This window comes from Anomaloglossus baeobatrachus, chromosome 11 (assembly GCF_048569485.1).
Source record: "Anomaloglossus baeobatrachus isolate aAnoBae1 chromosome 11, aAnoBae1.hap1, whole genome shotgun sequence".
Classification (NCBI taxonomy): domain Eukaryota; kingdom Metazoa; phylum Chordata; class Amphibia; order Anura; family Aromobatidae; genus Anomaloglossus; species Anomaloglossus baeobatrachus.
In genome coordinates this window covers 193,210,917-193,355,095 of record NC_134363.1, presented here as the reverse complement: position 1 = coordinate 193,355,095, position 144,179 = coordinate 193,210,917, and the positions used below count along the sequence as shown (strand labels likewise).

Sequence of the window (144,179 nt, the reverse complement as noted above, 5' to 3'; positions counted from 1 at the left end):
CACATCTATTCTATTATCACATCCATTCTATTATCACATCCATTCTATTATCACATCTATTCTATTATCACATCCATTCTATTATCACATCCATTCTATTATCACATCTATTCTATTATCACATCCATTCTATTATCACATCTATTCTATTATCACATCCATTCTATTATCACATCCATTCTATTATCACATCCATTCTATTATCACATCCATTCTATTATCACATCCATTCTATTATCACATCCATTCTATTATCACATCCATTCTATTATCACATCTATTCTATTATCACATCCATTCTATTATCACATCTATTCTATTATCACATCTATTCTATTATCACATCCATTCTATTATCACATCTATTCTATTATCACATCCATTCTATTATCACATCTATTCTATTATCACATCTATTCTATTATCACATCTATTCTATTATCACATCCATTCTATTATCACATCTATTCTATTATCACATCCATTCTATTATCACATCCATTCTATTATCACATCTATTCTATTATCACATCCATTCTATTATCACATCTATTCTATTATCACATCCATTCTATTATCACATCCATTCTATTATCACATCTATTCTATTATCACATCCATTCTATTATCACATCTATTCTATTATCACATCCATTCTATTATCACATCTATTCTATTATCACATCTATTCTATTATCACATCCATTCTATTATCACATCCATTCTATTATCACATCTATTCTATTATCACATCTATTCTATTATCACATCTATTCTATTATCACATCTATTCTATTATCACATCTATTCTATTATCACATCCATTCTATTATCACATCTATTCTATTATCACATCTATTCTATTATCACATCTATTCTATTATCACATCCATTCTATTATCACATCTATTCTATTATCACATCTATTCTATTATCACATCCATTCTATTATCACATCTATTCTATTATCACATCCATTCTATTATCACATCCATTCTATTATCACATCCATTCTATTATCACATCTATTCTATTATCACATCTATTCTATTATCACATCCATTCTATTATCACATCCATTCTATTATCACATCTATTCTATTATCACATCCATTCTATTATCACATCTATTCTATTATCACATCCATTCTATTATCACATCCATTCTATTATCACATCTATTCTATTATCACATCCATTCTATTATCACATCCATTCTATTATCACATCTATTCTATTATCACATCCATTCTATTATCACATCCATTCTATTATCACATCTATTCTATTATCACATCCATTCTATTATCACATCTATTCTATTATCACATCCATTCTATTATCACATCCATTCTATTATCACATCCATTCTATTATCACATCCATTCTATTATCACATCCATTCTATTATCACATCCATTCTATTATCACATCCATTCTATTATCACATCTATTCTATTATCACATCCATTCTATTATCACATCTATTCTATTATCACATCTATTCTATTATCACATCCATTCTATTATCACATCTATTCTATTATCACATCCATTCTATTATCACATCTATTCTATTATCACATCTATTCTATTATCACATCTATTCTATTATCACATCCATTCTATTATCACATCTATTCTATTATCACATCCATTCTATTATCACATCCATTCTATTATCACATCTATTCTATTATCACATCCATTCTATTATCACATCTATTCTATTATCACATCCATTCTATTATCACATCCATTCTATTATCACATCTATTCTATTATCACATCCATTCTATTATCACATCTATTCTATTATCACATCCATTCTATTATCACATCTATTCTATTATCACATCCATTCTATTATCACATCCATTCTATTATCACATCCATTCTATTATCACATCTATTCTATTATCACATCTATTCTATTATCACATCTATTCTATTATCACATCTATTCTATTATCACATCTATTCTATTATCACATCCATTCTATTATCACATCTATTCTATTATCACATCTATTCTATTATCACATCTATTCTATTATCACATCCATTCTATTATCACATCTATTCTATTATCACATCTATTCTATTATCACATCCATTCTATTATCACATCTATTCTATTATCACATCTATTCTATTATCACATCTATTCTATTATCACATCTATTCTATTATCACATCCATTCTATTATCACATCTATTCTATTATCACATCCATTCTATTATCACATCTATTCTATTATCACATCTATTCTATTATCACATCCATTCTATTATCACATCTATTCTATTATCACATCCATTCTATTATCACATCTATTCTATTATCACATCCATTCTATTATCACATCTATTCTATTATCACATCTATTCTATTATCACATCTATTCTATTATCACATCTATTCTATTATCACATCTATTCTATTATCACATCTATTCTATTATCACATCCATTCTATTATCACATCTATTCTATTATCACATCCATTCTATTATCACATCTATTCTATTATCACATCCATTCTATTATCACATCCATTCTATTATCACATCTATTCTATTATCACATCTATTCTATTATCACATCTATTCTATTATCACATCTATTCTATTATCACATCTATTCTATTATCACATCTATTCTATTATCACATCTATTCTATTATCACATCTATTCTATTATCACATCTATTCTATTATCACATCCATTCTATTATCACATCTATTCTATTATCACATCTATTCTATTATCACATCCATTCTATTATCACATCCATTCTATTATCACATCTATTCTATTATCACATCCATTCTATTATCACATCTATTCTATTATCACATCTATTCTATTATCACATCTATTCTATTATCACATCCATTCTATTATCACATCTATTCTATTATCACATCCATTCTATTATCACATCCATTCTATTATCACATCTATTCTATTATCACATCCATTCTATTATCACATCTATTCTATTATCACATCCATTCTATTATCACATCCATTCTATTATCACATCTATTCTATTATCACATCTATTCTATTATCACATCCATTCTATTATCACATCTATTCTATTATCACATCTATTCTATTATCACATCCATTCTATTATCACATCTATTCTATTATCACATCCATTCTATTATCACATCTATTCTATTATCACATCTATTCTATTATCACATCCATTCTATTATCACATCTATTCTATTATCACATCCATTCTATTATCACATCCATTCTATTATCACATCCATTCTATTATCACATCTATTCTATTATCACATCTATTCTATTATCACATCCATTCTATTATCACATCTATTCTATTATCACATCCATTCTATTATCACATCTATTCTATTGTCACATCTATTCTATTGTCACATCCATTCTATTATCACATCTATTCTATTATCACATCCATTCTATTATCACATCTATTCTATTATCACATCTATTCTATTATCACATCTATTCTATTATCACATCTATTCTATTATCACATCTATTCTATTATCACATCTATTCTATTATCACATCCATTCTATTATCACATCTATTCTATTATCACATCTATTCTATTATCACATCTATTCTATTATCACATCTATTCTATTATCACATCTATTCTATTATCACATCTATTCTATTATCACATCCATTCTATTATCACATCTATTCTATTATCACATCTATTCTATTATCACATCTATTCTATTATCACATCTATTCTATTATCACATCTATTCTATTATCACATCTATTCTATTATCACATCCATTCTATTATCACATCCATTCTATTATCACATCTATTCTATTATCACATCTATTCTATTATCACATCCATTCTATTATCACATCTATTCTATTATCACATCCATTCTATTATCACATCTATTCTATTGTCACATCTATTCTATTGTCACATCCATTCTATTATCACATCTATTCTATTATCACATCCATTCTATTATCACATCTATTCTATTATCACATCCATTCTATTATCACATCCATTCTATTATCACATCTATTCTATTATCACATCTATTCTATTATCACATCTATTCTATTATCACATCCATTCTATTATCACATCTATTCTATTATCACATCTATTCTATTATCACATCCATTCTATTATCACATCTATTCTATTATCACATTATTATTATTATTATTATTATTTATTATTATAGCGCCATTTATTCCATGGCGCTTTACAAGTGAAAGAGGGTATACGTACAACAATCATTAACAGTACAAGACAGACTGGTATAGGAGGAGAGAGGACCCTGCCCGCGAGGGCTCACAGTCTACAGGGAATGGGTGATGGTACAATAGGTGACATCACATCTATTCTATTATCACATCCATTCTATTATCACATCCATTCTATTATCACATCTATTCTATTATCACATCTATTCTATTATCACATCTATTCTATTATCACATCTATTCTATTATCACATCTATTCTATTATCACATCCATTCTATTATCACATCTATTCTATTATCACATCCATTCTATTATCACATCTATTCTATTATCACATCCATTCTATTATCACATCCATTCTATTATCACATCTATTCTATTATCACATCCATTCTATTATCACATCCATTCTATTATCACATCCATTCTATTGTCACATCTATTCTATTATCACATCTATTCTATTATCACATCTATTCTATTATCACATCCATTCTATTATCACATCCATTCTATTATCACATCCATTCTATTATCACATCTATTCTATTATCACATCTATTCTATTATCACATCTATTCTATTATCACATCCATTCTATTATCACATCTATTCTATTATCACATCTATTCTATTATCACATCCATTCTATTATCACATCTAATCTATTATCACATCTATTCTATTATCACATCCATTCTATTATCACATCTATTCTATTATCACATCTATTCTATTGTCACATCCATTCTATTATCACATCCATTCTATTATCACATCTATTCTATTATCACATCCATTCTATTATCACATCCATTCTATTATCACATCTAATCTATTATCACATCTATTCTATTATCACATCCATTCTATTATCACATCTAATCTATTGTCACATCTATTCTATTATCACATCTATTCTATTATCACATCTATTCTATTATCACATCCATTCTATTATCACATCTATTCTATTATCACATCTATTCTATTATCACATCCATTCTATTATCACATCTAATCTATTATCACATCTATTCTATTATCACATCTATTCTATTATCACATCCATTCTATTATCACATCTATTCTATTATCACATCTATTCTATTATCACATCCATTCTATTATCACATCTAATCTATTATCACATCTATTCTATTATCACATCCATTCTATTATCACATCTATTCTATTATCACATCTATTCTATTATCACATCCATTCTATTATCACATCCATTCTATTATCACATCTATTCTATTATCACATCCATTCTATTATCACATCTATTCTATTATCACATCTATTCTATTATCACATCTATTCTATTATCAAATCTATTCTATTATCACATCCATTCTATTATCACATCCATTCTATTATCACATCTATTCTATTATCACATCTATTCTATTATCACATCCATTCTATTATCACATCTATTCTATTATCACATCCATTCTATTATCACATCTCTTCTATTATCACATCCATTCTATTATCACATCTAATCTATTATCACATCTATTCTATTATCACATCCATTCTATTATCACATCTAATCTATTGTCACATCTATTCTATTATCACATCTATTCTATTATCACATCTATTCTATTATCACATCTATTCTATTATCACATCCATTCTATTATCACATCTAATCTATTATCACATCTATTCTATTATCACATCCATTCTATTATCACATCTAATCTATTGTCACATCTATTCTATTATCACATCTATTCTATTATCACATCCATTCTATTATCACATCTATTCTATTATCACATCTATTCTATTATCACATCCATTCTATTATCACATCTATTCTATTATCACATCCATTCTATTATCACATCCAATCTATTATCACATCTATTCTATTATCACATCCATTCTATTATCACATCTAATCTATTGTCACATCTATTCTATTATCACATCTATTCTATTATCACATCTATTCTATTATCACATCCATTCTATTATCACATCTATTCTATTATCACATCTATTCTATTATCACATCCATTCTCTTATCACATCTAATCTATTATCACATCTATTCTATTATCACATCTATTCTATTATCACATCCATTCTATTATCACATCTATTCTATTATCACATCTATTCTATTATCACATCCATTCTATTATCACATCTAATCTATTATCACATCTATTCTATTATCACATCCATTCTATTATCACATCTATTCTATTATCACATCTATTCTATTATCACATCCATTCTATTATCACATCTATTCTATTATCACATCTATTCTATTATCACATCCATTCTATTATCACATCTATTCTATTATCACATCCATTCTATTATCACATCCATTCTATTATCACATCTATTCTATTATCACATCTATTCTATTATCACATCTATTCTATTATCACATCTATTCTATTATCACATCCATTCTATTATCACATCTATTCTATTATCACATCTATTCTATTATCACATCCATTCTATTATCACATCTATTCTATTATCACATCTATTCTATTATCACATCTATTCTATTATCACATCTATTCTATTATCACATCCATTCTATTATCACATCTATTCTATTATCACATCTATTCTATTATCACATCTATTCTATTATCACATCTATTCTATTATCACATCTATTCTATTATCACATCTATTCTATTATCACATCCATTCTATTATCACATCTATTCTATTATCACATCTATTCTATTATCACATCTATTCTATTATCACATCTATTCTATTATCACATCTATTCTATTATCACATCCATTCTATTATCACATCTATTCTATTATCACATCCATTCTATTATCACATCTATTCTATTATCACATCTATTCTATTATCACATCTATTCTATTATCACATCCATTCTATTATCACATCCATTCTATTATCACATCCATTCTATTATCACATCTATTCTATTATCACATCCATTCTATTATCACATCCATTCTATTATCACATCTATTCTATTATCACATCCATTCTATTATCACATCCATTCTATTATCACATCTATTCTATTATCACATCCATTCTATTATCACATCTATTCTATTATCACATCTATTCTATTATCACATCCATTCTATTATCACATCCATTCTATTATCACATCTATTCTATTATCACATCTATTCTATTATCACATCTATTCTATTATCACATCCATTCTATTATCACATCTATTCTATTATCACATCCATTATATTATCACATCTATTCTATTATCACATCTATTCTATTATCACATCTATTCTATTATCACATCCATTCTATTATCACATCTAATCTATTGTCACATCTATTCTATTATCACATCTATTCTATTATCACATCTATTCTATTATCACATCCATTCTATTATCACATCCATTCTATTATCACATCCATTCTATTATCACATCTATTCTATTATCACATGTATTCTATTATCACATCTATTCTATTATCACATCTATTCTATTATCACATCCATTCTATTATCACATCTATTCTATTATCACATCCATTCTATTATCACATCTATTCTATTATCACATCTATTCTATTATCACATCTATTCTATTATCACATCCATTCTATTATCACATCCATTCTATTATCACATCTATTCTATTATCACATCTATTCTATTATCACATCCATTCTATTATCACATCCATTCTATTATCACATCTATTCTATTATCACATCTATTCTATTATCACATCCATTCTATTATCACATCCATTCTATTATCACATCTATTCTATTATCACATCTATTCTATTATCACATCCATTCTATTATCACATCTATTCTATTATCACATCTATTCTATTATCACATCTATTCTATTATCACATCTATTCTATTATCACATCCATTCTATTATCACATCTATTCTATTATCACATCCATTCTATTATCACATCCATTCTATTATCACATCCATTCTATTATCACATCTATTCTATTATCACATCCATTCTATTATCACATCCATTCTATTATCACATCCATTCTATTATCACATCTATTCTATTATCACATCTATTCTATTATCACATCCATTCTATTATCACATCCATTCTATTATCACATCCATTCTATTATCACATCTATTCTATTATCACATCTATTCTATTATCACATCTATTCTATTATCACATCTATTCTATTATCACATCTATTCTATTATCACATCCATTCTATTATCACATCCATTCTATTATCACATCCATTCTATTATCACATCCATTCTATTATCACATCCATTCTATTATCACATCCATTCTATTATCACATCTATTCTATTATCACATCTATTCTATTATCACATCTATTCTATTATCACATCTATTCTATTATCACATCCATTCTATTATCACATCTATTCTATTATCACATCCATTCTATTATCACATCCATTCTATTATCACATCTATTCTATTGTCACATCTATTCTATTATCACATCTATTCTATTATCACATCCATTCTATTATCACATCCATTCTATTATCACATCCATTCTATTATCACATCTATTCTATTATCACATCCATTCTATTATCACATCTATTCTATTATCACATCCATTCTATTATCACATCCATTCTATTATCACATCCATTCTATTATCACATCCATTCTATTATCACATCCATTCTATTATCACATCTATTCTATTATCACATCTATTCTATTATCACATCTATTCTATTATCACATCCATTCTATTATCACATCCATTCTATTATCACATCTATTCTATTGTCACATCTATTCTATTATCACATCTATTCTATTATCACATCTATTCTATTATCACATCCATTCTATTATCACATCCATTCTATTATCACATCCATTCTATTATCACATCTATTCTATTATCACATCCATTCTATTATCACATCCATTCTATTATCACATCTATTCTATTATCACATCTATTCTATTATCACATCCATTCTATTATCACATCCATTCTATTATCACATCCATTCTATTATCACATCCATTCTATTATCACATCCATTCTATTATCACATCCATTCTATTATCACATCTATTCTATTATCACATCTATTCTATTATCACATCCATTCTATTATCACATCCATTCTATTATCACATCCATTCTATTATCACATCCATTCTATTATCACATCCATTCTATTATCACATCTATTCTATTGTTCTTGTCTGTTTTTTATGCTTTTGTGTCAGATTTCATTTCTTCCTTAAAGATCACTTGAATAAAATAATGAATGGAGTCTCCGCATTCTTCACATTTATGATGCAAGCCCCAGTCATTGAGATTGAGGTCCAAGACAAACGCCTCCATCAGCTGCTGGTCACATCTGGAGAAGGGGGCAGTTATCCCTGTACTGACACTTTTTACCATTTCTGTATAAATGAAGCTTCCCCAGAACAATTGGTGAATATTGTCCCCCCCCTCGGCCTGATGATTCTACGGCCGACCCCCAAGATCACCAAGATGACCGGACATAATAATCTTTGAGGACAGGTCTAACGCACCCCAAGATGTAAGACTCCTAGTCCCTACACAAAACATATACTCCGAACTGTCCTCATCATAGTCATTCATCAGACCAGTCCATTATATAGATCAGGCTCCTACATATTTATATAAGAAACCCTCTAATTAAGCCACAAGTCCACACTCAGGACTTTTATCTTGCGTCTCAAAGTCCTGTAGAACGCCGTTTGCCGATATTCCAGGCCCCGGCGTGATGTGAGATCAGTCCCGATCTTGTTATTGCTAATGATTTATCCAATACTCCCCTGGCTGAGATGAAGTTGTACCGATATTTAAGAAAGGTAAGAGAATAGATCCAGGCAACTACCGTCCAGTAATCCTGACATCAGCGGTGTGCAAAGTTTTTGAGGGCATGTTAAGGGATGACATGCAAAAATATATTACAGAAACTAACATAATGACTGGCAGACAGCATGGATTCATGAAAGATAAGTCATGTCTGACCAACCTGTTGGGGTTCTATGAGGGGGTAAGTGCAGACCTGGATATTGGTAATGCAGCTGATGGGATTTATTTGGACTTTGTAAAGGCATTTGCTCCTGTACCACATAATAGCCTTATACTAAAGCTCCAGAAGCCGCGACCAGGGGACACAATATGCAACTGGGTAAGGAATTGGCTAAAAGAGGAAACAAAGAGTAGTCATAAATGCTATATTCTCTAAATGGGCTATAGTCAGCAGTGGGGGCCGCAGGGATCTGTACAGGGAGCAGCGGGGACTGCAGCGATCTGTACTGGGAGCAGTGGGGACTGCAGGGATCTGTACAGGGAGCAGCGGGGACTGCAGCGATCTGTACTGGGAGCAGTGGGGACAGCAGGGATCTGTATGTACTGGGAGCAGTGGGGACAGCAGGGATCTGTATGTACTGGGAGCAGTGGGGACTGCAGGGATCTGTAGTGGGGGCAGCGGGGACTGCAGGGATCTGTACTGGGAGCAGTGTGGATTGCAGGGATCTGTAGTGGGGGCAGCGGGGACTGCAGGGATCTGTACTGGGAGCAGCGGGGACTGCAGAGATCTGTACTGGGAGCAGCGGGGACTGCAGATATCTGTACTGGGAGCAGCGGGGACTGCAGGGATCTGTAGTGGGGGCAGCGGGGACCGCAGGGATCTGTAGTGGGAGCAGTGGGGACTGCTGGGATCTGTAGTGGGGGCAGCGGGGACTGCAGGGATTTGTACTGGGAGCAGTGAGGTCTGCAGGGATCTGTACTGGGAGCAGTGGGGACAGCAGAGATCTGTACTGGGAGCAGCGGGGACTGCAGGGATCTGTAGTGGGGGCAGCGGGGACTGCAGGGATCTGTAGTGGGAGCAGTGGGGACTGCTGGGATCTGTACTGGGAGCAGTGGGGACTGCAGAGATCTGTACTGGGAGCAGCGGGGACTGCAGGGATCTGTACTGGGAGCAGTGAGGACCGCAGGGATCTGTAGTGGGAGCAGCGGGGATTGCAGGGATCTGTAGTGGGAGCAGTGGGGACTGCTGGGATCTGTACTGGGAGCAGCGGGGACTGCAGAGATCTGTACTGGGAGCAGCGGGGACTGCAGGGATCTGTAGTGGGAGCAGTGGGGACTGCAGGGATCTGTACTGGGAGCAGTGGGGACTGCAGGGATCTGTACTGGGAGCAGTGGGGACTGCAGGGATCTGTAGTGGGGGCAGCGGGGACTGCAGGGATTTGTACTGGGAGCAGTGAGGTCTGCAGGGATCTGTACTGGGAGCAGTGGGGACTGCAGGGATCTGTAGTGGGGGCAGCGGGGACTGCAGGGATTTGTACTGGGAGCAGTGAGGTCTGCAGGGATCTGTACTGGGAGCAGTGGGGACTGCAGGGATCTGTACTGGGAGCAGCGGGGACTGCAGAGATCTGTACTGGGAGCAGCGGGGACTGCAGGGATCTGTAGTGGGGGCAGCGGGGACTGCAGGGATCTGTAGTGGGGGCAGCGGGGACTGCAGGGATCTGTACTGGGAGCAGCGGGGACTGCAGAGATCTGTACTGGGAGCAGCGGGGACTGCAGGGATCTGTAGTGGGAGCAGTGGGGACTGCAGGGATCTGTACTGGGAGCAGTGGGGACTGCAGGGATCTGTACTGGGAGCAGTGGGGACTGCAGGGATCTGTAGTGGGGGCAGCGGGGACTGCAGGGATTTGTACTGGGAGCAGTGAGGTCTGCAGGGATCTGTACTGGGAGCAGTGGGGACTGCAGGGATCTGTAGTGGGGGCAGCGGGGACTGCAGGGATTTGTACTGGGAGCAGTGAGGTCTGCAGGGATCTGTACTGGGAGCAGTGGGGACTGCAGGGATCTGTACTGGGAGCAGTGGGGACTGCAGGGATCTGTACTGGGAGCAGCGGGGACTGCAGAGATCTGTACTGGGAGCAGCGGGGACTGCAGGGATCTGTAGTGGGGGCAGCGGGGACTGCAGGGATCTGTAGTGGGGGCAGCGGGGACTGCAGGGATCTGTACTGGGAGCAGTGTGGATTGCAGGGATCTGTAGTGGGAGCAGTGGGGACCACAGGGATCTGTACTGGGAGCAGTGGGGACCGCAGGGATCTGTACTGGGAGCAGTGAGGACTGCAGGGATCTGTACTGGGAGCAGCGGGGACTGCAGAGATCTGTACTGGGAGCAGCGGGGACTGCAGGGATCTGTAGTGGGAGCAGCGGGGACTGCAGGGATCTGTACTGGGAGCAGTGTGGATTGCAGGGATCTGTAGTGGGAGCAGTGGGGACCACAGGGATCTGTACTGGGAGCAGTGGGGACCGCAGGGATCTGTACTGGGAGCAGTGAGGACTGCAGGGATCTGTAGTGGGGGCAGCGGGGACCTCAGGTATCTGTAGTGGGGGCAGCGGGGACTGCAGGGATCTGTACTGGGAGCAGTGAGGACTGCAGGGATCTGTAGTGGGGGCAGCGGGGACCTCAGGTATCTGTAGTGGGGGCAGCGGGGACTGCAGGGATCTGTACTGGGAGCAGTGAGGACTGCAGGGATCTGTAGTGGGGGCAGCGGGGACCTCAGGTATCTGTAGTGGGGGCAGCGGGGACTGCAGGGATCTGTACTGTTCTTTATTATTAGTTCCACATCTCAGTAAAATGTTTAATTTTGCTTCACAGAATGGTGAATTTCCGGAAGAGATGCTTCAGGCAATAATTGTCGTCCTACCTAAGCCGAATACAGTTGCCGACTGGTCACCAACTATAGGCCTATCTCTCTAATTAACACTGACTTCAAAATTTATTCTGATATCCTGGCAGAAAGGGTTAAAAAAAACTCTTATCAAACATTATTAAAAATGACCAATTGGGATTTGTGAAAGACAAACAGCAGACGGTGCGAGAAGCCATAACTATATTATAATTCAACATCTTCAAAGAGCAAAGCTTCCCTCCCGGCTCCGGTCTTCTGACGCCGAAAAAGCCTTCCACAGGGTAAGGTGGGAATTCTTACAAAAAGCTCTGTAAATTCGGCTTCGGTGACTCATTTATTTGTACAATTTTGGCGCTTTATACACATCCATCCATCGGCTACAATTCGCTCGAATCACCAGGTATCAAATACTTTCAGAATAACACATGGAACTTGCCAGGGTCGCCCATGCTCCCCCTACTTCTCGCCCCGGTCCTGGAACCTTTGGCTGGTCATTTCACAGTAAATAATTAGGTGAAGGGTATCTCTATTGGGGAGAATTTTCATTGATGACATAATTCTATGGTTGAGCGACCCATGCGCCTCAATTATGGAAACAAAACTAATATTCAACCATTGTTCTTCGGCTTCTGAATTAACACCAAAAAAAAAATCAAAAATCTTAGCGTTAAATTTGGGTAAAGTGGGGGGCGTGTCCAGGATGCTGAGCTGAGTGGACGTGGGGAAGAGGAGCTCCTGTTGACCCTCAGCTAAATCAGCACTTATCATAAGCACAAACCTACTCACCGGCTCTCAGGATGGGACCACGGAGGATTAAACCATCGCAGCAGGCATCGGTGGCCCCCCCGCTGCACACCACGGCGCTGGATACTTTCTTGGGCCTGGAACAGGGTCCAGGGGAGGCCCGGACGCCATCTTTCCAGGAGCATGGAGGGGAAATGGAGGCACTGGCCCGGCCTGCTAAGCAGCAAGAGAAGGAGGAGTGGGTGAGCGGGGACACAGGGGAAAGTGGAGGAATCTCTGCAGCAGTTCCAACAGGGAATGCCTTGGCTCAGCAGCCCTGCACTGCATCGGATCCTCAGGCACAGCAGCAGCAGGCCCAGGAGCACATAGTGGCTGTGGGAGATAAGGTGGAGGTCGGGGGGCAGCCCTCCCCACTGCCGGGAGAAGGGACTGCAGCCACAGCTGGTAATATCAGGGAACAGAGCAGCCTGCTTCCCCCCTCTGGGCCTCGGTGTGGAGATCAGCTTCCCCAGCACCAGACTAAAACTCCAGTGTCTATTACTGCAGGTGCTCACCTTAAAGGGCCAGACACCTTCTATAAGGACATGCATGATTTCATAAGTAAACTTCCTTCTAAAGAGGACTTTCAATGCCTCATACGTGAGGTTAAAGCAACTTGCAGGTCAGAAATAGCTGAAGTGAGGAGAGATTTGCAGCAATTGTCTAGCAGAATTGAATCCCTGGAGGAAGAGCATGACATCACCAGATCCCATGTATCAGAATTACACAAACTGGCAACATCGCAACAAAAAATAATGGAGGATATGCAGTCTCACATAGAGGATCTCGACAACAGAGGACGCCGTTGCAATGTCCGTGTGAGGGGGGTCCCAGAGTCAGATGGGCCCGAGGACACAAACTCCATACTACAATCCATCTTTAATGAAGTGTTGGACGCTCCCCCTTCTAACATCATCAAGCTGGACAGGGCACACAGGGCTTTACAGCCGAAGAATTTATCCACCCAACCCCGGGACATCATTTGTTGCATTCACGACTTCTCCACCAAAGAACTGATCATGGCTAAGGCTAGAATGAGGCGCACGGCACCTGTGTTCAATGGCAAGGAAATCCAGCTTTTCCCGGATCTTTCTCGCATCACACTCCAGAAAAGGCGGCACCTCAAACCCCTTCTCACGAGCCTGAAGGAGCACCAGGTTCCATACCGCTGGGGTTACCCGTTTGCACTAACAGCGCGCAGAGGGGGTAAATCGGCGACCCTTCGCACTCCAGCAGATACCACTCTGTTCTGTGAAGCACTGGACATTCCAGCGGTCTGTATCCCAGATTGGGACTTGCAAAGGTTGGAAGGGCCGCCCCCTCCCGTGTGGTCCAAGGTGAGGGGTGGAGGGCGTGGGGCTTTGGGGGGGAGAGGAGGTAGGGGCCGCGGGTCGCCCCCCTCCCCGGCTCACCGTTGAGGACACTTCTTAACCTGGTTGGTGCCTATTTCTTATACCCTCTGAGTTCCAGTGGCTGAGCATGCTTTGTGATACTGTGACTCTCTCTACAGCAAGCCTCTGACTGTCCATTGTGTCATCTGCGGCCCTCTGGGTCTGTTGAGCTGCATAAGGGGGGGGGCTGTAGCCACAATGATGCCGTGGGTGGTAGGGGGGTTGGCGGGAGCCCGGTCCCCTTACTTGGAGTTAGTGGTTGAGGATTTTTGTTTTGTTTTTTTTTCCCTTGTTTCCTTTTGGCACGGGCCCGTGCCCACTGGACTGACCCCCGTGGGAGGGCTACTGGGGAGTGAGGTGGGTGGCTCTCTTAGCTCAGACGGGTTGGGGAACCTCCCTCTAGGTCTCTCCCTTCCGGGTTGACCCCCCGGGAATCTATGCCTAAGGTTTATGCATTTTGGTTAATGTTCTTAATTCATGTTCATTTCTATGTTTGTCCTTGTCTTCCCCCCTCCCCGATGTTTTTTCCTTATGTGTCCTTTCAGGTACCACCCCTTCTAGAGTCCCTGGGAGATGCGGCCCTTTGTCGTATGGACCATCTCCTCTGGCCGGCTTCACAGGGGAAGTCATGCCCCCGACGGTATAGGTGTGCCATTAGCTTTTTCTTACTTCTAAGTTTTAGATATGACCCGCATTATCTCTCTTAACGTAAAAGGTCTGAATTCACCCCGTAAGAGGAAATTGCTGCTACAGGAACTGAAAACATCAGGTGCAGACATAGCCTTTATCCAAGAAACACATTTTGTGGAATCAAACACTTTCAAATTTGCGTCCCACCGCTTTCCCATCCATTACTCGGCTTACTCGGGCTCCAAGAGGGGGGGAGTTGCTATTTTAATATCCTCCAGTTGTCCTCTACAAATTACGGGTTCTCACTGCGATCCAGAGGGTAGATATGTGATTCTGGAGGGCCAACTGGGGGGATCCCCGCACATAATGGCCAACATTTATGCACCTAATGAAGGGCAGATACGCTTTCTTAAGAAAATACTCGATCTGATAGGCGGACTGGCACCGGCCTCTACGGTGTTGGGGGGAGACTTTAACATCCCTTTTTCGGAGGTGGCCGACAGACTCTCTGTGGGTGGACACCCTCCATCGGGTGCTTTGAAAAATTTGTCCCGGGACTTTCGTAGGCTCATTAGATCAGGGGCTTTATACGACGCTTGGAGGGTGGACCACCCGGGAGAGAAGGCCTTTTCCTTCTACTCGCATCCGCATCAGACGCACACCAGAATAGACTATTTTTTCATTGACTCACAGCTGCTGGGGCGTCTTGAGAGGGTGGAAATGGGATCCATTACGTGGTCAGACCATTCCCCACTCATAATGGACTTCAAGAAAGATGGTCCTCGACCTAGGCCTCAGCATTGGCGCCTTAATGAATCTCTGATCAAAAATCCCGACACTAGGGCCTTTTTAAATAAGCAACTGGTCGAATTCTTTCAGTTGAACACGGGCACGGTCACGTCGCCGGCAACACTCTGGGAAGCTCACAAGGCAGTGATGAGGGGACTATGCATTAGAGAGGGCGCCAGGGCTAAAAAGAATGCCACAAGCCAGCGGGACTCTATAACGGCCCATCTTAAGCTACAGGAGGGGAGACTGGCGGCTGCCCCATCACTGACTATTCTTAGGAGAGTCATCAGCCTTAGGGAAAAGTTGAGAGACTTGGCAATTGGCAGAGCGGAAAAATTGCTAACCTTTTCCAAACAAAGATACTATGAAAGGAGTAATAAGGCTCATACCTTACTCGCCAGGCAGCTTAAGGAGCGCGCTACATCCTCATGCCCTCAGGCTCTGCGCGACGAAAAGGGCACTATCCACTATCACCCCGCTTCAATAGCTGACATTTTTTTCAATTACTACAACAAGCTTTATAACCTTCCGGTTCCCCCAGGCATGGCTTCGCGCGGGGCTGGGGCACTTGGGGACTATTTTTCGGCCCTTGAGCTCCCTTCACTGCCTTGCGGAGCAGCCGCGGCTTTGAATGAAGAGATTACTACAGAGGAACTGGAGCAAGTTCTGGAAGCCCTGCCTGGCGGGAAGTCACCGGGCCCGGACGGCTTTACTTATTTTTATTACAAGGTGTTTGCGGCGGAGCTCCTCCCACACATGGCCGCCTTGTTTAACTCTTTCCTTCAGGGTGACCCTATCCCTCCATCCATGCTACACTCCCATTTAATCCTCCTGCCCAAGCCACCCAGGGACCCATTGGACTGTGCTAATTATAGACCAATAGCCCTTTTGAACTCCGATTTGAAGATGTTCACCAAGCTCTTGGCGGCCAGGCTTAATCGATGGTTGCCCCAACTCGTGTATAAAGACCAGGTGGGTTTTGTCCCTTGCCGTCAGGGGGGGGACAACACCAGGAAGGTCATAGACCTGGTGGATGTGGCAAATCGGACGAAGCAACAGGCGTTGGTGTTGAGTCTAGATGCAGAGAAGGCTTTTGACCGCCTTGCGTGGCCTTTTCTCTTCAAGACAATGGAGGTCTTTGGGATCTCGGGTGGCTTTATGCGGGCCTTGAAGTCCCTGTATAGCGCTCCTACGGCCTCTATCAAACTCCCCCTCCACATCTCTAAGCCTTTTCTCATCTCCAATGGCACCAGGCAGGGGTGCCCCCTGTCCCCCCTCCTTTTTGCACTATGCATAGAGCCCCTCGCGGCCTCGGTCAGGAGCAACCCAGACATCTCGGGGGTCCTGGTCAGGAATAAACCGTTTAAAATCTCACTTTTTGCCGACGATGTGCTCATTACACTTACTAACATCCATGTGTCCCTTCCAATTTTAATGTGCACCTTGGGTAGGTACGGGAGCCTTTCGGGGTATAAGATCAACTCTAGCAAAACGGAGGCAATGCCCTTGAATCTCGACCCGGTGGCCCTGGATTACCTGCGTTTGAATTTTAAGTTTCGTTGGAAGACAGATGCGGTCAAGTACCTGGGGGTTAACCTCACATCTACTTATGATTCCCTCTATAACCTTAACTTCCCCCCCCTTTTCCGAGAGCTGAGAACTCTTTTGAGCAAGTGGTTGCCCCTCCCTCTTTCGTGGATGGGGCGCATTGCGGCGGTTAAAATGAGCTTGCTCCCAAAATTATTATATTTCTTTGAAACCCTCCCAGTTAAGGTACCAATAAAGGAGCTGAAGTCCCTTCAGGCGGCTATCCTTAGATTTATTTGGTGTAACAAACGTCATAGGGTGGCCAGGGAGGTGTTGATGGCTCGGAGAAACAGGGGGGGGCTTTCTGTCCCGGACATCCTAAAATACTATTGGGCGGCCCATCTTAGGAGGATCCCCTGTTGGGTGTCCCTTTGGGCATACAACAGGTGGACTGAGATTGAAAAACTTTGGCTGGCGCCTATACATCCAAACGCGCTCCTGTGGCCCCCGGCCCAGTGTGATTCGCCCCCCCCTCTTCTTGGACCGATGCAGTTCACTAGGGACCTCTGGGCATTTTGCATTAGAAGATTTCCTTTGGCATCCCCCTGCTCCCCTCTGGTGTCCTTCATATACCAACCCTTGCTCCCAAGCAGTCTGGAGTCGGACATGGTGCACCCCTGGCTCAAGGCAGGTCTATTCAGATTTGCAGACATTATAGATGGAAGTACAATGCAGATCCATTCCTTTGAGTACCTTAGAGATAAATTCTCTCTCTCTAATCGAGAGTTTTTCCAATATCTGCAGATCAGAGACTTGGCTGGCTCCTTGTTTGGCAGGGCAGGGGCCTCGATTCCCACAGATTTTGAGAAAATTTGCAGAAGGGGCACTGATACTAAGGGGCTGATTTCGGAAATTTACATTTTGCTTTCTGATTCACGGGAGGGGCCCGAGGGGTCTTTTCCATACATGCGGAAATGGGAGTCTCTATTGGGAAGGCGGATACTTCCTCAGGAATGGGCAGCAATCTGGGGAAACGCCGCCAAGACGTCAATATGCACACTATATAAGGAAAATATCTATAAAATTTTGCTATTTTGGTACCACACTCCAGATTTCCTTCATGGCATAGACCCCTCCATACCGGCTTGTTGCTGGAGATGCGGGGGAGGCAGGGGCACCATTCTGCACATATTCTGGTCCTGTCCAGGGATAGTCCCCTTCTGGGAGCGGGTTAGAGGGTTGATCCATAAAGTACTATATATAGAGGTTGATCTTGATCCCCTGATCTATGTTCTGGGTCTTGGGAATGGGGGATTGGGAAAAACGGCCTCTAGGCTTTTGTCCCACATCCTTACGGCGGCCAGATGCTTAATTGCAAAGAATTGGAGGCAGCCAGGGACACCCTCACTCCAGAGCCTCAAGTATAGATTACTGGACGTTAGACGCATGGAACATCTCACGGCACTATTGCATGACACAGTTGACCGCTTCCAGGCCGTGTGGGAACCATGGGACTACTTTGCGGGACAGGAGGATCTGTGAGACTGAGGCCTATGGGTCCTATGGAAGGAGCATGGACTCTTGAAACCCTTCCCTCTTCCCTCCTATTTCTCCTCTCCCCTCCTAACCCTCCTCACCTGTCCTGTCATTGTTTGTCTAGGTTCGATAAGAATTGTGAATTTTATGTTTTATTTTATGTATGAAAAACGTAAATTGAAAATCTCAATAAAAATTCAAAGTTTAAAAAAAAATTTGGGTAAAGTATCTTATAATAGGATAATAGCAATTTCTAATTATCGATGGGAAAAAAAAAATCTGTTACTTAAGTATCTCTTTAAAAATTATAAAGAAACTGTAGAATTTAATCTTGGAAATCTCATTTCAATGATTGAAAAAGACGTAAAGGAATATGGTAAATGTGGAACAACTTGTCTGGGGACGATCGTCATTAATAATGTCCAAAAATTATCTATGTTTATAACAATTCCCCTCCTGTGCCTTATTTTGATTAATAAACCACAACTGATACTAAATAAATGTGTCTGGAATAAAGGTAAAGCGAGAGTCTAAAAATACATTATACAGAAATAAAAGACACAAAGGACGCGGCCTCCCTAATTTAAGGGCAAATTAAATTACTGTTCATATATTATTAAACAAACTCAAAACTGGCTACAAAAATAACACAACCCCCACCGGGGGGCATGACACCTGAAAGCGGCTTTATCGGGGACTGTATCAAAGCCAAACTTATTGTTAAAACATATAACAGAATCAGATACAAATATGTCCTCTTATCAAAGCCGCTGTCCTGACGTGGGAAAAATTATTAGAGGTTTCAAAAGACAAATTAGAAATTGATCAGATAAAAACTTTCCATTGGACTTGTTGGATTTATCCCCTAATACAATTTCAGACTTGTGGAGTAAAGGTGGCTTAAAAAAAGAGAAAACATATTTCATGGCTTTATATTAGCTCCCTTCCTCCATCTTAGAATGGAGCATAAAGTCCCTGAGAACGATAGTTATCTAATATATAAAGCTGAATGTGTGTGTGTATGTATGTATGTACGTATGTGTGTATGTCCGGGATTGGCATCTGCACCGTCGCAGCTACAGCCGCAAAAGTTTGCACAGTCACACAGACAGGGTAAGAAACAGACATAGACAGGGTAAGAGACAGACACAAAGAGACAGACAAAGAGACAGACTGACAGGGAAAAAGACAGACACAGACAAAGAGACAGAGACAGACACAGGGAAAGAAAGGGAACGAGACAGACAGGGTAAGAGACAGACAAAGACAGGTAAAGAGACAGACACAGGGAAAGAGAAAGAGGGAAAGAGACAGACAGGGAAAGAGACAGACAGGGAAAGTGACAGAGATAGACAGGGAAAGAGATTGAGACAGACAGAGAAAGAGACAGAGACAGTCAGAGGCAGACAGGGAAAGAGACAGACAGACAAAGAGATAGAGAGAGACAGAGAGATATACAGTTAGGTCCAGAAATATTTGGACAGTGACACAATTTTCGCGAGTTGGGCTCTGCATGCCACCACATTGGATTTGAAATGAAACCTCTACAACAGAATTCAAGGGCAGAATGTAACGTTTAATTTGAAGGTTTGAACAAAAATATCTGATAGAAATTGTAGGAATTGTACACATTTCTTTACAAACTCCACATTTTAGGAGGTCAAAAGTAATTGGACAAATAAACCAAACCCAAACAAAATATTTTTGCACTCATGAACTCCTGGGTAGCTTTGGCTGTATGCTTGGGGTCATTGTCCATCTGTACTATGAAGCGCCGTCCGATCAACTTTGCGGCATTTGGCTGAATCTGGGCTGAAAGTATATCCCGGTACACTTCAGAATTCATCCGGCTACTCTTGTCTGCTGTTATGTCATCAATAAACACAAGTGACCCAGTGCCATTGAAAGCCATGCATGCCCATGCCATCACGTTGCCTCCACCATGTTTTACAGAGGAGGTGGTGTGCCTTGGATCATGTGCCGTTCCCTTTCTTCTCCAAACTTTTTTCTTCCCATCATTCTGGTACAGGTTGATCTTTGTCTCATCTGTCCATAGAATACTTTTCCAGAACTGAGCTGGCTTCATGAGGGGTTTTTCAGCAAATGTAACTCTGGCCTGTCTATTTTTGGAATTGATGAATGGTTTGCATCTAGATGTGAACCCTTTGTATTTACTTTCATGGAGTCTTCTCTTTACTGGTGACTTAGAGACAGATACACCTACTTCACTGAGAGTGTTCTGGACTTCAGTTGATGTTGTGAACGGGTTCTTCTTCACCAAAGAAAGTATGCGGCGATCATCCACCACTGTTGTCATCCGTGGACGCCCAGGCCTTTTCGAGTTCCCAAGCTCACCAGTCAATTCCTTTTTTCTCAGAATGTACCCGACTGTTGATTTTGCTACTCCAAGCATGTCTGCTATCTCTCTGATGGATTTTTTCTTTTTTTTCAGCCTCAGGATGTTCTGCTTCACCTCAATTGAGAGTTCCTTAGACCGCATGTTGTCTGGTCACAGCAACAGCTTCCAAATGCAAAACCACACACCTGTAATCAACCCCAGACCTTTTAACTACTTCATTGATTACAGGTTAACGAGGGAGACGCCTTCAGAGTTAATTGCAGCCCTTAGAGTCCCTTGTCCAATTACTTTTGGTCCCTTGAAAAAGAGGTGGCTATGCATTACAGAGCTATGATTCCTAAACCCTTTCTCCGATTTGGATGTGAAAACTCTCATATTGCAGCTGGGAGTGTGCACTTTCAGCCCATATTATATATAGAATTGTATTTCTGAACATGTTTTTGTAAACAGCTAAAATAACAAAACTTGTGTCACTGTCCAAATATTTCTGGACCTAACTGTATGTCAGGATAATCTTACCTGGGCATGTAGACTTTTTATGTCCACCATACCTAGATAGTTCAATATAGATGATTGGCCCTGACCTCAGGAGCTCCACTGTTGCTTTATGCTCGACACAGGAGAGTGCGGTGCGTGAAGGGGAAGGGGGGCACATTTTTCATTTGCCGCTGTTATTCGAAAGTGAGAATCGGATAGACAACCTTGCTCAATCAGAGCGGCAGGTATTGAGACACTTTACTGTCATAAATCTTCATTTACACCGATGTCGGGTTGTGGTATGTTGCCTGAGTCAGCAGCATAAGGGTTAATAGTAAGGGACGACCTCTCTGCGGACTGCTGCACAGGCAGCATTACTCCGGCATAGAAATGTAATAAAATCTGATTTATCCTGTTCTTCCTTTCAAGTTCACTGAGTTTATAGGATTATAAAATGAATATGTAACATTTTATCTTGTTAAATCGTATTTACCGTGACTCTATCACGGCATTCCCACCTTCCAGGGTAGGACACGCATAATAAGCTTCTCCTCCGCTGTTAGCAAAAAGTCAGAAATAATCGTACTTCACTTTTATATCCCACACTAAATAAATGAATGCATTACCCTGCCCCCTCCCGATCACTGACTCTGCCCCCTCCCGATCACTGACCCTGCTCCCCCAATCATTGACCCTGCCCCCTCCCGATCACTGACCCTGCCCCCTCCCGATCACTGACCCTGCCCCCTCCCAATCACTGAGCCTGCCCCCTCCCGATCACTGAGCCTGCCCCCTCCCAATCACTGAGCCTGCCCCCTCCCGATCACTGACCCTGCTCCCTCCCAATCACTGACCCTGCCTCCTCCCAATCACTGAGCCTGCCCCCTCCCGATCACTAACCCTGCCCCCTCCCGATCACTGACACTGCCCCCTCCCGATCACTGACCCTGCCCCCTCCCGATCACTGAGCCTGTCCCCTCCCGATCACTGAGCCTGCCCCCTCACGATCACTAACCCTGCCCCCTCCCGATCACTGACCCTGCCCCCTCCCGATCACTGACCCTGCACCCTTCCAATCACTGAGCCTGCCCCTCCCGATCACTGACCCTGCCCCCTCCCAATCACTGAGCCCGCCTCCTCCCGATCACTGAGCCTGCCCCCTCCCAATCACTGAGCCTGCCCCCTCCCAATCACTGAGCCTGCCCCCTCCAAATCACTGCCCCCTGATCACTGACCCTGCCCTTTCCCAATCACTGACCTTGCCCTCTCCCAATCACTGACCCTGTGCTCCTCCCAATCACTGACCCTGCCCCCTCCCGATCACTGACTCTGCCCCCTCCCGATCACTGACCCTGTGCTCCTCCCAATCACTGACCCTGCCCCCTCCCGATCACTGACCATGTCCCCTCCTGCTCACTGACCCTGCCCCCTTCCGATCACTGACCCTGCCTCTTCCCGATCACTGACCCTACCCCCTCCCGATTACTGACCCTGCCCCCTCCCGACCACTGATCCTGCCCCCTCCTGATCACTGACCCCACCCCCTCCCAATTACTGACCCTGCCCCCTTCCGATCACTGACCCTGCCCCCTCCCGATCATTGATCCTGCCCCCCTCCCGATCACTGACCCTGCCCCCTCCCGACCACTGATCCTGCCCCCTCCTGATCACTGACCCCGCCCCCTCCCGATTACTGACCCTGCCCCCTTTCGATCACTGACCCTGCCCCCTCCTGATTACTGACTCTGCCCCCTCCCGATCACTGACCCTGCCTCCTCCCGATCACTGCCCCTGCCCCCCTCCTGATCACTGACTTTGCCCCCTCCCAATCACTGACCCTGCCCCCCTCCCGATCATTGATCCTGCCCCCTCCCAATCACTGACCCTACCCCCTCCTGATCACTGACCCTGCCCCCTCCCAATCACTGAGCCTGCCCCCTCCCGATCACTGAGCCTGCCCCCTCCCAATCACTGAGCCTGCCCCCTTCCAATCACTGAGCCTGCCCCCTCCCGATCACTGACCCTGCCCCCTCCCAATCACTGTCCCTGCCCCCTCCCAATCACTGAGCCTGCCCCCTCCCGATCACTAACCCTGCCCCCTCCCGATCACTGACACTGCCCCCTCCCGATCACTGACACTGCCCCCTCCCGATCACTGACCCTGCCCCCTCCCGATCACTGAGCCTGCCCCCTCACGATCACTAACCCTGCCCGCTCCCGATCACTGACCCTGCCCCCTCCCGATCACTGACCCTGCCCCCTCCCGATCACTGACCCTGCCCCCTCCCAATCACTGAGCCTGCCCCCTCCCGATCACTGAGCCTGCCCCCTCCCAATCACTGAGCCTGCCCCCCTCCCGATCACTGCCCCTGCCCCCTGATCACTGACCCTGCCCTTTCCCAATCACTGACCTTGCCCTCTCCCAATCACTGACCCTGCCCCCTCCTGATCACTGATCCTGCCCCCTCCCGATCTCTGACCATGCGCTCCTCCCAATCACTGACCCTGCCCCCTCCCGATCACTGACCATGCCCCCTCCTGCTCACTGACCCTGCCCCCTTCCGATCACTGACCCTGCCTCCTCCCGATCACTGACCCTGCCCCCTCCCGACCACTGATCCTGCCCCCTCCTGATCACTGACCCCGCCCCCTCCCGATTACTGACCCTGCCCCCTTCCGATCACTGACCCTGCTCCCTCCCGATCATTGATCCTGCCCCCCTCCCGATCACTGACCCTGCCCCCTCCTGATTACTGACTCTGCCCCCTCCCGATCACTGACCCTGCCTCCTCCCGATCACTGACTCTGCCCCCCTTCTGATCACTGACTCTGCCCCCTCCCAATCACTGACCCTGCCCCCTCCCAATCACTGACCCTGCCCCCCTCCCGATCATTGATCCTGCCCCCTCCCGATCACAGACCCTCCCCCTCCCGATCACTGACTCTGCCTCTCCTGATCACTGACCCTGCCCCCCTCTCGATCACTGACTCTGCCCCCCCTCCCGGTCACTGACCCTGCCCCCTCCCAATCATTGATCCTGCTCTCTCCCGATCATTGATCCTGCTCTCTCCCGATCACTGACCCTGCCCCCCCTCCTGATCACTGACCCTGCCTCCCTCCCGATCACTGACCCTGCCCCATCTGATCACTGACCCTGCCCCTCTCCTGATCACTGATCCTGCCCCCTTCCGATCACTGACCCTGCCCCTCTCCCGATTACTGATCCTGCCCCCCTCCCGATCACTGATCCTGCCCCCCTCCTGATCACTGATCCTGCCCACTCCTTTCCTCTCCCTCACTATGCTTCTTTTTGTACAGACTGACACCACCCCGCCTGCCCGGTCCCTCTGGAGCAGCGCCTGCTCTGACTCCTGTATTTTATATCCTTCCTCTTGGCAGCTGCTTTGCTGTAATCTGATTTAATGATGATTATTCCGGTGCCAGGTCACATTTCGATATGTTTAATTGAACCACCAAGAATAACAATGATTGCCTCTGATGTTCTGCTCTCCCAGGGCAGCTTTTGTGGATGGGCGTCCTGTGCCCGTGTGATGCCGCTCCTTCTGCAGGAACACAATGGAGTCTGTGTTATCCCCGAGCATCACACACAAGTTATAACAGAGCGGCGAGGTGAGGCCGCATTAGATGTGAGGCTGGTCCTCTCCTTTATCACACCCTGCCCAAGGAGCACCATAAATATCACTGCCATGTTTACTTAACCCTTTTCCCCATAGAACATCCATAAATCATGTAACCATCCAATGAGGAAATATCAGTGATATTGATGCAATAAGCGTTCACCATGAGCAATGACTGACGGAGCGACAAGTGAACTGAGTGTATACGGGCTAGCAGTGGCGTAACTACAGTCTGATGGGCCCCGATGCAGAGTTTGAGCCTGGGCCCCCCATCCTAGGCCACTTCCTGATAAATATGTCCACATCATGGCCCCATCCTGGTGTATGACCCCATCATGGCTATATCCTGGTATATATGGTCCCATCCTGATATAATAGTCTATCCTGGCCCTATCCAGGTATATATATCCCCATCATGACCCCATCATGGTATATCTCCCCATTATGGACCGATCCTGGTGTATGACCCCCATCATGCCTATATCCTGGAATATATGGTCCCATCCTGGTATATGTCCTCATCCTGGTGTATGACCCCGATCATGGATATAGCCTGGTATATATGGCCCCACTCTGGTATATATGTCCCAATTATTAGGGTCCTGGGTTCAAATCCCACCAAGGACACCATCTGCAAGGACTTTGTATGTTCTGCCCGTGTTTGCGTGGGTTTCCTCCGGGTTCTCCGGTTTCCTCCCACACTCCAAAGACATACAGATAGGGACTCTAGATTGTGAGCCCCAATGGGGACAGTGTTGCTGTTAGGGTGAACTCTTAATCAGAGGTCACTTTTTGCCTACTGCCTGGCCTAATTGGTGTGGATTGAGTGCATGCTTGAAAAATGAGATCAGACACAGTCGGATATTCATCTTTCCTCGACAGAAGTCAGCCCATGCTCTGCCTGATTTATTCAAGGGCATGCCTTTATATAACCTAGGAAAGGGGCATGGTCAGCCCCACAGTGAGCATACTTGGATGTGTCCATTGGTCAGTGGGTTGAACAATGTGTTAGTCCATGAGCTGATTGGTGGGTGTCATTGTAGGCGGGTCTATGACATCATCGGATGGATCCATGGTGATGGTGATGGGAGGGACGTCATCTGGTGGATCCATGCTGATGGTTTGGTCTGTGATGTCATCGGGGGCCATCTTTGCTTCCTCTGAAGAGTGACTGGCTTATGTTTAGAGAATTGATTTAATTGAACACACTTCTCACAGTGCTCTATATCCAGAGGTTAATTAAGTATTTCATCTTGTGGATCTCCTCAACAGTCCCCCCTAAATACTTTATTAACCTTCTGACCTTACCTTGGTCCTCTAACAAATCAGCTCTAATGCTTTAACTGCAACTTCTTTTCGTTTTGCTATCCGCTATACAAGCAATGCTAAGCCTTTGCCCCCTCTGATACAAACTGTTGATCAGAGTTGATCACATCCCATGCACACAGTTCACAGAGGCACAGGTAACGAACCAGTCCTTAGAACAGACTATTTAATACCAAAGATTTTGAGATTAATCGATAAGAAAGAGTAAGGCAATTGTAAGAATAAGCTTCTTACCGTTACACTGCAGCTTTTAGCATTACTGTTTCTGAAAGACTGATTCTCAGTCAACATCCGAGTGTTGTCCGCGTCTTCCGAGACTTTTCTACCTGAATACACCTAATTGTATCACAACACTAATGGATCTTTTCTTGTCTCGGGTCCATAATCTACCACCAGGAGGTCTTTAACAAGATTTCCCTTACGCATGGATCCGATTACCTTCAGTAACATAGGGTAGCACTTTTACGGCTTCAAATACCAACAAATAAGACAATACCAGTTACCAACAAGTGTATGTTATCCTTAAAAAGTAACTTAAACCCTTAAAATAATTGGTTGGTTCAGGTCAGATAATATATTTCCCACCATGAGCCCTTATTTGTGTAATGTTCCTGTACCCATTGTTCCCTTATCATGGTTATTTCCCATGTATCAGCCCCAATCTAGAAATTCTCCATAAGGTTCTATGTGAGATAATTCAGCACTATGTGTGTTGTGACTCTCATTCTGCTGGTATGATGACTCTTTACAGCTGCTTTTGTCTCCAGATGGGTTTTCCCTCAAGCTTCATGGAAGTTGCTGTGGTCGGGAAAAGCTGGATCGGTCCACCTGATTCTGACTCATTCTGACTTGTCTTTTTAGGATCACCCAGTCTCCTGGCTTGAGACCACGTGCTCCTGACACTGATTTAGGATCTGGAATTGGAGGATACACATGTATAACACACTATATAGGCAGTTGTATAAGGCTCGTACATCACTGGTCAGGATATCACACTGTATCTGAAGTATCTGTGAGAAATATAATCACATTCTAGGTGCTAAACCAAAAATATCTTATGTAAAGATCTAATTATTAAGGAAAACTAACATTTGTTACATGATTTTCCAGCGTTCACCATTATCTTGTGGATCGTTACATTTTTATGTTATAATCATTAAAATTCCAAACCTACACCCATGTGACTATAGACACAATTAGATATTCCAATAAAGGAGGGGGCAGGGATTGGGGCAATAGCCCTAAACTCTCCCTAACTCGCAGCAGAGGTCGGCACCCTATAAGGCGAATTGGCGCCCCCGCTCACCGACGGCTCACCCTCCCTATCCCTACATATAGACACACATATATATACACACACACACACACACACACACACATACATCCAATCCATTCCCAAAGATTAAATATTCAAACTCTGTACTTTGCATAGCTGTTTGGAAGGTTAAGTCAATATGATATAGCAAATTCAAGGACCAAACCCTAAAACAAATGGAATATCTCACATGTATACCATGTACCCACTGTATCAATATAATAGTAATAAGGCCAGGTAAAGTCATGAGGAGATCTTGTCCAATCACAGACCCTCCACTCAGGCTAATAAAATAAACGCATATTTGTCAGACACTTAGCATGAAAGAAGCCCAACGTGTTTCTCCCCTTTTCACAATGGCATACAGGGGTTCATCAGGGGCATCCACAGGTACTGACCCCTATAGTGACCTCTGCTATAGAATATGTACTTTTACCACTTTTTAGGAATTCCATCTTTACATACCACCAGCACCATGAGTTTTTCAGCAGTAACGTTTTCCATACTGGATATGTTTCACAGCAGAGAAATTCACACAACACGCACAAAACTCATATAAACCTACTCATGGTAGATGTATATGACTAATCTGCAATCACCGGAGCAGTAGAGCGGATGAGAGGGTGTTTCTACGAGGTCTTTACCGTTTTTCTACCTTAATAGGCACACATCTTACAAGACTGGATGTGTCTGGCCACCTGGGTACTGAAGCAGTGGTGCTACCCATATCTTGTCCACCACCACACTCTTTGTCACGTGCTTATTGGTTACCTGGGCCATTATTGAGTAGAGCGCTCATGGCAGAGAAAGCTTACCACCCTTTATCCACAGACCTTCCTCAGTCAGCTGGCTCCCTGCGTCTCACACTCCGTTCCTTGCTGAATCGCTTGTTCCTGTAAGGATTTAAGAACACAAGGAGTGACCGATGTCACGGATGACGTGACAGGAGCCACCAAGGTACTGGTACTGGTCTGCATTGGTAAAGGACTCTCAACTCTGGGCCCGTTCACTGCTTCTTTGTTGTCTGCTCCATCAGTCACCGGCTCCTTTGATAACAGGAGAGCCTCCACCTGGGCTCATACATACGCTCTAGGGTCTTTATAGATTTATCACGTCACACTAGAAAAGATCCGCTGCCTATATCCACATTTTTCTATCTTACCCACCTCCGCTCTACAAACCACAGTGATCACAAATCTTCATCTCATTATCCTTTTCCGATAAGAAATCTGTGGAAAAAAAGCGCATATAGGGTCTTACCCCAGTATATAAGGGGTGGGAGGAGGGTGAAACTACTCACCAGATGTCGTTGTGAAAGTCACAACAACTGTAGTCGCATGTAGAATCTGATCAAAGGCTGCAGCCACCCGAACAGGCAGATAACAGAGAGCAAAAGAGAGGGGTGTTTGATACTGCGCCAAAAGATCACTGGAACAGATGTTTAGCTTAATGTATCTTTATTTCATCCAGGTCTACGCGTTTCAGGAGCCACTGCCCCCTTCCTCAGGACCGTCAGGAAAGACAAACATCAAATCTGTTCTGGTGGACACCAGCATACAGATAAATAGCTATTTATCTGTATGCTGGTGTCCACCAGGACAGATTTGAAGTTTGTCTTTCCTGACGGTCCTGAGGAAGGGGGCAGTGGCTCCTGAAACGCGTAGACCTGGATGAAATAAAGATACATTAATCTAAACATCTGTTCCAGTGATCTTTTGGCGCAGTATCAAACACCCCTCTCTTTTGCTCTCTGTTATCCTTTTCCGATAGGAGAGGAGCGAGTGGTTTGATTTTTATTACCTCATGTTGTGTAACCTCAGAATATCCAGTGTAGAATCAACCAGCATCTTGGTATCTGGATCCATCTACGGAAAAACTCAAAATCTGCATTAGTAATGAGCTCATCTGAGACATGTTCAAAACCTGACGATTCTTGTTACATCAGAGCAATCATGAGATATATATATATCTGCTGTATCCTCCTCACAGATAAAAATATACAGAAAACGTAATAGAAAAACTCAATTTATGAACAAATTAAAACCTTAAATAATACGTGTGACTTTCCACATCACCTTTCCCCCCCTTTTTGAATCTATTATCCAAAACATAATTAGATTCAAAAAGTGTGTGGCCCCAGAGCTCTACATTTAGGCATAAAAGTCACATTGTATAGATTGTACCTAACAGGAAACACCATAAATATTATGCTATGTGTAACCTTATAATGGAAAACCATTTCAATGTCTTTTTTAACCTTCGCTTGAACCACAGAAATCTGAATGGCTCTCCTCAACATTGCCAATGTATGTAAAGCACTGTGGAATTAATAGCGCTATATAAATGAATAAAATTATTATTATTATTATTATCACCATTGCCAATCATGGTATATATGGCTCCATCATGACCCATCTTGGTATATCTGGCCCCATCATGGCCCCATTCTGGTATATAGCCCCCCATCCTGGGATATAGCACTCCATCCTGGTATATAGCCCTTCATCATGATATATAGCCTTCATCCTGGTATATAGCCCTCCATTGTGGTATATAACACCCCTATTCTAGTATATTGCCACCTATCCTGGTATACACCCCATTCATCCTGGTATATAGCCCCCACCGCGCCGCACACAGTAAAAAAAAATAAAAAATAAACAATTGTACTATGTGTTCACTTTCATAATGAGGAATTTGGAATTTTGTATAGATAGATAGGATGGATGGATAGATGTACAGACACAGATAGGATGGATGGATAGATAGGATGTACAGACAGATAGATAGTATAGACAGACAGTATACACAGATCGTATACACAGACAGATAGTATACACAGACAGCTACATATTGCAAACTATACAGGACAAATATCTTATACATAACACATACAGACAGTACATAACACATGAGTCACATTATACTCACCTCCTTGTTGGCCTCCTGGAAATCAGGATGTCTTTAGAAGCAGCTTCTCTGGTTGCAGCACTGCAGGCTCCCCTCCCCCCTCTTTTTCTCCGGCTGCAGCAGTGCAGGCTCCCCTCCCCCTCTATCTCTCTGGCCGCAGCAGTGCAGGAATCCCTCTCCCCTATCTCTCAGGCCACAGCAGTGCAGGCGTCCCTCCCCCCTATTTCTCTGGCCACAGCAGTACAGGCACCCCTCCACCCTCTCTATGTGGTGAAGACGGGAGCAGATAGGACACACAGGAGGGTAGGGCGCCCTGTGCTGGAGCTTGTGCACCGCAGGAGCAGACAGGACACAGAGGAGGGGAGGGTGCCCTGTGCTGGAGCCTGTGCACCACAGGAGCAGACAGGACACAAGAGGAGGGGAGGGTGCACTGTGCTGGATCCTGTGCACTGCAGGAGCAGACAGGACATAGAGGAGGGTGCCCTGTGCTGGAGCCTGTGCACCGCAGGAGCAGACAGGACACATAGGAGGGGAGGGTGCCCTGTGCTGGAGCCTCTGCACCGCAGGAGCAGACAGGACACAGAGGAGGGGAGGGTGCCCCGTGCTGGAGCCTGGGCACCATAGGAGCATACAGGACACAGAGGAGTGGAGGGTGCCCTGTGCTGGAGCCTGTGCACTGCAGGAGCAGACAGGATACAGAGGAGGTGAGGGTGCCCCTTTGCTGGAGCCTGTGCACCGCAAGAGCAGACAGGACACAGAGAAGGGGAGGGTGTCCTGTGCTGGAGCCTGTGCACCGCAGGAGCAGACAGGACACAGAGGAGGGGAGGGTGTCCTGTGCTGGAGCCTGTGCACCGCAGGAGCAGACAGGACACAGAGGAGGGGAGGGTGTCCTGTGCTGGAGTCTGTGCACCGCAGGAGCAGACAGGACATAGAGGAGGAGAGGGCGCACTGTGCTGGAGCTTGTGCACCACAGGAGCAGCAAATGATAATGAACTGCTGCTCCCTGCGGCGCCCCCTCTGCTGTCTGCCGGAAGGGGCCCTGTTTGACTGGTAGCCATAGTGCTCACCTACGCTGCGCTTTCCAGACATCCTCCTGCGACGCTGGGAACTGACCATCGTGTAAGCGGCGCAAAGCATGACGTCAGTGTGATGCACGGCCACTTATGGCAGCGGCAGCTATCAGCATATTCTCTGCTCCCCATGCGCAGGATCATGTGCATGGGGAGCAATATCCATGGCCTTAATCGGCGGTCGGCACATCTCAGTACAGAGACCCGACGGATCTCTGTCCTGCGATGCATTTCAGCTGGATGCACAGCCTCCGACACACATGTATCTGAATCGGGCTGGGGCCAGCGGGCCCCCTGCACACCGGGCCCGGTTACAGTGGTGACCTCTGTGACCGCGGTAGTTTCTCCCCTGCAAACTAGAATAGGACAAGACACGGCCAAGGTCCACAAGCCACATCCCAACCATCAAAGAAAACCTCACCACACTGACCAGACCCTGGTGACACAATTCTGTTAGAAATAGTGGCAAATTTTGGTGAAATTCGGCTTTGTCTAAAATGTGTTGATTTTTTGCTTCTGTTACTCTGAGTTTTTTAGGTTCCAGGAAGGTGATGACCCTTCAGCCCAAACGTGCATATGGCTTAAATGGAGGGGACGGACCTGGTGCCCAACAGATTCACTGCAAATCTGTAGCAGAGATTGTCCTAAATTACACCAAACCATCACTATTGTCCTGGTCCACCAGCAGAGGCAGAGACACGCAGAGGCAGAGACACACAGAGGCAGAGACACACAGAGGCAGGGACACACAGAGGCAGGGACACACAGAGGCAGGGACACACAGAGGCAGAGACACACAGAGGCAGAGACACACAGAGGCAGAAACACACTGAAGGCAGAGACACACAGAGGCAGAGATACACAGAGGCAGAGACACACAGAGGCAGAGACACACAGAGGCAGAGACACACAGAGGCAGAGACACACAGAGGCAGAGACACACAGAGGCAGAGACACACAAAGGCAGAGACACACAGAGGCAGGGACACACTGAAGGCAGAGACACACAGAGGCAGAGATACACAGAGGCAGAGACACACAGAGGCAGGGACACACTGAAGGCAGAGACACACAGAGGCAGAGACACACAAAGGCAGAGACACACAGAGGCAGGGACACACTGAAGGCAGAGACACACAGAGGCAGAGACACACAGAGGCAGGGACACACAGAGGCAGAAACACACTGAAGGCAGAGACACACAGAGGCAGAGATACACAGAGGCAGAGATACACAGAGGCAGAGACACACAGAGGCAGAGATAGACAGAGGCAGAGATACACAGAGGCAGAGATACACAGAGGCAGAGACACACAGAGGCAGAGACACACAGAGGCAGAGACACACAGAGGCAGAGACACACAAAGGCAGAGACACACAGAGGCAGAGACACACAGAGGCAGGGACACACTGAAGGCTAGGATTTATCTATAATTGCAGCCCCACCTGGTTGCTTTTCACACTCTGTCCTTCTCTTACATGCACTGGACTAATTCCCTTGTTTTTCACCCACACGTTTCCTTCCTTCAGACTCAATGTTAATAACTCTTAGCCGGCATATCTTCCTTCATGCTCTGATATAATTTCCATGGTGCATAAGTTCTGCATCACATCACCTACTAGAGTCAGTATCATCTCCACCTGCCTCTGGCACAAGGATTTTTAGGGTAAATCAGGATCAGTAATGTATGTACACAGTGACTGCACCAGCAGAATAGTGAGTGCAGCTCTGGAGTATAATACAGGAGGTAACTCAGGATCAGTAATGTAATGTATGTACACAGTGACTGCACCAGCAGAATAGTGAGTGCTGCTCTGGAGTATAATACAGGAGGTAACTCAGGATCAGTAATGTAATTGTCGCGCTCCCGGTGTCCCGGCAGCCCTCCTTACACACTGATCCAGTCGCACATGCATCGCACCACCACTCCGTACCCACTGATCCAGTCGCACATGCATCGTACCACCGCTCCGTACCCAGTGATCCAGTCGCACCTGCATCGCACCACCGCTCCGTATCCACTGATCCGGCCTCGTCAGTGCACCACCGCTCCTTGCCCACTGATCCTGTCCACGTGTCCACCGGTCAAGGCTACCGCTCCCGCTCGTGCTCTCCTGTGTCCTGTCTCCAGTCTCATGTGTCTGACTCTGAGTCCTAGACTCATGCTTCTGTATAGGACAGGGCCGCGCCCACTCTCCTGGTCTTATGGGCCCAGCACACCTGAAGCAGGATATGACATAGGGCTGTGCTGGGTATATAAGACTGGCCTTTCCATGTGGGCGGGGCCTGATCAACGTGTCTTGAAGCTTAGTCTTATGAGCTAGGTGCTCAGGTCCTCTTGTGCCGTGTCCCGTTACCTGGACTACTGTTTGTCTTTGCTACCCGGCACCTGTACCAGTATACCGTACAGTCTTAGGAACTCCGTGACCCCAGTGACTTTGGTCTTCCCGTCCCCTGTGGAACGCGGCTCCCGTCCCGGCCACGCCAGTGCTCCGGCTGCCGTGTACCCTGCCCCCCGGTGGGGTGCTCGGTCTAGAGGATCCACCTCCTGGGTCTACCAGTCCTCCCAGTCCTGACAGTAATGTATGTACACAGTGACTGCAGCAGCAGAATAGTGAGTGCAGCTCTGGAGTATAATGCAGGAGGTAACTCAGGATCAGTAATGTAATGTATGTACATAGTGACTGCACCAGCAGATTAGTGAGTGCAGCTCTGGAGTATAATACAGGAGGTAACTCAGGATCAGTAATGTGTGTACACAGTGACTGCACCAGCAGAATAGTGAGTGCAGCTCTGGAGTATAATGCAGGAGGTAACTCAGGATCAGTAATGTAATGTATGTACATAGTGACTGCACCAGCAGATTAGTGAGTGCAGCTCTGGAGTATAATACAGGAGGTAACTCAGGATCAGTAGTGTATAGCACTTATGTAGTATTGTAATATATGTCTTGAGATGAATGTGAAGAGTGTAGAAACAGCTGAAAACTAATAGTATTCTAACATATCAGATTTTTTTTATTTTTTAGTGAAAAAATAGATTCTAAAAGTTGTTTTTTTTTTTAAAGCTGTTTCTCGGATGTTTCTCTATAGTAAGCTCAGTTCCATTCCTTGACATATATCTTAAGATTGGGTCTTTTCCCATATCTAAGGAGTAAACTCAGTTCTTGTCCCATATTTATGTAGGAAGCTTGGTTTTGCTCCTGTATCTATGTAATAAGCATGGTTCTGTTTACAAATCTATGTAGTAAGCTTGATGTTGCTCCCATACAGTTAGGTCCAGAAATATTTGGACAGTGACACAAGTTTTGTTATTTTAGCTGTTTACAAAAACATGTTCAGAAATACAATTCTATATATAATATGGGCTGAAAGTGCACACTCCCAGCTGCAATATGAGAGTTTTCACATCCAAATCGGAGAAAGGGTTTAGGAATCATAGCTCTGTAATGCATAGCCTCCTCTTTTTCAAGGGACCAAAAGTAATTGGACAAGGGACTCTAAGGGCTGCAATTAACTCTGAAGGCGTCTCCCTCGTTAACCTGTAATCAATGAAGTAGATAAAAGGTCTGGGGTTGATTACAGGTGTGTGGTTTTGCATTTGGAAGCTGTTGCTGTGACCAGACAACATGCGGTCTAAGGAACTCTCAATTGAGGTGAAGCAGAACATCCTGAGGCTGAAAAAAAGAAAAAATCCATCAGAGAGATAGCAGACATGCTTGGAGTAGCAAAATCAACAGTCAGGTACATTCTGAGAAAAAAGGAATTGACTGGTGAGCTTGGGAACTCAAAAAGGCCTGGGCGTCCACGGATGACAACAGTGGTGGATGATCGCCGCATACTTTCTTTGGTGAAGAAGAACCCGTTCACAACATCAACTGAAGTCCAGAACACTCTCAGTGAAGTAGGTGTATCTGTCTCTAAGTCACCAGTAAAGAGAAGACTCCATGAAAGTAAATACAAAGGGTTCACATCTAGATGCAAACCATTCATCAATTCCAAAAATAGACAGGCCAGAGTTACATTTGCTGAAAAACACCTCATGAACCCAGCTCAGTTCTGGAAAAGTATTCTATGGACAGATGAGACAAAGATCAACCTGTACCAGAATGATGGGAAGAAAAAAGTGTGGAGAAGAAAGGGAACGGCACATGATCCAAGGCACACCACATCCTCTGTAAAACATGGTGGAGGCAACGTGATGGCATGGGCATGCATGGCTTTCAATGGCACTGGGTCACTTGTGTTTATTGATGACATAACAGCAGACAAGAGTAGCCGGATGAATTCTGAAGTGTACCGGGATATACTTTCAGCCCAGATTCAGCCAAATGCCGCAAAGTTGATCGGACGGCGCTTCATAGTACAGATGGACAATGACCCCAAGCATACAGCCAAAGCTGCCCAGGAGTTCATGAGTGCAAAAAAGAGGAACCTTCTGCAATGGCCAAGTCAATCACCAGATCTTAACCCAATTGAGCATGCATTTCACTTGCTCAAATCCAGACTTAAGACGGAAAGACCCACAAACAAGCAAGACCTGAAGGCTGCGGCTGTAAAGGCCTGGCAAAGCATTAAGAAGGAGGAAACCCAGCGTTTGGTGATGTCCATGGGTTCCAGACTTAAGGCAGTGATTGCCTCCAAAGGATTCGCAACAAAATATTGAAAATAAAAATATTTTGTTTGGGTTTGGTTTATTTGTCCAATTACTTTTGACCTCCTAAAATGTGGAGTGTTTGTAAAGAAATGTGACAATTCCTACAATTTCTATCAGATATTTTTGTTCAAACCTTCAAATTAAACGTTACAATCTGCACTTGAATTCTGTTGTAGAGGTTTCATTTCAAATCCAATGTGGTGGCATGCAGAGCCCAACTCGCCAAAATTGTGTCACTGGCCAAAGATTTCTGGACCTAACTGTATCTATGTAGTAAACTCGTCTTTGTTCCTGTATCTATGTAGTAAGCGTTCGTTTGGTTCCCACACGTATATAGTGTCTCGGTTCTTCTCCAGTATTTATGCAGTAAGCTTGGTCGGTTATGTTGAAAAATCTATGTAGTAAGGTTGGTTCTGCTCTGCTATCTGTGTATTAAGCTTGTTTCTTTTCCGCAAGCTCAGTTATACTCCTGTGTCTATACAGTAAGCTTTGATTCTGTTTCCATTTTTATGTAGTAAACTCTGGTCTGTTCCTATATCTATGTAGTAAGCTTGGTTCTGTTCCTTTACTTACAGTGTGTAGTAGGCCTATTTCATCTCTTGTATCTATGTAGTAAGCTCGGTTCTGTTACTGTATCTTTGTAGTAAGCTCAGTTCTGTTCCTGTAGCTATGTAGTAAGCTCAGTTCTGTTCCTGTATCTTTGTAGTAAGCTCAGTTCTGTTCCTGTAGCTATGTAGTAAGCTCAGTTCTGTTCCTGTATCTTTGTAGTAAGCTCAGTTCTGTTCCTGTATCTATTTAGTAAGCTTGGTTCTGTTCCTGTATCTTTGTTTAAGCTTGGTTTTCTTCCTGTATCTCTGTAGTAAGCTTGCTTCTTTTCTTGTATCTTTATAGTAAGCTCAGCTCTGTTCCTATATTTATGTAGTAAGCTTGGTTTTCTTCCTGTATCTTTGTAATAAGCTTGGTTCTGTTCCTGTATCTTTGTTTAAGCTTGGTTTTCTTCCTGTATCTCTGTAGTAAGCTTGCTTCTTTTCTTGTATCTTTATAGTAAGCTCAGTTCTGTTCCTATATTTATGTAGTAAGCTTGGTTTTCTTCCTGTATCTTTGTAATAAGCTTGGTTCTGTTCCTGTATCTTTGAGTAAGCTCAATTCTATTGCCTGTCTCTAAGTAGTAAGCTCAGTTCTGTTCTTGTATATACAGTATGTTGTAAGCTCCATTCTAATCCTTTATCTATGTAGTAAGTGCTGTTCTAATCCTGTATCTATGTACCAGTCACCATTAGTTTTAAAGCTTGATCTCTCTGCTGCTTTATTGCCGTGGCCTGAGAAAAGCAGGCTAAAGATGTGCCTCCTAAACTCATGAGCTAGTGCTTTCTAATTGCCCCAGGGTAAATTTTGACAGCCAGCCCAAGTGTAGAACAGAATGTGGCTGGACGCACGGCCGATGATGCACAAGATGCTAGTGGCCGAGGATGCACTGACATGCGATGTCAGTGGCCGAGGATGCACTGGATGGCAGTGGCCGAGAATGCACCGACATGCGATGCCAGTGGCCGAGGATGCACTGGATGCTAGTGGCCGAGGATGCATTAACATGCAATGCCAGTGGCCGAGGATGCACCGATATGCGATGCTAGTGGGCGAGGATGCACCGACATGTGATGCCAGTGGCCGAGGATGCACCAACATGCAATGCCAGTGCCCGAGGATGCACCAACATGCGATGCCAGTGCCCGAGGATGCACCAACATGCGATGCCAGTGGCCGAGGATGCACTGACATGCGATGCCAGTGGCCGAGGATGCAATGACATGCGATGCTTGTGGCCGAGGATGCACCAACATGCGATGCCAGTGGCTGAGGATGCACCGACATGCGATGCCAGTGCCCGAGGATGCACCAACATGCGATGCCAGTGCCTGAGGATGCACTGACATGCGATGCTTGTGGCCGAGGATGCACCGACATGCGATGCCAGTGGCCGAGGATGCACCGACATGCGATGCCAGTGGCCGAGGATGCACCGACATGCGATGCCAGTGGCCGAGGATGCACCGACATGCGATGCCAGTGGCCGAGGATGCACCGACATGCGATGCCAGTGGCCGAGGATGCACCGACATGCGATGCCAGTGGCCGAGGATGCACCGACATGCGATGCCAGTGGCCGAGGATGCACCGACATGCGATGCCAGTGGCCGAAGATGCACCGACATGCGATTATTGTGGCCGAGGATGCACCGACATGCGATGCCAGTGGCTGCAGGAACTTATCTTGCAGTTTGGGCTGCGGCGACCTCCACATCATGGTAATGTTAATTTAGAATTTTCTCTATTTCTTAGTAACTTAATATTTTCTACATCCAAAGTAAGAACAAAAAAAACACAAAACAAATATTTTCATTTCACTTCTAAATTTTTTTTAAAAATAGATATTTTATTATAAATCTTCTCCCCGCCAGTGTTGCACATATGGCTGCACAATCAGTGAGACACGTCTTGGTTTTTGTAAGGCAATGTAACAGTAAGAGAGTAATGAACATTCCATGTACAGTGTGGAGGAACAGATGACAGTTTTGCAAGTTTGATCTCTGATAACAGCAGAGGAGCTGACACTTATTTTTGCCAGTTTGTTAATTCATTAAAGAGCTGCCATAGACCTGAGATGGTTGCTGCCTGAAATGCTGGATTTTGGCGGCATCGCGGTTGTCAGCCATTAATTGCTGCCGGTGACAGATAATTATCCAGCTGAGGATCTTACACTGGGTACCAGTGCTTCCATGTCATCAGCCATATTTGTATCGTGCATGCGCAGGGGACGTGGCTATCTGTAGCGGAAGCGCAGGACCAACTGAACACTGAGAATAAACACGCCATAGTGTTAATATGTATTCCTGCAGAAACCTGAGAAAAGGCACGAGTGGTGATGGGTCACTCTGCTGCAGCCATGACACTGCCTTACACAGACCCCCAGGACCCTCGGGGTGCCCTTCCCTGATGAGGATCCTTTTCGCCTGGAGGGTTAGTGATGACTATTTTATGATCATGCTCCACTCACCTCCTGCTGAGCCTGTGATTCGATTCTTTTCAACCAATCAGAGCAGACAGAACTGCAGGGGGAGGGGAAAGCAGCATCTGAGAGGATGGGGGTATGTCCCAGACTACCACGACATGGACTATGGTCACAGATGGCAGCTCTGTGTTTGTGGAGCTGAACCCAAAGGAGGCGACTATTAGTAAGGAAACAGAATCCTCCATAGATGCTGCCTTACTTATCATTCTGTGCTCATGACTCCATGGGTAATGAGGTTTTCCAGTTTCTATCAATTATACAGGACCTGTTGTTTTGATGACGATTTCAGTAATTACTTGTATTCTTAAGAAATAACATTTCTGGGGAATCTTTACTTGGAAACTTGTGCTGTTCCTCTGTTATTCCTCCTAAAATTGTAAGTACGGTATACTATGACAACTGGGTTTGTCCTTCCACATTGACGGTATCCAATCAGTGCAGACCCTTTGAGACTGCAGAGACACACCCACTTGGTAAAATCATGGTAACGCCCAATAATATTTAGGAGGAAAACTGAGGAACATAGCAATGAAAAGTTCTAAGGATTGATGCTCGGGGCATCTCACCTACATCTCAGTGCTCACCACCACAGTCGTGTCAGGGAAGGTGACGGTCAACCACGGTGAAAGGTTCTGAGAATTGATGTCTGGGGCATCTCACCTACATCTCAGTGCTCACCACCACAGTCGTGTCAGGGAAGGTGGCGGTCAACCACGGTGAAAGGTTCTGAGGATTGATGTCTGGGGTATCTCATCTACATCTTAGTGCTCACCACCACAGTCGTGTCAGGGAAGGTGACGGTCAACCACGGTGAAAGGTTCTGAGGATTGATGTCTGGGGTATCTCACCTACATCTTAGTGCTCACCACCACAGTCGTGTCAGGGAAGGTGACGGTCAACCACGGTGAAAGGTTCTGAGGATTGATGTCTGGGGTATCTCACCTACATCTTAGTGCTCACCACCACAGTCGTGTCAGGGAAGGTGGCGGTCAACCACGGTGAAAGGTTCTGAGGATTGATGTCTGGGGTATCTCACCTACATCTTAGTGCTCACCACCACAGTCGTGTCAGGGAAGGTGGCGGTCAACCACGGTGAAAGGTTCTGAGGATTGATGTCTGGGGTATCTCACCTACATCTTAGTGCTCACCACCACAGTCGTGTCAGGGAAGGTGGCGGTCAACCACGGTGAAAGGTTCTGAGGATTGATGTCTGGGGTATCTCACCTACATCTTAGTGCTCACCACCACAGTCGTGTCAGGGAAGGTGACGGTCAACCACGGTGAAAGGTTCTGAGGATTGATGTCTGGTGTATCTGACCTATATATCAGTGCTCACCACCACAGTCGTGTCAGGGAAGGTGGCGGTCAACCACGGTGAAAGGTTCTGAGGATTGATGTCTGGGGTATCTCACCTACATCTTAGTGCTCACCACCACAGTCGTGTCAGGGAAGGTGACGGTCAACCACGGTGAAAGGTTCTGAGGATTGATGTCTGGGGTATCTCACCTACATCTTAGTGCTCACCACCACAGTCGTGTCAGGGAAGGTGACGGTCAACCACGGTGAAAGGTTCTGAGGATTGATGTCTGGTGTATCTGACCTATATATCAGTGCTCACCACCACAGACGTGTCAGGGAAAGTGACAGTCAACCACGGTGACAGGTTCTGAGGATTGATGCCCAGGGTATCTCACCTACATCCCAGGGCTCGCCACCATGGACGTGTCAGGGGAGGTGACGGTCAACCATCGTGAAAAGTTCTGAGTATTGATGCCCAATGTATCTGAACTAAATATCAGTGCACGTCACCACAGACATGTCAGGGGAGGTGACAGAAACTTTGTGCAACTTTCTGCCATTGTATCGAAGCCACTGGATATAAGACATCATTGTATCTCAATGTACAATTGTAAATCTAGAAAACCCGAGTGACAGATTCCAGAATTCTCGCCTTCTGTCAGGATGCGATTGTATCCTCAGTGTGGGGGGGGGCAGATAAATCTGTAACACCCGCCCTCCTGGTGGACTCTCGCACCATTTAGGCCTCATTCAGACATCCGGGCTTCATATAGTTACAGAACCATGGATCTCACGGATAAAGCCCATTATAGTCTATGGGGCTGTTCCCAGGTGTGAGGTTTTTAATCATGAAGTTGTCTGTTTTCTTTCCAGCATCATGGATGACAATCATCAGTGGTGATCTATGGGTCTGTGAAATACCCAGCACAGATGGCGTCAGCGTCGTCTGCTGTCCGCCATGAACACTGTCAGGAATAGAAGCTGTCAATCATTTAGCAGAGCAGCCAATCACTGGTCACAATCCAAACACGTGAAGAAACACAATGTCTGAATGAGGCCGAACAGATTCTAATAAGTAAGCAACTTCCAGACATTTACATCCTTTCTTAGGAAACCCCAAGATGCCTCATATTCTTACAAGGCGATATGGCTCTAGCCGGTCTATGAAATGCCGTCATAAGAAACCTCCTTGTGACATACCTTTCCTTGCTGTCAGTGAATGTCGATCGTGATAGTTTATAGTTAGGGATTTGCACCTCTTGTGACCTAATGCTTCTCATAACTGATGGTTTGTGCAGATCAGAGGCTTCCGTGTAAAGTCCTGACTAGACACAATGCAACAAACCCTCAGCTGTGAGAATGATGAGGTCCGGACAGAGTTTCAGCTTTTCCCGGAAGGATACCCCATTCACTGACAGCAAGCCTCTTGAACTGTATGATGTGCATGAAGAAGAGTGGGTGCCGCTGTTTGTGGCATCTGCAGCTCGGCTGATATAATTAGATCACACGATCACACGATTCCTCCAGGATCCTACAGACGACAGTGTGCACTGGTTGCAGAATAACCTGCCGCGATGGCTTCCATTGATCTTTGGTGAGTGCTTGTATCATGGTTGGAGCGTCCAGTACATTGTATATACAGCATATCCTCTGTGCTGGGGAGAAGGGACAATGTCACCTGCCGCTTCATTATGGCGCCTGATATCGGGCGCCTCTTGCTGCCGCTTCATTATGGCGCCTGATATCGGGCGCCTCTTGCTGCCGCTTCATTATGGCGCCTGATATCGGGCGACTCTTGCTGCCGCTTCATTATGGCACCTGATATCGGGCGCCTCTTGCTGCCGGTTCATTATGGCGCCTGATATCGGGCGCCTCTTACTGCCGCTTCATTATGGCGCCTGATATCGGGCGCCTCTTGCTGCCGCTTCATTATGGCGCCTGATATCGGGCGACTCTTGCTGCCGCTTCATTATGGCACCTGATATCGGGCGCCTCTTGCTGCCGGTTCATTATGGCGCCTGATATCGGGCGCCTCTTACTGCCGCTTCATTATGGCGCCTGATATCGGGCGCCTCTTACTGCCGCTTCATTATGGCGCCTGATATCGGGCGCCTCTTGCTGCCGCTTCATTATGGCGTCTGATATCGGGCGCCTCTTGCTGCCGGTTCATTATGGCGCCTGATATCGGGCGCCTCTTGCTGCCGGTTCATTATGGCGCCTGATATCGGGCACCTCTTGCTGCCGGTTCATTATGGCGCCTGATATCGGGCGCCTCTTGCTGCCGGTTCATTATGGCGCCTGATATCGGGCACCTCTTGCTGCCGCTTCATTATGGCGTCTGATATCGGGCGCCTCTTGCTGCCGGTTCATTATGGCGCCTGATATCGGGCGCCTCTTGCTGCCGGTTCATTATGGCGCCTGATATCGGGCACCTCTTGCTGCCGGTTCATTATGGCGCCTGATATCGGGCGCCTCTTGCTGCCGCTTCATTATGGCGCCTGATATCGGGCGCCTCTTACTGCCGCTTCATTATGGCGCCTGATATCGGGCGCCTCTTGCTGCCGCTTCATTATGGCGTCTGATATCGGGCGCCTCTTGCTGCCGGTTCATTATGGCGCCTGATATCGGGCGCCTCTTGCTGCCGGTTCATTATGGCGCCTGATATCGGGCACCTCTTGCTGCCGCTTCATTATGGCGCCTGATATCGGGCGCCTCTTGCTGCCGGTTCATTATGGCGCCTGATATCGGGCTCCTCTTGCTGCCGGTTCATTATGGCGCCTGATATCGGGCGCTTCTTGCTGCCGGTTCATTATGGCGCCTGATATCGGGCGCCTCTTGCTGCCGCTTCATTATGGCGCCTGATATCGGGCGCCTCTTGCTGCCGGTTCATTATGGCGCCTGATATCGGGCTCCTCTTGCTGCCGGTTCATTATGGCGCCTGATATCGGGCACCTCTTGCTGCCGCTTCATTATGGCGCCTGATATCGGGCGCTTCTTGCTGCCGCTTCATTATGGCGCCTGATATCGGGCGCCTCTTGCTGCCGGTTCATTATGGCGCCTGATATCGGGCGCCTCTTACTGCCGCTTCATTATGGCGCCTGATATCGGGCGCCTCTTGCTGCCGGTTCATTATGGCGCCTGATATCGGGCGCCTCTTACTGCCGCTTCATTATGGCGCCTGATATCGGGCGCCTCTTGCTGCCGGTTCATTATGGCGCCTGATATCGGGCGCCTCTTACTGCCGCTTCATTATGGCGCCTGATATCGGGCGCCTCTTGCTGCCGCTTCATTATGGCGCCTGATATCGGGCGCCTCTTACTGCCGCTTCATTATGGCGCCTGATATCGGGCGCCTCTTGCTGCCGGTTCATTATGGCGCCTGATATCGGGCGCCTCTTACTGCCGCTTCATTATGGCGCCTGATATCGGGCGCCTCTTACTGCCGCTTCATTATGGCACCTGATATCGGGCGCCTCTTGCTGCCGCTTCATTATGGCGCCTGATATCGGGCGCCTCTTACTGCCGCTTCATTATGGCGCCTGATATCGGGCGCCTCTTGCTGCCGCTTCATTATGGCGCCTGATATCGGGCGCCTCTTGCTGCCGCTTCATTATGGCACCTGATATCGGGCGCCTCTTGCTGCCGCTTCATTATGGCACCTGATATCGGGCGCCTCTTGCTGCCGCTTCATTATGGCACCTGATATCGGGCGCCTCTTGCTGCCGCTTCATTATGGCACCTGATATCGGGCGCCTCTTGCTGCCGCTTCATTATGGCGCCTGATATCGGGCGCCTCTTGCTGCCGCTTCATTATGGCGCCTGATATCGGGCGCCTCTTGCTGCCGCTTCATTATGGCGCCTGATATCGGGCGCCTCTTGCTGCCGCTTCATTATGGCGCCTGATATCGGGCGCCTCTTACAGCCCGATCACTGGAGACCCAAGGCCTGAATAAAGAGATTAAATGACTGCGGTCAGGGATTAACACAACACAAGATTTCACAAGCAATAAGGCACTTAATGTGATGCATTCTCAAGTAAGTTACACTGGGAACAGCCTCGTTCCCTTTTTTTGGCTTTCTTCATCCGTTCCACTGCAGTTTTTGGCACAGTAATAAAGAACACTATATATACACTGTCCAATTGTTTTCCAAACACAGCAAAAATTCCCAGTCTTGTCTGCACAGACCCCATTAGTCACAGAGATCGTCCATTCTCTTCCCTCCTCCATGTGGCTTTAACCTTTTCCTTCAAGATAAAAGGACTTGGAGGTAACATTCCCTTATGGGTCGGGGTCTGCACACACCGAGTAACCCCGAGACCACGGGAGCAGCTTGGCCACGTTCCTGACAAACTCCTTGTGTCCACTTATTTATAACTGCAGGACCCTGTGTCAGAGACGTTCGGCTGTGATGTAGACGTGGTGGGAGGTGACCCTGACTCCAGTCCCTTCTCATCATCTTCTTCATGTCCTTCCAGTCTTTCCTCGTCCTGACCTTCTTCTACCGCCACATTTTCTTCCTCCTCTTCTGGTTTAGCCTCTTGCGCCAGTTTTTGCAGCTTCTCCTCAGCCTCGATTTCCTCTGAAGTTGGGATAGAATTTTTCTTTGGGCGTCCTTTTGGCTTGGTGGGTGCCTCTTGTCCACCTTTCAGGACCTATGGAGAAGTGTATGAGAATTGTTCACTTATTAAAAATTGAATTGGGTTTTTGCTCACAACCCAATAGAACGTTGGTTCATTTCTCCGATGTTTTCGGAATGTTTACTAAGTTGATTTTAATACATAGATCTTGGAATAATACTAATTTCCACAATCAGATGTTATGTAAAATGTTCCTGTGCTAAGATAATCTTATCTGTCCTGTATGGTCAGACACTGCCATTACACAGCACATAGCAGGGGCACCCTGTACGGTCAGACACGGCCATTACACAGCACATAGCAGGGGCATCCTGTACGGTTAGACACGGCCATTACACAGCACATAGCAGGGCACCATGTATGGTCAGACATAGCCATTACACAACACACAGCAGGGGCACCCTGTACAGTCAGACACAGCCGTTACACAGCATATAGTAGGAACACCCTGTACGGTCAGACACGGCCATTACACAGCATATAGTAGGAACACCCTGTACTATCTGACACGGACATTACAGAGCAAATAGCAGGGGCACCATGTACGGTAAGACACGGCCATTATACAGGACATAGCAGGGGCACCCTGTATGTTTAGACACGGTCATTACACAGCACATAGCAGGGACACCCTGTACAGTCAGACACTGTCATTGTACAGTACATAGCAGGGTCATCCTGTACGGTCAGACATGGCCATTACACAACACACAGCAGGGGCACCCTGTACAGTCAGACACAGCCATTACATAGCATATAGCAGGGACACCCTGTACAGTCAGATACGGCCATTACACAGCACATAGCAGGGCACCCTGTACGGTCAGATATGGTCATTACACAGCACATATCAGGGCACCCTGTACGGTCAGACATGGCCATTACACAGCACAAAGCAGGGCACCACATACGGTCAGACACGGCCATTACACAGCACATAGTAGGGCACCCCATACGGTCAGACTTGGCCATTACACAGAATATAGCAGGGGCATTCTGTACTGTCAGACACGGCCATTACACAGCACATAGAAGGACTCCCTGTACGGTCAGACACAGCCATTACACAGCACATAGTAGGGCACCCAATACGGTCAGACATGGTCATTACACAGCTCATAGAATGACACCCTGTACGGTCAGACACAGCCATTACACAGCATATAGTGGGGCACCCCATACGGTCAGACACGTCCATTACACAGCTCATAGAGGGGCACCCTGTATGGTCAAACACAGCCATTACACAGCATATAGCAGGGGCAATATGTACAGTCAGACACAGTCATTACACAGCACATAGCAGGGACACCCTGTACGGTCAGACACTGCCATCACACAGCACTCAGCAATGCAACCCTGTACAGTCAGACACGGCCATTACCCAGGACATAGCAGGGGCACCCCATACAGTCAGAGACGGCCATTACACAGTGCACAGCAGGGGCACATTATAAGATTATCTGAGTACATTTTATATAACATCCGATTGTGGAAATTATTGGGAATCCGGCACTCGAGAGCTTCCAGTTACAGCGTTAGGTTATAACCATTTTGCAATAGTTTTCACAATTCCCTTCTCTGAATAAAACTGTAGAATTGATTGTTTGGACCTGTGCCCACCACCTGTGTATACAACGTGGCCTCTCGATAGTACGTGGCACCTTTAGCCATACAATATCCAAATTTCGGTATTTTATAGGATTCATTCTCAGTGAGTCACAGCTTTTGCATTATTCGTGTCTGATCTGTGGAGGTGGCAATTATTGGTGCATTATGTGAAAGCTCATCATTTATGGATTAATCCACATAAACTTACAATTTTCTTCCACTTCATTCTTCGATTCTGATACCACGTCTTCACCTGGAGCTGGGTCAACCCCAACGACTGAGCCAGGTCCAGCCTGAAAATGAAGGCATCGGTCAGTGCCGGACAGGTTGTGAATAATCCCACAGTCCGTACGTATCAGACGAGATCTGCCACAAGATGTGATCTGACATTTCCCTGTACAGGAGCTGGAATCTGACCACAATACGGGTCTCACATCACAGCCATTCCTTCTATTTGTACAAATGCGTTTGATCTCAGGCATGTGGTTGACAGGCAGACACGATGATCTTCCATCCCGAGCACTTGTGCCAACTCTGATGCCAGAGCTGTGTATGGGATTTGGCCGTGCCGTGGGCTGACATCACCCTGCAGCTGGGGAACCGTATTAGCCACAAACAGCTGGAGGGCGGCAGACCAAAGACATTGTGCTTCTCAAAAGTGTCTGAAATGCAGCTGAATAGAACCATTTATTGTCATGGAGCCTGCTGTTCGGGGGTGGGGGAGACTGCTGTTTGGGGGGAGACTGCTGTTCGGGGCAGCCTGCTTGGTGGGGAGACTGCTGATCGGGGGGAAACTGCTGCTCGGGGGGAGACTGCTGCTTTAGGGGTGACTGCCGCTCTGGGGAAGCCTACTGCTCTGGGGAGCCTGTTGCTTGGGGGGAGACTGCTGCTCAAGGAAGACTGGTGCTTGGGAGAAGCCTGTTTGGGATGGAGACTGCTGCTTGGGGGAGCCTGCTCTTTGGAGGGGAGACTGCTGGTCAGGGGGAGCCCGCCGCTCGGGGTGAGCCCATTGCTCGAGGGAATCTGGTGCTCGGGGAAGCCTGCTTGGGGGGAAACTGCTGCTTGCAGGGAGCCTGCTGCTTAGGAGAAGACTGCTGCTCAGGGAAAGACTGCTGCTTGGGGGTAGACTGCTGCTTGAGGGGAAATTGCTGCGTGGGGGGAGCCTGCTGCATGGGGAGAACCTGCTCAGGGTAAGCCTGCTCTGGGGGAGTCTGATGCTCGGGGGGAGCCTGCTGCTCGAGGAAGACTGGTGCTTGGGAGAAGCCTGCTCGGGGGGAGACTGCTGGTCAGGGGGAGCCTGCTGCTCAGGGGAAGTCTGCTGCTCGAGGAAGACTGGTGCTAGGGGAAAGCCTGCTCTTGGGAGGGAGACTGCTGCTCGGGGGAGACTGTTGCTTGAGGGAGCCTGCTGCAATTCGGGGGGAGCCTGCTGCTTGTGGGAACCTGCTGTTGCTCGGGGGGGGAGACTGCTGCTCAGGGGAAAACTGATGTTCAGGGGGAGACTGATGCTCAGGGGGAGACTGCTGCTCAGGGGAAGACTGATGCTCAGGGGGAGACTGATGCTCAGGGGGAGACTGATGCTCAGGGGAAGACTGATGCTCAGGGGAAGACTGATGCTCAGGGGGAGACTGCTGCGTGGGGGGAGACTGCTGCTCGGGGGGAGCCGGCTCAGGGTGAGCCTGCTCTGGGGGAGTTTGCTGCTTGGGGTGAGATTGCTGCTCAGGGGGAGACTGCTGCTCGGGTGGAAACTGCTGCTCAGGGGAAGCCTGCTGCTTGGGGGAAGACTGCTGCTCAGGGGAGCCTGTTCCGGCTCATATTCAAGCTGAAGACCCTGCATGCCGCTTATCTGGTAAGGGAGAGCCAGAAACCTCAGCACTGTGGAAAGATAGTTATTGGCTCCCTGGATAATGATATATTTTATCACCTTACTGTTCTATGATCACTGGGTTTGGACCAGAGGCCAGCAAGGTGCGAGTATAGTGGGTTCTCCATGAGATACCAGTAAGATAACACCGGGCAGAGGTGGGATCACTGACCTCCTACTGCACAGATAAGCCCCTGCTGCATTATGAGCATATATTGCATATTATAGGGTGAGGGGCCCTGAGGCTCACGTACTCACCGGTCCGGAGTGGACAGATATTTCTGCTTCTGGAATTTCTTTTCCAGTCCCATGAGCTGAATCTCTGTGAATATGGTTCTGCTGCGCCGCGGCTTCTTCAGACGAGGAGCGGTCTGTTCCAGCTCTGATTCGCTGCTTAGTGGAGCTTCGCTGGCCGGCGTCTCTGAGCGCACACATGGCGGAGAGAGATGTGTGGGAGACAGAACCTGAATGGGTGGTGAGGACGTGGAGGGGACAATGTGGCTGAGGACCCCAGGCTGGCGGCTGATGACTGAGAGAAGAGGGTATGACCGGAGCGGTGATGAGCCTGTAATGTGAACACAATGGGAAAGTTAATACTGTCCATCGAAAATATCGTCACCACCACCGGCAAAGGACGCTAGGCATTACTGTAGGCCTCGTTCCCAAATGTCCAGCCCCCATTGTTTTCTCCAGCGTGGTAGTGAAACACCAGAGACAAAATAATAACGGCTACACCGACCCGACCCCATAGATTTCTATAGGATTGTTCTCAGACATCCAGCACCTCCGCCTCCTTGGAGCAAACTCTAATCTTAAGATTGGTAAAGACTTTAGACACTGGATGTTCAGAAAGCTGAGGCTTCACCAGCAGATCCACCGAGGATTTCTACAACAGCAGTGCGGAAGTCGAGCTCTGCCGGAGATCCACTCACTGAGGATTGCTACAACAGCAGTGTGGAAGCCGAGCTCTGTCGGAAATCCACTCACTGAGGATTGCTACAATAGTGGTGCGGAAGCCGAGCTCTGCCGGAGATCCACTCACTGAGGATTGCTACAACAGCAGTGCGGAAGCCGAGCTTTGTCGGAGATCCACTCACTGAGGATTGCTACAACAGCAGTGCGGAAGCCAAGCTCTGCCAGAGATCCACTCACTGAGGATTGCTACAACAGCAGTGCGGAAGCCAAGCTCTGCCGGAGATCCACTCACTGAGGATTGCTACAACAGTGGTGCGGAAGCCGAGTTCTGCCGGAGATCCACTCACTGAAGATTGCTACAACAGCAGTGCGGAAGCCGAGCTCTGCCGGAGATCCACTCACTGAAGATTGCTACAACAGCAGTGCGGAAGCCGAGCTTTGCCGGAGATCCACTCACTGAGGATTGCTACAACAGTGCAGAAGCCAAGCTCTGCCGGAGATCCATCACTGAGGATTGCTACAACAGTGGCGCGGAAGCCGAGATCTGCCGGAAATCCACTCACTGAGGATTCCTACAACAGTGGTGCGGAAGCCGAGTTCTGCCGGAGATCCACTCACTGAAGATTGCTACAACAGCAGTGCGGAAGCCGAGCTCTGCCGGAGATCCACTCACTGAAGATTGCTACAACAGCAGTGCGGAAGCCGAGCTCTGCCGGAGATGCACTCACTGAGGATTGCTACAACAGTGCAGAAGCCAAGCTCTGCCGGAGATCCATCACTGAGGATTGCTACAACAGTGGCGCGGAAGCCGAGATCTGCCGGAAATCCACTCACTGAGGATTCCTACAACAGTGGTGCGGAAGCCGAGATCTGCCGGAAATCCACTCACTGAGGATTCCTACAACAGCAGTGCGGAAGCCGAGCTCTGCCGGAGATCCACTCACTGAAGATTGCTACAACAGCAGTGCGGAAGCCGAGCTCTGCCGGAGATCCACTCACTGAAGATTGCTACAACAGCAGTGCGGAAGCCGAGCTCTGCCGGAGATCCACTCACTGAGGATTGCTACAACAGTGCAGAAGCCAAGCTCTGCCGGAGATCCATCACTGAGGATTGCTACAACAGTGGTGCGGAAGCCGAGCTCTGCTGGAGATCCATCACTGAGGATTGCTACAACAGCAGTGCAGAAGCCAAGCTCTGCCGGAGATCCATCACTGAGGATTGCCACAACAGTGGCGCGGAAGCCGAGCTCTGCTGGAGATCCACTCACTGAGGATTGCTACAACAGTGGCGCGGAAGCCGAGCTCTGCTGGAGATCCATCACTGAGGATTGCTACAACAGTGGCGCGGAAGCCGAGCTCTGCTGGAGATCCACTCACTGAGGATTGCTACAACAGCAGTGCGGAAGCCAAGCTCTGCCGGAGATCCATCACTGAGGATTGCTACAACAGTGGCGCGGAAGCCGAGCTCTGCTGGAGATCCACTCACTGAGGATTGCTACAACAGCAGTGCGGAAGCCTAGCTCTGCCGGAGCTCCACTCACTGAGGATTGCTACAACAGCAGTGTGGAAGCCAAGCTCTGCCGGAGATCCATCACTGAGGATTGCTACAACAGTGGCGCGGAAGCCGAGCTCTGCCGGAGATCCATCACTGAGGATTGCTACAACAACGACGTGGAAGCCGAGCTCTGCCGGAGATCCACTCACTGAGGATTGCTACAACAGCAGTGCGGAAGCCGAGCTCTGCCGGAGCTCCACTCACTGAGGATTGCTACAACAGCAGTGCGGAAGCCGAGCTCTGCCGGAGCTCCACTCACTGAGGATTGCTACAACAGCAACGTGGAAGCCGAGCTCTGCCGGAGCTCCACTCACTGAGGATTGCTACAACAACGACGTGGAAGCCGAGCTCTGTAATATGGCGGTACATTCTGATTGTTACCATTACACGTCCTCACCGCAGATCATTAACAAATGCTCTCTCAGGATCATTTACCTTCCAGGCTGTATTTACTGAGTAAACATTATATACACTGTGTTCCAAATTATTATGCAAAAAGAGTTTATGAGTGATAAGGTCAGAAATGTTTTGTTTGTCATGTAAACTCATTGATGGTGATGTGTGTCAGGGCTCTTTATAGCACTTTATATCATTGCTGGTGATGGTGTCAGGGCTCTTTATATCACTTTATATCATTGCTGGTGATGGTGTCCGGGCTCTTTATATCACTTTATATCATTGCTGGTGATGGTGTCAGGGCTCTTTATAGCACTTTATATCATTGCTGGTGATGGTGTCAGGGCTCTTTATATCACTTTATATCATTGCTGGTGATGGTGTCCGGGCTCTTTATATCACTTTATATCATTACTGATGATGGTGTCCGGGCTCTTTATATCACTTTATATCATTGCTGGTGATGGTGTCAGGGCTCTTTATAGCACTTTATATCATTGCTGATGATGGTGTCAGGGCTCTTTATATCACTTTATATCATTGCTGGTGATGGTGTCAGGGCTCTTTATATCACTTTATATCATTACTGATGATGGTGTCCGGGCTCTTTATATCACTTTATATCATTGCTGGTGATGGTGTCAGGGCTCTTTATATCACTTTATATCATTGCTGGTGATGGTGTCAGGGCTCTTTATATCACTTTATATCATTGCTGGTGATGGTGTCCGGGCTCTTTATATCACTGACAGTAATTGCAGAGACCTGTGCAAATTAGTTTGGCGTTAGGTGCGTCCAAATAAAGGCAAGATACTGAAGAAGGCTGTTCCACATTATTACGCAGCCTACATTTTTTGCCAAAATGGGAAAGATAAAGGATGTGTCGCTGCTGAGAAGCAACAAATTGTGGAGTATTTAAATCAAGGCATGACTACAATCAACATTGCCAAGACACTTCATCGTGATCATCGCACAATCAAGAAGTATGTAGCGGATTCACTGCACACGCGTGTGCGTGCTGATAAGGAGAAATTGAGGACTCTTTCCAACAAGCAATTGCGTCAGGTTAAAAGAGCAGCTGCTAAAATGCCTGGTCATAGCCGCAGAGAAGTGAACCTGCTGATGCCTCCAACGTCCCCCGAACAACAAGATGCAGGGTCCTTCAGAGGTTTGCAGCTATGCGTAAGCCATCCTGTCGCCACCTCTATCCACTGCACACAAGCAGAAACGGCTCCAGTGGCCAAACCATACATGAAGACTGACTGCCAAACTGTTTTGTTCACCGATGAGAGCCGTGCAACGCTCGATGGTCCAGATGGATGGAGTGGAGGATGGCTGGTTGATGGACACCCCATGAAAACACGGTTAAGGCGCCAACAAGGAGGAGGTGGAGTAATGTTTTGGGATGGAATCATGGGGAGAGAGATTGTCGGCCTCTTTAGGATCCCTGAAGGGGTAAAGATGAACTCCATAATCTATGTGGAGTTTCTAAAACAGCACTTCCTGCCATGGTTCAGGAAGAAGAACCGTGCATTTCGCAGCAAGATCATTTTCATGCATGATAATGCACCATCTCATGCTGCAAATAACACATCTGCATCTCTGGCTGCTATGGGCATAAAATAGGACAAACTTATGGTGTGGCCACCATCTTCCCCTGACCTCAACCCCATTGAGAACCTCTGGAGCATCATCAAAAGAAGTGTCTATGATGGCGGGAGGCAGTTCACATCTAAACAACAGCTCTGAGAGGGTATTCTGTCCACAAAACAATTGAAGCACAAACCATCCAAAAACTGACAAATTGAATGGACGAGAGCGTTCAGAAGCTTCTTTCAAACAAGGGGTCCTATGTGCAAATGTAACATCACCTAGAATTAAGTTTTGACTTGAAAACGGTTTGATTTCATTTTGTAATAAGCTGATAATGCTGAGAATGTCACAATTCACCATTTTGTTTTTCAAAATAAAAAGGTTGAAAACTGCTGTGCATAATAATGTGGAACATGCATTTTAAGTGTTTATTATTATATTTAAAAATATACTGTTTTCATAGGCATCAAACACATATCAATTATACTCCAATAGTAGATGACTGGAAAATAACAGACTGCAATTCAGAAAGATAATTTAGGAAAATATGAAAAAATATTTTTTGCATAATAATTTGGAACGCAGTGTATACGTGTATCTGGCAGTTCCCATCGTGAGGCAGTGGCTCCGGCGTCTGATCTCTTCTAGGTCGCACGTAGCAATAATCGTAACAATTAGATCAGCAGCAATGGTCAATGGTTATATCGCCACAGTGTACATACCGCCACAGTGTACATACCGCCACAGTGTACATACTGCCACAGTGTACATACCGCCACAGTGTACATACCGCCACAGTGTACTTACAACCATAGTGCATGTGTAACCAGAGCATGAGCAGAACACTCAGAAATCATGGCCGCCCTGTGGATCAAGCCACGGAAAATGGCCCATAAGTCTGTAGATGAAGGCCAAGTCTAACGGCCCTACTGTTAAATCTCATAAAGGAAGGAGGACAGAGGAGTTTGAAAAAAGAAAGGAGTTTGAAGAGGGAGAAAGATAGAGAAGTCTGTTGGGGAGAGAGGAGTCTGGAGAAAGGAAGACAGAGGAGTCTGGAGGAGAAGGAGCGTGGACCGAAGAGTCTGGAAGAGGAGGAAGGAGGACAGAAAAGTCTGCCGGAGGAGGACAGAAGAGTCTAGAGAAAGAAAGACAGAGGAGTCTGAAGAGGAACAGAAGAGCCTTGAGGAAGGAGGACAGAGGAGTCAAGGAAAATGAGGGAGGACAAAGGAGTCTGGAGGAGATTGAAGGAGGACAGAGGAGTTTGGAGGAAAGAGAACATAGGAGTTTGCAAAAATGAAGACAAGTCTGGAAAAAGGAGGAAAGAGGAATCTGGAGAAAGAAAGAGAAAGGAGCCTGAAGAGGGATAGAGGAGTCTGGAGAAAGGAGGACACAGGAGTCTGGAGGAGGAGGACAGAGGAGTCTGGAGGAGGAGGACAGAGGAGTCTGGAGGAGGATGGGATACAGAAGGGTATGGAAAGTGACACCGGAGTCCAGTCAGTGACTGATGCATGTGTATGGGGAGCTGGGAGAGATGGAGGACGGAGGTGCACAGGCGTCTTCAGGGTTCACAATACATTTGTTGGAAGTTTCATACTGAAGTGATGCATAACAATCAGCCGCTATTACAGAAACTCCTGGACAGTCAGGAAACATTGGTCACTTTTTACTTCTGTCTATAAAATAAATTAAGGCATCAGAGATTTCTTTGAAGCTGAAGAGATTTCCACAGCTGATTCTACTGATGTTCCAGGTGACAATGACTGTAGCTGGTGCGGTCACGTCAGCAGCTCGTGCGGTCACATCAGCAGCTCGTGCGGTCACATCAGCAGCTTGTGAGGTCACATCAGCAGCTTGTGAGGTCACATCAGCAGCTCGTGCAGTCACATCAGCAGCTTGTGAGGTCACATCAGCAGCTTGTGAGGTCACATCAGCAGCTCGTGCAGTCACATCAGCAGCTCGTGCGGTCACATCAGCAGCTTGTGAGGTCACATCAGCAGCTCGTGCAGTCACATCAGCAGCTCGTGCGGTCACATCAGCAGCTCGTGCGATCACATCAGCAGCTCGTGCAGTCACAGCAGCTCGTGCGGTCACATCAGCAGCTCGTGCGGTCACATCAGCAGCTCGTGCGATCACATCAGCAGCTCGTGCAGTCACAGCAGCTCGTGCGGTCACATCAGCAGCTCGTGCGGTCACGTCAGCAGCTCGTGCGGTCACATCAGCAGCTCGTGCGGTCACGTCAGCAGCTCGTGCGGTCACGTCAGCAGCTCGTGCAGTCACATCAGCAGCTCGCGCGGTCACATCAGCAGCTCGCGCAGTCACATCAGCAGCTCGTGCATTCAGATTAGCAGCTTGTGCGGTCACATCAGCAGCTCGTGCGGTCACATCAGCAGCTCGTGCAGTCACATCAGCAGCTCGTGCGGTCACATCAGCAGCTCGCGCGGTCACATCAGCAGCTCGCGCGGTCACATCAGCAGCTCGTGCAGTCACATCAGCAGCTCGCGCGGTCACATCAGCAGCTCGCGCAGTCACATCAGCAGCTCGTGCGGTCACATCAGCAGCTCGTGCGGTCACATCAGCAGCTCGTGCAGTCACATCAGCAGCTCGTGCGGTCACATCAGCAGCTCGCGCGGTCACATCAGCAGCTCGTGCAGTCACATCAGCAGCTCGTGCGGTCACATCAGCAGCTCGTGCAGTCACATCAGCAGCTCGTGCAGTCACATCAGCAGCTCGTGCGGTCACATCAGCAGCTCGTGCAGTCACATCAGCAGCTCGCGCGGTCACATCAGCAGCTCGTGCAGTCACATCAGCAGCTCGTGCGGTCACATCAGCAGCTCGTGCGGTCACGTCAGCAGCTCGTGCGGTCACGTCAGCAGCTCGTGCGGTCACATCAGCAGCTCGCGCGGTCACATCAGCAGCTCGTGCAGTCACATCAGCAGCTCGTGCGATCACATCAGCAGCTCGTGCGGTCACATCAGCAGCTCGTGCGGTCACATCAGCAGCTCGCGCGGTCACATCAGCAGCTCGCGCGGTCACGTCAGCAGGTCGCGCGGTCACATCAGCAGCTCGCGCGGTCACATCAGCAGCTCGCGCGGTCACATCAGCAGCTCGTGCGGTCACATCAGCAGCTCGTGCGGTCACATCAGCAGCTCGCGCGGTCACATCAGCAGCTCGCGCGATCACATCAGCAGCTCGCGCGGTCACATCAGCAGCTCGTGCGGTCACATCAGCAGCTCGCGCGGTCACATCAGCAGCTCGTGCGGTCACATCAGCAGGTCGCGCGGTCACATCAGCAGCTCGCGCGGTCACATCAGCAGCTCGTGCGGTCACATCAGCAGCTCGTGCGGTCACATCAGCAGCTCGTGCGGTCACATCAGCAGGTCGCGCGGTCACATCAGCAGCTCGCGCGATCACATCAGCAGCTCGTGCGGTCACATCAGCAGCTCGCGCGGTCACATCAGCAGCTCGCGCGGTCACATCAGCAGCTCGTGCGGTCACGTCAGCAGCTCGCGCGGTCACGTCAGCAGCTCGCGCGGTCACGTCAGCAGCTCGCGCGGTCACGTCAGCAGCTCGCGCGGTCACGTCAGCAGCTCGCGCGGTCACATCAGCAGCTCATCGTGCGGTCACATCAGCAGCTCGTGCGGTCACATCAGCAGCTCGTGCGGTCACATCAGCAGCTCGTGCGGTCACATCAGCAGCTCGTGCGGTCACATCAGCAGCTCGTGCGGTCACATCAGCAGCTCGCGCGGTCACATCAGCAGCTCGTGCGGTCACATCAGCAGCTCGTGCATTTAGATTAGCAGCTTGTGCGGTCAGATCAGCAGCTCGCGCGGTCACATCAGCAGCTCGTGCGGTCACATCAGCAGCTCGTGCGGTCACATCAGCAGCTCGCGCGGTCACATCAGCAGCTCGTGCGGTCACATCAGCAGCTCGTGCGGTCACAGCCGCTCGTGCGGTCACATCAGCAGCTCGTGCGGTCACATCAGCAGCTCGTGCGGTCACATCAGCAGCTCGTGCGGTCACAGCCGCTCGTGCGGTCACATCAGCAGCTCGCGCGGTCACATCAGCAGCTCGTGCGGTCACATCAGCAGCTCGCGCGGTCACATCAGCAGCTCGTGCGGTCACATCAGCAGCTCGCGCGGTCACATCAGCAGCTCGTGCGGTCACATCAGCAGCTCGCGCGGTCACATCAGCAGCTCGCGCGGTCACATCAGCAGCTCGTGCGGTCACATCAGCAGCTCGTGCGGTCACATCAGCAGCTCGTGCGGTCACATCAGCAGCTCGTGCATTCAGATTAGCAGCTTGTGCGGTCACATCAGCAGCTCGTGCGGTCACATCAGCAGCTCGTGCGGTCACATCAGCAGCTCGTGCGGTCACATCAGCAGCTCGTGCGGTCACATCAGCAGCTCGTGCGATCACATCAGCAGCTCGTGCATTCAGATTAGCAGCTTGTGCGGTCACATCAGCAGCTCGTGCATTCAGATTAGCAGCTCGTGCGGTCACATCAGCAGCTCGTGCATTCAGATTAGCAGCTTGTGCGGTCACGTCAGCAGCTTGTGCGGTCACATCAGCAGCTCGTGCGGTCACATCAGCAGCTCGTGCGGTCACATCAGCAGCTCGTGCGGTCACATCAGCAGCTCGTGCGGTCACGTCAGCAGCTCGTGCGGTCACGTCAGCAGCTCGTGCGGTCACATCAGCAGCTCGTGCGGTCACATCAGCAGCTCGTGCGGTCACATCAGCAGCTCGTGCATTCAGATTAGCAGCTTGTGCGGTCACATCAGCAGCTCGCGCGGTCACATCAGCAGCTCGTGCGGTCACATCAGCAGCTCGTGCGGTCACATCAGCAGCTCGTGCATTCAGATTAGCAGCTTGTGCGGTCACATCAGCAGCTTGTGAGGTCACATCAGCAGCTCGTGCAGTCACATCAGCAGCTCGTGCAGTCACATCAGCAGCTTGTGCGGTCACATCAGCAGCTCGCGCGGTCACATCAGCAGCTCGTGCGGTCACATCAGCAGCTCGTGCGGTCACATCAGCAGCTCGTGAGGTCACATCAGCAGCTCGTGCGGTCACATCAGCAGCTCGCGCGGTCACATCAGCAGCTCGTGCAGTCACATCAGCAGCTCGTGCAGTCACATCAGCAGCTCGTGCAGTCACATCAGCAGCTCGTGCAGTCACATCAGCAGCTCGTGCGGTCACATCAGCAGCTCGTGCGGTCACATCAGCAGCTCGCGCGGTCACATCAGCAGCTCGTGCGGTCACATCAGCAGCTCGTGCAGTCACATCAGCAGCTCGTGCAGTCACATCAGCAGCTCGTGCAGTCACATCAGCAGCTCGTGCAGTCACATCAGCAGCTCGTGCGGTCACATCAGCAGCTCGTGCGGTCACATCAGCAGCTCGCGCGGTCACATCAGCAGCTCGCGCGGTCACATCAGCAGCTCGCGCGGTCACATCAGCAGCTCGTGCAGTCACATCAGCAGCTCGTGCAGTCACATCAGCAGCTCGTGCAGTCACATCAGCAGCTCGTGCGGTCACATCAGCAGCTCGTGCGGTCACATCAGCAGCTCGTGCGGTCACATCAGCAGCTCGTGCAGTCACATCAGCAGCTCGTGCAGTCACATCAGCAGCTCGTGCGGTCACATCAGCAGCTCGTGCGGTCACATCAGCCGCTCGTGCGGTCACAGCAGCTCGTGCGGTCACATCAGCAGCTCGTGCGGTCACGTCAGCAGCTCGTGCGGTCACGTCAGCAGCTCGTGCGGTCACATCAGCAGCTCGTGCGGTCACATCAGCAGCTCGTGCATTCAGATTAGCAGCTCGTGCGGTCACATCAGCAGCTTGTGCGGTCAGATTAGCAGCTCGTGCGGTCACATCAGCAGCTCGTGCATTCAGATTAGCAGCTTGTGCGGTCAGATCAGCAGCTCGCGCGGTCACATCAGCAGCTCGCGCGGTCACATCAGCAGCTCGCGCGGTCACATCAGCAGCTCGTGCGGTCACATCAGCAGGTCGGACCACCCATCATCACACTGATAATCGGTGATCAGATCGGCTGCAGCCCCTTCATCTCCTGCTTGTTCTGTGCCTGCGCTGTGTCAGAGGATCTCGGGCCGATCTGGCGGCATGTCTGCACCTGCAGCCGATGCTTCAGTGACTCCTCTCCGTGCTCAGCACATGCACAGCTGGATTGTCAGAATTACAGAAGAGAAACATATAATTACATTATCATCACTGAATATAATAAACTTCTCACAGGTAAAAAAAAACTGTTAGTGATGAGTCACAAAGGCGGCAGAGGTGAACGCAGGGCCGCCGCGGCCTCACTGCAGAGCATGGTTCACACCAAGCGGCAGAACACCAACGCGCCCACCGGTATACAAATCATGTGCAGAAACACCGGCATCCTACAGTCTGTCCTCACTGTATCACTCCCATCATCCCTGCCCTGGGATATCACTCATATCATCCCTGCCCCGGGATATCACTCTCATCATCCCTGCCCCGGGATATCACTCTCATCATCCCTGCCCCGGGATATCACTCTCATCATCCCTGCCCCGGGATATCGCTCTCATCATCCCTGCCCCGGGATATCGCTCTCATCATCCCTGCCCCGGGATATCGCTCTCATCATCCCTGCCCCGGGATATCACTCTCATCATCCCTGCCCCGGGATATCGCTCTCATCATCCCTGCCCCAGGATATCACTCCCATCAACTCTGACCCCGGGATATCACTCATATCATCCCTGCCCCGGGATATCACTCTCATCATCCCTGCCCCGGGATATCACTCTCATCATCCCTGCCCCGGGATATCACTCTCATCATCCCTGCCCCGGGATATCACTCTCATCATCCCTGCCCCGGGATATCGCTCTCATCATCCCTGCCCCGGAATATCACTCATATCATCCCTGCCCCGGGATATCACTCTCATCATCCCTGCCCCAGGATATCACTCTCATCATCCCTGCCCCGGGATATCACTCCCATCATCCCTGCCCCGGGATATCACTCCCATCATCCCTGCCCCGGGATATCACTCTCATCATCCCTGCCCCGGGATATCACTCTCATCATCCCTGCCCCGGGATATCACTCTCATCATCCCTGCCCCGGGATATCGCTCTCATCATCCCTGCCCCGGAATATCACTCATATCATCCCTGCCCCGGGATATCACTCTCATCATCCCTGCCCCAGGATATCACTCTCATCATCCCTGCCCCGGGATATCACTCCCATCATCCCTGCCCCAGGATATCACTCTCATCATCCCTGCCCCGGGATATCACTCTCATCATCCCTGCCCCGGGATATCACTCCCATCATCCCTGCCCCAGGATATCACTCCCATCAACTCTGACCCCGGGATATCACTCATATCATCCCTGCCCCGGGATATCACTCTCATCATCCCTGCCCCGGGATATCACTCATATCATCCCTGCCCCGGGATATCACTCTCATCATCCCTGCCCCGGGATATCACTCTCATCATCCCTGCCCCGGGATATCACTCCCATCATCCCTGCCCCAGGATATCACTCCCATCAACTCTGACCCCGGGATATCACTCATATCATCCCTGCCCCGGGATATCACTCTCATCATCCCTGCCCCGGGATATCACTCATATCATCCCTGCCCCGGGATATCACTCTCATCATCCCTGCCCCGGGATATCACTCTCATGATCCCTGCCCCGGGATATCACTCCCATCATCCCTGCCCTGGGATATCACTCATATCATCCCTGCCCCGGGATATCACTCTCATCATCCCTGCCCCGGGATATCACTCATATCATCCCTGCCCCGGAATATCACTCATATCATCCCTGCCCCGGGATATCACTCTCATCATCCCTGCCCCAGGATATCACTCTCATCATCCCTGCCCCGGGATATCACTCTCATCATCCCTGCCCCGGGATATCACTCTCATCAACCCTGACCCCGGGATATCACTCATATCATCCCTGCCCCGGGATATCACTCTCATCATCCCTGCCCCGGGATATCACTCTCATCATCCCTGCCCCGGGATATCACTCTCATCATCTCTGCCCCGGGATATCACTCCCATCATCCCTGCCCCGGGATATCACTCTCATCAACCCTCACCCCGGGATATCACTCTCATCATCCCTGCCCCGGGATATCACTTATATCATCCCTGCCCTGGGATATCACTCTCATCATCCCTGCCTGGAACATCACTCATATCATCCCTGCTCCAGGATATCACTCCCATCATCCCTGCCCCAGGATATCACTCCCATCATCCCTGCTCAGGATATCACTCCCATCATCCCTGCCCCGGGATATCACTCTCATCATCCCTTACCCCGGGATATCACTCCCATCATCCATGCCCTGGGATATCACTCCCATCATCCCTGCCCCGGGATATCACTCTCATCATCCCTTACCCCGGGATATCACTCCCATCATCCATGCCCTGGGATATCACTCCCATCATCCCTGCCCCGGGATATCACTCTCATCATCCCTGCCTGGGATATCACTCCCATCATCCCTGCCCCAGGATATCACTCCCATCATCCCTGCCTCGGGATATCACTCCCATCATCCCTGCCCCAGGATATCACTCCCATCATCTCTGCCCCGGGATATCACTCTCATCAACCCTGACCCCGGGATATCATTCCCATCATCCATGCCCTGGGATATCACTCCCATCATCCCTGCCCCAGGATATCACTCCCATCATCCCTGCCTCGTGATATCACTCCCATCATCCCTGCCCCGGGATATCACTCCAATCATCCCTGACCCAGGATATCACTCCCATCATCCCTGCCCCGGGATATCACTCTCATCAACCCTTACCCCGGGATATCACTCCCATCATCCATGCCCTGAGATATCACTCCCATCATCCCTGCCCCGGGATATCACTCTCATCATCCCTGACCCCGGGATATCACTCCCATCATCCCTGCCTGGGATATCACTCCCATCATCCCTGCCCCAGGATATCACTCCCATCATCCCTGCCTCGGGATATCACTCCCATCATCCCTGCCCCAGGATATCACTCCCATCATCTCTGCCCCAGGATATCACTCTCATCAACCCTGACCTCGTGATATCACTCCCATCATCCCTGCTCGGGATATCACTCCCATCATCCCTGCCCCGGGATATCACTCCCATCATCCCTGACCCCGGGATATCATTCTCATCATCCCTGCCCCGGGATATCACTCCCATCATCCCTGCCCCGGGATATCACTCCCATCATCCCTGCCCCGGGATATCACTCTCATCATCCCTGACCCCGGGATATCACTCCCATCATCCCTGCCCTGGGATATCACTCCCATCATCCCTGCCCCGGGATATCACTCCCATCATCCCTGCCTCGTGATATCACTCCCATCATCCCTGCCCCGGGATATCACTCCCATCATCCCTGCCCCGGGATATCACTCCCATCATCCCTGCCCCGAGATATCACTCCCATCATCCCTGACCCCGGGATATCATTCTCATCATCCCTGCCCCGGGATATCACTCCCATCATCCCTGCCCCGGGATATCACTCCCATCATCCCTGCCCCGGGATATCACTCCCATCATCCCTGACCCCGGGATATCATTCTCATCATCCCTGCCCCGGGATATCACTCCCATCATCCCTGCCCCGGGATATCACTCCCATCATCCCTGACCCCGGGATATCATTCTCATCATCCCTGCCCCGGGATATCACTCCCATCATCCCTGCCCCGGGATATCACTCCCATCATCCCTGCCCCGGGATATCACTCCCATCATCCCTGACCCCGGGATATCATTCTCATCATAACTGACCCCGGGATATCATTCTCATCATCCCTGCCCCGGGATATCACTCCCATCATCCCTGCCCCGGGATATCACTCCCATCATCCCTGCCCCGGGATATCACTCCCATCATCCCTGCCCCGGGATATCACTCCCATCATCCCTGACCCCGGGATATCATTCTCATCATCCCTGACCCCGGGATATCATTCTCATCATCCCTGCCCCGGGATATCACTCCCATCATCCCTGCCCCGGGAGCATACAATATTCTCTCCCTATGTCTTACATATAATATATCATTTCCATCCTTCCTGACCCAGGAGCTTACAATCTAACCTCTCCATTTGTCACATCAGTGACCTTTTTCTCCCATGTTTGCTGTGTAATGTCCGTACACGTGACTTGAATTATTGGGAGAGGAGACACGGGTGGGTTCTGGTGGCCGTCGATGTCCCACATTTCTCGGAGACCCCCCATTTTTATCTTATGTAGGATATTCCGGGGATCGGATCCCTATAAAATGAAAGTTCTGCCCCGTTGTAATAGACAGTGGCTTATTGGTAGTGAATGGAATCATCATTGGGATCAGTCCTAGTTCTGCTCACACAGCAGCGATTTGTTACATTGTATCAGCATCAACAGCAGCGTGATTGTCACTGAGTGATCTGTGAAGGAAGCTGTGACGGTGACGCGGTGACGGTGGTGCGGTAACGGCGGCGCGGTGACGGTGGTGCGGTGACAGCGGCGCGGTGACGGTGATGCGGTGACGGCGGCGCGGTGACGGTGGTGCGGTGACGGTGATGCGGTGACGGCGGCGCGGTGACGGTGGTGCAGTGACAGCGGCGCGGTGACTTCTCACGGTCGTCTGTCGGTGCTCGCCGGGGCTCATGCTCGGTGTATACAGGTCTCAGGCTGCATCTGTTCCTGGCTCGGTATCTGCCTCGCATTAATTTGTCCTGGCACTAAAGTGTGCCAGGGAACTCCCAGAAATCCCATTAGCATCTGTGCTGCCTCGGAGGCGATCATGACAGCCACTATTTGCTGTGGTGATATCCGTAATCTCGTGTTGCCATCCGCTCTTTTCTGTGGGAGTTTCTGCCTGATGTTCTGCAGTAAATGTTCATTAACCAAAAAAAGGAGAAGAAAACAACACAATATCGGGGCGCACCTGTATATAATATCGGGACGCACCTGTATACAATATAAAGTATATTTTATGGAAAACCAAAAATCAATACTCCAATTAAAATCCCCCAAAAAGAGCCACAACACTGACATTACAGTACAAAGAAATTGTATAGATCCCATCCACAGATATGGGTGACAATATATATTCAGGAATGAAGCCCTACGCATATAAGAAATATAGAATATTAAGCTTATAAAATGTGAAAACCTATATATAAAAATATGAAAGTGCATAAAAACAATGCATAAAGGCACATAAATCACAATATATAGCCCTTAAATACAGAAATATGGTGTAATGGTGAAAGATAAACCTGAACAGCTATATACAGTGCCTACAAGTAGTATTCAACCCCCTGCAGATTTAGCAGGTTTACACATTCGGAATAACTTGGCATTGTGACATTTGGACTGTAGATCAGCCTGGAAGTGTGAAATGCAGCAAAAAAGAATGTTATTTCTTTTTTTTTTTAAATTGTGAAAAGTTTATTCAGAGGGTCATTTATTATTCAACCCCTCAATCCACCAGAATTCTGTTTGGTTCCCCTAAAGTATTAAGAAGTATTTCAGGCACAAAGAACAATGAGCTTCACATGTTTGGATTAATTATCTCTTTTTCCAGCCTTTTCTGACTAATTAAGACCCTCCCCAAACTTGTGAACAGCACTCATACATGGTCAACATGGGAAAGACAAAGGAGCATTCCAAGGCCATCAGAGACAAGATCGTGGAGGGTCACAAGGCTGGCAAGGGGTACAAAACCCTTTCCAAGGAGTTGGGCCTACCTGTCTCCACTGTTGGGAGCATCATCCGGAAGTGGAAGGCTTATGGAACTACTGTTAGCCTTCCACGGCCTGGACAGCCTTTGAAAGTTTCCTCCCGTGCCGAGGCCAGGCTTGTCCAAAGAGTCAAGGCTAACCCAAGGACAACAAGGAAGGAGCTCCGGGAAGATCTCATGGCAGTGGGGACATTGGTTTCAGTCAATACCATAAGTAACGTACTCCACCGCAATGGTCTCCGTTCCAGACGAGCCCGTAAGGTACCTTTACTTTCAAAGCGTCATGTCAAGGCTCGTCTACAGTTTGCTCATGATCACTTGGAGGACTCTGAGACAGACTGGTTCAAGGTTCTCTGGTCTGATGAGACCAAGATCGAGATCTTTGGTGCCAACCACACACGTGACGTTTGGAGACTGGATGGCACTGCATACGACCCCAAGAATACCATCCCTACAGTCAAGCATGGTGGTGGCAACATCATGCTGTGGGGCTGTTTCTCAGCCAAGGGGCCTGGCCATCTGGTCCGCATCCATGGGAAGATGGATAGCACGGCCTACCTGGAGATTTTGGCCAAGAACCTCCGCTCCTCCATCAAGGATCTTAAGATGGGTCGTCATTTCATCTTCCAACAAGACAACGACCCAAAGCACACAGCCAAGAAAACCAAGGCCTGGTTCAAGAGGGAAAAAATCAAGGTGTTGCAGTGGCCTAGTCAGTCTCCTGACCTTAACCCAATTGAAAACTTGTGGAAGGAGCTCAAGATTAAAGTCCACATGAGACACCCAAAGAACCTAGATAACTTGGAGAAGATCTGCATGGAGGAGTGGGCCAAGATAACTCCAGAGACCTGTGCCGGCCTGATCAGGTCTTATAAAAGACGATTATTAGCTGTAATTGCAAACAAGGGTTATTCCACAAAATATTAAACCTAGGGGTTGAATAATAATTGACCCACACTTTTATGTTGAAAATGTATTAAAATTTAACTGAGCAACATAACTTGTTGGTTTGTAAGATTTATGCATCTGTTAATAAATCCTGCTCTTGTTTGAAGTTTGCAGGCTCTAACTTATTTGCATCTTATCAAACCTGCTAAATCTGCAGGGGGCTGAATACTACTTGTAGGCACTGTACAGTGGCATGTAAAAGTCTGTGCACCCCTGGTCAAAATTACTGTTATTGTGAACAGTTAAGTAAGTTGAAGATGAAACACACATCGTACATCAGGCAGCCCGCCCCCATGGAAGATTTAAGAAATTTGCATACGAAAAGGTACAAGTTTGTAAAGTATTTATTTTGGAATAAAAGGGGCCACAAAAACTATAGGAAGCTTCCTAGAATGCAGCCCAGGAGCTGCAGAGGGGGGAACTTTTAGCTTTATAGCTAAATTTCTGATGACAGGTTCCCTTTAATAAAAACACAGCTTCCTCTAACTTTGTGGTAAAAAAAAACTGCAGCGATGGGTTCTTCCAAGCAGCTGACTAGCACTCTGAAATGAAAATAGTGGAGGCCCACAAAGCAGGAGAAGGCTATAAGCGCTCAGTTTGACATGTACTTAAGAATTGGCCATTACCAAGAACAATGGAGGTCAAGATAAGGTCTGGAAGACCAAGCAAAATGTCTGTCAGAACTGCTGGTAGGATTGCTAGAGGCAAATCAGAGCCCCTGCATGACTGCAAACGACTATCAGGAAGATTTATAAGACTCTGGAGTTGTGGTATATTGTTCTACTGTTCAGAGACACCTGCATAAATTTTCCTTAATGGAAGAGTCATCAGAAGAACCTCTCCTGTGTCCTCACCATAAAATCAGTGTCAGAAGTCTGCAAAAGAACATCAAATCAAGCCTGATGCATTCTGGGAACAAGGCGACAATGATCAAAGGTATGTGTGGAGAAAAAAGGGCGCAGAATTTCAGAAAAAGAACATCTCGCCAACCATTAAGCATAGGGGGTGTATCAATCATGCTTTGGGGTTGTGTTGCATCCAATGGCACGAGGAACATTTCAGGGGTAGAGGGAAGAATGTATTCAATGAAATTTCAACAAATTCTTGATGCAAAAATAACACCATCTGTAAAAAAGCTACATTTGAAAAGAGGAGAAAATGGAAATTGATCCTAAACACACATCAAAGTCCACAATAGACGACCTCAAAAGGCGCAAGCTGAAGGTTTTACAATGGCCTCACAGTCTCCTGATCTGTACATCATTGAAAATCTGTGGCTAGACATCAATAGAGGAGAGCATGCAAGACGAGCCAGGAATCTCACAGAACTAGAAGACATCTCCAAGAAAGAGCAGTGCATGCAAGACGAGCCAGGAATTTCACAGAACTGGAAGACGCCTCCAAGAAAGAGCAGTGCATGCAAGACGAGCCAGGAATTTCACAGAACTGGAAGACGCCTCCAAGAAAGAGCAGTGCATGCAAGACGAGCCAGGAATTTCACAGAACTGGAAGACGCCTCCAAGGAAGAGCAGTGCATGCAAGATGAGCCCGGAATCTCACAGAACTAGAAGACGTCTCCAAGAAAGAGCAGTGCATGCAAGACGAGCCAGGAATTTCACAGAACTAGAAGACGCCTCCAAGAAAGAGCAGTGCATGCAAGACGAGCCAGGAACCTCACAGAACTGGAAGACGCCTCCAAGAAAGAGCAGTGCATGCAAGACGAGCCCGGAATCTCACAGAACTAGAAGACGTCTCCACGAAAGAGCGGTGCATGAAGGGTGAGTCACGAATCTCACAGAACTGGAAGACGCCTCCAAGGAAGAGCAGAGCATGCAAGATGAGCCCGGAATCTCACAGAACTGGAAGACACCTCCAAGGAAGAGCAGAGCATGCAAGATGAGCCCGGAATCTCACAGAACTAGAAGACGTCTCCAAGAAAGAGCAGTGCATGCAAGGCGAGTCACCAATCTCACAGAATTGGAAGACGCCTCCAAGGAAGAGGAGAGCATGCAAGATGAGCCCGGAATTTCACAGAACTGGAAGACGCTTCCAAGGAAGAGCAGTGCATGCAAGACAAGCCAGGAACCTCACAGAACTGGAAGACGTCTCCAAGGAAGAGCAGAGCATGCAAGACGAGCCAGGAACCTCACAGAACTGGAAGACGTCTCCAAGGAAGAATTGAAGAAAATTCCTCAAACAAGAATTGAGACTCTTGGCTGCTACAAAAAGCATTTACAAGATGTGATACTTGTTAAAGGGGGCATACTATACATGCAGGGTGCCCAAACTTTTGCATCGGCACATTTTCCTTTTTTGTTATTTTTAAGATGTAAATTATAAAAAAAATTTTTTGCCTAAAATACAAAGGAAATGTGTCATCTGTAACTGTCTGTCATTTCATCCTTAATTTTCTGAACTCTTCACAATAACAGTAATTTTGAATAGGGGTACTTGAACTTTTACATACCACTATATATATAAGGAGTTAATGCTTTAATATTCAATCTATCAAACCCATAATATGGAATCCAAAAAAGTGTAGAGGATAGTTAATTGCAGATTTCAGACGTATTGCTGGCAGGGCCATCTTCATCGGGGGGGAAAGCCATATATATATACACAGTGCCTTGCGAAAGTATTCAGCCCCCTTGAATTTTTCAACCTTCTCCCACATTTCAGGCTTCAAACATAAAGATATAAATATTTAAATGAATCAACAACAAGTGACACAATTGTGAAGATGAAGGAAATTTATTGCTTATTTTACACTTTTGTAAAAAATAATAAACTGAAAATTGGGGCGTGCAATATTATTCATCCCCTTTACTTTCAGTGCAGCAAACTCACTCCAGAAGCTGATTGAGGATCTGTGAATGATGCAATGTTGTCCTAAATGACTGATGATGATAAATATAAGCCCCTGTGTGTAATCAAGTCTCCGTATAATGCCCCTGCTCTGTGATAGGCTCAGTGTTCTGTGTAAAGCGCAGAGAGCATCATGAAGACCAAGGAACACAACAGGCAGGTCCAGGATACTGTTGTGGAGACGTTTAAAGCCGTATTTAGTTACAAAAAGATTTCCACAACTTTAAACATCCCAAGAAGCATTGTGCAAGCGATCATATTGAAATGGAAGGAGCATCGTACCACTGCAAATCTACCAAGACCCGGCCTCCATCCAAACTGTCATCTCACACAAGGAGAAGACTGATCAGAGATGCAGCCAAGAGGCCCATGATCCCTCTGGATGATCTGCAGAGATCTACAGCTGAGGTGGGAGAGTCTGTCCATAGCACAACAATCAGTCTACACTGCACAAATCTGGCCTTTATGGAAGAGTGGCAAGAAGAAGCCATTTCTCAAAGATATCCATAAAAAGTGGCGTTTAAACTTTGCCACAAGTCACCTGGAGAAACCAAACATGTGGAAGAAGGTGCTCTGCTCAGAGGAAACCAAAATCACACTATTTGGGCACAATGCCAAACAATATGAGCAACACAGCTCATCACCCTGAACACACCATCCCCACTGTCAAACATGGTGGAGGCAGCATCATGGTTTGGGTCTGCTTTTCTTCAGCAGAGACAGGGAAGATGGTTAAAATTAATGGGAAGATAGAAGGAGCCAAATACAGGACCATTCTTGAAGAAAACCTGTTGGAGTCTGCAAAGGACCTGAGACTGGGACGGAGATTTGTCTTCCAACAAGACAATGATCCCAAACATGAAGGAAAATCTACAATGGAATGGTTCACAAATAAACGTATCCAGGTGTTAGAATGGCCAAGTCACAGTCCAGACCTGAACCCAATCGAGAATATGTGAAAAGAGCTGAAAACTGCTGATCAGAAACACCTCCATCCAACCTCACTCAGCTCCAGCTGTTTACAAAGGAAGAATGGGCGAGAATTTCAGCCTCTCCATGTGCAAAACTGATAGACACATACCCCAAGAGACTGCAGCTCCAGACTGATACATTGTAACAGACCAGCAGAGAGTAGCAGCAGCTGATCCCGGGACATAGAGGATGGCTGCTTCTGAATGGAAACAGAAGACCCCGTCCACACGTCCCCTCCAGAATGTGGCCCTTTCCCTTTACATTTCCTCGTTGGTCCCTTTTTTGGTTTTGGATGTTTTCTTCTTATTGACGTTTTACTTGTTATAAATTCTTTCTGTTTTGTCACAATATAATGGCACAAGACTCCAGGAAGAAAGGATGAGCCTCGTCCATAAGAAGGGGTGAGCGCGGCTATAAGAAGGGGTGGACGCGGCCATAAGAAGGGGTGGACGCGGCCATAAGAAGGGGTGGGCGCAGCCATACGAAGGGGTGAGCGCGGCCATAAGAAGGGGTGGATGCGGCCATAAGAAGGGGTGGGCGCAGCCATACGAAGGGGTGAGCGCGGCTATAAGAAGGGGTGGACGCGGCCATAAGAAGGGGTGGGCGCAGCCATACGAAGGGGTGAGCGCGGCCATAAGAAGGGGTGGATGCGGCCATAAGAAGGGGTGGATGCGGCCATAAGAAGGGGTGGGCGCGGCCATAAGAAGGGGTGGGCGCGGCCATAAGAAGGGGTGGGCGCGGCCATAAGAAGGGGTGGGAGTGGCCATAAGAAGGGGTGGGAGCGGCCATAAGAAGGGGTGAGTGCGGCCTTGCAGTGTATGGACGGGGTGAAGATGCCAGAAAGCTGCCAGATCTTCCCGTTTCTTCCTCCATGGCAGTTGCACTGACTTTCCTGGTGCGGCCTTTGCACCATCCAGTGATCCCCCCAGGATATCCCCTCCTGGTAATGGAGTCCCCTGCTCTCCCTAAGACGTCTTCCGCAGTTTTTGGGGTTCACAGTGTCCAGACGATGTCTCCTTCCCGCGGAGATTACAGCAGCTGCTTGTTCGCACTTAATACACAGAATATACTGACCGTATATTTCTATATTCTTCTATTGCTCGGATGTTCTCCATATTCTAATGTTTCTCCATCTCACATGCAGCGCGGATTTCTCTGTTATATTTCTTATCTCACACAGATGGGCTCTTTATATGTTTACATTGGATTTCTTAGATCTGATTTTCCACATTAGAGATCCGGATTTGTATTTTCAGATTTCATATTGTAAAATCCTTTTCTGTTTAATCTATAGATGATCTCCATGGGGTTAATACATTGGAGGGATGTGAGGAACACTAACAGTTAATATTTCTTTCTGGGCTGCGTTCACACACAGGATAAGAAATCTGTCATCCAGAGAAGCGGCTGATCTGTTTCTCAGTTGATCCGTTCTTACCGTCGTTATTAATCAGTCACAGTTTCCTCGGTTACAGAATGTAATGTATCGGTAATAATCGCATCCTATAAGGAGACATCCCTTTTTTTTCTCGCACCCCTAGCCTTGAAAATATGGGTCCATGTATGCACGAGCCCATACTATGAGAAAGAAACTCCCCAATTACATGTGTACAGTATGAGTGCGGGCAGCAAAGCGCTGACACAAAACATCCTGGGCAAAAAAGAAGAGCGCAGCAGCCGAGGCGCTTTAGGCTGCTTTCACACTTCCGTCTTTGTCCCTCAGTCACAATCTGTCGCTTTGAGAAAAAACTGAATCATGCAAAATAAATTGCAGGATTCAGTTTTTCCCCATAGACTTGTATTAACGACAGATCGCGACTGATGGCCCTGCGTTGCATCCATTTTGCGATGGATCAGTCGTGGAATGACTGACCATCGGGCGGAAGCAACGCAGAATGTAACGTTTTTTTGTGGGCGTCGAAAAAACTGACAGCGACAGATCCGTCAGCGTCCGTCGTATGTTATAATGGAAGCCTATGGGCGTCGGAATCCGTCAGAGTCCCTCAATTGGCGGATTCCAGTGACAGATCCGTCTTTTAGCAACCGAGCATGCTCAGATGTGTAAACTCCTTTCTGATTATAAAAAATTATAAAAAATTCTCTCTCTCTCTCTCTGTATTCATAGAGTTTTTACATAGAAAATAATTGTACAACAGATCCGTTTTTTCACAGGATCCGTCGCATCAGTTTTCACACTATCTGCAACAGATTTTTCGCATTAGTCACTAAACAGATAGTGACTAAAGGAAAAAGACGGACATGCTGGACAAAGACTGACGGTGGAAACACTGCACGGCTGGTCCTTTCATTCTGTCACCTTCTCCCATACACCCACTGGTCCTTTCATTCTGTCACCTTCTCCCATACACCCACTGGTCCTTTCATTCAGTCACCTTCTCCCATACACCCACTGGTCCTATCATTCTGTCACCTTCTCCCGTACACCCACTGGTCCTATCATTCTGTCACCTTCTCCCGTACACCCACTGGTCCTTTCATTCAGTCACCTTCTCCCATACACCCACTGGTCCTATCATTCTGTCACCTTCTCCCGTACACCCACTGGTCCTTGCATTCTGTCACCTTCTCCCATACACCCACTGGTCCTTTCATTCAGTCACCTTCTCCCATACACCCACTGGTCCTATCATTCTGTCACCTTCTCCCGTACACCCACTGGTCCTTTCATTCTGTCACCTTCTCCCATACACCCACTGGTCCTTTCATTCAGTCACCTTCTCCCATACACCCACTGGTCCTATAATTCTGTCACCTTCTCCCGTACACTCACTGGTCCTTTCATTCAGTCACCTTCTCCCATACACCCACTGGTCCTATCATTCTGTCACCTTCTCCCGTACACCCACTGGTCCTTGCATTCTGTCACCTTCTCCCATACACCCACTGGTCCTATAATTCTGTCACCTTCTCCCGTACACCCACTGGTCCTATCATTCAGTCACCTTCTCCCATACACCCACTGGTCCTATAATTCTGTCACCTTCTCCCATACACCCACTGGTCCTATAATTCTGTCACCTTCTCCCGTACACCCACTGGTCCTATAATTCTGTCACCTTCTCCCGTACACCCACTGGTCCTATAATTCTGTCACCTTCTCCCGTACACCCACTGGTCCTATCATTCTGTCACCTTCTCCCGTACACCCACTGGTCCTATCATTCTGTCACCTTCTCCCGTACACCCACTGGTCCTTTCATTCAGTCACCTTCTCCCATACACCCACTGGTCCTATCATTCTGTCACCTTCTCCCGTACACCCACTGGTCCTTGCATTCTGTCACCTTCTCCCATACACCCACTGGTCCTTTCATTCAGTCACCTTCTCCCATACACCCACTGGTCCTATCATTCTGTCACCTTCTCCCGTACACCCACTGGTCCTTTCATTCTGTCACCTTCTCCCATACACCCACTGGTCCTTTCATTCAGTCACCTTCTCCCATACACCCACTGGTCCTATAATTCTGTCACCTTCTCCCGTACACTCACTGGTCCTTTCATTCAGTCACCTTCTCCCATACACCCACTGGTCCTATCATTCTGTCACCTTCTCCCGTACACCCACTGGTCCTTGCATTCTGTCACCTTCTCCCATACACCCACTGGTCCTATAATTCTGTCACCTTCTCCCGTACACCCACTGGTCCTATCATTCAGTCACCTTCTCCCATACACCCACTGGTCCTATAATTCTGTCACCTTCTCCCATACACCCACTGGTCCTATAATTCTGTCACCTTCTCCCGTACACCCACTGGTCCTATAATTCTGTCACCTTCTCCCGTACACCCACTGGTCCTATAATTCTGTCACCTTCTCCCGTACACTCACTGGTCCTATCATTCAGTCACCTTCTCCCGTACACCCACTGGTCCTATCATTCTGTCACCTTCTCCCATACACCCACTGGTCCTATCATTCTGTCACCTTCTCCCGTACACCCACTGGTCCTTGCATTCTGTCACCTTCTCCCATACACCCACTGGTCCTATAATTCTGTCACCTTCTCCCGTACACCCACTGGTCCTATCATTCAGTCACCTTCTCCCGTACACACACTGGTCCTATGATTCTGTCACCTTCTCCCGTACACCCACTGGTCCTATCATTCAGTCACCTTCTCCCGTACACCCACTGGTCCTATCATTCTGTCACCTTCTCCCATATGCCCACTGGTCCTATCATTCTGTCACCTTCTCCCATACACCCACTGGTCCTTGCATTCTGCCACCTTCTCCCGTACACCCACTGATCCTTTCATTCAGTCACCTTCTCCCGTACACCCACTGGTCCTATCATTCTGTCACCTTCTCCCATACACCCACTGGTCCTTGCATTCTGTCACCTTCTCCCGTACACCCACTGGTCCTTGCATTCTGTCACCTTCTCCCGTACACCCACTGGTCCTATCATTCTGCCACCTTCTCCCGTACACTCACTGGTCCTTTCATTCTGTCACCTTCTCCCGTACACCCACTGGTCTTATCATTCTGCCACCTTCTCCCGTACACCCACTGGTCCTTTCATTCAGTCACCTTCTCCCGTACACCCACTGGTCCTATCATTCTGCCACCTTCTCCCGTACACCCACTGGTCCTTTCATTCTGTCACCTTCTCCCGTACACCCACTGGTCCAATCATTCTGTCACCTTCTCCCGTACACCCATTGGTCCTTTCATTCAGTCACCTTTTCCAGTACACCCACTGGTCCTATCATTCTGTCACCTTCTCCTGTACACCCACTTGTCCTTTCATTGAGTCACCTTCTCCCATACACCCACTGGTCCTTTCATTCAGTCACCTTCTCCCTTACACTCACTGGTCCTTTCATTCAGTCACCTTCTACCATACACCCACTGGTCCTTTCATTCAGTCACCTTCTCCCATACACCCACTGGTCCTATCATTCTGTCACATTCTCCCATACACCCACTGGTCCTATCATTCTGTCACATTCTCCCATACACCCACTGGTCCTTTAATTCGGTCACCTTCTTCCATACACCCACTGGTCCTTTCATTCAGTCACCTTCTTCCATACACCCACTGGTCCTTTCATTCAGTCACCTTCTCCCTTACACCCACTGGTCCTTTCATTCGGTCACCTTCTACCATACACCCACTGGTCCTGTCATTCTGTCACCTTCTTCCATACACCCACTGGTCCTTTCATTCAGTCACCTTCTCCCTTACACCCACTGGTCCTTTCATTCGGTCACCTTCTCCCTTACACCCACTGGTCCTTTCATTCAGTCACCTTCTCCCATACACCCACTGGTCCTATCATTCTGTCACATTCTCCCATACACCCACTGGTCCTTTCATTTGGTCACCTTCTCCCTTACGCCCACTGGTCCTGTCATTCAGTCACCTTCTCCCTTATACCCACTGGTCCTGTCATTCTGTCACCTTCTCCCATACACCCACTGGTCCTTTCATTCTGTCACCTTCTCCCATACACCCACTGGTCCTTTCATTCTGTCACCTTCTCCCATACACCCACTGATCCTTTCATTCAGTCACCTTCTCCCTTATACCCACTGGTCCTGTCATTCAGTCACATTCTCCCGTACACCCACTGGTCCTTTCAATCGGTCACCTTCTCCCTTATACCCACTGGTCCTGTCATTCAGTCACATTCTCCCGTACACCCACTGGTCCTTTCAATCGGTCACCTTCTCCCTTACACCCACTGGTCCTTTCAATCGGTCACCTTCTCCCATACACCCACTGGTCCTGTCATTCAGTCACATTCTCCCATACACCCATTGGTCCTTTCATTCGGTCACCTTCTCCCTTACGCCCACTGGTCCTGTCATTCAGTCACCTTCTCCCTTACACCCACTGGTCCTGTCATTCAGTCACATTCTCCCTTATACCCACTGGTCCTGTCATTCAGTCACATTCTCCCATACACCCACTGGTCCTGTCATTCAGTCACATTCTCCCGTACACCCACTGGTCCTGTCATTCAGTCACATTCTCCCGTACACCCACTGGTCCTTTCATTCGGTCACATTCTCCCATACACCCATTGGTCCTTTCATTCGGTCACCTTCTCCCTTACGCCCACTGGTCCTGTCATTCAGTCACCTTCTCCCTTATACCCACTGGTCCTGTCATTCTGTCACCTTCTCCCATACACCCACTGGTCCTTTCATTCTGTCACCTTCTCCCATACACCCACTGGTCCTTTCATTCTGTCACCTTCTCCCTTACGCCCACTGGTCCTGTCATTCAGTCACCTTCTCCCTTATACCCACTGGTCCTGTCATTCTGTCACCTTCTCCCATACACCCACTGGTCCTTTCATTCTGTCACCTTCTCCCATACACCCACTGGTCCTTTCATTTGGTCACCTTCTCCCTTACGCCCACTGGTCCTGTCATTCAGTCACCTTCTCCCTTATACCCACTGGTCCTGTCATTCTGTCACCTTCTCCCATACACCCACTGGTCCTTTCATTCTGTCACCTTCTCCCATACACCCACTGGTCCTGTCATTCAGTCACATTCTCCCATACACCCATTGGTCCTTTCATTCGGTCACCTTCTCCCTTACGCCCACTGGTCCTGTCATTCAGTCACCTTCTCCCTTACACCCACTGGTCCTTTCAATCGGTCACCTTCTCCCTTACGCCCACTGGTCCTGTCATTCAGTCACATTCTCCCATACACCCACTGGTCCTTTCAATCGGTCACCTTCTCCCTTACGCCCACTGGTCCTGTCATTCAGTCACATTCTCCCATACACCCACTGGTCCTGTCATTCAGTCACATTCTCCCATACACCCACTGGTCCTTTCAATCGGTCACCTTCTCCCTTATACCCACTGGTCCTGTCATTCAGTCACATTTTCACATACACCCACTGGTCCTGTCATTCTGTCACCTTCTCCCATACACCCACTGGTCCTTTCAATCGGTCACCTTCTCCCATACACCCACTGGTCCTGTCATTCAGTCACATTCTCCCGTACACCCACTGGTCCTGTCATTCTGTCACCTTCTCCCATACACCCACTGGTCCTTTCAATTGGTCACCTTCTCCCATACACCCACTGGTCCTGTCATTCAGTCACATTCTCCCGTACACCCACTGGTCCTTTCAATTGGTCACCTTCTCCCTTACACCCACTGATCCCCGTCACGTGGCTGCTTCGAGCATGCCCTGACAGTGGCCCAGAGACATTGCATGTTGGGAGTTGTAGTTTCCGGTTGGAGGCCACTTTTATAGAAGCCTCTACAATCTCAGCCCCTCTGTCCTCAGCAGTACGAAACGTGGTGACATTATGTGGAGCTGCCCACGTTGTGGGGCCTGAGCCCTGTGAACGTGACATTGAGAGAAGCTGCAGGATTCACATTGATGTTCTGTTCCCATCGATACGCTTTGTTCTGATGACGTTTCATTATCTGTATATAGATGTGCTGACACTGACAGCTGCTCCTCCTCTGCAGCGCTGTCAGGCCGGATCCTCAATTAGCATTTCTCTGCGTGTGGCCACCCATGATAATTGTACCTGCCTGCAGGGAGAGGGACGGTGCAGCCTTAACCTGATTACTGCTGGTGACACGTGACCACACAATAGGGTCCGAGTGCCCCCAAGACTCTATGACTCCTCATACACTATGGGGCCGGCTCATTGCTGCGTGTGTTTAATGCCTATTGTTAGTGGCACCAGATCCATCTTTTCAGCCTTGTCACGTGATTTTTTGGGGTGTTTTTATTTTCTTAATTCATTGTTGTGGGTGAGTTTAGGGTTTCCAGATATTTTCACCTGATTCATTTTGCTTTTGCCGCTTTCGTGCTGCGATCTCTTCCCAAACTGATTTTACGCTTGCCTGGAATTTTGGAGCGAATTTTACAACATTTTACTAAAAAGTTGTAAAACAGACTAAAGACACAAAACACATGAACCGCAGGCGCCATTCTGAAGAATTAGGCACAAAAAACACCAGCAAATCCCACGAGACAAAAAAAGTGACTCAAAAATCCCGCAAATAATGAATCATCAGGCCTCATCCTGCTGAATCCCACCAGGGCTTCTCTATAGCAGAGGGTCCGGACAGTCACATCAGCAGCAGAGACCTCTGCCCTGAGTGTTACAATGTGTAAATAGCGCCATCTCATGCCGTATCGCAGACAGCCGTGGTCACCAGACCTCCACCCATTCACCTCATCCGGTGCAATGTGTTAAGGCCCTGTCACACATAGAGATAAATCTGCGGCAGATCTGTGGTTGCAGTGACATTGTGGACAATCAGTGGCAGGTTCGTGGCTGTGTACAAATGGAACAATATGTCCATGATTTCACAGCAACCACAGATCTGCCAAAGATTTATCTCTGTGTGTGACGGGGCCTTTAGAGTCTGGTAAGAATGATCCTTTAGTCAAAAACACAGAGCGGCCATGAATGACCCTTTCACGTGTACACTCATCGGTGAATGGACTGTCACATATTGTTAATTAGCGGACCAGTAATCATGGCGCCGATCAGCCAACGAATGAGCTGTGATTGTCTCAGGTATGTGGGTCAGCAGACCAATGTGGCCGTCAGCAAATCAGAGGACGCGCTGCATACGACATTGCGCTAACAATCAGTTTGCCCCTACAATTCATCGGCCGTATGAAGGGGCCGTAAACTAGAGACGATCCATTTATGACATATTTGCTAAGCACTTGTGATTAGCAGAAACCTGCCCTCGTAGCTGGTGGCAGCTCCGGCCCTCGTAGCCGGTGGCAGCTCTCGCTCTTGTAGCCTGTGGCAGCTCCCGCCCTCGTAGCCGGTGGCAGCTCCCGCCTTCGTAGCCGGTGGCAGCTCCCGCCCTCGTAGCTGGTGGCAGCTCCGGCCCTCGTAGCCGGTGGCAGCTCTCGCTCTTGTAGCCTGTGGCAGCTCCCGCCCTCGTAGCCGGTGGCAGCTCCCGCCCTCGTAGCCGGTGGCAGCTCCCGCCCTCGTAGCCGATGGCAGCTCCCGCCCTCTTAGCCTGTGGCAGCTCCCGCCCTCGTAGTTCGTGGCAGCCCCCGCCCTCGTAGCTTGTGGCAGGTCCTGCGCTCGTAGCCGGTGGAAGCTCTCGCCCTCGTAGCCGGTGGCAGCTCCCGCCCTCGTAGCCTGTGGCAGCTCCTGCCCTCGTAGCCGGTGGCAGATCCCGCCCTCGTAGCCGGTGGCAGCTCCCGCCCTCGTAGCCGTGGCAGATCCCGCCCTCGTAGCCGGTGGCAGATCCCGCCCTCGTAGCCGGTGGCAGATCCCGCCCTCGTAGCCGGTGGCAGCTCCCGCCCTCGTAGCCGTGGCAGATCCCGCCCTCTTAGCCTGTGGCATCTCCCGTCCTCGTAGTTCGTGTCAGCTACCGCCCTCGTAGCCGGTGGCAGCTCCTGCCCTCGTAGACGGTGGCAGTTCCTGCCCTAGTAGCCAACGAGCACATGGATCCTTGGGGACATGACTGGCCCCAGTGTGCACGCGCCGCTCTGAACCTGGCCTTGGAGTAAAGTCGTGTCTGTGAAAAGCAAAAAGCTAAAAATTGTAATTTACCATTTGTGACACCGGTGTGTGCACATGGAAGCAGACACTTCTCTCAGAGCACGACCAGAGGGAGCATCACCCTGAAAATGAGCCCAGGTGTAATGTGAGCCCCAGGACTGAGCCTGATGCCAACTCCGATGCCAGCGTGCTACTTCTTACTCGGGCATGTGAGCCGCTCACACTCGCTAATCATTATTGTGCAGGATCTGGTCCATATACTGCGCTGGTTGTGGGCAGTTCACACTGACAAAGGCACAGAATGGTATACCCATTACACCTACTACTGCACCCATCGATACTCACTGACTTAGTCATGCTGTTTGCTGCCTGCAGGTAATGTACGGTGTGAGGTGGCAGCTTATAAAGTGTCCTAGAACCACACAGAAATAGTCATAAGTAGTGGACAAATCTGTAGAAATGAGATAACGCACCTAATACCGTATGTACACAACACAGAATGATACCACTGCAGGCGACCAGTCTTCTGTAAAGACCCAACACTGCTCTGTGCTATGTGATAGACCTGCCTGATGTCTTCACATCCAGAGGCTGAAAACCTGTATCTAGCAGAGACCTGCTCTGTGCACTAAGCTCATCAGCAGCACAAAGCTGTGTTTTGCTGTTTTGTCCTCACAGTTTGTTACAATGTTTGATCATCTGGGGTTCTGCAGTGTAACAGGAGTGCCAGGACTGGAAACAACAGTAACCAAGCTCAGCAGTCAGAAATACCAGGCTCCTCCACCTCCATAGCAGGAGGAACTGTGCAATATGATGAGCCATTACTGGGCAAAAGGCTCACACTGTCCAAACTACTACCGTAGCCGTGACCTACAAAGCCATCCATGATCTGTCCCTCCGTATAGCTCCGAACTAATCTCCTGAGATCTTCTAACACGTAATCTCCAGTCCTTCCAAGACCTCCTTCTCTCCTCCACACTTATATGTTTCTTACCCATTCATCTCCAAGACTTCTCCCAATATCCCCTATTATCTGGAATTCTGTGCCCCAAGACTTCCAGTTCTACCACATTTCGAACCTTCAGATAGAACCTGAAAACCTATTTCTTCAAGAAAGATTACAGCTTGTAATGACCTAGCTGACACCTCACCACCAGCGGATATGCCGCCTCACCACCACCGGACGTGCCGCCTCACCACCACCACACGTGCTGCCTCACCACCACTGGAGCTTCCGCTTCATCACACAGGGAGCTGCTGCCTCATTACCACAGGAGCTTTCTCCTCATCACCATGGGAGCTGCCACCTCATCACGATGGGAGCTGCCGCCTCACTACCACCGGACATGCCGCCTCACTCCCATGGAAGCTTCCGCCTCATCACCACCGGACGTGCCACCTCACCACCACTGGAGCTGCTGCCTCACCACCACCGGACGTGCCGCCTCACCACCACCACACGTGCTGCCTCACCACCACTGGAGCTTCCGCTTCATCACACAGGGAGCTGCTGCCTCATTACCACAGGAGCTTTCTCCTCATCACCATGGGAGCTGCCACCTCATCACGATGGGAGCTGCCGCCTCACTACCACCGGACATGCCGCCTCACTCCCATGGAAGCTTCCGCCTCATCACCACCGGACGTGCCACCTCACCACCACTGGAGCTGCTGCCTCACCACCACCGGAACTGCCGCCTCACCACCACCGAAGCAGCTAACCCCCCAGCTTACTGTCTCCTCCCCATTATCCTGTAGACTGTGAGCCCCCGAGCGCAGGGTCCGCTCCCCTCTGTACCAGTCTGTCAGTGTTGGTCTGTTCGCTGTTCTTTATATCTGTATGTTGTGTGTAGCCCCGTCTCATGTACAGCACCAGGAATCAATGGTGCGCTAGAAATAATAATAGTACTGTTTTGTGTCCGCTGCAGAAGTAAGGGAGATATGTACCACGTGATCTCCAGGGACAATACATAGTGGCATAATACCCAATGCCAGAGCAGCACCAGCCGTGTGTAAAGCCCCTGACAGCCGGGGGTCACAGAAATCAACTTCATGAAAGCCGGTAGGCAGCAGTTTTATTGCAGAGATACCTATATTCATTATCTGAATGGGACTTTCTAGTGCGGGTGCATGTGATATTACCTATGTGTGAGGCACAGATCCATAGAGGCCAACGGGAAATATGTCATGTGATACACAGAGGCGAATAACATTACACCCCAAGGGACTGTCCCGGAGAGGGGAACAGGTGACAACTATGCAGATATGAAGCCGATCTAAAATTATCGTGCCATACGCAGAATGCTCAGATGTTGTGCTCCTCTTCTGCTGAGCCGGTGTCATGGCGGCCTCAATGTGTCTGAGCTTATTCACAGCTATATGAAGCGAGTGGAGCAAGTCCAGACCCTCTGCTCAATGTGAACGATCACTAGAGTCAACTGTAGCCAAAACCATTCCTCCCCGAGCTCCAAAAAATAAAGGAGACCGGGTCTATATTCCCCCAATCTGCTCTTTATGCTCAGATCAAATTCACATTGATCACCTCCAGACTTAGCGGGAACGTTTCTAACATCGAGGTTTGGCCGAGTCCTGACGCGGAGATTTATAGATTCAGATGACGCTCCTGTCCCTGCTATGTGACACTCGTGTTCCCACTCGAGGTGTCGAAGCAAAGATTGCTCAACAGACAAAGACAAAAATGGAGGAAACATCGAGGGAAGGAAGAATCACTAAGAACAGATCAATCAGCCCAAACATTCTGAGGCTGCGACTGCAGGTGCTCAACGTGAAGCGGGACAAGCGGAACGTCACACATTACGTATACAGTTATATATATATATACATACATACATATATATATATATATAATAAAGCAACTTCCAATCCAAACAACGAGTACAAAGAAACAGCAACACACGTCCAGGCCACGGGGTCATGTGATGTCACTTTATATTCAGGGGTACGGATTATAGCGATGTTTATATACACTACTAGTTCATATTTTACTTTATATACAAATATGTGTATTGTAGTGATATTTATATACAGATTTATGTATTGTAGTGATATTTATATACACATTTATATATTGTAGTGATATTTATATGCAAATTTATATATTGTAGTAATATTTATATACAGATTTATGTATTGTAGTGATATTTATATACAGATTTATATATTGTAGTGATATTTATATACAGATTTATGTATTGTAGTGATATTTATATACAGATTTATATATTGTAGTGATATTTATATACAGATTTATATATTGTAGTGATATTTATATACAGATTTATATATTGTAGTGATATTTATATACAGATTTATGTATTGTAGTGATATTTATATGCAGATTTATATATTGTAGTAATATTTATATACAGATTTATGTATTGTAGTAATATTTATATACAGATTTATATATTGTAGTGATATTTATCTATAGATTTATATATTGTAGTGATATTTATATACAGATTTATATATTGTAGTGATATTTATATACAGATTTATGTATTGTAGTAATATTTATATACAGATTTATATATTGTAGTGATATTTATATACAGATTTATGTATTGTAGTAATATTTATATACAGATTTATGTATTGTAGTGATATTTATATACAGATTTATGTATTGTAGTAATATTTATATACAGATTTATATATTGTAGTGATATTTATATACAGATTTATATATTGTAGTGATATTTATATACAGATTTATATATTGTAGTGATATTTATATACAGATTTATATATTGTAGTGATATTTATATACAGATGTATATATTGTAGTGATATTTATATACAGATTTATATATTGTAGTGATATTTATATACAGATTTATATATTGTAGTGATATTTATATACAGATTTATATATTGTAGTGATATTTATATACAGATTTATATATTGTAGTGATATTTATATACAGATGTATATATTGTAGTGATATTTATATACAGATTTATATATTGTAGTGATATTTATATACAGATTTATATATTGTAGTGATATTTATATACAGATGTATATATTGTAGTGATGTCTATATACAGATTTATGTATTGTAGTGATGTTTATATATAGATTTATATATTGTAGTTATATTTATCTATAGATTTATGTATTGTAGTGATATTTATATACAGATTTATATATTGTAGTTATATTTATCTATAGATTTATATATTGTAGTTATATTTATCTATAGATTTATATATTGTAGTGATATTTATATACAGATTTATGTATTGTAGTGATATTTATATACAGATTTATATATTGTAGTGATATTTATATACAGATTTATATATTGTAGTGATATTTATATACAGATTTATGTATTGTAGTGATATTTATATACAGATTTATATATTGTAGTGATATTTATATACAGATTTATATATTGTAGTGATATTTATATACAGATTTATGTATTGTAGTGATATTTATATACAGATTTATATATTGTAGTGATATTTATATACAGATTTATATATTGTAGTGATATTTATATACAGATTTATATATTGTAGTGATATTTATATACAGATTTATATATTGTAGTGATGTTTATATATAGATTTATATATTGTAGTTATATTTATCTATAGATTTATATATTGTAGTGATGTTTATATACAGATTTATATATTGTAGTGATATTTATATACAGATTTATGTATTGTAGTGATATTTATATACAGATTTATATATTGTAGTGATACTTATCTATAGATTTATATATTGTAGTGATATTTATATACAGATTTATATATTGTAGTGATATTTATATACAGATTTATATATTGTAGTGATATTTATCTATAGATTTATATATTGTAGTGATATTTATATACAGATTTATATATTGTAGTGATATTTATCTATAGATTTATATATTGTAGTGATATTTATCTATAGATTTATATATTGTAGTGATGTTTATATACAGATTTATATATTGTACTTATATTTATCTATAGATTTATATATTGTAGTGATGTTTATATATAGATTTATATATTGTACTTATATTTATATACAGATTTATATATTGTAGTTATATTTATCTATAGATTTATATATTGTAGTGATATTTATATACAGATTTATATATTGTACTTATATTTATATACAGATTTATATATTGTAGTTATATTTATCTATAGATTTATATATTGTAGTGATGTTTATATACAGATTTATATATTGTACTTATATTTATCTATAGATTTATATATTGTAGTGATGTTTATATATAGATTTATATATTGTAGTTATATTTATCTATAGATTTATATATTGTAGTGATATTTATATACAGATTTATATATTGTAGTGATATTTATTTACAGATTTATATATTGTAGTGATCTTTATATACAGATTTATGTATTGTAGTTGTCACAAACCACCGGGGGGGTCACTCAGAAATCCCCCGCGCTGGCTACCAGTACGTCACAATCGGGGGGTAACAAGTGGGGGTCACCCCTCCTTTATACCTCCCGACCGACAGACAGAGCACGTGACGCGCTCTCTAGCGCCCCTCTTATAGTCAGGCCAATTATGGAATTGCCCGACAATAAGCAAGGAGGCCGCTATACTACTTATGCCGATTATTGAAGGGTCCCCGGTGAGAGTAAGGTATATATTCCCCCGACCTCCGCGGGCGGAATATATAAAATCTCCCCGAATCTCACTGGCCTCCCCACAATAATCCTTGGCACAATTCGCTGCCACCAACCGATTTACGGTAACTATTAGCCGAACACACAGACGTGGGATTCAAGATCGAGATAACAGAACAGCCCAAGATTAATTATATAATTTAATCAGCCTAAAGCACACTAGAACTACAATATATACAATAGGGAATCTACAGAATATACAGTTATGTCAGAGTACAGTTACAGATAAAGCATGGTTTACAAACAGGTATGCAAATTCAATCAGTTACCTTGTGCGTCTGGCCACAGGGGGGCGCTGTAGACCAGGTTTCCAGGAACTCCCACAGATGTTTCTCACACGTGACCCCCAGCGAAAGAACACTGGAAAATGGCCGAAGTAGGGTTATCAACCTGGGCAAGTCCAGGTCCCCTCCTACCTTCGTGACCTCACAGGGAGCACTGCTCCACCCCTGGCTTGAGTTATGGACAATATCCCAACATGGAATATGGGCCATAACTTTGCCTGGGAGCGTCGTAGGCGGACGCCAACGCTCTCATTGTGACAGTTATGAATTTAGCTACAGAACGAGGGGACTCATGACCTGTCTGCCAGTTCCCCATTGGCTGATATCACGCCTGGGGCATTTCCCAATGTCCTGCTCCCATAAAAAGGGTGTGCCGGCATCGTCCGCATGCAGAGACACCATTTTTATGGTTGCCATATTTATCGGAAATATGGCTTGCGAGATATGAACCATTTTTTACTGGAGTCGTTCTGTCTGGCTATTTCCATAGCCTTGCTAACTAGCTAGCAGCTCCTACTACAGGGTGACGGCAGGGAGTCATCCTGTGTCCATTGTTCCCACACCACCTAATTTCCATATCACAGGACATGGCCATGGAGGTGTAAGTGGAACACTGAGAACAAGAAGGGAGGGGGCACTGCCAGGGAGTGATGAGGGATTATGACTGGAGTCATAATTCATCTTCATATCCCGGGATTTGCCTCACACCTCCCCCCTTTTGAGGGCGCTAGGGGGCAGCACACTCCGGTGTTCCCCCGTGCGCCCGTCCGCGACCTCTCCTTGTCGGGACAGCCCGTCTGCGTTACCGTGGTCACGGCCCCTTTTGTGGCGAATGGTGAAGTTGTATTGCTGGAGCGCAAGGCTCCATCGCAACAATCGCCCATTCGTCCCAGAGACGGTGTGCAACCAGCTGAGGGGATTGTGGTCCGTCTCCACGATGAAGTGGCGCCCGTATAGATAGGGTTGCAGACGCTGCAGGGCCCACACTATGGCCAGGCACTCCTTCTCCATCGTGGAATAGGCAACTTCCCTTGGTAACAGCTTCCTGCTCAGGTACAAGACTGGGTGCTCTTGGCTCGCAGAGTCCACCTGGCTGAGCACCGCACCGAGGCCGAAGTCACTGGCGTCGGTCTGTACTACAAACGGCCGCGTGAAGTCGGCTGCCTGTAGCACGGGCGGGCTGGACAGGGCGTCCTTTAGGGCCCGGAAGGCTGTCTCGCAGTCCATTGTCCAATCGACTGCAGAGGGCAGCTTCTTCTTGGTGAGGTCCGTCAAGGGCTTTGCCAGGCTACTATAGCATGGAACAAACCTCCTATAGTACCCAGCGGTCCCCAAGAAGGACATCACCTGCTTCTTGGTCCTGGGGGTGGGCCAGGATGCGATGGCCTCCACTTTCTCAGGCTCGGGCTTCAGTGTTCTCCCACCTACCCGGTGACCGAGGTACTGGACCTCGCTCATGGCCAGCTGACACTTTCCCGGCTTGATGGTCAAACCTGCCCGGTGGATCCGCCTGAGCACCTGTGCTAGATGCTCTAGGTGGTCCTCCCAGGTGGGACTGAAGACGGCAATGTCATCCAGGTACGCGGCCGCGTACCCTTCAAGTCCCTTGAGCAGGGTGTTGACCATCCGCTGGAAAGTGGCAGGGGCATTCCTCATCCCGAATGGCATCACCGTGGACTCGTACAGTCCAAATGGGGTAATAAAGGCAGAGCGTTCCCTGGCCTTGCGAGTCAGGGGGATCTGCCAATATCCCCGGCTCAGATCCATGATGGTCAGGTACTGAGCCCCGGCCAACTGATCGAGCAGGTCATCGATGCGTGGCATTGGGTACGCATCGGCGACCGTGACCGCATTGAGCCCCCTGTAGTCCACGCAGAACCGAGTGGTTCGGTCCTTCTTAGGGACGAGGACTACAGGCGAGGCCCAAGCGCTGTTGGATGCCTGGATCACCCCCAGCTTCAGCATCTCGTCAATCTCCTGGCGCATGTGTTGCTGCACCTCCAGGGAGACCCGATATGCTGAACGCCGGATCGGGGGATGATCCCCAGTGTCCACGTGATGGACAGCCAAGTCAGTCCTTCCGGGCTGGTTGGTAAACAACCCCCGGAAGGGGTGTAGGGTGGCCCACAGCTGGGACCGTTGGTCCTCCAAGAGCTGGTGGCCAACCTCCACATCCTCAATGGATCCGCCTGCCCTAACCTGGGCTAGCATATCCAAGAGGGTTTCCGCTTCTCCCTCCTCGGGCAGGTTGCACACGGGGAGCGCACATGCCTCCCGCTCATGATGTGCCTTCATCATGTTCACATGGAAGGGCTTCCGCCTTCCACGGGCAGGGTCCAGGGTGACCAGGTACGTCCCAGGGTTGAGCTGCTGGTACACGAGGTATGGGCCTTCCCAGGCTGCCTGAAGCTTGTCCTGTGGTACGGGGACCAGTACCCACACCTCTTGACCCACTTGGTAGGTCCTCTCACAAGCGTTCTGGTCGTACCAACGCTTCTGATCGGCCTGGGCTTGAGCCATATTGTCGTGTACCAGTTGCGTCAAGGCCTGGATTTTGTCCCGGAAGCGCATGACATACTCGATAACCGACACTCCAGGGGTGGCCAAATCCCCTTCCCAAGCCTCTTTCACCAGAGCCAGGGGGCCCCGCACACGTCGCCCGTACAGGAGCTCAAACGGTGAGAATCCTGTTGAGGCCTGTGGAACCTCCCGGTAAGCAAATAACAGGTGTGGGAGATACCGCTCCCAGTCACGCCCATGGGAGTCGACCAACATCTTAAGCATCTGCTTTAAGGTGCCATTGAACCGCTCGCACAGGCCATTAGTCTGTGGATGGTACGGGCTGGCCACCAGATGTCGCACCTGGACTTGCTTACAGAGGGCCTCCATCAGCTGGGACATGAATTGGGTCCCCCGGTCAGTGAGCATTTCCTGGGGAAAACCCACTCGGGAGAAAATCTCCAGCAATGCGGTGGCCACCTTGTCAGCCCGAATGGACGACAAGGCCACTGCTTCTGGGTACCGGGTGGCATAGTCCACTACCGTCAGTATGAAGCGTTTCCCGGAGCTGCTGGGGATGGCCAGCGGGCCGACCAGATCCACAGCCACCCTCCTGAAAGGCTCATCGATGATTGGCAGAGATACTAGTGGGGCTTTGGGGTGTGGCCCCGCCTTCCCCACTCTCTGACAGGTTTCACCCAAAAGGCAGTAGGCAGCCACATCGGCCCCCATTTTTGGCCAGTAGAAATGCTGGTTTAACCTGGCCTTGGTCTTAGCGATCCCTAGGTGTCCGGCCATCGGAATCTCATGTGCGATCCGCAACAACTCCGTCCGGAACGGATAGGGTACCACCAACTGTCGGTCCCTGGGCCACGCCTCCGGTGAACCCTGCTGGACCGTGGCCCGGTACAGCCGTCCTTGGTCCCAGACCACTCGCTCCGGGTCCGAGTCCGAGGGAGGCTGTGCCGCCTGCTCCTTAAGAGCTTTCAGGCTGTCGTCAGCTTCTAACGCTGCCTGAAACCCCTGACTAGATGTGGCCAGAATCGACGAGACTGTCACATCTTCAGTCAGTACCCCGGGACCTGTGTCCTGGCCTCCACCTGACTCGGCTGCCACTTGGTCAGAAGGGGAAGAGCTATCGGACCTCCGGGAGGCCCCTTGGCTTCCAGCACTCCCACTGCGGGTGACAGCGGCCACAGCCGCTGCGACCGTGGGTCGTGCCTGCTCCTCCTCCGTTCCTGACCAAGTCGCCGGTTCAGGCAGGCCTACCTGGCTTCCTGACACCCCGGTTGTGGGGGAACCATGCACCGAGATCTTACCTGGGAGCACTTCCGCTCCTGGACCGGCCCCAATCTCACCTGCCTGTTCCCCTCCTGCAGCAACAGAACCCCGCTGTGAAATCTCTGGGGACCCCACATTTGCTGTGGTGGCCCCCACCCCACACACTGGTCCTCCCCCTGCAGCACCCTGCTCTCTGCTTATCCCTGCAGAGGGCAACAGATCCCAGCTCACAGGCTGGTTACTTGTAGAGGCATTGTCACACCTTTCTCTGACCCCCTCCCCTGTCACAGCTGCAGCTGAGTGTGTGTCTATGGTGTCTATGCAAGCAGAAATATCAGAGTTCACTCCCTCCTCCCTTACATCATTCATAGATAACACATTAACATTGTTAGGAGTCATGTCAGTACGGGCTGAAGGTTCAGCCCTTGGGGGGGGCCCAAACTGGGAGGTTATCTGCCCCAAATCTGTCCCAAGTAGCACGTTTGCAGGGATCCGATCAGTTACCCCCACCTCCCTCACCCCCCGCCCTGCGCCCCAGTCCACATAAATGTCAGCAACAGGCAGCGCCGGGTCAATGCCTCCAATCCCGGAGACAGCGAGGGTTTTTCCAGGGATCAAGTCTTGGGGGGACACCATCTCAGGCCGCACCAGAGTCACCTCCGAGGCGCTGTCTCGCAGTCCCATGGTCACAGACCGGCCGACGGTGACAGGTTGGAAGCTGTCCAGGGACCTACCACCACCCCCACCCACACAATACACCTTGGGCGGCCCTTGGGACGGGGACGGAGCCGGGGCCTTGGGACGCTGAGGGCACATGGCCTTGAAGTGTCCAGGTAGGTTGCACTGGTGGCACCGTCTTGGTTCCGCCACGGGCCTGGAGAGGGGAGTTGAGGGGGACACCCCCTGCAGTCTAGGGGCAGGTGGGGCAGTCGCCGAATTCATCTTACCCCCTCTCCAGGTGCTGCTGGTGGCCGCTCTCCTGGCCTCAGGGGCCCGGTTGTTGGTGTAGTCATCGGCAAGGGCAGCTGTAGCCGTGGACCCCTTTGGCTTCTGGTCTCGGATGAACTGGCGGAGATCCTCAGGGCAGTTCCACAAGAGTTGCTCCGTGATGAACAAGTCCAGGATCTCCGGTCCGGTGGAAAGCTGCAGGCCTTGGGTCCAGTGGTCGGCAGCTCGGGCAAGTGCCCGCCTGTGGTCAGCCCAGGAGTCCTTTGGTCCCTTCTGTAGGCTCCGGAACTTCTTGCGGTAGGACTCTGGGGTGAGGTTGTACTGTTGGATCAGGGCCCGCTTGATGGTGTCGTAGCCCTGATCTGCCTCAGCAGGCAAGTCCCCAAGGATATCCAGGGCCTTACCCCTTAAACGGGGGGTCAGGTATTTGGCCCACTGCTCCTTGTCCAGATGGTGCTGCAAGCAAGTCCGTTCAAAAGCAGTCAAGAAAGAGTCCAAGTCTCCATCCTTCTCCAGCACTGGGAAGTCCTCAACACGGACCTTTGGAAGTTTGGTGTCTTGAAGGTCACGTGTGGCTGATGAGGGCCGGAGCTGAGCTAGCTGCAGCTGGTGGTCACGGTCTGCCTGTTGCCGTCGCTCCGCAGCCTCACGCTCTGCCTGGCGCTCTTCACGCGCTGCCTGCCGCTCTGCCCTGCGCTCTGCCAGGAGTTCCTTGTAGCCCTCCTGGTCTCCAGCCTGGAGAAGGGCCATAGCCATTTGAAGAAGGCTATCCGAGCCTCCCAGGCTCGGTGGAATGGCACGTGGTGATCTGCGGCCCGCTGCGGAGCCTGGTGCTTCACTGTCCATTGCAGAGCGGAGGGCTGGCATCTGGCTCGTTGAGGACCCTTGGGTGAGCTGCTCCTCATCTTGTCCAGCAGTGCCAGGTTGTGCAATGTCCTCTGCAGAGCTGTTTTCTGGCGTCGAGCTCCTGGAGGACTCGTGGGCAACCTCCTCATTGCTGTCCACAGCACCGTCCTCCCTCTCTTCGGCTCCTGCCTTAGCATTGGCCAGTTGCATAGCTCTGCTCCTGGTGCCATCAGCCATTCTTGCAGACTTTTGGTCACTGACACAGAACTGACACCTGATGCCTCCACACACCTTACAGTATCTGCACTCTGACACTCTAGTGTTGAGCTAGTCTGAAGACCCCAGCAGCCACAGCTGCTGCAGGCAGTCTTTAGTGTCTGGGAGTATGGGTCTCACACTCACACACACTATTATCTCGATCCCACCGCTATGCCACCAATATGTCACAAACCACCGGGGGGGTCACTCAGAAATCCCCCGCGCTGGCTACCAGTACGTCACAATCGGGGGGGTAACAAGTGGGGGTCACCCCTCCTTTATACCTCCCGACCGACAGACAGAGCACGTGACGCGCTCTCTAGCGCCCCTCTTATAGTCAGGCCAATTATGGAATTGCCCGACAATAAGCAAGGAGGCCGCTATACTACTTATGCCGATTATTGAAGGGTCCCCGGTGAGAGTAAGGTATATATTCCCCCGACCTCCGCGGGCGGAATATATAAAATCTCCCCGAATCTCACTGGCCTCCCCACAATAATCCTTGGCACAATTCGCTGCCACCAACCGATTTACGGTAACTATTAGCCGAACACACAGACGTGGGATTCAAGATCGAGATAACAGAACAGCCCAAGATTAATTATATAATTTAATCAGCCTAAAGCACACTAGAAACTACAATATATACAATAGGGAATCTACAGAATATACATATGTCAGAGTACAGTTACAGATAAAGCATGGTTTACAAACAGGTATGCAAATTCAATCAGTTACCTTGTGCGTCTGGCCACAGGGGGGCGCTGTAGACCAGGTTTCCAGGAACTCCCACAGATGTTTCTCACACGTGACCCCCAGCGAAAGAACACTGGAAAATGGCCGAAGTAGGGTTATCAACCTGGGCAAGTCCAGGTCCCCTCCTACCTTCGTGACCTCACAGGGAGCACTGCTCCACCCCTGGCTTGAGTTATGGACAATATCCCAACATGGAATATGGGCCATAACTTTGCCTGGGAGCGTCGTAGGCGGACGCCAACGCTCTCATTGTGACAGTTATGAATTTAGCTACAGAACGAGGGGACTCATGACCTGTCTGCCAGTTCCCCATTGGCTGATATCACGCCTGGGGCATTTCCCAATGTCCTGCTCCCATAAAAAGGGTGTGCCGGCATCGTCCGCATGCAGAGACACCATTTTTATGGTTGCCATATTTATCGGAAATATGGCTTGCGAGATATGAACCATTTTTTACTGGAGTCGTTCTGTCTGGCTATTTCCATAGCCTTGCTAACTAGCTAGCAGCTCCTACTACAGGGTGACGGCAGGGAGTCATCCTGTGTCCATTGTTCCCACACCACCTAATTTCCATATCACAGGACATGGCCATGGAGGTGTAAGTGGAACACTGAGAACAAGAAGGGAGGGGGCACTGCCAGGGAGTGATGAGAGATTATGACTGGAGTCACAATTCATCTTCATATCCCGGGATTTGCCTCACAGTAGTTATATTTATATACAGATTTATATATTGTAGTGATATTTATATACAGATTTATATATTGTAGTGATATTTATCTATAGATTTATATATTGTAGTGATGTTTATATACAGATTTATATATTGTAGTGATATTTATATACAGATTTATGTATTGTAGTGATGTTTATATACAGATTTATATATTGTAGTGATGTTTATATACAGATTTATATATTGTAGTGATATTTATCTATAGATTTATATATTGTAGTGATATTTATCTATAGATTTATATATTGTAGTGATGTTTATATACAGATTTATATATTGTACTTATATTTATCTATAGATTTATATATTGTAGTGATGTTTATATACAGATTTATATATTGTACTTATATTTATATACAGATTTATATATTGTACTTATATTTATCTATAGATTTATATATTGTAGTGATGTTTATATATAGATTTATATATTGTAGTTATATTTATCTATAGATTTATATATTGTAGTGATATTTATATACAGATTTATATATTGTAGTCATATTTATATACAGATTTATGTATTGTAGTGATATTTATATACAGATTTATGTATTGTAGTAATATTTATATACAGATTTATGTATTGTAGTGATATTTATCTATAGATTTATATATTGTAGTGATATTTATCTATAGATTTATATATTGTAGTAATATTTATATACAGATTTATGTATTGTAGTGATATTTATATACAGATTTATATATTGTACTTATATTTATCTATAGATTTATGTATTGTAGTGATGTTTATATACAGATTTATATATTGTAGTGATATTTATTTACAGATTTATATATTGTAGTGATATTTATATACAGATTTATATATTGTAGTAATATTTATATACAGATTTATATATTGTAGTGATATTTATTTACAGATTTATATATTGTAGTAATATTTATATACAGATTTATATATTGTAGTGATATTTATTTACAGATTTATATATTGTAGTGATGTTTATATACAGATTTATATATTGTAGTGATATTTATATACAGATTTATATATTGTAGTGATATTTATATACAGATTTATGTATTGTAGTGATGTTTATATACAGATTTATATATTGTAGTGATATTTATATACAGATTTATATATTGTAGTGATATTTATTTACAGATTTATATATTGTAGTTATATTTATCTATAGATTTATATATTGTAGTGATATTTATCTATAGATTTATATATTGTAGTGATATTTATATACAGATTTATGTATTGTAGTGATATTTATATACAGATTTATATATTGTAGTGATATTTATTTACAGATTTATATATTGTAGTTATATTTATCTATAGATTTATATATTGTAGTGATATTTATATACAGATTTATATATTGTAGTGATGTTTATATACAGATTTATATATTGTAGTTATATTTATCTATAGATTTATATATTGTAGTGATATTTATATACAGATTTATATATTGTAGTGATATTTATATACAGATTTATATATTGTAGTGATATTTATATACAGATTTATATATTGTAGTGATATTTATATACAGATTTATGTATTGTAGTGATATTTATATACAGATTTATATATTGTAGTGATATTTATATACAGATTTATATATTGTAGTGATATTTATATACAGATTTATATATTGTAGTGATATTTATATACAGATTTATATATTGTAGTGATATTTATATACAGATTTATATATTGTAGTGATATTTATATACAGATTTATATATTGTAGTGATGTTTATATACAGATTTATATATTGTAGTGATATTTATATACAGATTTATGTATTGTAGTGATATTTATATACAGATTTATATATTGTAGTGATATTTATATACAGATTTATATATTGTAGTGATATTTATATACAGATTTATATATTGTAGTGATATTTATATACAGATTTATATATTGTAGTGATATTTATATACAGATTTATATATTGTAGTGATATTTATATACAGATTTATATATTGTAGTGATGTTTATATACAGATTTATATATTGTAGTGATATTTATATACAGATTTATATATTGTAGTGATGTTTATATACAGATTTATATATTGTAGTGATGTTTATATACAGATTTATATATTGTAGTGATATTTATATACAGATTTATATATTGTAGTGATATTTATATACAGATTTATATATTGTAGTGATGTTTATATACAGATTTATATATTGTAGTGATATTTATATACAGATTTATATATTGTAGTGATATTTATATACAGATTTATATATTGTAGTGATATTTATATACAGATTTATATATTGTAGTGATGTTTATATACAGATTTATATATTGTAGTGATGTTTATATACAGATTTATATATTGTAGTGATATTTATATACAGATTTATATATTGTAGTGATATTTATATACAGATTTATATATTGTAGTGATATTTATATACAGATTTATATATTGTAGTGATGTTTATATACAGATTTATATATTGTAGTGATATTTATATACAGATTTATATATTGTAGTGATGTTTATATACAGATTTATATATTGTAGTGATGTTTATATACAGATTTATATATTGTAGTGATATTTATATACAGATTTATATATTGTAGTGATATTTATATACAGATTTATATATTGTAGTGATGTTTATATACAGATTTATATATTGTAGTGATATTTATATACAGATTTATATATTGTAGTGATATTTATATACAGATTTATGTATTGTAGTGATATTTATATACAGATTTATATATTGTAGTGATATTTATCTATAGATTTATATATTGTAGTGATGTTTATATACAGATTTATATATTGTACTTATATTTATCTATAGATTTATATATTGTACTTATATTTATTTACAGATTTATATATTGTAGTGATATTTATATACAGATTTATATATTGTAGTGATGTTTATATACAGATTTATATATTGTAGTGATATTTATATACAGATTTATGTATTGTAGTGATGTTTATCTATAGATTTATATATTGTAGTGATATTTATATACAGATTTATATATTGTAGTGATATTTATTTACAGATTTATATATTGTAGTGATATTTATATACAGATTTATATATTGTAGTGATACTTATCTATAGATTTATATATTGTAGTGATATTTATCTATAGATTTATATATTGTAGTGATGTTTATATACAGATTTATATATTGTACTTATATTTATCTATAGATTTATATATTGTAGTGATGTTTATATACAGATTTATATATTGTAGTGATATTTATATACAGATTTATATATTGTAGTGATATTTATCTATAGATTTATATATTGTAGTGATGTTTATATACATATTTATATATTGTAGTGATATTTATATACATATTTATATATTGTAGTGATATTTATATACAGATTTATATATTGTAGTGATATTTATCTATAGATTTATATATTGTAGTGATGTTTATATACATATTTATATATTGTAGTGATATTTATATACATATTTATATATTGTAGTGATGTTTATATACAGATTTATATATTGTACTTATATTTATCTATAGATTTATATATTGTAGTGATGTTTATATATAGATTTATATATTGTAGTTATATTTATCTATAGATTTATATATTGTAGTGATATTTATATACAGATTTATATATTGTAGTGATATTTATATACAGATTTATATATTGTAGTGATATTTATATACAGATTTATGTATTGTAGTGATGTTTATATACAGATTTATGTATTGTAGTGATATTTATATACAGATTTATGTATTGTAGTGATATTTATATACAGATTTATATATTGTAGTGATATTTATATACAGATTTATATATTGTAGTGATATTTATATACAGATTTATATATTGTAGTGATATTTATATACAGATTTATATATTGTAGTGATATTTATCTATAGATTTATATATTGTAGTGATATTTATATACAGATTTATATATTGTAGTGATATTTATTTACACATTTATGTATTGTAGTGATATTTATCTATAGATTTATATATTGTAGTGATATTTATATACAGATTTATATATTGTAGTGATATTTATATACAGATTTATATATTGTAGTGATATTTATATACAGATTTATATATTGTAGTGATATTTATATACAGATTTATGTATTGTAGTGATATTTATATACAGATTTATATATTGTAGTGATATTTATATACAGATTTATATATTGTAGTGATGTTTATATACAGATTTATATATTGTAGTGATATTTATTTACAGATTTATATATTGTAGTGATGTTTATATACAGATTTATATATTGTAGTGATGTTTATCTATAGATTTATATATTGTAGTGATATTTATCTATAGATTTATATATTGTAGTGATATTTATATACAGATTTATGTATTGTAGTGATATTTATATACAGATTTATATATTGTAGTGATGTTTATATACAGATTTATATATTGTAGTGATATTTATATACAGATTTATATATTGTAGTGATATTTATATACAGATTTATATATTGTAGTGATATTTATATACAGATTTATATATTGTAGTGATATTTATCTATAGATTTATATATTGTAGTGATGTTTATATACAGATTTATATATTGTACTTATATTTATCTATAGATTTATATATTGTACTTATATTTATTTACAGATTTATATATTGTAGTGATATTTATATACAGATTTATATATTGTAGTGATGTTTATATACAGATTTATATATTGTAGTGATATTTATATACAGATTTATGTATTGTAGTGATATTTATCTATAGATTTATATATTGTAGTGATATTTATATACAGATTTATATATTGTAGTGATATTTATTTACAGATTTATATATTGTAGTGATATTTATATACAGATTTATATATTGTAGTGATATTTATATACAGATTTATATATTGTAGTGATATTTATATACAGATTTATATATTGTAGTGATATTTATATACAGATTTATATATTGTAGTGATATTTATATACAGATTTATATATTGTAGTGATATTTATATACAGATTTATATATTGTAGTGATATTTATATACAGATTTATGTATTGTAGTGATATTTATATACAGATTTATATATTGTAGTGATATTTATATACAGATTTATGTATTGTAGTGATATTTATTTACAGATTTATATATTGTAGTGATATTTATATACAGATTTATGTATTGTAGTGATATTTATTTACAGATTTATATATTGTAGTGATATTTATCTATAGATTTATGTATTGTAGTGATGTTTATATACAGATTTATATATTGTACTTATATTTATCTATAGATTTATATATTGTAGTGATATTTATATACAGATTTATATATTGTAGTGATATTTATTTACAGATTTATATATTGTAGTGATATTTATCTATAGATTTATGTATTGTAGTGATGTTTATATACAGATTTATATATTGTACTTATATTTATCTATAGATTTATATATTGTAGTGATGTTTATCTATAGATTTATATATTGTAGTGATGTTTATATACAGATTTATATATTGTACTTATATTTATCTATAGATTTATATATTGTAGTGATGTTTATATACAGATTTATATATTGTACTTATATTTATCTATAGATTTATATATTGTACTTATATTTATTTACAGATTTATATATTGTAGTGATATTTATATACAGATTTATATATTGTAGTGATATTTATATACAGATTTATGTATTGTAGTGATGTTTATCTATAGATTTATATATTGTAGTGATATTTATATACATATTTATATATTGTAGTGATATTTATATACATATTTATATATTGTAGTGATATTTATATACAGATTTATATATTGTAGTGATATTTATATACAGATTTATATATTGTAGTGATATTTATATACAGATTTATATATTGTAGTGATATTTATATACAGATTTATATATTGTAGTGATATTTATATACAGATTTATATATTGTAGTGATATTTATATACAGATTTATATATTGTAGTTATATTTATATACAGATTTATGTATTGTAGTGATATTTATTTACAGATTTATATATTGTAGTGATATTTATATACAGATTTATATATTGTAGTGATATTTATTTACAGATTTATATATTGTAGTGATATTTATATACAGATTTATATATTGTAGTGATATTTATATACAGATTTATATATTGTAGTGATATTTATATACAGATTTATATATTGTAGTGATATTTATATACAGATTTATATATTGTAGTGATGTTTATATACAGATTTTGTATTGTAGTGATATTTATCTATAGATTTATATATTGTAGTGATGTTTATATACAGATTTATATATTGTAGTGATATTTATATACAGATTTATGTATTGTAGTGATATTTATATACAGATTTATATATTGTAGTGATATTTATATACAGATTTATGTATTGTAGTGATATTTATATACAGATTTATGTATTGTAGTGATATTTATCTATAGATTTATATATTGTAGTGATATTTATATACAGATTTATATATTGTAGTGATATTTATATACAGATTTATATATTGTAGTGATATTTATATACAGATTTATATATTGTAGTGATATTTATATACAGATTTATGTATTGTAGTGATATTTATATACAGATTTATGTATTGTAGTGATATTTATCTATAGATTTATATATTGTAGTGATATTTATATACAGATTTATATATTGTAGTGATATTTATATACAGATTTATGTATTGTAGTGATATTTATATACAGATTTATATATTGTAGTGATATTTATATACAGATTTATATATTATAGTGATGTTTATCTATAGATTTATATATTGTAGTGATATTTATATACAGATTTATGTATTGTAGTGATATTTATATACAGATTTATATATTGTAGTGATATTTATCTATAGATTTATGTATTGTAGTGATATTTATATACAGATTTATATATTGTAGTGATATTTATATACAGATTTATATATTGTAGTTATATTTATATACAGATTTATATATTGTAGTGATATTTATATACAGATTTATATATTGTAGTGATGTTTATATACAGATTTATATATTGTAGTGATATTTATATACAGATTTATATATTGTAGTGATATTTATATACAGATTTATGTATTGTAGTGATATTTATATACAGATTTATATATTATAGTGATGTTTATCTATAGATTTATATATTGTAGTGATATTTATATACAGATTTATATATTGTAGTGATGTTTATATACAGATTTATATATTGTAGTGATATTTATATACAGATTTATATATTGTAGTGATATTTATATACAGATTTATATATTGTAGTGATATTTATATACAGATTTATATATTGTAGTGATATTTATATACAGATTTATATATTGTAGTTGTATTTATATACAGATTTATATATTGTAGTGATATTTATATACAGATTTATGTATTGTAGTTATATTTATATACAGATTTATATATTGTAGTGATATTTATCTATAGATTTATGTATTGTAGTGATATTTATCTATAGATTTATATATTGTAGTGATATTTATATACAGATTTATATATTGTAGTGATATTTATATACAGATTTATATATTGTAGTGATATTTATATACAGATTTATATCTTGTAGTTGTATTTATATACAGATTTATATATTGTAGTGATGTTTATGTACACAATTGTGTATTTTAATTCATTTTAAGTTTAGTTTTATGCATTTTATGTTCAATCTATTTTTGTTGAAAAAAAAAGGCACACAATATTATAATTATGCAAAGATAAGATACGACCTACAAACAGAAATTATCAACCATTGCATGAAAAAATTATATATATATTTTATTAACTTAAATATTCAAAATATCAAACAAATTTACTCCTGACATTTTTTCCAAACCATAAAAGAGAAATTTAAAAGGAAGAACCTTCGGAAAAGAAAATAAAAAAGATACTCAGAGTACGGAACAAAAAAGGAAGGGAAGGAGGGAAAGATCCAGAATCTCAGTGCTTATACCATTACAAGAATAACACAGAACCGTCAGAACCAATAAAGGTCCAATTCAACTCCATTCAGAACGAATGATGAAAATCTGATGAATCCTGAAATACCATCCAACCCTCCATATCGTCCTAATTTGATCCGAAGCCCCAGTAATCAGCAACAAGTTCCTCCATCCTCTTATAAAAACCATCTCAATATATCAGTTCCCTGCTGCTGTGGGATCAAGTGATTCCCGATAATGGAGATCTCGGGGATCACTGAGCGTGCAGGGGGTAGAAGCGGAGAATGTCGTGCGGAGGGACGTGTGGGGACTCCATATAATTCTGTTTCCAGTGATCAAACGGTAATTGGCAAAGACTTTCTCCCAACAGATATATATATATTGTAGTGTTGTTTATGTACAGGTTTATATACGTTCTGTCACTTTATCTTCAGGTTTATGCATTTTAGTGATGTTTATGTAGAGATTTATGAATTCTACTTTACTTTATGTACGTTTGACTTTAGTGATGGGTTTAAACAGCGTTATGTATTTTTGAGATTTTATTTCCAGGTTTATGTATTTTATTTCAGTGAGTACAGTTTTGTGTATATATTTTTTCCACTTGATCTTCAAGTTTATGTATTTTAGTGATGTTTATAGATTTATTTATTTTAGAGGTTTATGTATTTTCTTTTACTCTATGTACAGGTTTACTAATTTTATTGGTTTATCTTCAGGTTTATGTATTTTATTTCATGTTATGTTCAGGTTTATGTATTTTAGTGATGTTCATGTTCAGGCTTATGTATTTTATTTCCCTTTATCTTCAGGTTTATGTATTTTAGTGATGTTCATGTTCAGGTTTATATATTTTATTTCAAGTTATGTTCAGGTTTATATATATTATTTCCCTTTATCTTCAGCTTTATGTATTTTAGTGATGTTCATGTTCAGGTTTATGTATTTTATTTCCCTATATCTTCAGGTTTATGTATTTTAGTGATGTTTGTATACAGGTTTATATATTTTATTTCCCTTTATCTTCAGGTTTATGTATTTTAGTGATGTTCATGTTCAGGTTTATGTATTTTATTTCCCTTTATCTTCAGGTTTATGTATTTTAGTGATGTTCATGTTCAGGTTTATATATTTTATTTCAAGTTATGTTCAGGTTTATATATATTATTTCCCTTTATCTTCAGCTTTATGTATTTTAGTGATGTTCATGTTCAGGTTTATGTATTTTATTTCCCTATATCTTCAGGTTTATGTATTTTAGTGATGTTTGTATACAGGTTTATATATTTTATTTCCCTTTATCTTCAGCTTTATGTATTTTAGTGATGTTCATGTTCAGGCTTATGTATTTTATTTCCCTATATCTTCAGGTTTATGTATTTTAGTGATGTTTGTATACAGGTTTATATATTTTATTTCCCTTTATCGTCAGGTTTATGTATTTTAGTGATGTTTGTATACAGGTTTATATATTTTATTTCCCTATATCTTCAGGTTTATGTATTTTAGTGATGTTTGTATACAGGTTTATATATTTTATTTCCCTTTATCTTCAGGTTTATGTATTTTAGTGATGTTCATGTTCAGGTTTATGTATTTTATTTCCCTATATCTTCAGGTTTATGTATTTTAGTGATGTTTGTATACAGGTTTATATATTTTATTTCCCTTTATCTTCAGGTTTATGTATTTTAGTGATGTTCATGTTCAGGTTTATGTATTTTATTTCCCTTTATCTTCAGGTTTATGTATTTTAGTGTTGTTTATGTACAGGATTATATATTTTATTTCCCTTTATCTTTAGGTTTATGTATTTTAGTGATGTTCATGTTCAGGTTTATGTATTTTATTTCCCTTTATCTTCAGGTTTATGTACTTTAGTGATGTTTATGTACAGTTTATATGTTTTATATCACTTTATCTTTAGGTTTATGTATTTTAGTGTTGTTTATGTACAGGTTTATATATTTTATTTCCCTTTATCTTCAGATTTATGTATTTAGTGTTGTTTATGTACAGGTTTATATATTTTATATCACTTTATCTTTAGATTTATGAATTTTAGCGATTTTATGTACAGCTTTATATATTTTATATCACTTTATATTCACATTTATGTATTTTAGTGATATTTATATACAGGTTTATATATTCAGGTTTTTGTTCAGGTTTGTGTAGTTTATTTCGGTAGAGGTTTATGTATTTTAGGTTCTGGGTTTTTTTTTTAGTTTATGTACAGGTTTTTTTGTCTTGCAGAACTGGTTTAATGTTTATAACCTAATTGACATTATTGTAGCACTTGTGTGACATGACACGGGTGGGTAGTTTGTGGGAAGCACAAGTATTTGTTTTGTGCACAGAGGACTTCACAGGGGGAAATGATTACAAAGAAAAACAATCACAATCATGAAAATAATTGGTTTGCATAAGCCTCAAATTATAAATCAAAAAGTGACAAACAAATCTGAGCATTTACAAAGCCTGTCCCCATTCGGGTGGCTGCTCCACTACAGAGATCAGGGACACAACAAGGACGGACTAATATCAGCAGCAACAATCCCGAGCCCCGGGACACAACAAGGACGGACTAATATCAGCAGCAACAATCCCGAGCCCAGGGACACAACAAGGATGGACTGATATCAGCAGCAACAATCCCAAGCCCTGGGACACAACGAGGACGGACTAATAGCAGCAACAATCCCGAGCCCCGGGACACAACAAGGACGGACTAATATCAGCAGCAACAATCCCGAGCCCAGGGACACAACAAGGATGGACTGATATCAGCAGCAACAATCCCAAGCCCTGGGACACAACGAGGACGGACTAATAGCAGCAACAATCCCGAGCCCGGGGACACAACAAGGATGGACTGATATCAGCAGCAACAATCCCAAGCCCTGGGACACAACGAGGACGGACTAATAGCAGCAACAATCCCGAGCCCGGGGACACAACAAGGATGTACTGATATCAGCAGCAACAATCCCGAGCCCGGAGACACAACAAGGACGGACTAATATCAGCAGCAACAATCCCGAGCCCCGAGACACAACAAGGACGGACTAATATCAGCAGCAACAATCCCGAGCCCGGAGACACAACAAGGATGGACTGATATCAGCACAAACAATCCCGAGTCCCGGGACACAACAAGGATGGACTAATATCAGCAGCAACAATCCCGAGCCCCGGGACACAATAAGGACGGACTAATATCAGCAGCAACAATCCCGAGCCCTGAGACACAACAAGGATGGACTAATATCAGCAGCAACAATCCCGAGCCCCGAGACACAACAAGGACGGACTAATATCAGCAGCAACAATCCCGAGCCCCAGGACACAACAAGGACAGACTAATATCAGCAGCAACAATCCCGGGCCCCGGGACACAACAAGGACGGACTAATATCAGCAGCAACAATCCCGAGCCCGGGGACACAACAAGGATGGACTGATATCAGCAGCAACAATCCCAAGCCCTGGGACACAACGAGGACGGACTAATAGCAGCAACAATCCCGAGCCCGGGGACACAACAAGGATGGACTGATATCAGCAGCAACAATCCCGAGCCCGGAGACACAACAAGGATGGACTGATATCAGCAGCAACAATCCCGAGTCCCGGGACACAACAAGGATGGACTAATATCAGCAGCAACAATCCCGAGCCCCGGGACACAATAAGGACGGACTAATATCAGCAGCAACAATCCCGAGCCCCGAGACACAACAAGGACGGACTAATATCAGCAGCAACAATCCCGAGCCCCAGGACACAACAAGGACAGACTAATATCAGCAGCAACAATCCCGGGCCCCGGGACACAATAAGGACGGACTAATATCAGCAGCAACAATCCCGAGCCCCGAGACACAACAAGGACAGACTAATATCAGCAGCAACAATCCCGGGCCCCGGGACACAATAAGGACGGACTAATATCAGCAGCAACAATCCCGAGCCCCGAGACACAACAAGGACGGACTAATATCAGCAGCAACAATCCCGAGCCCCAGGACACAACAAGGATGGACTAATATCAGCAGCAACAATCCCGAGCCCCAGGACACAACAAGGATGGACTAATATCAGCAGCAACAATCCCGAGCCCCGAGACACAACAAGGACGGACTGATATCAGCAGCAACAATCCCGAGCCCTGAGACACAACAAGGACGGACTGATATCAGCACTAACAATCCCGAGCCCCGGAACACAACAAGGACGGACTAATATCAGCAGCAACAATCCCGAGCCCCGAGACACAACAAGGACGGACTGATATCAGCAGCAACAATCCCGAGCCCGGGGACACAAAAAGGATGGACTAATATCAGCAGCAACAATCCCGAGCCCCGGGACACAACAAGGACGGACTAATATCAGCAGCAACAATCCCGAGCCCTGAGACACAACAAGGACGGACTGATATCAGCAGCAACAATCCCGAGCCCGGGGACACGCTGACCTCTACTCTGCAGGAGCCGGTACTCCATTACCAGGGCACAAACAAATGACCCCAGAGACCCTGCTGCCTCCTCACTGAGGTCCTGTAGATTCAGAGAATATCCACATGAAATGACCGCCTGCAAATAATAACTTTTTGCCCTGGTGTAAATGCCACAATAGAGGCTTCAGAAACAAAAGGCATAAATGAAAATGAGTATGGGGGAGTTATTTTACACTTTGATACCTAATGTTTCACGTTTGTGTCCCCCAGTCCAGACACCGACCACGCTTATTTCTATGCAGATTTATCTTTGCTCAACTCTATGTGCCTCTTTATAAAACACTCAGAAATTTGCTGTCAATTAAAGATGATTTCTACTTGGAAGTGTTTTTTTTGTTTGTTTTTAATTTGTAGAAAAAGGAAATGATATCAAAGTCTATTTAACTTAGAAGAAATATTGTAGTTTTCCTGTATTTTATTGCTTGTATTATTCAATGTATTTCATTAAATCCACCAACATATATTTTAACTCTATTTTTTTTATTGTAATAAATTATATTTCCCAACATAATGAATACACAGAAATTATAAGAAATGATAAGAATGATAAGACTTTCTGCTTCTTGCTGACGATTGTCTGACGGTTTCACTTGTTTTATTTTCTTATCATTATATAAAGATAATGAAATATGTGAATCTAGTAGGGTGGAGGCTTGTATAAGGGACAGATTCCCGAAGACACAAACCGTGAGAGGCCGAGCTTCTGTGTGTGCCAATACAAAGACAAACCGTGAGAGGCCGAGCTTCTGTGTGTACCAATACAAAGACAAGCAAACTGTATGAGGCCGAGCTTCTGCGTGTACCAATACAAAGACAAACCGTGAGAGGCCGAGCTTCTGCGTGTACCAATACAAAGACAAGCAAACTGTATGAGGCCGAGCTTCTGCGTGTACCAATACAAAGACAAACCGTGAGAGGCTGAGCTTCTGCATGTACCAATACAAAGACAAACCGTGAGAGGCCGAGCTTCTGCGTGTACCAATACAAAGACAAATCGTGACAGGCCGAGCTTCTGCGTGTGCCAATACAAAGACAAACCGTGAGAGGCTGAGCTTCTGCATGTACCAATACAAAGACAAACCGTGACAGGCCGAGCTTCTGCGTGTGCCAATACAAAGACAAACCGTGAGAGGCCGAGCTTCTGCGTGTACCAATGCAAAGACAAACCGTGAGAGGCCGAGATTCTGTGTGTAGCAATACAAAGACAAACCGTGAGAGGCCGAGATTCTACGTGTACCAATACAAAGACAAACTGTGAGAGGCCGAGCTTCTGCGTGTACCAATACAAAGACAAACCGTGAGAGGCCGAGCTTCTGCATGTACCAATACAAAGACAAACCGTGAGAGGCCGAGCTTCTGCGTGTACCAATACAAAGACAAACCGTGAGAGGCCGAGCTTCTGCGTGTACCAATACAAAGACAAACAAACTGTGTGAGGCCGAGCTTCTGCGTGTACCGATACAAACACAAACCGTGAGAGGCCGAGCTTCTGCGTGTACCAATACAAAGACAAACAAACTGTGTGAGGCCGAGCTTCTGCGTGTGCCAATACAAAGACAAACCGTGAGAGGCCGAGCTTTTGCGTGTACCAATACAAAGACAAACCGTGAGAGGCCGAGCTTCTGCGTGTACCAATACAAAGACAAACTGTGTGAGGCCGAGCTTCTGTGTGTACCAATACAAAGACAAACAAACCGTGAGAGGCCGAGCTTCTGCGTGTACCAATACAAAGACAAACAAACCGTGTGAGGCCGAGCTTCTGCGTGTACCAATACAAAGACAAATCGTGAGAGGCTGAGCTTCTGCGTGTACCAATACAAAGACAAACCGTGAGAGGCCGAGCTTCTGCGTGTACCAATACAAAGACAAACTGTGAGAGGCCGAGCTTCTGCGTGTACCAATACAAAGACAAACCGTGAGAGGCCGAGCTTCTGCGTGTACCAATACAAAGACAAATAAACCGTGAGAGGCCGAGCTTCTGCGTGTACCAATACAAAGACAAACCGTGAGAGGCCGAGCTTCTGCGTGTGCCAATACAAAGACAAGCAAACCGTGAGAGGCCGAGCTTCTGCGTGTACCAATACAAAGACAAACCGTGAGAGGCCGAGCTTCTGCGTGTACCAATACAAAGACAAACCGTGAGAGGCCGAGCTTCTGCGTGTACCAATACAAAGACAAACTGTGAGAGGCCGAGCTTCTGCGTGTACCAATACAAAGACAAACTGTGAGAGGCCGAGCTTCTGCGTGTGCCAATACAAAGACAAACAAACCGTGAGAGGCCGAGCTTCTGCGTGTACCAATACAAAGACAAACCGTGAGAGGCCGAGCTTCTGCGTGTACCAATACAAAGACAAACAAACCGTGAGAGGCCGAGCTTCTGCGTGTACCAATACAAAGACAAACAAACCGTGAGAGGCCGAGCTTCTGCGTGTACCAATACAAAGACAAACAAACCGTGAGAGGCCGAGATTCTACGTGTACCAATACAAAGACAAACCGTGAGAGGCCGAGCTTCTGCGTGTACCAATACAAAGACAAACAAACCGTGAGAGGCCGAGCTTCTGCGTGTGCCAATACAAAGACAAACCGTCAGAGGCCGAGCTTCTGCGTGTACCAATACAAAGACAAACCGTGAGAGGCCGAGCTTCTGCGTGTACCAATACAAAGACAAACCGTGAGAGGCCGAGCTTCTGCGTGTACCAATACAAAGACAAACCGTCAGAGGCCGAGCTTCTGCGTGTACCAATACAAAGACAAACCATGAGAGGCCGAGCTTCTGCGTGTACCAATACAAAGACAAACCGTCAGAGGCCGAGCTTCTGCGTGTACCAATACAAAGACAAACCGTGAGAGGCCGAGCTTCTGCGTGTACCAATACAAAGACAAACCGTGAGAGGCCGAGCTTCTGCGTGTACCAATACAAAGACAAACCGTGAGAGGCCGAGCTTCTGCGTGTACCAATACAAAGACAAACTGTGAGAGGCCGAGCTTCTGCGTGTACCAATACAAAGACAAACCATGAGAGGCCGAGCTTCTGCGTGTACCAATACAAAGACAAACCGTGAGAGGCCGAGCTTCTGCGTGTACCAATACAAAGACAAACCGTGAGAGGCCGAGCTTCTGCGTGTGCCAATACAAAGACAAACTGTGAGAGGCCGAGCTTCTGCGTCTGCCAATACAAAGACAAACCGTGAGAGGCCGAGCTTCTGCGTGTGCCAATACAAAGACAAACTGTGAGAGGCCGAGCTTCTGCGTGTACCAATACAAAGACAAACCGTGAGAGGCCGAGCTTCTGCGTGTACCAATACAAAGACAAACCGTGAGAGGCCGAGCTTCTGCGTGTACCAATACAAAGACAAACCGTGAGAGGCCGAGCTTCTGCGTGTACCAATACAAAGACAAACTGTGAGAGGCCGAGCTTCTGCGTGTACCAATACAAAGACAAACTGTGAGAGGCCGAGCTTCTGCGTGTGCCAATACAAAGACAAACAAACCGTGAGAGGCCGAGCTTCTGCGTGTACCAATACAAAGACAAACCGTGAGAGGCCGAGCTTCTGCGTGTACCAATACAAAGACAAACAAACCGTGAGAGGCCGAGCTTCTGCGTGTACCAATACAAAGACAAACAAACCGTGAAAGGCCGAGCTTCTGCGTGTACCAATACAAAGACAAACAAACCGTGAGAGGCCGAGATTCTACGTGTACCAATACAAAGACAAACCGTGAGAGGCTGAGCTTCTGCGTGTACCAATACAAAGACAAACAAACCGTGAGAGGCCGAGCTTCTGCGTGTACCAATACAAAGACAAACCATGAGAGGCCGAGCTTCTGCGTGTGCCAATACAAAGACAAACCGTGAGAGGCCGAGCTTCTGCGTGTGCCAATACAAAGACAAACCGTCAGAGGCCGAGCTTCTGCGTGTGCCAATACAAAGACAAACCGTGAGAGGCCGAGCTTCTGCGTGTACCAATACAAAGACAAACCGTCAGAGGCCGAGCTTCTGCGTGTACCAATACAAAGACAAACCGTCAGAGGCCGAGCTTCTGCGTGTACCAATACAAAGACAAACCGTGAGAGGCCGAGCTTCTGCGTGTACCAATACAAAGACAAACCGTGAGAGGCCGAGCTTCTGCGTGTACCAATACAAAGACAAACCGTGAGAGGCCGAGCTTCTGCGTGTACCAATACAAAGACAAACCGTGAGAGGCCGAGCTTCTGCGTGTACCAATACAAAGACAAACTGTGAGAGGCCGAGCTTCTGCGTGTACCAATACAAAGACAAACCGTGAGAGGCCGAGCTTCTGCGTGTACCAATACAAAGACAAATAAACCGTGAGAGGCCGAGCTTCTGCGTGTACCAATACAAAGACAAACCGTGAGAGGCCGAGCTTCTGCGTGTACCAATACAAAGACAAACCGTGAGAGGCCGAGCTTCTGCGTCTGCCAATACAAAGACAAACCGTGAGAGGCCAAGCTTCTGCGTGTGCCAATACAAAGACAAACTGTGAGAGGCCGAGCTTCTGCGTGTACCAATACAAAGACAAACCGTGAGAGGCCGAGCTTCTGCGTGTGCCAATACAAAGACAAACAAACCGTGAGAGGCCGAGCTTCTGCGTGTACCAATACAAAGACAAACCATGAGAGGCTGAGCTTCTGCGTGTGCCAATACAAAGACAAACCGTGAGAGGCCGAGCTTCTGCGTGTGCCAATACAAAGACAAACCGTCAGAGGCCGAGCTTCTGCGTGTGCCAATACAAAGACAAACCGTGAGAGGCCGAGCTTCTGCGTGTACCAATACAAAGACAAACCGTCAGAGGCCGAGCTTCTGCGTGTACCAATACAAAGACAAACCGTCAGAGGCCGAGCTTCTGCGTGTACCAATACAAAGACAAACCGTGAGAGGCCGAGCTTCTGCGTGTACCAATACAAAGACAAACCGTGAGAGGCCGAGCTTCTGCGTGTACCAATACAAAGACAAACCGTGAGAGGCCGAGCTTCTGCGTGTACCAATACAAAGACAAACTGTGAGAGGCCGAGCTTCTGCGTGTACCAATACAAAGACAAACCGTGAGAGGCCGAGCTTCTGCGTGTACCAATACAAAGACAAACCGTGAGAGGCCGAGCTTCTGCGTGTACCAATACAAAGACAAACCGTGAGAGGCCGAGCTTCTGCGTGTGCCAATACAAAGACAAACTGTGAGAGGCCGAGCTTCTGCGTCTGCCAATACAAAGACAAACCGTGAGAGGCCGAGCTTCTGCGTGTGCCAATACAAAGACAAACTGTGAGAGGCCGAGCTTCTGCGTGTACCAATACAAAGACAAACCGTGAGAGGCCGAGCTTCTGCGTGTACCAATACAAAGACAAACCGTGAGAGGCCGAGCTTCTGCGTGTACCAATACAAAGACAAACTGTGAGAGGCCGAGCTTCTGCGTGTACCAATACAAAGACAAACTGTGAGAGGCCGAGCTTCTGCGTGTGCCAATACAAAGACAAACAAACCGTGAGAGGCCGAGCTTCTGCGTGTACCAATACAAAGACAAACCGTGAGAGGCCGAGCTTCTGCGTGTACCAATACAAAGACAAACAAACCGTGAGAGGCCGAGCTTCTGCGTGTACCAATACAAAGACAAACAAACCGTGAGAGGCCGAGCTTCTGCGTGTACCAATACAAAGACAAACAAACCGTGAGAGGCCGAGATTCTACGTGTACCAATACAAAGACAAACCGTGAGAGGCTGAGCTTCTGCGTGTACCAATACAAAGACAAACAAACCGTGAGAGGCCGAGCTTCTGCGTGTACCAATACAAAGACAAACCGTGAGAGGCCGAGCTTCTGCGTGTGCCAATACAAAGACAAACCGTCAGAGGCCGAGCTTCTGCGTGTGCCAATACAAAGACAAACCGTGAGAGGCCGAGCTTCTGCGTGTACCAATACAAAGACAAACCGTCAGAGGCCGAGCTTCTGCGTGTACCAATACAAAGACAAACCGTCAGAGGCCGAGCTTCTGCGTGTACCAATACAAAGACAAACCGTGAGAGGCCGAGCTTCTGCGTGTACCAATACAAAGACAAACCGTGAGAGGCCGAGCTTCTGCGTGTACCAATACAAAGACAAACCGTGAGAGGCCGAGCTTCTGCGTGTACCAATACAAAGACAAACCGTGAGAGGCCGAGCTTCTGCGTGTACCAATACAAAGACAAACTGTGAGAGGCCGAGCTTCTGCGTGTACCAATACAAAGACAAACCGTGAGAGGCCGAGCTTCTGCGTGTACCAATACAAAGACAAACCGTGAGAGGCCGAGCTTCTGCGTGTACCAATACAAAGACAAACCGTGAGAGGCCGAGCTTCTGCGTGTACCAATACAAAGACAAACTGTGAGAGGCCGAGCTTCTGCGTGTACCAATACAAAGACAAACTGTGAGAGGCCGAGCTTCTGCGTGTGCCAATACAAAGACAAACAAACCGTGAGAGGCCGAGCTTCTGCGTGTACCAATACAAAGACAAACCGTGAGAGGCCGAGCTTCTGCGTGTACCAATACAAAGACAAACAAACCGTGAGAGGCCGAGCTTCTGCGTGTACCAATACAAAGACAAACAAACCGTGAGAGGCCGAGCTTCTGCGTGTACCAATACAAAGACAAACAAACCGTGAGAGGCCGAGATTCTACGTGTACCAATACAAAGACAAACCGTGAGAGGCCGAGCTTCTGCGTGTACCAATACAAAGACAAACAAACCGTGAGAGGCCGAGCTTCTGCGTGTACCAATACAAAGACAAACCGTGAGAGGCCGAGCTTCTGCGTGTGCCAATACAAAGACAAACCGTCAGAGGCCGAGCTTCTGCGTGTGCCAATACAAAGACAAACCGTGAGAGGCCGAGCTTCTGCGTGTACCAATACAAAGACAAACCGTCAGAGGCCGAGCTTCTGCGTGTACCAATACAAAGACAAACCGTCAGAGGCCGAGCTTCTGCGTGTACCAATACAAAGACAAACCGTGAGAGGCCGAGCTTCTGCGTGTACCAATACAAAGACAAACCGTGAGAGGCCGAGCTTCTGCGTGTACCAATACAAAGACAAACCGTGAGAGGCCGAGCTTCTGCGTGTACCAATACAAAGACAAACCGTGAGAGGCCGAGCTTCTGCGTGTACCAATACAAAGACAAACTGTGAGAGGCCGAGCTTCTGCGTGTACCAATACAAAGACAAACCGTGAGAGGCCGAGCTTCTGCGTGTACCAATACAAAGACAAATAAACCGTGAGAGGCCGAGCTTCTGCGTGTACCAATACAAAGACAAATAAACCGTGAGAGGCCGAGCTTCTGCGTGTACCAATACAAAGACAAACCGTGAGAGGCCGAGCTTCTGCGTCTGCCAATACAAAGACAAACCGTGAGAGGCCGAGCTTCTGCGTGTACCAATACAAAGACAAACCGTGAGAGGCCGAGCTTCTGCGTGTACCAATACAAAGACAAATAAACCGTGAGAGGCCGAGCTTCTGCGTGTACCAATACAAAGACAAACCGTGAGAGGCCGAGCTTCTGCGTGTACCAATACAAAGACAAACCGTGAGAGGCCGAGCTTCTGCGTCTGCCAATACAAAGACAAACCGTGAGAGGCCGAGCTTCTGCGTGTACCAATACAAAGACAAACCGTGAGAGGCCGAGCTTCTGCGTGTACCAATACAAAGACAAACCATGAGAGGCCGAGCTTCTGCGTGTGCCAATACAAAGACAAACTGTGAGAGGCCGAGCTTCTGCGTCTGCCAATACAAAGACAAACCGTGAGAGGCCGAGCTTCTGCGTGTACCAATACAAAGACAAACCGTGAGAGGCCGAGCTTCTGCGTGTGCCAATACAAAGACAAACCGTGAGAGGCCGAGCTTCTGCGTGTACCAATACAAAGACAAACCGTGAGAGGCCGAGCTTCTGCGTGTACCAATACAAAGACAAACTGTGAGAGGCCGAGCTTCTGCGTGTACCAATACAAAGACAAACCGTGAGAGGCCGAGCTTCTGCGTCTGCCAATACAAAGACAAACCGTGAGAGGCCGAGCTTCTGCGTCTGCCAATACAAAGACAAACCGTGAGAGGCCGAGCTTCTGCGTGTGCCAATACAAAGACAAACCGTGAGAGGCCGAGCTTCTGCGTGTACCAATACAAAGACAAACCATGAGAGGCCGAGCTTCTGCGTGTACCAATACAAAGACAAACCGTGAGAGGCCGAGCTTCTGCGTGTACCAATACAAAGACAAACCGTGAGAGGCCGAGCTTCTGCGTGTACCAATACAAAGACAAACCGTGAGAGGCCGAGCTTCTGCGTGTACCAATACAAAGACAAACCGTGAGAGGCCGAGCTTCTGCGTGTGCCAATACAAAGACAAACCGTGAGAGGCCGAGCTTCTGCGTGTGCCAATATAAGAACCAAAAGGACTGTGAAAAAACTTCTATTAAAATGTTTAAAACTCCAGATGCTTTTTGATTCAGATGCGATGTTAGTTTTGTGCCAGAACTCCGGTATTGGTTTCACCAAAAAGTATACCACATATAATTTTACACACATTAGTAATTATTTGTGCCAAAAACAATGTTTTTACTCCCCCCCACAGTCCACCCCCCATACTGGACATATTGTAAAAGACTTCTCAATTCTGTTAAACTTTCATATACACAAGATACTGGAGTAACGTAGATCACCCAAAAGGTTGTGAAGAATAGTGCCGAGATCAACCAAATCTCCGAGAGATCGCCGCCGTGCCAGAACTCTGCTCCATTGTGAGGGGGGAACGGTGACATAAAGAGCATGCCACAACTATAGAAAAGAAGCTCAGGGCTCCCCCTCCGCGGTTATGATCCGGTCTCATGGCTCCCCCTCTGCGGTTCTGATCCGGTCTCATGGCTCCCCCTCCGCGGTTCTGATCCGGTTTCATGGCTCCCACTCCATGGTTCTGATCTGGCTCTATGGAGCACAATAAATGAGTGGGAACAAGCGCCTACAATATGGGATCAGAAGCATTTTATGTCCCACGATAAAAGGGAAAAAACTGGATGAAGATGGCTGAAAACCCAGAAATCAGGCCTTTTACGCTCCATCGATAGCGACTATTACTGAGCAAATCTAGAATATTAACATGATTCCTGAGACAAGCACTGAGCGGAGATCCTGAGGAGCCCTGGAGACGTCTCCAGACACTGGTTACATGGGGGAATAATGGCAGTGGGGGGATGGAGCTGGCGCCGGGCTCATATCTGGGAAACCTAGACTCAGGTGTCCCCGGCTGGTGGCCACTATTGCAGACTGCGGCTCGTTACAAGGCCGGGCCTCCCCCTTCAGCAGAGGGATCTTGTAGCACAGAGTCTGCAGCTCTTGGATACATACAGAGTGTGGCAAACATCCTAAATAACAATGTAACAAATATAACAAAACACAACAATGTACAGGAAATGCGCAGTTTCAGTCCTGAGCGGCAACAAGAAGAAACTGCTGCAGATTCTGTCCACACTGTATCTCCTGAAGATGTAATCACAAGTAACTGATGGAGAAACGAGGCAGAGCAACAATGACAGGTCTACAACACAGAGCGACAATGACAGGTCTACAACACAGAGCGACAATGACAGGTCTACAACACAGAGCGACAATGACAGGTCTACAACACAGAGCGACAGTGACAGGTCTACAACACAGAGCGACAGTGACAGGTCTACAACACAGAGCGACAATGACAGGTCTACAACACAGAGCGACAATGACAGGTCTACAACACAGAGCGACAATGAAAGGTCTACAACACAGAGCGACAATGACAGGTCTACAACACAGAGCGACAATGACAGGTCTACAACACAGAGCGACAATGACAGGTCTACAACACAGAGCGACAATGAAAGGTCTACAACACAGAGCGACAATGACAGGTCTACAACACAGAGCGACAATGACAGGTCTACAACACAGAGCGACAATGACAGGTCTACAACACAGAGCGACAATGACAGGTCTACAACACAGAGCGACAATGGCAGGTCTACAACACAGAGCGACAATGACAGGTCTACAACACAGAGCGACAGTGACAGGTCTACAACACAGAGCGACAATGGCAGGTCTACAACACAGAGCGACAATGACAGGTCTACAACACAGAGCGACAATGACAGGTCTACAACACAGAGCGACAATGGCAGGTCTACAACACAGAGCGACAATGGCAGGTCTACAACACAGAGCGACAATGACAGGTCTACAACACAGAGCGACAATGACAGGTCTACAACACAGAGCGACAGTGACAGGTCTACAACACAGAGCGACAATGGCAGGTCTACAACACAGAGCGACAATGACAGGTCTACAACACAGAGCGACAATGACAGGTCTACAACACAGAGCGACAGTGACAGGTCTACAACACAGAGCGACAATGGCAGGTCTACAACACAGAGCGACAATGACAGGTCTACAACACAGAGCGACAATGACAGGTCTACAACACAGAGCGACAATGACAGGTCTACAACACAGAGCGACAGTGACAGGTCTACAACACAGAGCGACAGTGACAGGTCTACAACACAGAGCGACAATGACAGGTCTACAACACAGAGCGACAATGACAGGTCTACAACACAGAGCGACAATGACAGGTCTACAACCCAGAGCAACAATGACAGGTCTACAACCCAGAGCGACAATGACAGGTCTACAACACAAAGCGACAATGACAGGTCTACAACACAGAGCGACAATGACAGGTCTACAACACAGAGCGACAGTGACAGGTCTACAACACAGAGCGACAGTGACAGGTCTACAACACAGAGCGACAGTGACAGGTCTACAACACAGAGCGACAATGGCAGGTCTACAACACAGAGCGACAATGACAGGTCTACAACACAGAGTGACAATGACAGGTCTACAACACAGAGCCACAATGACAGGTCTACAACACAGAGCGACAATGACATGTCTACAACACAGAGCGACAATGACAGGTCTACAACACAGAGCGACAATGACAGGTCTACAACACAGAGCGACAATGACAGGTCTACAACACAGAGCGACAATGACAGGTCTACAACACAGAGCGACAATGAAAGGTCTACAACACAGAGCGACAATGACAGGTCTACAACACAGAGCGACAATGACAGGTCTACAACACAGAGCGACAATGAAAGGTCTACAACACAGAGCGACAATGACAGGTCTACAACACAGAGCGACAATGAAAGGTCTACAACACAGAGCGACAATGACAGGTCTACAACACAGAGCGACAATGACAGGTCTACAACACAGAGCGACAATGACAGGTCTACAACACAGAGCGACAATGAAAGGTCTACAACACAGAGCGACAATGACAGGTCTACAACACAGAGCGACAATGACAGGTCTACAACACAGAGCGACAATGAAAGGTCTACAACACAGAGCGACAATGACAGGTCTACAACACAGAGCGACAATGACAGGTCTACAACCCAGAGCGACAATGACAGGTCTACAACACAGAGCGACAATGAAAGGTCTACAACACAGAGCGACAATGACAGGTCTACAACACAGAGCGACAATGACAGGTCTACAACACAGAGCGACAATGACAGGTCTACAACACAGAGCGACAATGAAAGGTCTACAACACAGAGCGACAATGACAGGTCTACAACACAGAGCGACAATGACAGGTCTACAACACAGAGCGACAATGAAAGGTCTACAACACAGAGCGACAATGACAGGTCTACAACACAGAGAGACAATGACAGGTCTACAACACAGAGCGACAATGACAGGTCTACAACACAGAGCAACAATGACAGGTCTACAACATAGAGCGACAATGACAGGTCTACAACACAGAATACAGCAGAGTCCGTAACCACCGAGCGAAACGTACAGAGGACCCTGCCCCACTGCACATCCCACATACAGAGGACACTGCCCCACTGCACATCCCAGATACAGAGGACCCTGCTCCACTGCACATCCCAGATACAGAGGACCCTGCCCCACTGCACATCCCAGATACAGAGGACCCTGCCCCACTGCACATCCCAGATACAGAGGACCCTGCCCCACTGCACATCCCAGATACAGAGAACCCTGCTCCACTGCACATCCCAGAGACAGAGGACCCTACTCCACTGCACATCCCAGATATAGAGAACCCTACTCCACTGCACATCCCAGATATAGAGGACCCTGCCCCACTGCACATCCCAGATACAGAGGACCCTGCTCCACTGCACATCCCAGATACAGAGGACCCTGCTCCACTGCACATCCCAGCTACAGAAGACCCTGCTCCACTGCACATGGTAGGTTGGCTGTAAGATGCCGGCTCTGACAGACTGATGCATCATTACATCAGGAGACAAGGGACAGCTCATAAATGTTGTAGCTTCACACAAAAGCTGAATTCGGCTCACGATCTTTATTTGCCAACAGTCTCTTTTCATTCAACAAGAAACAAGAGCTCCAAATCCTGTCCAATCACTGCTAACATCCCCTGCCCGACCTCTGCTCCAGAGGAGAAAAGAGGATAGAGGGAGAAGTGTCAGCTCCAGAGGAGAGCAGAAGATAGAGGGAGAAGTGTCAGCTCCAAAGGAGAAAAGAGGATAGAGGGAATAGTGTCAGCTCCAGAGGAGAGCAGAGGATAGAGGGAGAAGTGTCAGCTCCAGAGGAGAAAAGAGGATAAATGGAGAAGTGTCAGCTCCAGAGGAGAGAGGAGGATAGAGGGAGAAGTGTCTGCTCCAGAGGAGACCAGAGGATAGAGGGAGAAGTGTCAGCTGCAGAGGATAGAGGGAGAAGTGTCAGCTCCAGAAGAGTGCAGAGGATAGAGGGAGAAGTGTCAGCTCCAGAGGAGACCAGAGAATAGAGGGAGAAGTGTCAGCTGCAGAGGATAGAGGGAGAAGTGTCTGCTCCAGAAGAGTGCAGAGGATAGAGGGAGAAGTGTCAGCTCCAGAGGAGACCAGAGGATAGAGGGAGAAGTGTCAGCTGCAGAGGATAGAGGGAGAAGTGTCTGCTCCAGAGGAGAGCAGAGGATAGAGGGAAACGTGTCTGCTCCAGAGGAGAGCAGAGGATAGAGGGAGAACTTAGTGTCGCTCCAGAGGAGAAAGAGTATAGAGGGAGAAGTGTCAGCTCCAGAGGAGAAAAGAGGATAGAGGGACAAGTGTCAGCTCCAGAGGAGAGCAGAGGATAGAGGGAGAAGTGTCAGCTCTAGCAGAGAGCAGAAGGTAGAGGAAGAGGTGTCAGCTCCGGAGGAGAGCAGAGGATAGAGGTAGAAGTGTCAGCTCCAAAGGAGAGCAGAGAATAGAGGGAGAAGTGTCAGCTCCACAGGAGAGCAGAGGATAGAGGTAGAAGTGTCAGCTCCAGAGGAGAGCAGAGGATAGAGGTAGAAATGTCAGCTCCAGAGGACAGCAGAGGATAGAGGGAAAAGTGTCAGCTCCCAAAGAGAGCAGAGGATAGAGAAAGAAGTGTCAGCTCCAGAAGAGTGCAGAGGATAGAGGGAGAAGTGTCTGCTCCAGAAGAGAGCAGAGGATAGAGGGAGAAGTGTCTGCTCCAGAGGAGAGCAGAGGATAGAGGGAGAAGTGTCTGCTCCAGAGGAGAGCAGAGGATAGAGGGAGAAGTGTCTGCTCCAGAGGAGAGCAGAGGATAGAGGGAGAAGTGTCTGCTCCAGAGGAGAGCAGAGGATAGAGGGAGAAGTGTCAGCTCCAGAGGAGTGCAGAGGATAGAGTGAGAAGTGTCAGCTCCAGAGGAGTGCAGCGGATAGAGTGAGAATTGTTAGCTCCAGAGGAGTGCAGAGGATAGAGTGAGAAGTGTCAGCTCCAGAGGAGAGCAGAGGATAGAGGGAGAAGTGTCTGCTCCAGAGGAGAGCAGAGGATAGAGGGAGAAGTGTCTGCTCCAGAGGAGAGCAGAGGATAGAGGGAGAATTGTTAGCTCCAGAGGAGTGCAGAGGATAGAGGGAGAAGTGTCAGCTCCAGAGGAGTGCAGAGGATAGAGTGAGAATTGTTAGCTCCAGAGGAGTGCAGAGGATGGAGGGAGAATTGTTAGCTCCAGAGGAGTGCAGAGGATAGAGGGAGAAGTGTCAGCTCCAGAGGAGTGCAGAGGATAGAGGGAGAAGTGTCAGCTCCAGAGGAGTGCAGAGGATAGAGGGAGAAGTGTCAGCTCCAGAGGAGTGCAGAGGATAACGGGAGAAGTGTCAGCTCCAGATGAGTGCAGAGGATAGAGTGAGAAGTGTCAGCTCCAGAGGAGTGCAGAGGATAGAGTGAGAAGTGTCAGCTCCAGAGGAGAGCAGAGGATAGAGTGAGAAGTGTCAGCTCCAGAGGAGAGCAGAGGATAGAGTGAGAAGTGTCAGCTCCAGAGGAGTGCAGAGGATAGAGGGAGAAGTGTCAGCTGCAGAGGAGTGCAGAGGATAGAGTGAGAAGTGTCAGCTCCAGAGGAGAGCAGAGGATAGAGGGAGAATTGTTAGCTCCAGAGGATAGAGTGAGAAGTGTCAGCTCCAGAGGAGAGCAGAGGATAGAGGGAGAAGTGTCAGCTGCAGAGGATAGAGTGAGAAGTGTCAGCTCCAGAGGAGAGCAGAGGATAGAGGGAGAATTGTTAGCTCCAGAGGATAGAGTGAGAAGTGTCAGCTCCAGAGGAGAGCAGAGGATAGAGGGAGAAGTGTCAGCTGCAGAGGATAGAGTGAGAAGTGTCAGCTCCAGAGGAGAGCAGAGGATAGAGGGAGAATTGTTAGCTCCAGTGCAAGACATTTTGGCTGTAGGACGGGGGGCTGCACCCCCAGCTGATTACCTTTTCTGTCTCTGTTTGGACTCTGTCTCCTGGAACTGATTTCTCAAGTAGATTATTAGGTCATCATAGTAATTTAACCTGCAGTCAGTAATTTCCATACCAAATACCGACATATCACCTGTGGAGCAAACACTAGTTGACGACCCCCACCCCACATCCACCTGGAGTGACAGTCACCTCTTCACATACAGGCAGAGATACAGCAGCCACAGGGCAGCCACAGGGCAGCACTCCCACTGCAGAGAAGGCACGATCACTGCACCTGGGATTGGAAGCAATTACTATACATGGGAGTGCGGCCGAGACCTGGACTCTGTCTCCCATTATATAGATATGAGCGAGAGAAGAGAGGATCCATAAAAGGGGAAATGTGAGATGGACAGAGATAGTATGGAGATCAGAGATAATAAATCAGAGATAAGAAATCAGAGATAAGAGATCAGAAATAATAGATCAGAGATAAGAAATCAGAGATTATAGATCAGAGATAATAAATCAGAGATAAGAAATCAGAGATAAGAGATCAGAAATAATAGATCAGAGATAAGAAATCAGAGATTATAGATCAGAGATAAGAAATCAGAGATAAGAAATCAGAGAAAAGAAATCAGAGATTATAGATCAGAGATAATAGAGCAGAGAGAGATCAGAGATAAGAGATTAGATGTAAGAGATCAGAGATAATAGATCAGAGGTAGATTAGAGATAGTAAATCAGAGATAATAGATTAGAGATCAAAGATAGATCAGAGATCAGATCTAATAGATCAGAGATAATAGATCAGAGATAATAAATCAGAAATAATAAATCAGAGATAAGAGATCAGAGATAATAAATCAGAGATAATAAATCAGATTATAGATCAGAGATAATAAATCAGAGATAAGAAATCAGAAATAATAGATCAGAGATAAGAAATCAGAGATAAGAAATCAGAGAAAAGAAATCAGAGATTATAGATCAGAGATAATAGAGCAGAGAGAGATCAGAGATAAGAGATTAGATGTAAGAGATCAGAGATAATAGATCAGAGATAATAGATCAGAGGTAGATCAGAGATAATAAATCAGAGATAATAGATTAGAGATCAAAGATAGATCAGAGATCAGATCTAATAGATCAGAGATAATAGATCAGAGATAATAAATCAGAGATAATAGATCAGAGATAATAGATCAGAGATAATAGATCAGAAATAATAGATCAGAAATAATAGATCAGAGATTATAGAGCAGAGTTAATAGAGCAGAGATAATAGACCAGAAATAGATCAGCGATAAGAGATCAGAGATAGATAATAGATCAGAGATGATAGATCAGAGAAACTAGACCAGAGATAATAGATCAGAGATAATAGAGCAGAGATAATAGACCAGAGATAGATCAGAGATAATAGATCTGAGATTATAGAGCAGAGATAATAGAGCAGAGATAATAGATCAGAGATAATAGATCAGAGATAATAGAGCAGAGATAATAGACCAGAGATAGATCAGAGATAATAGATCTGAGATTATAGAGCAGAGATAATAGAGCAGAGATAATAGAGCAGAGATAATAGATCAGAGATAATAGATCAGAGATAATAGATCAGAGATAATAAAACAGAGATAATAGAACAGAGATAATAAATCAGAGATAATAGATCAGAGATTATAGAGCAGAGATAATAGACCAGAGATAGATCAGAGATAATAGATCCGAGATTATAGAGCAGAGATAATAGATCAGAGATGGATAATAGATCAGAGATAATAGATCAGAGATAATAAATCAGAGATAATAGAACAGAGATAATAAATCAGAGATAATAGATCCGAGATTATAGAGCAGAGATAATAGATCAGAGATAATAGATCAGAGATAATAGATCAGAGATAATAAATCAGAGATAATAGATCAGAGATAATAGATCAGAGATGGATCATAACTAGATGACAGATGAGAGGCAGTGCAGGATCGTCAGCAGCGGTCGCTCCCGGGCTCTTACCTGGGCAGGAGTGCAGGGCTTTGGGTCGCACCAGCAGGGACGGACACACCGAGTAGAGCGACAGCTTCTCGAAGTAATCGCACGTCTCTTTGGAGAGGATCTCGTCGATCATGAAGGACTTGTACCGGCGCCTGGAAGCCTTCACCTGCCCGGGGGAGGAGAGCCGGAGCTCGGCCTGGCAGTGCATGGTGATCCCCGGGAGCTCGGGTTTGGCTTTCTGGGGCGTCGGGTGGGCTCCTCTGTCCTGTGCGGGGTCTCTGCTGCGCGGGGGTCTCTGCTGTCCTGTGCGGAATCTCTGCTGTCCTGTGCGGGGTCTCTGCTGCGCGGGGGTCTCTGCTGTCCTGTGCGGAATCTCTGCTGTCCTGTGCGGGGTCTCTGCTGCGCGGGGGTCTCTGCTGTCCTGTGCGGGGTCTCTGCTGTCCTGTGCGGGGTCTCTGCTCTCCGGTGGTCTCTGCTGTCCTGTGCGGGGTCTCTGCTGTCCTGTGCGGGGTCTCTGCTCTCCGGTGGTCTCTGCTGTCCTGTGCGGGGTCTCTGCTGTCCTGTGCCGGGTCTCTGCTCTCCGGTGGTCTCTGCTGTCCTGTGCGGAGGTCCCTGCTGTCTGGAGGTCTCTGCTGTCATGTGCGGGGTCTCTGCTGTCCTGTGCGGGGTCTCTGCTGTCCTGTGCGGGGGTCTCTGCTGTCCTGTGCGGGGTCTCTGCTGTCCTGTGCGGGGTCTCTGCTGTCCTGTGCGGGGTCCCTGCTGTCCTGTGCGGGGTCTCTGCTGTGCGGGGGTCTCTGCTGTGCGGGGTCTCTGCTGTGCGGGGGTCTCTGCTCTCCGGGGGTCTCTGCTCCTCTGTTATATAATCGTCATTTCATCCCTGTTTGGGAGGGCAGCTGTCAATCAGAGCCGCATGGTGAGGAGCTGCGGCCGCCTCTGTCACTGCCGCTCACTGTCACTGAGGCACGCTCGGCGGTCCTCCCTCCTGCCGGGATCTCTCCACTCCCCCTGCATTTGTGGGTGTCTCTTCTCACCCCTCCTCTCATCACTCTCCATTTCTGATATCTTCTCTCTATAGAGGATCTGAGCGCCGGCAGGTGCCTGACCCCAGCTTATCTGCACAAGAGGCTGTATCCACCAGTACAGGGCTCAGATACACTGTCCTGGGTGTATCCACCATTGCAGGGCTCAAATACACTGTCCTGGGTAGATCCACTGGTACAGGGCTTAGATACACTGTCCTGGGTATATCCACCGATACAGGGCTTAGATACACTGTCCTGGGTATATCCACCGGTACAGGGCTCAGATACACTATCCTGGGTATATCCACCGGTACAGGGCTTAGATACACTGTCCTGGGTATATCCACCGGTACAGGGCTCAGATACACTGTCCTGGGTATATCCACCGATACAGGGCTTAGATACACTGTCCTGGGTATATCCACCGGTACAGGGCTTAGATACACTGTCCTGGGTATATCCACCGATACAGGGCTTAGATACACTGTCCTGGGTATATCCACCGGTACAGGGCTCAGATACACTATCCTGGGTATATCCACCGGTACAGGGCTTAGATACACTGTCCTGGGTATATCCACCGGTACAGGGCTCAGATACACTGTCCTGGGTATATCCACCGATACAGGGCTTAGATACACTGTCCTGGGTATATCCACCGGTACAGGGCTTAGATACACTGTCCTGGGTATATCCACCGATACAGGGCTTAGATACACTGTCCTGGGTATATCCACCGGTACAGGGCTCAGATACACTATCCTGGGTGTATCCCCCGGTAGAGAGCTTAGATACACTGTGTTGGGCATATCCACCGATGCAGGGCTCAGGTACACTGTCCTGGGTATATCCACCGGTAGAGGGCTAGCTACACTGTCTTGTATGTATCCACCGGTACAGAGCTCAGTTACACTGTCCTGGGTGTATCCACCGGTGCAAGACTCAGATACACTATCCTGGGTATATCCACCGGTACAGGGCTCAGATGCACTGTCCTGTATGTATCCACCGGTATAGAGTTTTCTGGGTGTATCTACCGGTACAGAACTTAGATACACTATCCTGGATGTATCCACCGGTACAGGGCTCAGATACACTGTCCTGAGTGTATCCTCCGGTACCAAGCTCAGATACACTGTCCTGGGTGTATCCTCTGGTACCAAGCTCAGATAGAGTGTCCTTTGTGTATTCAGGGACAGGCTGAACCTTCACAGGCTGGGTCTGTAATCAGGGGCAGGGGATGAGCCCTCACAGGCTGGGTCTGTAATCAGGGGCAGGGGATGAGCCCTCACAGGCTGGGTCTGTAATCAGGGGCAGGGGATGAGCCCTCACAGGCTGGGTCTGTAATCAGGAGCAGGGGATGAGCCCTCACAGGCTGGGTCTGTAATCAGGGGCAGAGGATGAGCCCTCACAGGCTGGGTCTGTAATCAGGAGCAGAGGATGAGCCCTCACAGGCTGGGTCTGTACTCAGGGGCAGGGGATGAGCCCTCACAGGCTGGGTCTGTAATCAGGAGCAGGGGATGAGCCCTCACAGGCTGGGTCTGTAATCAGGGGCAGAGGATGAGCCCTCACAGGCTGGGTCTGTAATCAGGAGCAGAGGATGAGCCCTCACAGGCTGGGTCTGTAATCAGGAGCAGAGGATGAGCCCTCACAGGCTGGGTCTGTAATCAGGGGCAGAGGATGAGCCCTCACAGGCTGGGTCTGTAATCAGGAGCAGAGGATGAGCCCTCACAGGCTGGGTCTGTAATCAGGAGCAGGGGATGAGCCCTCACAGGCTGGGTCTGTAATCAGGAGCAGAGGATGAGCCCTCACAGGCTGGGTCTGTACTCAGGGGCAGAGGATGAGCCCTCACAGGCTGGGTCTGTAATCAGGGGCAGGGGATGAGCCCTCACAGGCTGGGTCTGTAATCAGGAGCAGAGGATGAGCCCTCACAGGCTGGGTCTGTACTCAGGAGCAGGGGATGAGCCCTCACAGGCTGGGTCTGTAATCAGGAGCAGAGGATGAGCCCTCACAGGCTGGGTCTGTAATCAGGGGCAGAGGATGAGCCCTCACAGGCTGGGTCTGTAATCAGGAGCAGAGGATGAGCCCTCACAGGCTGGGTCTGTAATCAGGAGCAGAGGATGAGCCCTCACAGGCTGGGTCTGTAATCAGGGGCAGGGGATGAGCCCTCACAGGCTGGGTCTGTAATCAGGGGCAGGGGATGAGCCCTCACAGGCTGGGTCTGTAATCAGGAGCAGAGGATGAGCCCTCACAGGCTGGGTCTGTAATCAGGAGCAGAGGATGAGCCCTCACAGGCTGGGTCTGTAATCAGGAGCAGAGGATGAGCCCTCACAGGCTGGGTCTGTACTCAGGAGCAGGGGATGAGCCCTCACAGGCTGGGTCTGTAATCAGGAGCAGAGGATGAGCCCTCACAGGCTGGGTCTGTAATCAGGGGCAGAGGATGAGCCCTCACAGGCTGGGTCTGTAATCAGGAGCAGAGGATGAGCCCTCACAGGCTGGGTCTGTAATCAGGAGCAGAGGATGAGCCCTCACAGGCTGGGTCTGTAATCAGGGGCAGGGGATGAGCCCTCACAGGCTGGGTCTGTACTCAGGGGCAGGGGATGAGCCCTCACAGGCTGGGTCTGTAATCAGGGGCAGGGGATGAGCCCTCACAGGCTGGGTCTGTAATCAGGAGCAGAGGATGAGCCCTCACAGGCTGGGTCTGTAATCAGGAGCAGGGGATGAGCCCTCACAGGCTGGGTCTGTAATCAGGGGCAGAGGATGAGCCCTCACAGGCTGGGTCTGTACTCAGGGGCAGAGGATGAGCCCTCACAGGCTGGGTCTGTAATCAGGAGCAGAGGATGAGCCCTCACAGGCTGGGTCTGTAATCAGGAGCAGAGGATGAGCCCTCACAGGCTGGGTCTGTACTCAGGAGCAGAGGATGAGCCCTCACAGGCTGGGTCTGTAATCAGGGGCAGAGGATGAGCCCTCACAGGCTGGGTCTGTAATCAGGAGCAGGGGATGAGCCCTCACAGGCTGGGTCTGTACTCAGGGGCACAGGATGAGCCCTCACAGGCTGGGTCTGTACTCAGGAGCAGAGGATGAGCCCTCACAGGCTGGGTCTGTAATCAGGAGCAGAGGATGAGCCCTCACAGGCTGGGTCTGTAATCAGGAGCAGAGGATGAGCCCTCACAGGCTGGGTCTGTAATCAGGAGCAGAGGATGAGCCCTCACAGGCTGGGTCTGTAATCAGGAGCAGAGGATGAGCCCTCACAGGCTGGGTCTGTACTCAGGAGCAGAGGATGAGCCCTCACAGGCTGGGTCTGTAATCAGGGGCAGAGGATGAGCCCTCACAGGCTGGGTCTGTAATCAGGGGCAGGGGATGAGCCCTCACAGGCTGGGTCTGTAATCAGGAGCAGGGGATGAGCCCTCACAGGCTGGGTCTGTAATCAGGGGCAGAGGATGAGCCCTCACAGGCTGGGTCTGTAATCAGGGGCAGGGGATGAGCCCTCACAGGCTGGGTCTGTAATCAGGGGCAGGGGATGAGCCCTCACAGGCTGGGTCTGTAATCAGGGGCAGGGGATGAGCCCTCACAGGCTGGGTCTGTAATGAGGAGCAGAGGATGAGCCCTCACAGGCTGGGTCTGTAATCAGGAGCAGAGGATGAGCCCTCACAGGCTGGGTCTGTAATCAGGAGCAGAGGATGAGCCCTCACAGGCTGGGTCTGTACTCAGGGGCAGGGGATGAGCCCTCACAGGCTGGGTCTGTACTCAGGGGCAGGGGATGAGCCCTCACAGGCTGGGTCTGTAATCAGGAGCAGAGGATGAGCCCTCACAGGCTGGGTCTGTAATCAGGAGCAGAGGATGAGCCCTCACAGGCTGGGTCTGTAATCAGGAGCAGAGGATGAGCCCTCACAGGCTGGGTCTGTACTCAGGAGCAGAGGATGAGCCCTCACAGGCTGGGTCTGTAATCAGGAGCAGAGGATGAGCCCTCACAGGCTGGGTCTGTACTCAGGGGCAGAGGATGAGCCCTCACAGGCTGGGTCTGTACTCAGGGGCAGGGGATGAGCCCTCACAGGCTGGGTCTGTACTCAGGGGCAGGGGATGAGCCCTCACAGGCTGGGTCTGTAATCAGGAGCAGAGGATGAGCCCTCACAGGCTGGGTCTGTAATCAGGGGCAGAGGATGAGCCCTCACAGGCTGGGTCTGTACTCAGGGGCAGGGGATGAGCCCTCACAGGCTGGGTCTGTACTCAGGGGCAGGGGATGAGCCCTCACAGGCTGGGTCTGTACTCAGGAACAGGGGATGAGCCCTCACAGGCTGGGTCTGTACTCAGGAGCAGAGGATGAGCCCTCACAGGCTGGGTCTGTAATCAGGAGCAGAGGATGAGCCCTCACAGGCTGGGTCTGTAATCAGGAGCAGAGGATGAGCCCTCACAGGCTGGGTCTGTAATCAGGGGCAGAGGATGAGCCCTCACAGGCTGGGTCTGTAATCAGGGGCAGAGGATGAGCCCTCACAGGCTGGGTCTGTACTCAGGGGCAGAGGATGAGCCCTCACAGGCTGGGTCTGTAATCAGGGGCAGAGGATGAGCCCTCACAGGCTGGGTCTGTAATCAGGGGCAGAGGATGAGCCCTCACAGGCTGGGTCTGTAATCAGGGGCAGAGGATGAGCCCTCACAGGCTGGGTCTGTAATCAGGAGCAGAGGATGAGCCCTCACAGGCTGGGTCTGTACTCAGGAGCAGAGGATGAGCCCTCACAGGCTGGGTCTGTAATCAGGAGCAGAGGATGAGCCCTCACAGGCTGGGTCTGTAATCAGGGGCAGAGGATGAGCCCTCACAGGCTGGGTCTGTAATCAGGGGCAGAGGATGAGCCCTCACAGGCTGGGTCTGTACTCAGGAGCAGAGGATGAGCCCTCACAGGCTGGGTCTGTACTCAGGAGCAGAGGATGAGCCCTCACAGGCTGGGTCTGTAATCAGGGGCAGGGGATGAGCCCTCACAGGCTGGGTCTGTACTCAGGAGCAGAGGATGAGCCCTCACAGGCTGGGTCTGTAATCAGGGGCAGAGGATGAGCCCTCACAGGCTGGGTCTGTAATCAGGGGCAGAGGATGAGCCCTCACAGGCTGGGTCTGTACTCAGGAGCAGAGGATGAGCCCTCACAAGCTGGGTCTGTACTCAGGAGCAGAGGATGAGCCCTCACAGGCTGGGTCTGTAATCAGGGGCAGGGGATGAGCCCTCACAGGCTGGGTCTGTAATCAGGGGCAGAGGATGAGCCCTCACAGGCTGGGTCTGTAATCAGGAGCAGAGGATGAGCCCTCACAGGCTGGGTCTGTAATCAGGAGCAGAGGATGAGCCCTCACAGGCTGGGTCTGTAATCAGGAGCAGAGGATGAGCCCTCACAGGCTGGGTCTGTACTCAGGAGCAGGGGATGAGCCCTCACAGGCTGGGTCTGTAATCAGGGGCAGAGGATGAGCCCTCACAGGCTGGGTCTGTAATCAGGGGCAGAGGATGAGCCCTCACAGGCTGGGTCTGTACTCAGGAGCAGAGGATGAGACCTCACAGGCTGGGTCTGTACTCAGGAGCAGAGGATGAGCCCTCACAGGCTGGGTCTGTAATCAGGGGCAGGGGATGAGCCCTCACAGGCTGGGTCTGTACTCAGGGGCAGGGGATGAGCCCTCACAGGCTGGGTCTGTAATCAGGAGCAGAGGATGAGCCCTCACAGGCTGAGTCTGTAATCAGGAGCAGAGGATGAGCCCTCACAGGCTGGGTCTGTAATCAGGAGGCAGAGGATGAGCCCTCACAGGCTGGGTCTGTACTCAGGAGCAGAGGATGAGCCCTCACAGGCTGGGTCTGTAATCAGGAGCAGAGGATGAGCCCTCAGAGGCTGGGTCTGTACTCAGGGGCAGGGGATGAGCCCTCACAGGCTGGGTCTGTAATCAGGGGCAGAGGATGAGCCCTCACAGGCTGGGTCTGTAATCAGGAGCAGAAGGATGAGCCCTCACAGGCTGGGTCTGTACTCAGGAGCAGAGGATGAGCCCTCACAGGCTGGGGTCTGTAATCAGGAGCAGAGGATGAGCCCTCACAGGCTGGGTCTGTAATCAGGGGCAGAGGATGAGCCCTCACAGGCTGGGTCTGTAATCAGGAGCAGAGGATGAGCCCTCACAGGCTGGGTCTGTAATCAGGAGCAGAGGATGAGCCCTCACAGGCTGGGTCTGTAATCAGGAGCAGAGGATGAGCCCTCACAGGCTGGGTCTGTACTCAGGGGCAGGGGATGAGCCCTCACAGGCTGGGTCTGTAATCAGGGGCAGGGGATGAGCCCTCACAGGCTGGGTCTGTACTCAGGAGCAGAGGATGAGCCCTCACAGGCTGGGTCTGTAATCAGGAGCAGAGGATGAGCCCTCACAGGCTGGGTCTGTACTCAGGGGCAGGGGATGAGCCCTCACAGGCTGGGTCTGTACTCAGGGGCAGGGGATGAGCCCTCACAGGCTGGGTCTGTAATCAGGAGCAGGGGATGAGCCCTCACAGGCTGGGTCTGTAATCAGGGGCAGAGGATGAGCCCTCACAGGCTGGGTCTGTAATCAGGAGCAGAGGATGAGCCCTCACAGGCTGGGTCTGTACTCAGGAGCAGAGGATGAGCCCTCACAGGCTGGGTCTGTAATCAGGAGCAGAGGATGAGCCCTCACAGGCTGGGTCTGTACTCAGGAGCAGAGGATGAGCCCTCACAGGCTGGGTCTGTAATCAGGAGCAGAGGATGAGCCCTCACAGGCTGGGTCTGTACTCAGGAGCAGAGGGATGAGCCCTCACAGGCTGGGTCTGTAATCAGGAGCAGGGGATGAGCCCTCACAGGCTGGGTCTGTACTCAGGGGCAGGGGATGAGCCCTCACAGGCTGGGTCTGTACTCAGGGGCAGGGGATGAGCCCTCACAGGCTGGGTCTGTAATCAGGAGCAGGGGATGAGCCCTCACAGGCTGGGTCTGTAATCAGGGGCAGAGGATGAGCCCTCACAGGCTGGGTCTGTAATCAGGAGCAGAGGATGAGCCCTCACAGGCTGGGTCTGTACTCAGGAGCAGAGGATGAGCCCTCACAGGCTGGGTCTGTAATCAGGAGCAGAGGATGAGCCCTCACAGGCTGGGTCTGTACTCAGGAGCAGAGGGATGAGCCCTCACAGGCTGGGTCTGTAATCAGGAGCAGAGGATGAGCCCTCACAGGCTGGGTCTGTACTCAGGAGCAGAGGATGAGCCCTCACAGGCTGGGTCTGTAATCAGGAGCAGAGGATGAGCCCTCACAGGCTGGGTCTGTAATCAGGGGCAGAGGATGAGCCCTCACAGGCTGGGTCTGTAATCAGGGGCAGGGGATGAGCCCTCACAGGCTGGGTCTGTACTCAGGAGCAGAGGATGAGCCCTCACAGGCTGGGTCTGTAATCAGGGGCAGAGGATGAGCCCTCACAGGCTGGGTCTGTAATCAGGGGCAGAGGATGAGCCCTCACAGGCTGGGTCTGTAATCAGGGGCAGGGGATGAGCCCTCACAGGCTGGGTCTGTAATCAGGAGCAGAGGATGAGCCCTCACAGGCTGGGTCTGTAATCAGGAGCAGAGGATGAGCCCTCACAGGCTGGGTCTGTACTCAGGAGCAGAGGATGAGCCCTCACAGGCTGGGTCTGTAATCAGGGGCAGAGGATGAGCCCTCACAGGCTGGGTCTGTAATCAGGAGCAGAGGATGAGCCCTCACAGGCTGGATTTGTACTCGGAGAAGGTGCTTAGCCCCCACAGGCTGAGTCTGTACTTAGGGATGGGGACTGAGCCCTCACAGGCTGGGTCTGTATTCAGGAGCAGAGGATGAGCCCTCACAGGCTGGGTCTGTAATCAGGGGCAGAGGATGAGCCCTCACAGGCTGGGTCTGTAATCAGGAGCAGAGGATGAGCCCTCACAGGCTGGGTCTGTAATCAGGGGCAGAGGATGAGCCCTCACAGGCTGGGTCTGTAATCAGGCGCAGAGGATGAGCCCTCACAGGCTGGGTCTGTAATCAGGGGCAGAGGATGAGCCCTCACAGGCTGGGTCTGTACTCAGGAGCAGGGGATGAGCCCTCACAGGCTGGGTCTGTAATCAGGAGCAGAGGATGAGCCCTCACAGGCTGGGTCTGTAATCAGGGGCAGAGGATGAGCCCTCACAGGCTGGGTCTGTATTCAGGAGCAGAGGATGAGCCCTCACAGGCTGGGTCTGTAATCAGGAGCAGGGGATGAGCCCTCACAGGCTGGGTCTGTAATCAGGAGCAGAGGATGAGCCCTCACAGGCTGGGTCTGTAATCAGGGGCAGAGGATGAGCCCTCACAGGCTGGGTCTGTACTCAGGAGCAGAGGATGAGCCCTCACAGGCTGGGTCTGTACTCAGGAGCAGAGGATGAGCCCTCACAGGCTGGGTCTGTAATCAGGAGCAGAGGATGAGCCCTCACAGGCTGGGTCTGTAATCAGGGGCAGAGGATGAGCCCTCACAGGCTGGGTCTGTAATCAGGGGCAGAGGATGAGCCCTCACAGGCTGGGTCTGTAATCAGGAGCAGAGGGATGAGCCCTCACAGGCTGGGTCTGTAATCAGGGGCAGAGGATGAGCCCTCACAGGCTGGGTCTGTAATCAGGAGCAGGGGATGAGCCCTCACAGGCTGGGTCTGTAATCAGGAGCAGAGGATGAGCCCTCACAGGCTGGGTCTGTAATCAGGAGCAGAGGATGAGCCCTCACAGGCTGGGTCTGTAATCAGGGGCAGAGGATGAGCCCTCACAGGCTGGGTCTGTACTCAGGAGCAGGGGATGAGCCCTCACAGGCTGGGTCTGTAATCAGGAGCAGGGGATAAGCCCTCACAGGCTGGGTCTGTAATCAGGGGCAGAGGATGAGCCCTCACAGGCTGGGTCTGTAATCAGGAGCAGAGGATGAGCCCTCACAGGCTGGGTCTGTAATCAGGAGCAGAGGATGAGCCCTCACAGGCTGGGTCTGTAATCAGGGGCAGAGGATGAGCCCTCACAGGCTGGGTCTGTAATCAGGGGCAGAGGATGAGCCCTCACAGGCTGGGTCTGTAATCAGGGGCAGGGGATGAGCCCTCACAGGCTGGGTCTGTACTCAGGGGCAGGGGATGAGCCCTCACAGGCTGGGTCTGTAATCAGGAGCAGAGGATGAGCCCTCACAGGCTGGGTCTGTAATCAGGGGCAGGGGATGAGCCCTCACAGGCTGGGTCTGTACTCAGGGGCAGGGGATGAGCCCTCACAGGCTGGGTCTGTAATCAGGGGCAGGGGATGAGCCCTCACAGGCTGGGTCTGTAATCAGGAGCAGAGGATGAGCCCTCACAGGCTGGGTCTGTAATCAGGAGCAGGGGATGAGCCCTCACAGGCTGGGTCTGTAATCAGGGGCAGAGGATGAGCCCTCACAGGCTGGGTCTGTACTCAGGGGCAGAGGATGAGCCCTCACAGGCTGGGTCTGTAATCAGGAGCAGAGGATGAGCCCTCACAGGCTGGGTCTGTAATCAGGAGCAGAGGATGAGCCCTCACAGGCTGGGTCTGTACTCAGGAGCAGAGGATGAGCCCTCACAGGCTGGGTCTGTAATCAGGGGCAGAGGATGAGCCCTCACAGGCTGGGTCTGTAATCAGGAGCAGGGGATGAGCCCTCACAGGCTGGGTCTGTACTCAGGGGCACAGGATGAGCCCTCACAGGCTGGGTCTGTACTCAGGAGCAGAGGATGAGCCCTCACAGGCTGGGTCTGTAATCAGGAGCAGAGGATGAGCCCTCACAGGCTGGGTCTGTAATCAGGAGCAGAGGATGAGCCCTCACAGGCTGGGTCTGTAATCAGGAGCAGAGGATGAGCCCTCACAGGCTGGGTCTGTAATCAGGAGCAGAGGATGAGCCCTCACAGGCTGGGTCTGTACTCAGGAGCAGAGGATGAGCCCTCACAGGCTGGGTCTGTAATCAGGGGCAGAGGATGAGCCCTCACAGGCTGGGTCTGTAATCAGGGGCAGGGGATGAGCCCTCACAGGCTGGGTCTGTAATCAGGAGCAGGGGATGAGCCCTCACAGGCTGGGTCTGTAATCAGGGGCAGAGGATGAGCCCTCACAGGCTGGGTCTGTAATCAGGGGCAGGGGATGAGCCCTCACAGGCTGGGTCTGTAATCAGGGGCAGGGGATGAGCCCTCACAGGCTGGGTCTGTAATCAGGGGCAGGGGATGAGCCCTCACAGGCTGGGTCTGTAATGAGGAGCAGAGGATGAGCCCTCACAGGCTGGGTCTGTAATCAGGAGCAGAGGATGAGCCCTCACAGGCTGGGTCTGTAATCAGGAGCAGAGGATGAGCCCTCACAGGCTGGGTCTGTACTCAGGGGCAGGGGATGAGCCCTCACAGGCTGGGTCTGTACTCAGGGGCAGGGGATGAGCCCTCACAGGCTGGGTCTGTAATCAGGAGCAGAGGATGAGCCCTCACAGGCTGGGTCTGTAATCAGGAGCAGAGGATGAGCCCTCACAGGCTGGGTCTGTAATCAGGAGCAGAGGATGAGCCCTCACAGGCTGGGTCTGTACTCAGGAGCAGAGGATGAGCCCTCACAGGCTGGGTCTGTAATCAGGAGCAGAGGATGAGCCCTCACAGGCTGGGTCTGTACTCAGGGGCAGAGGATGAGCCCTCACAGGCTGGGTCTGTACTCAGGGGCAGGGGATGAGCCCTCACAGGCTGGGTCTGTACTCAGGGGCAGGGGATGAGCCCTCACAGGCTGGGTCTGTAATCAGGAGCAGAGGATGAGCCCTCACAGGCTGGGTCTGTAATCAGGGGCAGAGGATGAGCCCTCACAGGCTGGGTCTGTACTCAGGGGCAGGGGATGAGCCCTCACAGGCTGGGTCTGTACTCAGGGGCAGGGGATGAGCCCTCACAGGCTGGGTCTGTACTCAGGAACAGGGGATGAGCCCTCACAGGCTGGGTCTGTACTCAGGAGCAGAGGATGAGCCCTCACAGGCTGGGTCTGTAATCAGGAGCAGAGGATGAGCCCTCACAGGCTGGGTCTGTAATCAGGAGCAGAGGATGAGCCCTCACAGGCTGGGTCTGTAATCAGGGGCAGAGGATGAGCCCTCACAGGCTGGGTCTGTAATCAGGGGCAGAGGATGAGCCCTCACAGGCTGGGTCTGTACTCAGGGGCAGAGGATGAGCCCTCACAGGCTGGGTCTGTAATCAGGGGCAGAGGATGAGCCCTCACAGGCTGGGTCTGTAATCAGGGGCAGAGGATGAGCCCTCACAGGCTGGGTCTGTAATCAGGGGCAGAGGATGAGCCCTCACAGGCTGGGTCTGTAATCAGGAGCAGAGGATGAGCCCTCACAGGCTGGGTCTGTACTCAGGAGCAGAGGATGAGCCCTCACAGGCTGGGTCTGTAATCAGGAGCAGAGGATGAGCCCTCACAGGCTGGGTCTGTAATCAGGGGCAGAGGATGAGCCCTCACAGGCTGGGTCTGTAATCAGGGGCAGAGGATGAGCCCTCACAGGCTGGGTCTGTACTCAGGAGCAGAGGATGAGCCCTCACAGGCTGGGTCTGTACTCAGGAGCAGAGGATGAGCCCTCACAGGCTGGGTCTGTAATCAGGGGCAGGGGATGAGCCCTCACAGGCTGGGTCTGTACTCAGGAGCAGAGGATGAGCCCTCACAGGCTGGGTCTGTAATCAGGGGCAGAGGATGAGCCCTCACAGGCTGGGTCTGTAATCAGGGGCAGAGGATGAGCCCTCACAGGCTGGGTCTGTACTCAGGAGCAGAGGATGAGCCCTCACAAGCTGGGTCTGTACTCAGGAGCAGAGGATGAGCCCTCACAGGCTGGGTCTGTAATCAGGGGCAGGGGATGAGCCCTCACAGGCTGGGTCTGTAATCAGGGGCAGAGGATGAGCCCTCACAGGCTGGGTCTGTAATCAGGAGCAGAGGATGAGCCCTCACAGGCTGGGTCTGTAATCAGGAGCAGAGGATGAGCCCTCACAGGCTGGGTCTGTAATCAGGAGCAGAGGATGAGCCCTCACAGGCTGGGTCTGTACTCAGGAGCAGGGGATGAGCCCTCACAGGCTGGGTCTGTAATCAGGGGCAGAGGATGAGCCCTCACAGGCTGGGTCTGTAATCAGGGGCAGAGGATGAGCCCTCACAGGCTGGGTCTGTACTCAGGAGCAGAGGATGAGACCTCACAGGCTGGGTCTGTACTCAGGAGCAGAGGATGAGCCCTCACAGGCTGGGTCTGTAATCAGGGGCAGGGGATGAGCCCTCACAGGCTGGGTCTGTACTCAGGGGCAGGGGATGAGCCCTCACAGGCTGGGTCTGTAATCAGGAGCAGAGGATGAGCCCTCACAGGCTGAGTCTGTAATCAGGAGCAGAGGATGAGCCCTCACAGGCTGGGTCTGTAATCAGGAGCAGAGGATGAGCCCTCACAGGCTGGGTCTGTACTCAGGAGCAGAGGATGAGCCCTCACAGGCTGGGTCTGTAATCAGGAGCAGAGGATGAGCCCTCAGAGGCTGGGTCTGTACTCAGGGGCAGGGGATGAGCCCTCACAGGCTGGGTCTGTAATCAGGGGCAGAGGATGAGCCCTCACAGGCTGGGTCTGTAATCAGGAGCAGAGGATGAGCCCTCACAGGCTGGGTCTGTACTCAGGAGCAGAGGATGAGCCCTCACAGGCTGGGTCTGTAATCAGGAGCAGAGGATGAGCCCTCACAGGCTGGGTCTGTAATCAGGGGCAGAGGATGAGCCCTCACAGGCTGGGTCTGTAATCAGGGGCAGAGGATGAGCCCTCACAGGCTGGGTCTGTAATCAGGAGCAGAGGATGAGCCCTCACAGGCTGGGTCTGTAATCAGGAGCAGAGGATGAGCCCTCACAGGCTGGGTCTGTAATCAGGAGCAGGGATGAGCCCTCACAGGCTGGGTCTGTACTCAGGGGCAGGGGATGAGCCCTCACAGGCTGGGTCTGTACTCAGGAGCAGAGGATGAGCCCTCACAGGCTGGGTCTGTAATCAGGAGCAGAGGATGAGCCCTCACAGGCTGGGTCTGTACTCAGGGAGCAGAGGATGAGCCCTCACAGGCTGGGTCTGTACTCAGGGGCAGGGGATGAGCCCTCACAGGCTGGGTCTGTAATCAGGGAGCAGGGGATGAGCCCTCACAGGCTGGGTCTGTAATCAGGGGCAGAGGATGAGCCCTCACAGGCTGGGTCTGTAATCAGGAGCAGAGGATGAGCCCTCACAGGCTGGGTCTGTAATCAGGAGCAGAGGATGAGCCCTCACAGGCTGGGTCTGTAATCAGGAGCAGAGGGATGAGCCCTCACAGGCTGGGTCTGTACTCAGGAGCAGGGGATGAGCCCTTCACAGGCTGGGTCTGTAATCAGGAGCAGAGGATGAGCCCTCACAGGCTGGGTCTGTACTCAGGAGCAGGGGATGAGCCTTCACAGGCTGGGTCTGTAATCAGGAGCAGGGGATGAGCCCTCACAGGCTGGGTCTGTACTCAGGGGCAGGGGATGAGCCCTCACAGGCTGGGTCTGTACTCAGGGGCAGGGGATGAGCCCTCACAGGCTGGGTCTGTAATCAGGAGCAGGGGATGAGCCCTCACAGGCTGGGTCTGTAATCAGGGGCAGAGGATGAGCCCTCACAGGCTGGGTCTGTAATCAGGAGCAGAGGATGAGCCCTCACAGGCTGGGTCTGTACTCAGGAGCAGAGGATGAGCCCTCACAGGCTGGGTCTGTAATCAGGAGCAGAGGATGAGCCCTCACAGGCTGGGTCTGTACTCAGGAGCAGGGGATGAGCCTTCACAGGCTGGGTCTGTAATCAGGAGCAGAGGATGAGCCCTCACAGGCTGGGTCTGTACTCAGGAGCAGAGGATGAGCCCTCACAGGCTGGGTCTGTACTCAGGAGCAGAGGATGAGCCCTCACAGGCTGGGTCTGTAATCAGGGGCAGAGGATGAGCCCTCACAGGCTGGGTCTGTAATCAGGGGCAGGGGATGAGCCCTCACAGGCTGGGTCTGTACTCAGGAGCAGAGGATGAGCCCTCACAGGCTGGGTCTGTAATCAGGGGCAGAGGATGAGCCCTCACAGGCTGGGTCTGTAATCAGGGGCAGAGGATGAGCCCTCACAGGCTGGGTCTGTAATCAGGGGCAGGGGATGAGCCCTCACAGGCTGGGTCTGTAATCAGGAGCAGAGGATGAGCCCTCACAGGCTGGGTCTGTAATCAGGAGCAGAGGATGAGCCCTCACAGGCTGGGTCTGTACTCAGGAGCAGAGGATGAGCCCTCACAGGCTGGGTCTGTAATCAGGGGCAGAGGATGAGCCCTCACAGGCTGGGTCTGTAATCAGGAGCAGAGGATGAGCCCTCACAGGCTGGATTTGTACTCGGAGAAGGTGCTTAGCCCCCACAGGCTGAGTCTGTACTTAGGGATGGGGACTGAGCCCTCACAGGCTGGGTCTGTATTCAGGAGCAGAGGATGAGCCCTCACAGGCTGGGTCTGTAATCAGGGGCAGAGGATGAGCCCTCACAGGCTGGGTCTGTAATCAGGAGCAGAGGATGAGCCCTCACAGGCTGGGTCTGTAATCAGGGGCAGAGGATGAGCCCTCACAGGCTGGGTCTGTAATCAGGCGCAGAGGATGAGCCCTCACAGGCTGGGTCTGTAATCAGGGGCAGAGGATGAGCCCTCACAGGCTGGGTCTGTACTCAGGAGCAGGGGATGAGCCCTCACAGGCTGGGTCTGTAATCAGGAGCAGAGGATGAGCCCTCACAGGCTGGGTCTGTAATCAGGGGCAGAGGATGAGCCCTCACAGGCTGGGTCTGTATTCAGGAGCAGAGGATGAGCCCTCACAGGCTGGGTCTGTAATCAGGAGCAGGGGATGAGCCCTCACAGGCTGGGTCTGTAATCAGGAGCAGAGGATGAGCCCTCACAGGCTGGGTCTGTAATCAGGGGCAGAGGATGAGCCCTCACAGGCTGGGTCTGTACTCAGGAGCAGAGGATGAGCCCTCACAGGCTGGGTCTGTACTCAGGAGCAGAGGATGAGCCCTCACAGGCTGGGTCTGTAATCAGGAGCAGAGGATGAGCCCTCACAGGCTGGGTCTGTAATCAGGGGCAGAGGATGAGCCCTCACAGGCTGGGTCTGTAATCAGGGGCAGAGGATGAGCCCTCACAGGCTGGGTCTGTAATCAGGAGCAGAGGATGAGCCCTCACAGGCTGGGTCTGTAATCAGGGGCAGAGGATGAGCCCTCACAGGCTGGGTCTGTAATCAGGAGCAGGGGATGAGCCCTCACAGGCTGGGTCTGTAATCAGGAGCAGAGGATGAGCCCTCACAGGCTGGGTCTGTAATCAGGAGCAGAGGATGAGCCCTCACAGGCTGGGTCTGTAATCAGGGGCAGAGGATGAGCCCTCACAGGCTGGGTCTGTACTCAGGAGCAGGGGATGAGCCCTCACAGGCTGGGTCTGTAATCAGGAGCAGGGGATGAGCCCTCACAGGCTGGGTCTGTAATCAGGGGCAGAGGATGAGCCCTCACAGGCTGGGTCTGTAATCAGGAGCAGAGGATGAGCCCTCACAGGCTGGGTCTGTAATCAGGAGCAGAGGATGAGCCCTCACAGGCTGGGTCTGTAATCAGGGGCAGAGGATGAGCCCTCACAGGCTGGGTCTGTAATCAGGGGCAGAGGATGAGCCCTCACAGGCTGGGTCTGTAATCAGGGGCAGGGGATGAGCCCTCACAGGCTGGGTCTGTACTCAGGGGCAGGGGATGAGCCCTCACAGGCTGGGTCTGTACTCAGGAGCAGGGGATGAGCCCTCACAGGCTGGGTCTGTAATCAGGAGCAGAGGATGAGCCCTCACAGGCTGGGTCTGTAATCAGGGGCAGAGGATGAGCCCTCACAGGCTGGGTCTGTAATCAGGAGCAGAGGATGAGCCCTCACAGGCTGGGTCTGTAATCAGGGGCAGAGGATGAGCCCTCACAGGCTGGGTCTGTAATCAGGAGCAGGGGATGAGCCCTCACAGGCTGGGTCTGTAATCAGGAGCAGAGGATGAGCCCTCACAGGCTGGGTCTGTAATCAGGAGCAGAGGATGAGCCCTCACAGGCTGGGTCTGTAATCAGGAGCAGGGGATGAGCCCTCACAGGCTGGGTCTGTAATCAGGAGTAGAGGATGAGCCCTCACAGGCTGGGTCTGTAATCAGGAGCAGAGGATGAGCCCTCACAGGCTGGGTCTGTAATCAGGAGCAGAGGATGAGCCCTCACAGGCTGGGTCTGTAATCAGGGGCAGAGGATGAGCCCTCACAGGCTGGGTCTGTACTCAGGAGCAGAGGATGAGCCCTCACAGGCTGGGTCTGTAATCAGGAGCAGAGGATGAGCCCTCACAGGCTGGGTCTGTAATCAGGAGCAGAGGATGAGCCCTCACAGGCTGGGTCTGTACTCAGGGGCAGAGGATGAGCCCTCACAGGCTGGGTCTGTAATCAGGAGCAGAGGATGAGCCCTCACAGGCTGGATTTGTACTCGGAGAAGGTGCTTAGCCCCCCACAGGCTGAGTCTGTACTTAGGGATGGGGACTGAGCCCTCACAGGCTGGGTCTGTATTCAGGAGCAGAGGATGAGCCCTCACAGGCTGGGTCTGTAATCAGGGGCAGAGGATGAGCCCTCACAGGCTGGGTCTGTAATCAGGGGCAGAGGATGAGCCCTCACAGGCTGGGTCTGTAATCAGGAGCAGGGGATGAGCCCTCACAGGCTGGGTCTGTAATCAGGGGCAGAGGATGAGCCCTCACAGGCTGGGTCTGTAATCAGGGGCAGAGGATGAGCCCTCACAGGCTGGGTCTGTAATCAGGGGCAGGGGATGAGCCCTCACAGGCTGGGTCTGTAATCAGGGGCAGGGGATGAGCCCTCACAGGCTGGGTCTGTAATCAGGAGCAGAGGATGAGCCCTCACAGGCTGGGTCTGTAATCAGGGGCAGAGGATGAGCCCTCACAGGCTGGGTCTGTAATCAGGGGCAGAGGATGAGCCCTCACAGGCTGGGTCTGTACTCAGGAGCAGAGGATGAGCCCTCACAGGCTGGGTCTGTAATCAGGAGCAGAGGATGAGCCCTCACAGGCTGGGTCTGTAATCAGGAGCAGAGGATGAGCCCTCACAGGCTGGGTCTGTACTCAGGGCAGAGGATGAGCCCCTCACAGGCTGGGTCTGTAATCAGGAGCAGAGGATGAGCCCTCACAGGCTGGATTTGTACTCGGAGAAGGTGCTTAGCCCCCACAGGCTGAGTCTGTACTTAGGGATGGGGACTGAGCCCTCACAGGCTGGGTCTGTATTCAGGAGCAGAGGATGAGCCCTCACAGGCTGGGTCTGTAATCAGGGGCAGAGGATGAGCCCTCACAGGCTGGGTCTGTAATCAGGGGCAGAGGATGAGCCCTCACAGGCTGGGTCTGTAATCAGGAGCAGGGGATGAGCCCTCACAGGCTGGGTCTGTAATCAGGGGCAGAGGATGAGCCCTCACAGGCTGGGTCTGTAATCAGGGGCAGAGGATGAGCCCTCACAGGCTGGGTCTGTACTCAGGGGCAGGGGATGAGCCCTCACAGGCTGGGTCTGTAATCAGGGGCAGGGGATGAGCCCTCACAGGCTGGGTCTGTAATCAGGAGCAGAGGATGAGCCCTCACAGGCTGGGTCTGTAATCAGGGGCAGAGGATGAGCCCTCACAGGCTGGGTCTGTAATCAGGGGCAGAGGATGAGCCCTCACAGGCTGGGTCTGTAATCAGGGGCAGAGGATGAGCCCTCACAGGCTGGGTCTGTACTCAGGGGCAGAGGATGAGCCCTCACAGGCTGGGTCTGTAATCAGGAGCAGAGGATGAGCCCTCACAGGCTGGGTCTGTAATCAGGAGCAGAGGATGAGCCCTCACAGGCTGGGTCTGTAATCAGGGGCAGGGGATGAGCCCTCACAGGCTGGGTCTGTAATCAGGGGCAGGGGATGAGCCCTCACAGGCTGGGTCTGTACTCAGGAGCAGAGGATGAGCCCTCACAGGCTGGGTCTGTACTCAGGGGCAGGGGATGAGCCCTCACAGGCTGGGTCTGTACTCAGGAGCAGGGGATGAGCCCTCACAGGCTGGGTCTGTAATCAGGGGCAGGGGATGAGCCCTCACAGGCTGGGTCTGTAATCAGGAGCAGAGGATGAGCCCTCTCAGGCTGGGTCTGTAATCAGGAGCAGAGGATGAGCCCTCACAGGCTGGGTCTGTACTCAGGAGCATAGGATGAGCCCTCACAGGCTGGGTCTGTAATCAGGAGCAGAGGATGAGCCCTCACAGGCTGGGTCTGTAATCAGGGGCAGAGGATGAGCCCTCACAGGCTGGGTCTGTAATCAGGGGCAGAGGATGAGCCCTCACAGGCTGGGTCTGTAATCAGGGGCAGAGGATGAGCCCTCACAGGCTGGGTCTGTAATCAGGGGCAGGGGATGAGCCCTCACAGGCTGGGTCTGTACTCAGGGGCAGGGGATGAGCCCTCACAGGCTGGGTCTGTAATCAGGGGCAGGGGATGAGCCCTCACAGGCTGGGTCTGTAATCAGGGGCAGGGGATGAGCCCTCACAGGCTGGGTCTGTAATCAGGGGCAGAGGATGAGCCCTCACAGGCTGGGTCTGTAATCAGGGGCAGGGGATGAGCCCTCACAGGCTGGGTCTGTAATCAGGGGCAGGGGATGAGCCCTCACAGGCTGGGTCTGTACTCAGGAGCAGGGGATGAGCCCTCACAGGCTGGGTCTGTAATCAGGGGCAGGGGATGAGCCCTCACAGGCTGGGTCTGTACTCAGGGGCAGGGGATGAGCCCTCACAGGCTGGGTCTGTACTCAGGGGCAGGGGATGAGCCCTCACAGGCTGAGTCTGTAATCAGGGGCAGGGGATGAGCCCTCACAGGCTGGGTCTGTAATCAGGAGCAGAGGATGAGCCCTCACAGGCTGGGTCTGTAATCAGGGGCAGAGGATGAGCCCTCACAGGCTGGGTCTGTAATCAGGGGCAGGGGATGAGCCCTCACAGGCTGGGTCTGTAATCAGGAGCAGAGGATGAGCCCTCACAGGCTGGGTCTGTAATCAGGGGCAGAGGATGAGCCCTCACAGGCTGGGTCTGTAATCAGGGGCAGAGGATGAGCCCTCACAGGCTGGGTCTGTAATCAGGGGCAGGGGATGAGCCCTCACAGGCTGGGTCTGTAATCAGGGGCAGGGGATGAGCCCTCACAGGCTGGGTCTGTAATCAGGGGCAGGGGATGAGCCCTCACAGGCTGGGTCTGTAATCAGGAGCAGGGGATGAGCCCTCACAGGCTGGGTCTGTAATCAGGAGCAGAGGATGAGCCCTCACAGGCTGGGTCTGTAATCAGGGGCAGGGGATGAGCCCTCACAGGCTGGGTCTGTAATCAGGAGCAGAGGATGAGCCCTCACAGGCTGGGTCTGTAATCAGGAGCAGAGGATGAGCCCTCACAGGCTGGGTCTGTAATCAGGGGCAGAGGATGAGCCCTCACAGGCTGGGTCTGTACTCAGGAGCAGAGGATGAGCCCTCACAGGCTGGGTCTGTAATCAGGAGCAGGGGATGAGCCCTCACAGGCTGGGTCTGTAATCAGGAGCAGGGGATGAGCCCTCACAGGCTGGGTCTGTAATCAGGAGCAGAGCATGAGCCCTCACAGGCTGGGTCTGTAATCAGGGGCAGAGGATGAGCCCTCACAGGCTGGGTCTGTACTCAGGAGCAGAGGATGAGCCCTCACAGGCTGGGTCTGTACTCAGGAGCAGGGGATGAGCCCTCACAGGCTGGGTCTGTACTCAGGAGCAGAGGATGAGCCCTCACAGGCTGGGTCTGTACTCAGGAGCAGAGGATGAGCCCTCACAGGCTGGGTCTGTAATCAGGAGCAGAGGATGAGCCCTCACAGGCTGGGTCTGTACTCAGGAGCAGAGGATGAGCCCTCACAGGCTGGGTCTGTAATCAGGAGCAGAGGATGAGCCCTCACAGGCTGGGTCTGTAATCAGGAGCAGAGGATGAGCCCTCACAGGCTGGGTCTGTACTCAGGAGCAGAGGATGAGCCCTCACAGGCTGGGTCTGTAATCAGGAGCAGGGGATGAGCCCTCACAGGCTGGGTCTGTAATCAGGAGCAGGGGATGAGCCCTCACAGGCTGGGTCTGTAATCAGGAGCAGAGGATGAGCCCTCACAGGCTGGGTCTGTAATCAGGAGCAGGGGATGA

The 144,179-nt window shown here is 47.5% G+C and overlaps 1 protein-coding gene across 1 annotated transcript; it reads right to left on the bottom strand.

Moving 5' to 3' along the window:
* Nucleotides 1-45,416: 45,416 nt before the first annotated feature.
* Nucleotides 45,417-123,965, bottom strand: BARX2 (BARX homeobox 2). The gene is made up of 4 exons (XM_075329207.1): nucleotides 123,049-123,965; nucleotides 50,125-50,431; nucleotides 48,214-48,298; nucleotides 45,417-46,409 (listed from the first exon to the last, which is right to left on the bottom strand). Exons 1-4 carry the CDS (start codon nucleotides 123,233-123,235, stop codon nucleotides 46,122-46,124), a joined length of 867 nt encoding a protein of 288 aa, XP_075185322.1. The 5' UTR covers nucleotides 123,236-123,965; the 3' UTR covers nucleotides 45,417-46,121.
* Between the last annotated feature and the right edge of the window lie 20,214 nt (nucleotides 123,966-144,179).

Excerpts from the sequence above, each read along its gene's own strand:
- BARX2 (XM_075329207.1), bottom strand. The coding sequence starts at position 123,235 with ATGCACTGCCAGGCCGAGCTCCGGCTCTCCTCCCCCGGGCAGGTGAAG. Across the intron at positions 48,299-50,124 it reads TATCTGTCCACTCCGGACCG|GCTGGACCTGGCTCAGTCGT; the intron begins GTGAGTACGTGA and ends CTTCATTTTCAG. Across the intron at positions 46,410-48,213 it reads GAATGAAGTGGAAGAAAATT|GTCCTGAAAGGTGGACAAGA; the intron begins GTAAGTTTATGT and ends ACTTCTCCATAG.